At 50.0% G+C, this 139,914-nt stretch overlaps 6 protein-coding genes across 11 annotated transcripts in view; 1 reads left to right on the forward strand and 5 right to left on the reverse strand.

The window, feature by feature from the left end:
* Positions 1–21,063: 21,063 nt before the first annotated feature.
* LOC132587092 (type-1 angiotensin II receptor-associated protein-like) lies at positions 21,064–46,758 on the reverse strand. Of its 2 annotated transcripts, none has more exons than XM_060259298.1 (5): positions 46,648–46,758; positions 33,172–33,206; positions 31,741–31,855; positions 26,450–26,648; positions 21,064–21,827 (listed from the first exon to the last, which is right to left on the reverse strand). In XM_060259298.1, exons 1-5 carry the CDS (start codon positions 46,672–46,674, stop codon positions 21,715–21,717), a joined length of 489 nt encoding a protein of 162 aa, XP_060115281.1. In that variant the 5' UTR covers positions 46,675–46,758; the 3' UTR covers positions 21,064–21,714. The 2 variants fall into 2 exon arrangements, with proteins under 2 accessions (XP_060115281.1, XP_060115282.1); XM_060259299.1 differs by having other exon boundaries at positions 21,500–21,827; positions 33,175–33,206; positions 46,648–46,689.
* Positions 46,759–52,651: 5,893 nt separating this feature from the next.
* Positions 52,652–60,236, reverse strand: LOC132586981 (draxin-like). The gene is made up of 5 exons (XM_060259154.1): positions 59,784–60,236; positions 57,682–57,978; positions 55,260–55,343; positions 53,979–54,068; positions 52,652–53,518 (listed from the first exon to the last, which is right to left on the reverse strand). The coding sequence occupies exons 1-5, from the start codon at positions 60,217–60,219 to the stop codon at positions 53,406–53,408; spliced, it is 1,020 nt and encodes a 339-aa protein (XP_060115137.1). The 5' UTR covers positions 60,220–60,236; the 3' UTR covers positions 52,652–53,405.
* Positions 60,237–78,755: 18,519 nt separating this feature from the next.
* On the forward strand, positions 78,756–91,418 carry MAD2L2 (mitotic arrest deficient 2 like 2). Of its 3 annotated transcripts, none has more exons than XM_060258701.1 (9): positions 78,756–78,913; positions 80,651–80,703; positions 81,956–82,074; positions 82,205–82,276; positions 82,920–83,020; positions 84,257–84,351; positions 86,387–86,460; positions 88,037–88,129; positions 90,885–91,418. In XM_060258701.1, exons 2-9 carry the CDS (start codon positions 80,664–80,666, stop codon positions 90,924–90,926), a joined length of 636 nt encoding a protein of 211 aa, XP_060114684.1. In that variant the 5' UTR covers positions 78,756–78,913; positions 80,651–80,663; the 3' UTR covers positions 90,927–91,418. The 3 variants fall into 3 exon arrangements, with proteins under 3 accessions (XP_060114684.1, XP_060114682.1, XP_060114683.1); XM_060258699.1 differs by having other exon boundaries at positions 78,756–78,783; XM_060258700.1 differs by lacking the exon at positions 78,756–78,913 and adding an exon at positions 79,206–79,614.
* A 206-nt stretch (positions 91,419–91,624) lies between these two features.
* LOC132586699 (F-box only protein 6-like) lies at positions 91,625–103,566 on the reverse strand. Of its 3 annotated transcripts, XM_060258762.1 has the most exons (7): positions 103,435–103,547; positions 102,857–103,135; positions 101,363–101,654; positions 99,351–99,477; positions 96,504–96,599; positions 94,732–94,867; positions 91,625–93,409 (listed from the first exon to the last, which is right to left on the reverse strand). In XM_060258762.1, exons 2-7 carry the CDS (start codon positions 102,899–102,901, stop codon positions 93,263–93,265), a joined length of 843 nt encoding a protein of 280 aa, XP_060114745.1. In that variant the 5' UTR covers positions 102,902–103,135; positions 103,435–103,547; the 3' UTR covers positions 91,625–93,262. The 3 variants fall into 3 exon arrangements, with proteins under 3 accessions (XP_060114745.1, XP_060114746.1, XP_060114747.1); XM_060258763.1 differs by lacking the exon at positions 102,857–103,135 and having other exon boundaries at positions 103,435–103,566; XM_060258764.1 differs by lacking the exons at positions 102,857–103,135; positions 103,435–103,547 and having other exon boundaries at positions 99,351–99,473; positions 101,359–101,657.
* A 4,052-nt stretch (positions 103,567–107,618) lies between these two features.
* LOC132586703 (F-box only protein 44-like) lies at positions 107,619–119,043 on the reverse strand. The gene is made up of 6 exons (XM_060258767.1): positions 118,948–119,043; positions 114,266–114,557; positions 113,063–113,192; positions 110,292–110,387; positions 109,954–110,089; positions 107,619–108,419 (listed from the first exon to the last, which is right to left on the reverse strand). Exons 2-6 carry the CDS (start codon positions 114,522–114,524, stop codon positions 108,162–108,164), a joined length of 879 nt encoding a protein of 292 aa, XP_060114750.1. The 5' UTR covers positions 114,525–114,557; positions 118,948–119,043; the 3' UTR covers positions 107,619–108,161.
* A 3,940-nt stretch (positions 119,044–122,983) lies between these two features.
* LOC132586700 (F-box only protein 6-like) overlaps positions 122,984–139,914 on the reverse strand; it is a 106,379-nt gene continuing 89,448 nt past the window's right edge. The window contains 3 exon segments of the mRNA XM_060258765.1: positions 122,984–123,487; positions 124,659–124,759; positions 124,762–124,793. Coding sequence (XP_060114748.1) covers positions 123,341–123,487; positions 124,659–124,759; positions 124,762–124,793 — 280 coding nt within the window. The 3' untranslated portion in view covers positions 122,984–123,340.

Here is a 139,914-nt window from a genome sequence, read left to right on the forward strand (position 1 = left end):
GGATGCTCTGTCTTCTCAGAGCTTGGGGGGGGGGGCACAGTGGGAGGACTTCTGGTGTCCGGGCCCCCCTGATGGCACCTGGGTTTTTTGGCCGCTGTGGGACACAGAGTGTTGGACTGGAGGGGCAACTGGCCTGAATCCAGCTCAGCTTCCCTTATATTCTTAAGAGGGGATTGGAAACCTATGGAGGTCCATCAGTGGCTATTAGCCACAAGGTATACATGAAAACACTGTCTGGGGTAGTGATGCTCTGTATTCTTGGTGCTTGGCGGGGCACAGTGGGAGGGCTTCTAGTGTCTTGGCCCCACTGATGCACCTCCTGATGGCAGCTGGGTTTTTTGGCCACTGGGTGACACAGAGTGTTGGAATGGATGGGCCACTGGCCTGATCCAACATGGCTTCTCTTATGTCTGGGGCAGTGATGCTCTGTATTCTTGGTGCTTGGGGCGGGGCACAGTGGGAAGGCTTCTAGTGTCCTGGTGGACCTCCTAATGGCACCTGTTTTTTTTGGCCACTGGGTGACACAGAGTGTTGGACTGGATGGGCCACTGGCCTGATCCAACAGGGCTTCTCTTATGTTCTTATGTGACACAGAGTGTTGGACTGGATGGGCCACTGGCCTGATCCAACAGGGCTTCTCTTATGTTCTTATCAGGGATGGCCCTAGACTGTCTGGCGCCTTAGGGAAGGCTAGCTTCTGGCACACACACCCCTCCCACTGATAATGCCACCAAGTAGTGTCACCAAGTAGATGACTGGGGAAGGCAATGGCAAACCACCCCACCGAAAAGTCTGCCCAATTCAACGCCCCCAGAAGGCCAGCACTGAAACAGCTGGCATGCAAAATTCAGCAGCATCCTTAATCTAGAGAGAGTGCTCACCAGCCAGACGCCGCATGTCCCGGACCGCCTGGGCCATCCTGTCCGGCTTGTCACCTCCCTGGTTGCGGTGGTGGATCTGCAGCCACAGGTTTCCCTCTGCCCTGAAGAAAGCCAAAATCTTCTGTTCATCCCAGACAGACTGGGTGGACAGTGTCAGACAAAGAATTGGGAAAACACGAATTCGAATTTCATGTTTCCACCGGGAACCTATTTTGGGTGGGTCCAGCCTACCCTGCAGGGGTTACTCCAAAAACAAATCCTCACAATAATATGGCTGACTTAATCTTCTTTGTCATTACGACCTGCACTCGAGACAAGACCCCCCCTCCAAATAAAAAATTGGGAGGGGACCAGCCCAATACTGGAAAGGTAGCCAAGGAGGTTAGTGCGAAAACGATAATCAAATATAGCTAAACATGCAGCGCTAATATAAAAATACACTGTGTTTTAATTATACACAGGACATATTAAAACCATAATCCTTCCATCCTTCCGAGGTTCGTTAAATGAGTAACCAGCGTGCTGGGGGGAAAGTGTAGATGACTGGGGAAGGCAATGGCCAACCACCCCGCAAAAAGTCTGCCACGAAAACGGTACTTATATACAGAACCTTAACTATGTGGTTTTATGGTTTTAATATTTCCTGTGTAAAATATAGTGCATTTTTGCCTTAACCTCCTTGGTTATCTGACCTGCACTGCGGCGTCTGTGGCAGACCCAGGACGACAGAGAATAACCAAGGGCCCCGGTCTGGATATCTGCATCATTCATTCACAATATTATGTGCACACAAACGCCTTACGTGTTCAGCAACCTACACATATTATACAAATCCATATACGGTTCTTTCATTTGCATACTTCTTTCATTTCCTACAGATCAGAAAGAAGAAGATATTGGATTTATATCCCGCCCTCCACTCCGAAGAGTCTCAGAGCGGCTCACAATCTCCTTTACCTTCCCCACCCCATAACAGACACCCTGCGAGGTAGATGAAGATACTGGATTTATATCCCGCCCTCCACTCCAAAGAGTCTCAGAGCGGCTCACAATCTCCTTTATCTTCCTCCACCACAACAGACACCCTGTGAGGTAGATGAAGATATTGGATTTATATCCTGCCCTCCACTCCAAAGAGTCTCAGAGGGGCTCAAAATCTCCTTTACCTTCCCCCCCACAACAGACACCCTGTGAGGTAGATGAAGATATTGGATTTATATCCCGCCCTCCACTCCAAAGAGTCTCAGAGGGGCTCACAGCCTCCTTTACCTTCCTCCCCCACAACAGACATCATGTGAGGTAGATGGAAGATATTGGATTTATATCGCACCCTCCACTCCAAAGAGTCTCAGAGCGGCTCATAGTCTCCTTTACCTTCCTCCCCCACAACAGACACCCTGTGAGGTAGATGAAGATATTGGATTTATATCCCGCCCTCCACTCCGAAGAGTCTCAGAGCGGCTCACAATCTCCTTTCCCTTCCTCCCCCACAACAGACACCCTGTGAAGTGGATGGGGCTGGAGCCAGCCACTATGCAAGCCATGGAAGCCCCACCGCTAAGCAACTGTGCCCCCCTCTGGCTACTTCAAGCGGGCTAGAAACTTGTTTCAGATTTAGCAGGCTGCCCAAATCCTTCAGAAACTCCAAGCAGTGCCTCACCGCAGACTAGATAGGGAGGAGAGCGGTCTGAGTTGACAGGAGGAAGGGATTCCCACCGCAAGACGGAGGGCTGAATTCTTGGCCTTGCTAACCTGCCATACCGGGTGGCTGCTTCCAGGCACTCTGTGGACAGCTGGCGCAAGAGGCGGCATGTGACAGTGTCCTCTCCTCCCAGGGCTGCCCGTGAAACTCGCTCCTTCTGCTGCCGTGCCGTGGCTGCCTGCCACTGAAACATAAGACCATAAGAGAAGCCGTGTTGGATAAGGCCAGTGGCCCATCCAGTCCAACACTCTGTGTCACATAAGAACATAAGAGAAGCCCTGTTGGATCAGGCCAATGGCCCCTCCAGTCCAACACTCTGTGTCACAGAAGAACATAAGAGAAGCCCTGTTGGATCAGGCCAATGGCCCCTCCAGTCTAACACTCTGTGTCACAGAAGAACATAAGAGAAGCCCTGTTGGATCAGGCCAATGGCCCCTCCAGTCCAACACTCTGTGTCACAGAAGAACATAAGAGAAGCCATGTTGGATCAGGCCAATGGCCCATCCAGTCCAACACTCTGTGTCACAGAAGAACATAAGAGAAGCCCTGTTGGATCAGGCCAATGGCCCCTCCAGTCCAACACTCTGTGTCACAGAAGAACATAAGAGAAGCCATGTTGGATCAGGCCAGTGGCCCATCAAGTCCAACACTCTGTGTCACACAGTGGCTAAAAAACCCAGCTGCCATCAGGAGGTCCACAAGTGGGGCTAGAAGCCCTCTCACTGTGCCCCCACCAAGCACCAAGAATACAGAGCATCACTGTCCCAGACAGAGAGTTCCATCTATATCCTGTGGCTAATAGCCACTGATGGACCTCTGCTCCATAAATTTATCCAATCCTCTCTTGAAGCTGGCTATGCTTGTAGCCACCACCATCCTGTGGCAGTGAATTCCATGTGTTAATCACCCTTTGGGTGAAGAAGGACTTCCTTTTATTCGCTCTAACCCGACTGCTCAGCAATTTCGCTGAGTGCCCATGAGTTCTCGTATTGTGAGAAAGGGAGAAAAGTACTTCCTTCTCTACAGAACTAGAGTCAGCTGAAAGGTCCCTTTTCAACACCAGGGGATACAACCACTGCCCATCAAACGAGAGTGGAAAGGAGTATTATAAGGGCTTTCTTTGTAAAAAAAAAGGCCAGCAGGAACTCATTTGCATATTGGGCCACACCCCTTGATGCCAAGCCTGCCAGAACTACGTTCCTGCTCACTCCCTCCCCCGAGTATTCTATTTTGTATACTTTTTAGGCCTCCTAGTTTTTACTGGCCATTGCCCTCTAAAGTTCTCAAGAAAAATTAAGTGGCGACACAGTAAAGAACAGCAGGAAAAACAAAAAAAAATCTGCGTACAAGAAATAAATATATTCCAAAAATTTATAGACTCTGTGTCAATTTCTTGAACACTCAGTCAACTTCTTAAACACAAATAACGCAGTTAAAACAATTTCTTTCATGGGGGAAGGTCCCACTGGAGAGAGCTGGTCCACGTTCACAACAAGTCTTTGCACTTTTCCAAACGCTCTTTGTGGAATCCCATCTTTGATGATACGGTTCCGAAGGAAAAATAAACTTCCGGAATAGAAGCGAAACCTTCCCTCATCTCTGTTTTAAGAAACTGACACAGAAGCTATAAAGGTTTGGAATGTATTTATTTCTTGTACATAGTTTTTTTGTTTTCCCTGCTCTAAAGTCCTCAGGCATTTCCCAGCTCGCCTGCCTAAGATCCATCCCACCCCCCCCCCCCCAAGCGTAGGCACCCAGAGGGGCCGTGGCTCAGTGGTAGAGCCTCTGTTTGGTGTGCAGAAGGTCCCAGGTTCAATCCCTGGCATCTCCAATTGAAAGGACCAGGCAAGAGGTGAGGGAAAAGACCTTTGCCAGGCTGGATACCGACACTGACGGACGCAAGGTCTGATCCAGTAGAAGGCAGCTTCATATATGTTTGGGGAGGGGAGCCTCTGCTGGGCATGCGGTTCAATCCTTGTCATCCCCAGTTAAAAAAGACCAGGGAATAAGTGATGGGAAAGACTTCAGCCAGAGACCCTGGAGAGCTGCTGCCAGGCTGAGTAGACAAGACTGACCCAGATGGACCAAAAGTCTGATTCAAACTAAGGCAGAATCATGTGTTCCACTTACTAGGGCTGGCTGAAGCATTTTCCTCCTGATAATGTCCTGACTGGGGCTTTTTTGGTTGCATATTAGGCCACACTTCCCTGATGTCGCCAATCCTCCTGGAGCTTACAGTAGGCCCTGTAAGAAGAGCCCTGTAAGCTCTTGGAGGATTGGCTGCCTAAGAGGGGTGTGGCCTAATATGCAAAGGAGTTCCTGCTACAAAAAAAAGCCCTACCTTTGCACATTAGGCCACACGTCCCTGATGTCGCCAGTCCTCCTGGAGCTTACAGTAGGCCCCGTAAGAAGAGCCCTGTAAACTCTCAGAGGATTGGCTACCTAAGAGGGGTGTGGCCTAATATGCAAAGGAGTTCCTGCTACAAAAAAGCCCTGGTCCTGACCACTGCAAAACAAGAAGCCAGACCACGTGGTCAGCATCGTGACCTCCAATGGGCAGCAGAAGGTTTCTCCCATCACCTGCTCTCTGCAGCTCTTTCAGCGATGCGCTGAACTAAAACCCGGGACCTTTTGGCAAACAAAGAAGAGACGCTGCTGCTGAGCTGTCGCCTGCCCTCACCCGCTTCCTCTGCCACCTCCCCAGGCTGACTTACTCTGTGGAAGCTGGCTGCCAGCACCATCTGATTGTGCCTCTTCTGGGCCACGCCGGCCTGGACGCGCCGCAGCTCCACCGCCCACTTCAGGGCCCCGAGTCCTTTGCGCAGCAGCTGCCGTTCGTACAGCGCTTGAGCGGCTGCTCTTTGGCCGAAGGCTCGGTGGCGCCAGGCTGCAAAACATCTGGCCAGCAGCAAAGTGCTTTGCAGAGCCACCCTAAAAGGAAAGAAAGGCAGAAGGGAAGACGAGGGTCTCATCTCAGAGACGTTCCCGATCTCGGCCTGGGTTTTTGGCTGCCCCACATTAAACAGGGAGGAAAAACACTGAACTCCTCTCCGTGCAAACATAAAATATAACCAATATCTATGTTTACTAGCAAATCCAAACTGTTGTGTTTTCAGGGATGTACATAATATGCATTAATCAAGAGATCATACAATAACATATCCATCCACAGCACACTGTTCCTACTGTTCTCTGTGATCAATGTCCAAAATATGAAGGTAATTTACAGAAACGTTGCGTGATGGTTTGTAAACATATTTGAGAAAACAACGAGAAACGAGACATACTGAAATGTAGCAGCTGATTTTCAGCACTACTTACCTACTGCACTTCATTATTTGAAAAGAGGGTCCCTGGAAGAAGGGCTATTAGACCCGAAACGATTTTGGACCGGTTCTCCAGTCATCAGACTTTCATTATTATATATAATTATTTTGGATGTTGACCACAGAAAGAACAGTAGGAATAGCATGTGCTGTGGATGGATATTTTGTTGTATGGGAAAGGAAAGGTCCCCTGTGCAAGCACCAGGCGTTTCCGACTCTGGGGTGATGTTGGTTTCACAACGTTTTCACGGCAGACATTTTACGGGGTGGTTTGCCATTGCCTTCCCCAGTCCTCTGCACTTTCCCCCCAGCAAGCTGGGTATTCATTTTACCAACCTCAGAAGGATGGAAGGCTGAGTCAACCTCGAGCCGGCTAGCTGAAAACCCAACTTCCGCCGGGGATCAATCTCAGGTCGTGAGCAGAGCTTAGGACTGCAGTACTGCAGCTTTAACACTTTGCACCACGGGGCTCTTTTTATTGTATGATCTCTTGATTAATGCATATTATGTACATCACTGAAAACACTACGATTTGGATTTGCTAGTAAACGTAGATATTCGTTATATTTCCTTTTTGCATGGAGAGGAGTTCAGTGTTTTTCCTCGTAGCTGTTCCTCCATAGTCCTGGTAACTTGTGATGCCACATTAAACTGGGCCAGAACTTTAGCCTATGAGAACTTCAGTCTCCAAAACAGAAGGGCAACAATGGTATTACTGAGATTACAGTTAAGAACATGTCTTCCTTATGTGGAAAGGAGCAGCAGCGAGGATATATATGCTTTAATAAACGCGGTTTAATGCGTTAGCCACTTTGGTGGCCCCTGGGAGGGCAGAAAGGTGAGATATAATATCTGCAAATAAAGAATCCATACAATTAATTAATTAAAATGACTGCAATCTTCTCATCCGCCTCTTTGGAGCCTGGCATAGATCCCTGAGGCAATTCATTTCACACACACACACCCGCCCTAAGACTGGCCATCTCATCACCTGCTTTTTTCTCCATCCATCGCTCCATCGTTTCTTCCCAACGTCTACAAAAGAAAGAGAACACAGACCATCCCTATCAGAGCATCAGCAACTGTCATCCCCCACCCCCTCCCTCAAAGATTCTGTGCCACAAAAACCTAAACTAGGAGAACAAAGCTGGAATCCAGCTGAGCATTTTTAAGACCGACGAAGTTTATTTCACTCTGGGTAGAAGCTTTCGTGTGCATGCGTGCTTCTTCAGATGCACAAAAACATGAACCCAAGAATGAAACCTCGTTGCTCTTAGAGGTGCCTAACTAGACTTCAACTTTGTTCTGCAGCTTCAGACCGACACGGCTGCCCACCTGGATCCAACTGAGGAGAGACACTGGATTCTGAGAATGGAATCGAGCGGGGTTCCCCAATCTTTCTGCACCTAGGGGAGGCCTTTGGAACTCAGAAGCAGGGAGGCCGATGCAATCCCAAAATGGCCACTGTGGGAGGCGGAGCCAACCACACAAACACAGCCCAAGTGCAGCAGGGCTTACGGGAGGAGTAATTTTTTTTTACAAAAATACACCAAGCAACAGGAAGGATGGAATCAAACCAGCGCTGCAGTGGCAGTTGCTGCCATTTTAATCTGCAGGGCCAACCAGAACCATCCAAGGGCCAATCAGAACCACCTGGCCCCACTCAAGAGAGGCGGGAATAAAGGATTAGACAAATTCCTTGATCAATCAGGTGCTTTTAGCCAGAATGGGTAGATGGAACCTCCATGTCCAGAGGCCTTCTACACCTAAGTCTAAGATAAACAATGTTGCCTTCACGCTCCACTTAGGGGCTTCCCAGAAGCACCTGGGTGGCCATTATTGGAGCTGGACAAGATGGAACTCGGGTCTGATCCATCAAGGTTTGACTGGTGTTCTGCTAACCTGGAGGGGTTTATAGTGCCAGCTCCATAAAGCACAAAGCAGAGGTGTGGGTTTGTAAATATGGGGAGGGGGCATTCATGGGGGGGGCCCTTCTTAGCTTCAGCCTGTATCCTGCCTCTTGCTGTTTACAATCAAGACCTCTCTGCTTTGTGCTTTAATGCGCTGGATTGCTGCAAACATACTTGCTTGAAGAAGATGCAAAACTCCGCTAGTCAATCAAGTTAATCTTTTTTGACTGGCCAACTGTCCCAATCACAAAGGACATCCCCAGCCTCACCTGTCAAACACTTTCTGGAACTTTTCTATCTGTCCGTTTGCAGCACGCTCCCCATCCAACCAAGCTCACCTCCTTCTGCCCAGCGTCCATTCCGTGACGGCTTTCCTCACAGCGTGTAAATTTGGAACGCTCTGCATGCTTTTCTGTAGGGGGTCCTTCAATCCCTGCATCAGCCCAACAGTCCTTGTTGCTGGAATTCTCAGAACCAGAAGCAGTTCCTCCAAAGCCAGTCGGGCCCAGACCATCCATGGCGGCTGATGGACGCTCCCCAAGATGTTTTCCAGCTACCTCCTCCAAGGAAGTGCAAGCAGGCGGAAAGAGGGTCTGCGCATCCATAGTCTGTGCAGTTGGCAGGGCCCTATCAACGTCTGCCAGATCATCTCGAAGTCCACGCAAGTCCACATTTTCGGAACCGTTATCCAACTGGCCAGCTTCAGGAGAGTGGACCCTCACGTGCACTTCACTTTGGGTGCCATCCACAGTCACTCCCACGATCACTGGAGGCCTGGAACGCAACGTCTCCAAGGACATCTCCAAACCACCGAAGGAGGGACAACACAGTGGATTGTCCCCATGCCCCAACTCAGAGGGATGGAAGAGCCTGGAGGGAAATTCTTCCGCATCAAGCATCTTCTGATGATAACAGGCTTTTAGCAGGCCGCTGGGGCCCTTTCCTTCCAGAACGTGCTGCATCCTGGAGCAACATCCGAGGGAGCAAAAAGATGGGTCGGAGCAACCTTCTCCTCCTCGACATGCCGAGGGGGTTGACCCAACTCCACCATAGAAGGCCGATGGCCAGAACTGATCTGAGGCCTCCGTCGGGGGCACGTAGAGACCCGGGTTTCTGCACCCGTAACCAAAAGGGTGAGGTTCTTCCCAAGGGCTTGTGGCGGAACCCAGGCCCCAGTCTCTGGCGAAGGAGTTCCGCCATTTCACGCTGGCTTGCTTGGCGCAGCTCTCTTCCCTGGCACGCTGCTCCGTGGCGCTCGGTCGGCCCGAGGCGGAGACGTGAGGATCAAAGCGGGATGGGTGAGGCAGCGGGAAGGACTTGGGCTCCCAAGGGAAGGAACTGAGTGCCCCCATGGAAGCCGCCTCTTGCTTAAGGTGCCGGATGGAGCTGTGCAGGTCGGCGGAGACCTGGGAAGAGCTCAAGAGGACCTGCAGCGCGGTTGAGGTTGCGTGGCTCTCGACCGAGGCGGAGGACCTCAGGTGGTCCAAGGTGAGGGCAGGCCCAGGAGGTGAGGAACTCAAACTCCTGCCGGGACTCTCTGGATGCAAACGCTGGTCATGGGGAAAGGAGCTGGCAGAGGGCCTCTTAGACAATCTGGTGGGGCAGGAGGAACCTCCAGCGGTTCTATAGCCCTCTTCCGATGTACAGAAACAGCCCCTTGGATGTTTTAAGACATGTGGGTCTTTCTTTCCAATCCTGGTCTGGGAAGTCTCATCGCAAGAGCGGGGAACACCAGAGAGCCCAAGCCCTTCTCTCGGTTTTTGGCTCCAACATTGCCTCCTGTCTGAGACGTTGTTTTTGCAGCTGCTTTTCAAATGAGCTGGATCCAAGCAAGAACAGCCAGGGCTGCAGATACAGGCCACATTTGCCGGCCTGCGCCCCCCCAGCTTGGTCTCGAGGTTGCTTTGCTGCTGGGAGGAGCCCCCGGAGACCCCCCCAGGCGTGTCCCAGAAAGGCGGATAAGGGCACGAGAGATTGGTTTGAACCAGAACGCGGCGATGTGGCTTGGTACCTCTGTTCGATGCTACTCGTGACTTTCTGGGGGCAGCTGCTCTGCCGCAGTCCGAGGTAGGAACAGCATCCGCAGAGTTGCGACGGGAGACAGCAACATGGCTGAAGGAGCCCAAGAACAGGTTAATGTGGACGTTCTTCTGGATGTTTCTTTGTTCTGGGGCAGGGGAGAGGGCGGAGGGAAGAAACACAAGGCTGTTTATGTTAGCCCCCCTTTCTATTCAGACGTCTGGCTCAGAATCCAACAACACCAACAGCGTCCAATCAAGAGAACTCGTTTTTATTTCACTTATACACAACCTTTCTCTCGAATGGGGACTCAAAGCAAGTTACATTGTTCTCCTCCATTTTATCTTCAAAACAACCCAGTGAGGTAGGCTAGGCCAGAGAGCTTCCATGGCAAAGCAGAGAATTTGAATCTGGGTCTCTCAGATCCCAGAAGTGTTGAACTCATTTGTTATGTGGGCTAAATCTGACATGAATGAGACTTGTCGGGACAGGCCATATGTGTACTTATTTAAGATTAGGTAACAGAGATGTAAGCTTTACAAAGGACAAAGACAAACTTAAAACACGCTTAAAACATTAGCACTAGTTGGTCTTAAAGGTGCTTTCTTTGTATTTCTTTCATAATCATCATCATAATAATATTTTATTTATATTCCGCCCTCCCTACCGAAGCAGGCTCATGGGATTTAGGGAACTGGGCAAAGGAAGCTCTGGCTCTTTCCTTCCTTCCCCAGGGGGCCAGGAGGGGGAGGAGCCTCAGCCAATAGAAGGAAGAGAGGCTTGGCTCAGTAGCTCTGCTGTGCAATGGAGAAAGGCTGGCAAAGCAAGCTCTCCCTCCTCTCCCAGGGATAAGCCTCAGTTAATGGAGAGAATAGAGGTTTTGCTCTGTAGCTCCTGTGCGATTGAGCAAGCCTGGCAAAACTAGCTGTGATGCAGAAGGAAGCAAGAGAGAGGGAGAAGGAAGCAGATGACAGCCAGTTGCTGGGGGGCCTGATATGAGCCCTCTGGGGGCCTGATTCGGCCCACCGGGCTGCATGTTTTACACCCCTGCTCTAACCACTCCCCCACACTGTTTCTCTATCTTCCCTTGGGAGCCCCTTAGATTGATTTGAAACTGCAGGACGGGGCAAGATCTGAGAAAGGAGTTTCTAGGCCACTGAAGAACCAACTTCACTTTTGCAGGGTTTGTAGATACTCAAAACATAAAGAAGCATGTCTATTTTGCTTTCTAAAAAATGAAAACCGAGTACCCAACTTTGGACCAAGTAAGGTACATTCTAAGGCTCAAATTCTGCCCACACTTACTTCTTTGGCAGAATCCCCCCTCCCCCAAATGCATTTAGTGCTTAGATCTCATGAGACCTTTTTCATGTATTGTCAACATTTACCATTGCTATCACAGAGCCTAAAACGCTTGGTTTTTTAAAAAAATTAAAAGAGCAAATAAAAGCGGCAACGATGCCATGAGAGCTGCAGAGGCTTTGCCCAGCCCTGGGACGATCCGAAACAAATTCCAGGCAAGCCAGGGGGCAGGCAATTGGCTGGTACTTTACAAGATGCTGCAATTCAGAGACTCTAAACTCTCGTTTCTCCATCAGGTCTGCCAGGAAGCCATCCCTTCCCCTCCCCAAGCCAGGGACAAGTAGCTGTATTCTGCCAGGCCTGGTCTGAACAGAACAGAACAGACTTTCCAGTGTGCTGCAAACAATTGTTACAACACATCTCCTGGGATTTCCCACCCCCCCTCAGCCCTTACTCACTCTCATCATCACCGTGGGACATTCCCCTTGCCCCGTCCAGAACCTCAGGGGCACCAGCAGACGTCTCTTTGTGCCCGCTTCTCTGATCTTGTCAGGGAAAGGTTCTGCTTTGTGGTCCCCTGGTAGCTGGCACACGCCGGACGCTGAAAATCCCTGCCAAGGAGCGCTGAACCACCTGAGTCGCTGTAAGCGGCTTAAGGCCCACGATTAAAGATGTCGCCGTGGCTCCAGATGTCCGGGGGAGGGAGAAGCTTTGATCTGCATCTAATTGGAGCCTCCCTCCTCCAGACAGGCTACGGAAAGTAGCTCCAAACGAGGCAATCACGTTTGCCATGAAAAAAACACAACGGGAGGATGTTCAACCTGCAGTTTAACCGCTCTTTTTCCACCGCACCACTAAGCACCAATAACAGGGAGGGGACAGGCTAAACACACGGGGGACGGCTGTTGCCTTCCTCCACTTCTTGTGGGGCTTCCAGAGAACAGTGGAGGGGCTGTGGCTCAGTGGCAGAGAGGCAGTTTGGTGTAGTGGTTAAGTGCGTGGACTCTTATCTGAGGCCATCTAGCCTCTGTTTAAAAACCTCCAAGGAAGGAGAGCCCACCACCTCCCGAGGAAGCCTGTTCCACTGAGGAACCGCTCTAACGGTCAGGAAGTTCTTCCTAATGTTGAGCCAGAATTTTTTTTGATTTAATTTCAACCCATTGGTTCTGGTCTGATCTTCTGGGGCCACAGAAAATAATTCCACACCATCCTCTCTAGGACAGCCCTTCAAGTACTTGAAGATGGTGATCCCATCACCTCTCAGCCGCCTCCTCTCCAGGCTAAACATCCCCAGCTCCTTCAACCTTTCCTCATAGGACTTGGTCTCCAGACCCCTCACCATCTTTGTCACCCTCCTCTGGACCCGTTCCAGCTTGTCTATATCCTTCTTAAAATGTGGTGCCCAAAACTGAACACAAGACTCCAGGTGAGGTCTTACCAGAGCAGAGTAAAGCGATACCATCACATCATGTGATCTGGACACTAGACTTCTGTTGATACAGCCCAAAATTGCATTTGCCTTTTTAGCCACCGCATCACGCTGTTGGTGATGCTTTAACTTTAAATTTAAACTTGAAGCTGCCTAATACTGAATCAGACCCTTGGTCCATCAGCTCTGAGAGAACTAATGACTGTTCCAAAATCACCTAGCTGGCTTCATGTGGAGGAGCGGGGAATCAAACCCGGGTCTCCAGCTGTTAACCCCTACACCAAACTGGAAGCCACTGCCAGTGTGAGTAGGCAAGACCAAAGGGCTGAGAAGGCAGCTTCAGGGAACGGTGTCTATATGTCACTGGCTGGTGACGTCTTAGAACAAGATTTCGGAGGACCCTTGGTATGATCCACCAGGGCCATCCTTAGGGTGTTTTTTCCTTTCTTAGAACAAGATTTCGGAGGACCCTTGGTATGATCCACCAGGGCCATCCTTAGGGTGTTTTTTCCTTTCTTGATAGTTCATGGAGGATGGATCACGATTAATAACTAGAATCTTTGGGTTTAGAGGCACTCTGCCTTTAAATGATGGGAAATGAACAGCAGAGAGCTGCTGCCTTCCAGAAAATATCTAGCCAGCCCTATGCTGGATTAGATGCACCTTTGCCCTCATCTAGCAAAGGCTGGCCCTTGCATTTGGTGAAGCAACATGTACCGGGTGCAAATTAAACCACCAACACCACTGGCTTACCTGACATGGTGTTGCCACGTAAACGAGGTGGGATGTTTTCTTTCCTTCTGCCCCTCATGACCTTGTGGGGGTTCTCCATGCTGATGTCGTTCCACCTTCAACGCTTCAGACTAGAGGAAGGCCATTCCAGCCGGATCTTGCACCAAACACCTGGGAAATTAAAGGGGCAGAAGGAGAGTCAGACAGGGCCTCGAAAAACCCCTCCCCAGAGGAAGAAGATATTGGATTTATATCCCGCCCTCCACTCCGAAGAGTCTCAGAGCGGCTCACAATCTTCTTTACCTTCCTCCCCCACAACAGACACCCTGTGAGGTGGGTGGGGCTGGAGAGGGCTCTCCCAGCAGCTGCCCTTTCAAGGACAACCTCTGCCAGAGCTATGGCTGACCCAAGGCCATGCCAGCAGTTGCAAGTGGAGGAGTGGGGAATCAAACCCGGTTCTCCCAGATAAGAGAGCTCTGGCTGACCCATGGCCATTCCAGCAGGTGCAAGTGGAGGAGTGGGGAATCAAACCCTGTTCTCCCAGATAAGAGTCTCCGCACTTAACCACTATGGCTGACCCAAGGCCATTCCAGCAGGTGCAAGTGGAGGAGTGGGGAATCAAACCCAGTTCTCCCAGATAAGAGTCCGCTCACTTCACCACTATGGCTGCCCCAAGGCCATTCCAGCAGCTGCAAGTGGAGGAGTGGGGAATCAAACCCGGTTCTCCCAGATAAGAGTCTGCTCACTTCACCACTATGGCTGCCCCAAGGCCATTCCAGCAGCTGCAAGTGGAGGAGTGGGGAATCAAACCCAGTTCTCCCAGATAAGAGTCTGCTCACTTAACCACTATGGCTGCCCCAAGGCCATTACAGCAGCTGCAAGTGGAGGAGTGGGGAATCAAACCCGGTTCTCCCAGATAAGAGTCTGCTCACTTCACCACTATGGCTGCCCCAAGGCCATTCCAGCAGCTGCAAGTGGAGGAGTGGGGAATCAAACCCGGTTCTCCCAGATAAGAGTCCGCTCACTTAACCACTATGGCTGCCCCAAGGCCATTCCAGCAGCTGCAAGTGGAGGAGTGGGGAATCAAACCCGGTTCTCCCAGATAAGAGTCTGCTCACTTCACCACTATGGCTGCCCCAAGGCCATTCCAGCAGCTGCAAGTGGAGGAGTGGGGAATCAAACCCGGTTCTCCCAGATAAGAGTCTGCTCACTTCACCACTATGGCTGCCCCAAGGCCATTCCAGCAGCTGCAAGTGGAGGAGTGGGGAATCAAACCCAGTTCTCCCAGATAAGAGTCTGCTCACTTAACCACTATGGCTGCCCCAAGGCCATTACAGCAGCTGCAAGTGGAGGAGTGGGGAATCAAACCCGGTTCTCCCAGATAAGAGTCTGCTCACTTCACCACTATGGCTGCCCCAAGGCCATTCCAGCAGCTGCAAGTGGAGGAGTGGGGAATCATACCCGGTTCTCCCAGATAAGAGTCCGCACACTTAACCACTACACCAAACTGGCTCTCCTACACCTCAACTGAAGGCCGATTTCCCACTCACCTTACGCCACTCTCACGTGTGTCTTCTCAGCGTGGCTTCCTTCCGATTTCACGCTATCTGCCCCGGGGCTGCAGCAAGCATCGGTGTTTTCGCGCAGCAAACAGAAACTGGTTTGTAGCAGTTTCTGTTTGCTGCGTGAAAACTCCAACGCTTGCTGCAGCCCCGGGGCAGATAGCGTGAAATTGGAAGGAAGCCGTGCTGAGAAGACGAACATGAGAGCGGCGTAAGGTGAGTGCGAAATCAGCTGAAGCCTCTTCTGTTTCTGCATCTTTGTCTCACTCTTCCTCCAAGGGGTTTTGGGCCAGCACATCAAGCTCTCCTCCCCCATCCCATCACAACAAGTGGATGAGAGCTGGCCCAAGGTCACTCAGCAAGCTCTGTAGCAAATCAAGGATTCGAACCTGGGTCTTCCAGATCCCAAATCTGACATGCAAGCTGCTACATCACACTGACTCTTTCTGATGGCTCTCCCCCTCCCCATCATGCCACCCCCAGGCCCAAGGGTCACTCTTCTGGGAGCTCGGCTTTCTCCCCCGTTTTTCTTTCTGTGCTATTTGTCTGTTTGATTGCTATGGATTTCATATTTTAAATGACTGAGCATTGATGTTTCTACTGCTGGCTTTTTAAATATTGTTTTTAACGACAAACGTGAGAACCTAAAAGATGTGTGTGTGTGTTAAATAAATACACACAAGAGCTGGAATGGGTGGGGGCTAAGCAGCCGGGGAGAAGAGGATTCAAAGCGCTGCATGAGGGAACCAGAGAGCAAATTGCTACTTCTCAGCCTTGGTTTATTAACCTGTAAAATGGTTACAACAGCTCCAGACCCACAAAAGCTACAGCCCGCAGGAAGCGGACAGCACCCAACACTTTTGAGTCCGGTGGCACCTTTAAGACCAACGAAGTTCAATTCATGCACACACACGCTTATAGCCTTTATAAAATTTAATTGGGCTTAACAGCGCCACTAGGCTCAAACCTTGTTCTACAGCGTGTAGCAGCTTCAGAAGAAGACTGCTGATAACACCCTAGAACTTTCAGCAGTTATCGTTGGTGTTTTTTCTGGCAGAAAAGGCCATAGGTGGGTTACAGCGGCACCTTTAAGGCCAAACTTTGCCACTGGTCTCAGACTGTTCTGCTGCTTCAGGCCAAGGCGGCTGTTCACATGAATCCAGCATCCCACACCACGATGCAAAGCACCAGTCCTTCATACATAAGAACATAAGAGAAGCCATGTTGGATGAGGCTAATGGCCCATCCAGTCCAACACTCTGTGTCACAGAAGAACGTAAGAGAAGCCATGTTAGATCAGGCCAATGGCCCACCCAGTCCAACACTCTGCATCACATAAGAACATAAGAGAAGCCATGTTAGATCAGGCCAATGGCCCACCCAGTTCAATACTCTGTGTCACATAAGAGAAGCCCTGTTGAATCAGGCTAATGGCCCATCCAGTCCAACACTCTGTGTCACATAAGAACATAAGAGAAGCCCTGTTGGATCAGGCTAATGGCCCATCCAGTCCAACACTCTGTGTCACATAAGAACATAAGAGAAGCCATGTTGGATCAGGCTAATGGCCCATCCAGTCCAACACTCTGTGTCACATAAGAACATAAGAGAAGCCATGTTGGATCAGGCCAATGGCCCACCCAGTCCAACACTCTGTGTCACATAAGAGAAGCCCTGTTGAATCAGGCTAATGGCCCATCCAGTCCAACACTCTGTGTCACATAAGAACATAAGAGAAGCCATGTTAGATCAGGCCAATGGCCCACCCAGTCCAACACTCTGTGTCACATAAGAGAAGCCCTGTTGAATCAGGCTAATGGCCCATCCAGTCCAACACTCTGTGTCACATAAGAACATAAGAGAAGCCATGTTGGATCAGGCCAATGGCCCATCCAGTCCAACACTCTGTGTCACATAAGAACATAAGAGAAGCCATGTTGGATCAGGCCAATGGACCATCCAGTCCAACACTCTGTGTCACATAAGAACATAAGAGAAGCCATGTTAGATCAGGCCAATGGCCCACCCAGTCCAACACTCTGTGTCACATAAGAGAAGCCCTGTTGAATCAGGCTAATGGCCCATCCAGTCCAACACTCTGTGTCACATAAGAACATAAGAGAAGCCATGTTGGATCAGGCTAATGGCCCATCCAGTCCAACACTCTGTGTCACACAGTGGCCAATATATGTGTGCGTGTGTTTTTCCCTGCAGCCACTGTGGCCGGACCTGCCTGTCCCGCATTGGTCTTGTCAGCCACCAGCGAGCCTGCAACAGACGTGGAGCACTGCACCTTTCTTAAATCTTCGTTCGCGAAGTCAAGCCGAGAGAGAGAGAGAGAGAGAGAGAGAAAGAGAGAGAGTGTGTACACACACACACACACACACACATATATATACTGTGGCTAACAGCCACTGATGGACCTCTGTTCCATATTTTTATCCAATCCCCTCTTAAAGCTGTCTGTGCTTGTAGCCGCCACCACCTCCTGTGGCAGTGAATCCCACATGTTAATCACGCTTTGGGTGAAGAAGGACTTCCTTTTATCCGTTTTGACCTGACTGCTCAGCAATTTCATCGAATGCCCACGAGTTCTTGTATTGTGAGAAAGGGAGAAAAAGTCCTTCTTTCTCTACTTTCTCCATACCGTGCATAATGTAACCTCTATTGTAATACCTTGGTGCTCGTTCACCCACGCCTCGCCCCAGGCTCTTTAGGTCTTCCTTCCAAACTAGTCTTGCCATCCATGAGGACTAGAAACTCATTTTTTAAAAAATAAATAAATTAGCTGACCCTGTTCAGGCCTCCGCTGGATCCAATGGCCATCGAGGCCGGCGCCTCTGGTCAACGCAGCGATCTCCCTGCAAACGGACCAAGGCCGAAGGGGGCTGCAGCGGCGCCAGGCGAGGAAAGGCGCTTTCCGTTGCGCTCCCTCCGCGGCTTCCACCTTCGAACCGCCGGCCTTGCAACGGGGGGCAGCCAAGGGGGAGCGGAGGGCGGCGGCGCAGAGCTTCTCGGGGGCCCCGGCAGGGAGGCCTCGAGGGACGAGGCGCGGGAGGGCTTTTTCTGAGTCCCCTAAAGGATGCACTTTGCAACTTGGTGTTTGCTGTTCTCACGCAGGGAACAGCCCATTTCGCTCTTCTCACACGGTGAGAATCCAGTCGCAAAACGCATGCTTTAGCTGAACAAAGCAGGCGTCAAGTGCACCTTTAAGACCAACCAATTTTGATTTAGAACGTCAGCTTTCGTGCGCTCTTAAACCCACTTCCTCAGACGAGGAATCCGGCACAGTGAGCAAAGCCCTACATAGCTGAGCAGAGCCATACAGAGCTGGTAGGCAGTGGCCCAGAATGCAACATGGTACAGATTTAAGAACCAACGACAGTGAAGTGAAATTATCTGGTAGGCGGTGGTTTAGAATGCAAAACGGTACAATGACAGAATAGTAAAATTAACAACTTGAGCAAACCTTTGATCTGAGCAGGAGCATGCGAAAGCAACAAAACAGTAGTGTGTCAAAATGTGAGATTGTCTGTCAATGACACTGGGAGATGGTTCATATACATACATACTAGATTACATATATTGAACCCATCTCCCATTGCCATTGACAATCTCACATTCTGACATACTGCTGTTTTGTTGCTTTCACCTGCTCCTGCTACTCAGATCAAAGTTTTGCTCAATTTGTTAATTTTACTATTCTGTCATTGCACCATTTTACATTCTAACCCACCGCCTACCAGATAATTTTACTTCACTGTCGTTGGTTCTTGAATCTGTACCATGTTGCATTTTGGGCCACTGTCTACCAGCTCTGTACGGCTCTGCTCAGCTCTGTACGGCTTTGCTCACTGTGCCGGATTCCTCATCTGATGAAGTGGGCTTAAGAGCACATGAAAGCTGACGTTCTTAATAAGAATGGGTTGGTCTTAAAGGTGCAACTCGACTCCTGCTTTGTTCAACTGCTTCAGACCAACACAGCTAGCTGCCTATGCACATTCTTTAGCGCTATGTGAAATAGTGTTGTGTCCTTCTGGCCTCCGAAATTCCGCACCTCCTATTGAGCAGGACAGGACTGGACCGTCAGTGAGAGCCTGTGGCGTAGCGGCTAGAGCGGGAGTAGCCAAACTTGCTTAATGTAAAAGCCACATAGAATAAATGTTAGATATTTGTGAGCTGCAAGACAGGAAGGAAGGGGGAGAGAGGGAGGAAGGGAGAGAGAGGTGGAAAGAAAGCAAGTTTAAATGCTGGTGGCTTGGAGAAGTGGGGGCTTCAAGAGAAGAAGAAGAATTACAGATTTATACCCCGCCCTTCTCTCTGGGTGAGGTCGGCCGGCCACCTGTTGTTTGGGCGATCCATGTTGGGAAATTTCTGGCTGGAACCTGGGCGGTGCAGGGACCTCAGCAGGGTGTCGTCATCAAGGCAACCCCTGCAAAGCAGCCGTTTTCTCCAGGGGAACTGACCTCTGCCATCCAGCAATCAGCTGTAAGTCTAGGTCTCCAGGCCCCACCTGGAGGCTGGCAACCTACTTAGTTGCAAGAATCAGCCATGAGAATAACATGAGTCACTTTGGGGAGAAAAAGTGGGCTACAAGTCAAAACACCAGTCTCATGGGTCATAGAGTTGGAAGGTGCACTCAGGGTCATCTAGTCCAACCCCCTGCACAATGCAAGAAACTCACAAATACCTACTCCTAAGTTCACAGTATCAGTGTTGTTGTCAGATGGCCATCCAGCCTCTGTTTATAAACCTCCAAGGAAAGAGAACCCACCACCTCCCGAAGAAGCCTGTTCCACTGAGGAACCGCTCTAATCGTCAGGAAGTTCTTCCTAATGTTGAGCCAGAAACTCTTCTGATTTAATTTCAACCCGTTGGTTCTGGTCCTACCTTCCGGAGCCACCATCCTCCATATGACAGCCCTTCAAGTTCTCAAAGATGGTGATCCTATCACCTCTCAGCCGCCTCCTCTGCAGGCTAAACATGCCCAGCTCCCTCAACCTCTCTTCATAGGGCTTGGTCTCCAGACCCCTCACCATCTTCATCACCCTCCTCTGGACCCCTTCCAGCTCATCCCCTTTGCAAGCAACGAGTTGTTACCGACCCATGGGGTGACGTCACATCATGTTTTCTTGGCAGGCTTTTTACAGGGTGGTTTGCCATTGCCTTCCCCAGACTAGGGCGCACCAAAGAGTGGGAGAGGGCAGCATCCTCTCTGGCTAAGCCTTCCCAACAAACTCGTAACATGACCTGGGCAAACCACAGTTGGGGAATGCTTCACAGCAAGTGGCCAGAGCAGCTCTGAACATTGCAGACTTAAACACGATACACTGAGCTAATACTTCTTGGCCACGGCATTAACTTCTTGGCCAAGGCATTAACATTCCAAGATGCAGGGTGAGCAAGAAGAGGAAACAGAAAAGAGATGTAAACATTTCCTAACCCCAGTAGCATAAGAACCTAAGAGAAGCCATGTTGGGTCAGGCCAATGGCCCAGTCCAACACTCTGTGTCACAAAAAACCCCAGGTGCCATCAGGAGGTCCATCAGTGGGGCCAGGACACCAGAAGCCCTCCCACTGCTGCCCCCCCCCCAAGCACCAAGAATACAGAGCACTGCTGCCCCAGTCAAAAGAGCATAAGAGAAGCCATGTTGGATCAGGCCAATGGCCCATCCAATCCAACACTCTGTGTCACAAAAAACCCCAGGTGCCATCAGGAGGTCCGTCAGTGGGGCCAGGACACCCGAAGCCCTCCCACTGTGCCCTCCCAAGCACCAAGAATACAGAGCATCACTGCCCCAGACATAAGAACAGAAGAGAAGCCATGTTCGATCAGGCCAATGGCCCATCCAGTCCAACACTCTGTGTCACACAGTAGCCAAAAAACCAGGCGCTATCAGGAGGTCCATCAGTGGAGCCAGGACACTAGAAGCCCTCCCACTGTTGCCCCCCCCCCAAGCACCCAGAATACAGAGCATCACTGCCCCAGACTGAGAGTTGTGGGGCTAAGAGCCACTGATGGACCTCTGCTTCTTAAGTGGAACCACACTGGGGAAACCACAGCTCTGGCCTTATTCTCTCTTCCCTCATATTGACAGCACTGAGATTTATGCCCTGGGAATAACCGGATTGCTGCACAGCCAGTGGGGGTGGGGAGAAGAAACCTGGCATCTTCCTTGGCACAGAAATCTCCAGATACATTTTTTTTTTTAAAAAAAACCCTTTTAATTCTATTTGGAAATCCAGGTGCAAAATAACAAGGGGAGGAGGGAGGCAGGGTTTCAGGCACAACAATCTGTAACAGGTTAATCAACTCCCCCCACCCACCCCCTGTCCCAACAGGCATTAGAAGACGCAAAATTCATGGTCCCAAAGTGGCACAGAGTTAGGCATCAGGCAGGGGGAACTGTCCCTTCAACTCTGTGGCTTCGAACAATTCTTGGGGTCCCCTTCTCATTGGACTGGCTCTCCCCATCCTTGTGAGGCTGGTTGGCAACAATGCAGCAGAAGCGACCCTCCCCTACACCGTGGCAGGGGGGTGCAGAGGTGACGCTTAGAGCATCACACGGGAAAAGCCACAAGCGTTCTTCCAGATGGGCAGCGGCTCAGGATACGCAGCAGGAAATTCAGAACAACCTGAAACTCCCCCCCAAACCTCCCAAGAAGAGAAAGGAAATGTAGGGAAATTAGTAGATAGTCCAGTTTTCTTCTGTGCCAGCGACCATACTTCCTTTAGTGGTGAAACAATGGGGTGCGTGTGTGTGTGAGTGAGTCTGTGTGTGAAAGTTTATTCCCAAATGCAGCATAGGAAGAAAAAATGCAGCCCAAAGACCCAACAAAAGAGACCCATCTCAGTAGGGACGCGGTGGGGCTATCTTGCTGGACACGTCCGGAAAGGGTCGTGGTGGCTCTGCGTGGTCGATCGACTGGTACGAGCTCTGATCCTGCGCCACACCGAGGAAACCTACACGGAGGAGAGGAGAGGGGTAAAGCCATAGGTCTGGATGCAGAAGGGGCAGCCAAACACATTCTGTGTCCGTAGCTGAGACAGGAGGACCCTCCAGCCCCTGGCGCAGTAATCTGGGTGCAACACAGGCATATATTTATTTTAGAAAATTTGTACCTCGCTTTTCCATTCTGGCATACAACAGCAAGGAACAAATGCAAGACAGATGAATGGTTATGTTCTCATTGTAAGTGCTCAACTGCTCTCTTCCGGTTGCTAACATAAAAGGATCCAGGGGCCGGGTTCAAGGGAGCAGGAGAACAATATGTGCGCTGTGGAGACCAGGGAGGGGAAAGCCCTCTGCAAATGCTCCAGTGGAGGGTTGTACATTCCAGGATCAGCTGTGTTGATCTTAGACGGCTTATAAAGGAGAAGGAATTTAGACAGAAGGTTAGGTCTATCAGCAGTTATCGGGCATCATAGCACAATGGAGCCTCCCAAACCAGAGGCAGTATACCTCTGATGGAAAAAAATGGTGGGCTGGCTGGAGATTGGTCCAGTTCAGCTACGACGATTAGGACAGGAGCCAACCCTTTTCAGAGCTCTCCTCTGGGCCAATCACAAACTAGAGGGGAGCTCCAGCAGCTTTCGTGTTCTGCTGATTGACTTCCCAGGAGCAGCTGGCCGGCTCAGGATAGTTTGGCCTCCTTCCTTCCCCTCGCAAGCTGTTTTCCCCTCCTAGTTCTCCCAGATAAGAGTCCGCTCACTTAACCACTATGGCTGACCCAAGGCCATTCCAGCAGGTGCAAGTGGAGGAGTGGGGAATCAAACCCGGTTCTCCCAGATAAGAGTCCGCGCACTTAACCACTACACCAAACTGACTAGTGACCCTTGGCTAGTCCTGGTTTGAATAATTCTCTTCACTCACACACACCCCCACACCCCAAGACAGCTTCTGCTTTCTGTTCCTTTTAGGAGCACAACCTTATCTTTGAAGGATCAGAGGGGGGGAGGCTGTTATGCCACCTTTAAAGAATCCGGCTCTGCAAGCCATTTATCTCCTATGTCCTCTTTACTGTAAACTGCTCCAAGCTCAGCTGCTGTGGTTCTAGACCTTTCTTGATTTCTCTGTGGGCTTCTTACTTGCACGCTGGGTATCTTCGCCTTCTCTTCCTTTTCCCCAGAGCCCCTGCAGGAAAGCCTGCGTGGCATGAACGACTAGCAACTCAGACAGGAGCCCTGAAATCTAGCCCAAGGAGGGGCAGAAGAACCTTGCAGCAGGGGAGAGGGTGGGTGGGGGTGCCCTCCCAAGGCATCGATCAGCAGTTCAGCCACTGATGAGAGACTGCCTTTTGTTTAAAACAAAAAATACACACATTCACAACAGGGAAATCTCAGCACAAGGTGAGACAACGGAAGGGTCTGTAGAAAAAGGCCTCAACAACACCCCCTTCTGGCAATATTATTACCACCAAGGGCCCCGCATTGCTAAAACAAGGCTCTCAGAGGACTGGCAGCAGTGTTCCCGCGAAGCTGAGTTAGTGTGAGCCAACTCACGGTTTTTTAGCCTCCAGCACACACAGTTTTTTGCCTTGGCTCAGGGAAAATGGCCCCAGAGCACACTGGGGCAGCTCACACCTTTAATGCCAGCGGCTCACAAAGTAGAATTTTTGCTCACAAGACTCCACAGTTTCAAGGAAACCTTCACTGCCAGCGCCTTACTCTGTGGTTGTACACCATAATACTTTATTAATAGTTAAGCGGATGAAAAAAGGGAGTTGTGGGATACAGGGTTTCAGTTCCTTGACTACTGCCCTCTCTCACCCTGCCGTAAAGCTTTCACCCTCTGTGAGAGCGGTTTCTTCTTGCTCCTGTACAAAGACCTAAGAAAACCAACCCAGTCCCAGCGAGAAACGGATACTGAAAGTTTAAACCAGTTTACATGCATATTCTGGCTGCCATCCAAGGAATCAGAGCTTGCTGGAGGGTTGCTAAAGAAGAAGAAGAGAGCAAGAATCCAGAAGCACCTTAAAGACTAATACAATTTGTTGCAGGAGAGGAGTTTTTGGGACTTGCTGCTCATTTCTTCAGAGATCTGAAGACTCCCAAAAGTCCCCACCCTGCGATAAACTGTGTTAGGGTTGCCAAGTCCAATTCAAGAAATATCTGGAGACTTTGGGAGTGGAGCCAGGAGCAAGGTTGTGACAAGCATAACTGAACTCCAAAGGGAGTCCTGGCCACCACATTTAAAGGGGCCACACACCTTTTAAATGTTTTCCCTCCACTGGAAATAATGAAGGATAGGGGCACCTTCTTTTGGGGCTCATAAAATTGGATCTCCTGGTCCAATCTTTTTGAAACTTGGAGGGTATTTTGAGGAGAGGCATTGGATGCTGTGCTGCAAATTTGGTGCCTCTATCTCAAAAAACAGCCCCCCCCCCCCGGCAGAGCCCCAGATACCCGTGGATCAATTCTCCATTGTACCCTATGGGAATCAGTCTCCATAGGGAATAATGAGTGCTTAGCAGACATTTCCCTCCCCCACTTTCTAATGACTCTGAAGTGGGGGGAGGGTCTCCAAACCGGGGGATCTCCTGCCCCCACTTGGGGATTGGTAAGGCAAAAATAGGAAAGCACTGTGTAATTTGCAAAGCAAGAATAAACGCAATCACTCTCGTTATGCTTTCAGTTCACTGGAACATCACAAACACAACTTGCAACCAAAAGACAGGGGCTCTTCACTGAGCTCAACATGCACAGTCGTTCCAGATCAATACGCAATGCTATACAGGTACAATTATCTTGCTGTCTAAAAATGTCCTGTTTCTTGGTAGATGCAAGTGTACCATTTATTCAAGTGCAGTAAGGGTAGCAGTCCTCAATTCCACAGGTAGGGCGACACGGGGTCAAGGTTCCTTCGTGTTTCATACTCCACTTCCTCTGGCCGCCTGTATTTTCTCCAGAACCCGTGCTTAGGCAACAGCTCTCACATAGCTTACATGTCTTATCTGCACGCTTGGACTTTCGCTCTCTTCTATTGCTACAAACAGGCAAATCTTGATCTTTCTCCATGGAGGTTGCTATGGCTGTCAGAACAGTCTACAGTTCTCTCCTAAAACTACAATACCCACCATTCCTTAAGGGTCAATGGAGCCATCATAGTTACATTTCTAAGTAATGCAAAAGTGCTTCTAATTGTCAAAAGGCTTGCAGGGACTATCTTGTTCTCCACCCAATTATCCTTCCAAGAAAGTTCCAGAAGGAGACTGGGATGGGATGTCATGATCCTGGGGCTAGTGAGCCCTACAGGCTCCAGAAAAGCCTGTCTAGGAGTCACGACAGAAAGCCAACATCTCCCACGATCTCCCCTCTGATTGGGTGGCAAGGTTCTGAAGGGAAACCAACCCAGAGAGGGGTGGGGAAGAACAAAACAACTGTGCTTATAAGCAACAAAATAAGTGCACTTGCAAACTGGTCAACATCATATCATTTCAATCCATTTCATTATGTTTGAAGGCAATATAAAAATACAAAAGCATTTAATTACAAAAAATGCACTTTCGATTATTCAAGATAGCTGCTGCCGCTTCCGTATGGTAACAGCTCCCAATAATTTCATTCAATACAGAGTCCCTCAAGGCCATGCACAATTTCTCCTAAATTGGAGATCCAGGAATGATTTTATTCTTGCAGAAGAATTACTCCTCCACGCTTTTGCTAGCTCAAGATAGTGTTCCACCAGTCAGTTTCCTTAGGAGGCGTTCCATAGCACGCTTACACAAACCTAAGCACTTCACAAAATGTCGCTTGTATGTTTCAATTCTTTCTGGCACCAGCTCCAAGTTCATTCACACACAATTGTGCAAGGACGTGCCTCTGTATTGAATGAAATCATTGGGAATTGTTACCCCACAAAAGTGGCAGCAACTGTCTTGAATAATCGAAAGTGCAATTTTTTTTTGTAATTAGGATTTATTGAGAAATACTTTTGTATTTTTATATTGCCTTCAAACATAATGAAATGGATTGAAATTATAGGACACTGACCAGTTTGTAAGCGCACTTATTTTGTTGCTTATAAGCACAGTTGTTTTGTTTTTCCTTGCTTCACTGTGTTATCCTATTGTTCTTGCAGAGAGGGGCGGGACCTGAGAAGAGAGCATAAAAGGACCAAGCACAGACCGGGTGGGTTCTCTCTGGGAAAGGCTGCAGGAGAGAAGGCAGCAGGAGAGATCCCTCACCCAAGGGGGGTGAGTCTTGGTATTACAGCAAGGAATGTCTAGTTAGTTGCCTCAGGGCTTCTGTTTATTTGCACCCACCTTTACTGTATACATATTTCACTGCTTTTACCCACTTATTATTTGAGCACTGTAAATAAACTGTTGTTGTTATACTGCTTGGGTCCTTTAGATAGTCATATCTGAAATGGCTGTCCAAAAAAGAGTCAGAGAACATGAACACAGACAGAGACGTACTGGACAAACTCAGGAAAGAAGCCTGGAGGGTCGGCAGAAGAGCCAACAAGAGCCAGCCGGAGCACATGACATGGCATAAGGAAACCCGTAAACAGTGAAGGGAGCCTAGCACCAGATGTGATAGATGCAGGCAGAGAGGGACTGTACCAGATGGTAGAGGCCCACCTAAATTTAAGGCATATTCTCCCCCACGCTCTCGGTACATCTGGTAGGCGAAGAAGCAGGACAGCGGCTTCAGGAGGAGGCTGAAGATGGCCATGCCGGTGCTGAATCGCACAGTGTCCGACAGGTTGTTCCCACCCGGGTAATACAGGCTGATGTGCACGATGTCTGTGAGGATGGTCAAAAGCAGGCCGGTGAAGAACTGGAGGGGGAGACACAGCCCAAAAAAACACAAGCTGTTAGCTGGCGGAACTCCCTGGCTCAGTAATTTTTTGTATTCTTATTAGCATGGCCAACATAAAGACACCTCGGCGTGTCAATCCATTAAAATCCACATGACATCTCATGTGAATAAAGGGGCAAAGCACAGACTTTTTGAGTTCACGTTGCAATTCTTATTTTTATTTATTTATTTATTTAGGATTTGTATCCCGCCCTTCCCACAAGTGGCTCAGGGCGGCTCCCAACAGTTAGTCAAACATAAAATTAAACAATTATTTGAATAAATAAACAATTAAAACATTTAAAACAGATAAAACCTTAAAACCAATAAACCAATAAACATTCCAAGGCTAGGTAAACAGGAGTCTGGCAGGCTACATTGAGTTTCTCGTCTCAGCTAAGTATAAGCTAGCCGGAAGAGGGTCGTCTTACAGGCCCTGCGGAACTGAACAAGGTCCCACAGGGCCCTCACCTCCTCCGGCAGCTGATTCCACCATGTAGGGGCCATAACAGAGAAGGCCTTGTCTCTAGTGGATTTTAAGCGGGCTTCTTTTGGCCCAGGGATAGCGAGAAGATTTTGGGTTCCCGATCTCAGCACTCTCTGGGGAACATGTGGGGAGAGACGGTCCTTCAGGTAGGCAGGTCCCAGGCCATATAGGGCTTTAAAGGTGATAACCAGCACCTTGTACCGAACTCGGTACATCACTGGAAGCCAGTGCAGGGTCTGAAGACCCGGCCGAATGTGTCCCCACTTTGGGAGACCCAATAACAGCTGGGCCGCGGAAGGCCTGATCATGGGAAAGGGGTTTCCCTCCTCTAAAGATAGAAGGGGAAAATGCCTCTTCTAAAATGCCCATTTCTACAAAGTCAGTTTGTAATTAACAGTTATTATACAATATTGATTATGATAATGTGGTGTCATGGTCAAAGCACTGGACTAGGATCTGGGAGACTCGAATTCGAATCCCTGCTCTGGCCTGGAAGCCTGCTGGGTGACTCTCTGGGCTAATCACACCCTCTCCGCCTGGCCTACCTGGCAGGGCTGTTGTAAGGATAAAATGGAGGAAAGGCAAACGATGTAAGCTGCTTTGAGTCCCCATCACTGGGGAGAAAGGGGGTAATAAAAGAAGTAAATAAAATGAAATGATGCATCATTTTTTTAAAATGTGTACTGTTCAGTTAATTAGAGGAAGTCTCTTTCAAGTTGATGAAAAGTCTTTAAATGGATTGCTGTAAAACCTGCAGCCTTAATGAAAAGGAGGCTACAATGTAGAATGTGTTGCAGATTCTAATGGTAGAGCTGCTAATGCATAGAGCACAACTAAGGCACATAAAAGGGGACGACCCATCCATCCATGATGGATCAACATCTGAAGCAGAGGTTCATCCATGGCTATTAGCCACAGTGTATTCCTGGAACTCTCTGTCTGGGGCAGGGAGGCTCTGTATTCTTGGTGCTGCGGGGGGGGGGGGCACAGTGGGAGGGCTTCTAGTGTCCTGCCCCACTGATGGACCACCTGATGGCACCTTTTGCTTCTAGTGTCCTGGCCCCACTGGTGGACCTCCTGATGGCACCTGGGCTTTTTATCCACTGTGTGACACAGAGTGTTGGACTGGATGGGCCATTGGCCTGATCCAACATGGTTTCCCTTATGTTCTTATGTGACACAGAGTGTTGGACTGGATAGGCCACTGTCCTAATCCAACATGGCTTCTCTTATGTGACACAGAGTGTTGGACTGGCCTGATCCAACATGGCTTCTCTTCTGTTCTTATGTGACACAGAGTGTTGGACTGGATGAGCCACTGTCCTAATCCAACAAGGCTTCTCTTATGTTCTTATGTGACACAGAGTGTTGGACTGGAGGGGCCATTGCCTTATCCAACATGGCTTCTCTCATGTTCTTCTGTGACACAGAGTGTTGGACTGGAGGGGCCATTGGCCTGATCCAACATGGCTTCTCTTCTGTTCTTATGTGACACAGAGTGTTGGACTGGATGGGCCACTGTCCTAATCCAACATGGCTTCTCTTATGTGACACAGAGTGTTGGACTGGCCTGATCCAACATGGCTTCTCTTCTGTTCTTATGTGACACAGAGTGTTGGACTGGAAGGGCCATTGGCCTGATCCAACATGGCTTCTCTCATGTTCTTCTGTGACACAGAGTGTTGGACTGGAGGGGCCATTGGCCTGATCCAACATGGCTTCTCTTATGTTCTTATGTGACACAGAGTGTTGGACTGGATGGGCTATTGGCCTGATCCAACATGGCTTCTCTCATGTTCTTCTGTGACACAGAGTGTTGGACTGGAGGGGCCATTGGCCTGATCCAACATGGCTTCTCTTATGTTCTTCTGTGACACAGAGTGTTGGACTGGAGGGGCAATTGGCCTGATCCAACAGGGCTTCTCTTATGTTCTTCTGTGACACGGAGTGTTGGATTGGATGGGCCATTGGCCTGATCCAACATGGCTTCTCTCATGTTCTTCTGTGACACAGAGTGTTGGACTGGAAGGGCCATTGGCCTGATCCAACAGGGCTTCTCTTATGTTCTTCTGTGACACGGAGTGTTGGATTGGATGGGCCATTGGCCTGATCCAACAGGGCTTCTCTTATGTTCTTCTGTGACACAGAGTGTTGGACTGGAAGGGCCATTGGCCTGATCCAACATGGCTTCTCTCATGTTCTTCTGTGACACAGAGTGTTGGACTGGAGGGGCCATTGGCCTGATCCAACATGGCTTCTCTTATGTTCTTATGTGACACAGAGTGTTGGACTGGATGGGCTATTGGCCTGATCCAACATGGCTTCTCTCATGTTCTTCTGTGACACAGAGTGTTGGACTGGAGGGGCCATTGGCCTGATCCAACATGGCTTCTCTTATGTTCTTCTGTGACACAGAGTGTTGGACTGGAGGGGCCATTGGCCTGATCCAACAGGGCTTCTCTTATGTTCTTCTGTGACACAGAGTGTTGGACTGGAGGGGCAATTGGCCTGATCCAACAGGGCTTCTCTTATGTTCTTCTGTGACACGGAGTGTTGGATTGGATGGGCCATTGGCCTGATCCAACATGGCTTCTCTCATGTTCTTCTGTGACACAGAGTGTTGGACTGGAAGGGCCATTGGCCTGATCCAACAGGGCTTCTCTTATGTTCTTCTGTGACACGGAGTGTTGGATTGGATGGGCCATTGGCCTGATCCAACAGGGCTTCTCTTATGTTCTTCTGTGACACAGAGTGTTGGACTGGAGGGGCCATTGGCCTGATCCAACATGGCTTCTCTTATGTTCTTATGTGACACAGAGTGTTGGACTGGATGGGCTATTGGCCTGATCCAACATGGCTTCTCTCATGTTCTTCTGTGACACAGAGTGTTGGACTGGAGGGGCCATTGGCCTGATCCAACATGGCTTCTCTTATGTTCTTCTGTGACACAGAGTGTTGGACTGGAGGGGCAATTGGCCTGATCCAACAGGGCTTCTCTTATGTTCTTCTGTGACACAGGGTGTTGGACTGGAGGGGCCATTGGCCTGATCCAACATGGCTTCTCTTCTGTTCTTATGTTCAGAGGGGATCTCCTTCTGATATTCAGAACAGAACCGCCAACAGAAGTAGGGAAGGAAGTGGAGAAGAGGAGAGATCAACTGGCAGGGGTTTGGTGATGCCTTCGTGGAGATTCGGTGTTTGTGTCTGAATCGTAACTGTGCTTTCAGTTTCCACAATAGGGAAGAGGCCCTCCCCCCCTGAGAAAGACAACCCACCTTGGAAGTGCAACACAAAAACCCCCACTGAAGTTGGATGCACTGACACAACTTATTAATGTCGATGAGGGCAGGGGTGTCCAACCTCTCCCTCTCTGTTGTTAATCTCATTTTGTCAGGGCTCTCCTGGGCACAATTGGGTTTCCTCCCACTTTTGCCCTGATCCAGTCTTTCTCAACAGGAGAGCAATGGGAACAGTTGAAACGAGGAATAACCACAATCCACAGTGAGGTGGATTAGGCCAAGAGTGTGTTTCCAGCACATTTCCTGTGTAGACGGCAGATTTTGAACCCAGATAGTAGGCTAATAGTGACCACTGTACTGCCTGTATCTCTATTTTTGCACCGCATCATAGGAGTTGCAGTTATTTTTCTGGGGAAGATTACAATTTTATAAATAAACACATGGCCTTAAAGACTAATACTATGGTGCTTTCACGTGTTCTTGATCAGCACACAAAGCACTTATGTACAAAAGCTCACAATGCCCAGCCATTTTATGTTTTCCCCTGGGTCCTAGGCCACAAAGCATTGACCGCGAGATTTCCCCTGCTGTGAACATCAATAAATCAAAAGTAGGCTTGAAATGTATTGATACACACCTTAACAGTGTGCTGGGAGGGACAGTGGCTCAGTGGCAGAGCATCTGCTTGGGAAGCAGAAGGTCCCAGGTTCAATCCCCGGCATCTCCAAAAAAGGGTCCAGGCAAATAGGTGTGAAAATCCTCAGCTTGAGACCCTGGAGAGCCGCTGCCAGTCTGAGAAGACAATACTGACTTTGATGGACCAAGGGTCTGATTCAGTATAAGGCAGCTTCATATGTTCATATGTTTGGGGAAGGGTGGTGGCTCAATGGCAGAGCATCTGCTTGGGAAGCAGAAGGTCCCAGGTTCAATCCCCGGCATCTCCAAAAAAAGGGTCCAGGCAAATAGGTGTGAAAATCCTCAGCTGGAGAGCCGCTGCCAGTCTGAGAAGACAATACTGACTTTGATGGACCAAGGGTCTGATTCACTATAAGGCAGCTTCATATGTTGTACATATGTTGAACGTGAATGGTCCTGCCATTTTGTCTTAGTACATAGTTATCAATAAAGTATGATTCCTGTTTCGCTCTGATGCATCGAACCCAGTATTTAACAACAGGCAAGAATAATTTAAAGGGGGTTTTTTTTTGGGGGGGGGGGAGAACCAGGGAGCCACAGAAGTTGGGAGCTTGGAGGGGGAAGAATTATTGTCATGAGGGTTTAAACTGGGGTGATGCAACTAACAGAAACGATGTCGAAAGAGAAAATAAAAGTTTCTGGAACAAACCATGAGGATGGCATCGACGGAATCCCGCTGGGCAACGGCCCAGACCCCCACGGCCAGAATGGTGAAGTTCCCCCAGGCATAGGAGAAGGAGGGTATCCACGGCACCATGCAGCCCCTGATGGGGAGATCAGAAAAAAACACAAAAAATACAACTTGATTCCTGCCGTTTTGAAGACATCTGATGTCACACCGCTGATCCAAGGAGAGCCCACTGCACACACCAACAGCTGTTCTGCACCACAGACGACCCCTTCGTCAGAAGGGCCACACAGAATAGAAAAGGGAGCACACCTGGAGTTTCTTGGCTGACGGGTTTCGTCAGCAAGCTGGAACAGTAACTTGGCCCATTTCCCTTTGGCCCCACCTCCTGCCTGCTGGCCGGCGCTTTGAGCTCACTGCCCCATGGAGCCCCTTGCCTTTGCTTGTGGCACAGCTATTTTCACAACCCAAAGATAATCCCCCCCACAAGTGAAGCTCAGCAGCTGAAATGTGTCTCCTGTAGCTTTTTCTTCCCATCTCTGACTGAACTGCCAAAGCCTAGAGAGCCAGTTTGGTGTAGTGGTGAAGTGTGCAGACTCTTATTTAGGAGAACCGGGTATGATTCCCCTCTTCTCCACTTTAAAGCCCTATATGGCCGAGGACCTGCCTAGCTTAGGGACCGTCTCTCTCCATATGTTCCCCAGAGAGTGCTTAGATCTGGTTCTCAGAATCTGCTAGTAATCTCCGGGCCAAAGGAGGCCCGTCTGAAATCAACCAGGGATAGGGCATTTTCGATTACAGCCCCTTGCTGGTGGAACCAGCTACCGGAAGAGGTGAGGACCCTGCGGGACCTTGGGCAGTTCCGCAGGGCCTTTAAGACAGTCCTCTTCCGGTTGGCATATAACTGATTGGTACCTGAAAACCCCAAAGGAAGGTTGTAGGATAGCACACTGATAGATCGTTTTCTTGTTTTAACTGCTGTAAACTATTTAATGTATTTTAATATTCATTAATCTTATTGTTAGAATTTTATGTTGTAAGCCGCCCTGAGCCCGCCTCAGTGGGGAGGGAGGGATATAAATCGAATAAAATGAAATGAATGCAGCTGCTGGAATGGCCTTGGTTCAGCCATAGCTCTGGCAGAGGTTGTCCTTGAAAGGGCAGCTGCTGTGAGAGTCCTCTCAGCCCCACCCACCTCACAGGGTGTCTGTTGTGGGGGGGAGAAGTTATAGGAGATTGTAAGCCGCTCTGAGTCTCTGACTTAGAGAGGAGGGCGGGGTATAAATCTGCAGTCTTCTTCTTAGTGTTGTTCTTGCATGCTCTTTTTCTAACGGTCATTCATGCAGAGTGCTCCAGGCCAGTTCAGACAAGAACCTGTTGCACCTCTGTACGACTCCTGTCCCCACAACCTCCCCATTCTGGCAAAGGAAGAACACTGCAGAAGTTACTCACCACGTTGTAAGAAGCCAGTGTGCCAGGACGATGGCCTGCAACAGAAACAAATAATAATAATAATAATAATAATAATAATAATAATAATAATAATAATAATAATAATAATAATATAATTTTATTTATACCCCGCCCTCCCCGCCGAGGCAGGCTCAGGGCGGCTTACAAGGTATGATCAAGGCATATGGTAGAAATACAAAAAGGGTCTCCGCCCCTAAGAACTTACAGGAGGGGAAGGAAAGGGAATTGAGAGGCAAAGATACATAGTGGAAGAGGGGCCAGATTAGGGAGACCCAAGAAATCCCCACCTAGCCATGAAGCCAACCACTTCCCATCTAGCCTACCTTGCAGGGTGGTTATGATGATGGAGAAGGAAAGAACTGTCTATGCTACCCTGAACTTAGAAGGAAGAAATAGAACTATGTTGTTTAGAATGAAGTTTGAGTCCAATGGCACCTTAGAGCCAGTTTGGTGTAGTGGTTAAGTGCAGACTCTTATCTGGGAGAACTGGGTTTGATTCCCTACTCCTCTACTTGCACCTGCTGGAATGGCCTTGGGTCAGCCAGAGCTCTCTTATCTAGGAGAACCGGGTTTGATTCCCCACTCCTCCACTTGCAGCTGCTGGAATGGCCTTGGGTCAGCCATAGTGGTTAAGTGAGCGGACCCTTATCTGGGAGAACCGGGTTTGATTCCCCACTCCTCCACTTGCACCTGCTGGAATGGCCTTGGGTCAGCCATTGTGGTGAAGTGAGCGGACTCTTATCTGGGAGAACCGGGTTTGATTCCCCACTCCTCCACTTGCACCTGCTGGAATGGCCTTGGGACAGCCATAGCTCTGGCAGAGGTTGTCCTTGAAAGGGCAGCTGCTTTGAGAGCCCTCTCAGCCCCACTCACCTCACAGGGTGTTTGTTGTGGGGGAGGAAGGTAAAGGAGATTGTGAGCCACTCTGAGATTCAAAGTATAGGGTGGGATATAAATCCAATATCATCATAAAGACCAACAACGTTTAATTCTGGGTAGAAGCTTTTGTGTGCTTTTTCAGATCAAGCCAGATATATATAAATGAGGTACGGATTAGTTGCCAAGAAGGACTAATTAGAGTCAAGATGTATAAGTAACTGGGTAATAAGTAGAATTAGATTGGTAAGACCTGTGAATAGCGGCACACGAGCACACATCATACAAATAAAAGAGTTAAAACATCTCTGAGAACAAACCTGGAGTCCAGTGTCAGCTTGAAAACCAACGAAGTTTAATTTGTGTGTCAAAAGTTCAGGGCTTTTTTGGTAGAAAAGGCCCAGCAGGAACTCATTTGCATATTAGGCCACATCCCATGGTGTCACCATTGTTTTGTGCATGGCTTTTTGAGGGAAAAGCCCGGCGGGAACTCTCTTACATATTAGGCCACACCCCCTGACACCAAGCCAGCCGGAACTATATTCCTGTGCGTTCGTGCTAAAAAAAAAAAGCCCTGCAAAAGTTTATACCCAGAGTTAAACTGGACTCCAACTTGTTCTGAAGTTTCAGACCAACCCAGCCACCCACCCAAATCTATATTGTTTAGAGTTAGACAATAATTCCAGAGAAGTAGCCATCGGAACACTGCTGCAGTGGCAAATGCAAAAGAGGCGTCTTCCGGCACCTTCATTACTAACAAACTTTTATTGCTGCATAAACTTTGGAGTGGAGTTTGCTTCCGCAGAAGGAGCAAGCTGCAGTCCCCCCCCACCCCTCAAAAAAATGTATGAGCATGGGTGTGTTAAGCGCAGTCTGACTTATGACAACCCCATGAATGACCTCCCAAAAGTCCTCTTGTTAACAGGTCTTGCAAACGGAAGGCCGGGGCTTCCTTGAAGCTGGCACCCGAGTAAAATCCTGCTAGCCGTTCAGGTGTCGCAAGACTCCTGATTATTGCTTAGAGACCATGAATCACACAAGCCCAGGGGCCTCTCGACTGCATCTTTTCCAATCAGCCTGACAGCTAAACGTGTAAATATTTGCAAGTCCGTAAGTGCCTTCCACCGAGATGAGGCCAGCTGGATGCATCGTGTAAAAATAATGCAGTTTTCCTTGCAAAAACTGACTAAGTGCAAATGCAGGGTGTTTAAGCAGATGGACACATCCGATGAACAGGATTGCTTGTTTTTTAAAATCTGAACAACAGCCATATTAAGGAATGCAAGCGCACACATATGTAGGCGATGATTCAGTTGTGAACGAGAAAGGAAAGTTACTCTTCCCCCACCCCCACCATTTGTCGTTGGAACTGGCTCTTTCCACAGAAACATCCAGGGCCAGGTGGGTCTCTTAGCACCCGTCTAGTAAAGACCCAGCTTGGATGGAAAAGGCTGAGACATTCATTCAACGTTCTGTTCGCTTGCTGGAAATGCTCTTGAAACACCAGCCTGACCTGGGTATCCGCTTCCTCAACCAAAGGGCAGGTTCTAGCCAAGGCCGCTCCCTGAGTTGCTAGTTTTCTGCCAGCAGGGAGGGGTCTTTTTTAAAAAAAAACCCACCAAGACGAGTGTTCAAAAGTGGAACTGCTCACCCACAATGCAAAATGGTAGAGTCCCACCAAGAGACGTGGCGTTACTATAGAGCAGGGCTCCCCCAGGGTTCTGAAAAATGCCGCAGAGGGCACAGTGACAAAATGGCAGCCACAAAATGGCTGCAGCAGGAGGCGGAGCCAGCCACAAAATGGCTGCTGCAGCCACATAATGTTTGCTGCCGCTTACCTTCAGCCACATATCACAGATCCTTGTGCTTTGGTGGCAGCATAGCCAATCAGATCTCTGATAGCCATTCAAAAGCCCTGCCTTATCTGGCCCCGCCCACTTCCTAAAAACACTAGGCGGGCCCCAGGAAAAGTATCTGGAGGCACCCTGCTACAGATCATCAAGCTTCGTGTTGGCCACTTTGCCCAGCAGCTCTCTAGGCGTTCATGAAGGAACAGCCCCTCCAAAAACCATCTGGTCACCATTCTTATGTTCTGCCCCCACCTCCCCCCCTATACACAGCTTATGGGTGCCCTTGCCCCCATGGGGGAAGGTTGCTCCATCTGGGGAACTCTCATCTCTGAGTGACTTCTTCTTACTACTGCAAAATGGGCCTGTAGAACCACTTTGGGGGTGCGCACACAGACCCACACAGGAATAGCCCACAAGTGCCCACAAGTGCACTACAGGAGTGCAAGTCAATTCTCCTAAAGAAGTGCTTTTTGCATAGAAACTTCACAAGCAACCCTATGCACAGCCCCAATCCTATTTCTCTTCCTCCTTACTCATGTGGTTCCACCCCAAAACAAAAAATGACTAAAAGCATTAATCGGGGGGGGGGGGGGGGGATAAAATACCAAAGCAAACCGCAAGAAGTGAATTAGACTGAGAGCGCCGCTCATTTGAGAATGTCACGTCACCTTTAATTGGCCACTTGGTGAGAAGCTGCACTAGAAATGCTGGTTTTTCTACAGTTTCCCAACCACAACATCTTTCAACTGATATCAGGCATCCCAGAACACATACAAAAATGGCATTGATTGTCACAGATTTAGCTAATGGACTAGAAAGAAAAAAACAGGAAAACTCACAATCTGTCATGAACTGAAGCGATCCTTCATATGCAGAAGCAGCGTACCTCTGAATACTAGACGCAAGGGGCAAACCTCAGAGAACAGGTACCCCCTTCAGGCTGACGTATTTGGGCAACCTGCTTTTTCACAGAACAGAAAGTGGGACTTGATGGCCTGTCAGCCTGTTCCAGCAGGGTGATAGTTATGTTTTAAAAATGCATCCAAGCTTCTGCAAAGAGCCCACCTCTCAAGTCACAAGTAACCAACGCCTTTGAACACTTTAGCAACAACGCATTGTTGGAATTCTCTGCCTGCGGAAAGTGATGCTCTGCAGGGGTCATTTTGTAGAAAAATAGGTGATGGAGCTCATCCAAGGATTGTTATGCAGCTGCACCTACTATTCAATGGACAAGGAGGTGGAACTCTCAGAAAGGTTCAGGAGCTGCAATCCTGTGAGCTCCCACTGAATCTGAGGCCTGATGCTCTGTATCCTTGGTGCTTGGGAGGGGCAGCAGTGGGAGGGCTTCTAGTGTCCTGGTCCCCACCGGTGGACCTCCTGATGGCACCTGTTTGTTTTGGGTTTTTTGACCACAGTAGGATACAGAGTGTTGGATTGGATGGGCCACTGGCCTGATCCAACAGGGATTCTCTTACGTTCTTGCGTCCCCAACTTGCTGCCCCGTGGTGGCCATGCCACACTTGGGACGTGGTTGCCCATCAAGTGATTTTAGAAAAATAGGTAGGCCCAGGCCAACAAGGCTTCTGAGGGACTACTGTGAATTTTAAAAAACACAAAAATAAAACATCTCCTTGGCTGCCCACAGCTGCCTCCACATCACAAAGACCTTAACTGTGACCGAAGATAAGCAGCGGTTGCCATTTTGCTGCTATGCCCACCATGTTCTGACAGAATTTCTGTCAGCTTCAAAAACGATGGGGCCTCCTTACCTACAATATTGTTCCAATCTGTTGAAAACTGTATAGGTGTATAGATTATGTTTGTTTGTAAAAAACCTTCTACATTATGGCTTTTGAAACTCGAATTCAAAGCAACTGACCAAAGCCTCTAAAAATACCTCAGAAAAATGGCAGTTTCCTAAAGTCTTCATCAGAAACAGCACCATAATGGATTTGCTTTATAAAGCCCCAGGCAAGATGGGGGGAAGAGGAGAAGGTCCTTTATTGTAACACATTTTTCATCTATGTTGACAGTTTTTTTTAAAGAGGACTGGCTTAATTACATTAATTATATATTATATATTAATTATATTAGCCACCAAAGGTTCAGGGGGTCTTAGCGTATATGTAACGTTCATTAGAGAAACCCCAGCCAATTAAGATTCGCTTCCCATCCACCTCCTCCAACACGGCAAAAACCTCTAAAGACCCAACACAATTAGCGTTGTGTGTCCTGATGCAAACGCATCCCTGATCTGGCACACTTTAATTGCTCCCGGGGGGGCCTCTAGGAAAATTGGAAGGAAGGGAGGCAGAAGGGGTCCAAACAAACAGTTTGTCACCTTTAGTGCCCTGTTATTTAATATGCACACACAGATATTTTATTAATAAATCTCTCTTTTTTAAAAAAGGTGCAAGATGGTTCTAGAAGTATGGGCAGTAGTTGGGAGCTTTCAAATTCCTCAAAGCCTTTTGAAATTTCTCCCCCTCCTGAAATCCCACATGGATATTTGAGGACTGTTTCCTAATTGCTGCTGCCTTTCAGGAGGGCAGGGCAAGCTCCAGAAGGCACCCAAAGGGTGATTAACATGTGGAACTCACTGCCACAGGAAGTGGTGGCGGCTACAAGCATAGACAGCTTCAAGAGGGGGTTAGATAAAAATATGGAACAGAGGTCCTTCAGTGGCTTTTAGCCATAGTGTGTGTGTATATATATGTGTGTGTGTGTGTGTGTGTGTGTGTGTGTGTATATATATATATATATATATATAATTTTTTTGGCCACTGTGTGACACAGAGTGTTGGACTGGATGGGCCATTGGCCTGATCCAACATGGCTTCTCTTATGTTTTTAAGGCAGAAACGGTGGGTCACATGGAATCCTGAACCCTAGGCCCTGGGAGAGGGCGAAGCAGCTTCTAAGAAACGGACTCCACTTTCTCCTCATATTACTGAAAAGAAACAGATGCCGGATCAAGGGACGGGGAAGAGTAATTGGACAAGCTTCGCATCCAGTGTCTCCTCTAAGCTGAAGAACAAAGCAGGAATCAAGATTCACCAACCAATTTTTATTCAGAACGTAAGCTTTCGTGCGCTCTCTTAAGCACTTCATCAGACGAGGGGATCAGGTATTGTGAGCTGAAATACTAGCAGTCTGGCAAACTAACTGGTCACAGGGTCACCTAAAACAGTGTGGCTAGGCCATTTGGTCTGGATAACCATAAAAGGTAATAAAATCCTCTGCCAATTGGTGTTTCTGCAAATCTAGGTGAATCGCAAGTATATCCAACTTGTAGTCCACCCAATCAACTTATCAACATCGATCTATACATATTAAACATCATTCTAGTCTGCCATTAGAAAACAAGAATACATAAAATGAAAATGGGTTGGGTATATGCAATGAGATAAATAGCCAATATCCCTTATTTGAGTATGTCAATATAAAACATTATTCTGATACACTATTATAAAAGAGAAATACATTGGAATACTGTGGATGTATAGCTATACTATAGGCAATTGCCTGGGGTGCCAACCTCCTGCGGGCACCAAATTGGCACCCCATGTGACTCAGTGACATTAACTGGGGTGGGGGGTGGGGCAGCAGTTAGCCTTGCCTAGGGTGCCAGACAGTATAGGGCTGGCCCTGATCCATGATCTTCCACTAATAAGTCATAAGAACATAAGAGACGCCATGTCGGATCAGGCCAATGGCCCATCCAGTCCAACAATCCGCGTCACCCAGTGGACAAAAACCCAGGTGTCATCAGGAGGTCCATCAGTGGGGCCAGGACACCAGAAGCCCTCGCACTGCTTCCCCCCTCCTACAAGCACCAAGAATACATAGCATCACTTGCCCCAGATATAAGAACATAAGAGAAGCCATGTTAGATCAGGCCAATGGCCCATCCAGTCCAACACTCTGTGTCACATAAGAACATAAGAGAAGCCATGTTGGATCAGGCCAGTGGCCCATCCAGTCCAACACTGTGTCACATAAGAGAAGCCATGTTGGATCAGGCCAATGGCCCATCCAGTCCAACACTCTGTGTCACACAGTGGCCAAAAAAATGAAGGTGTCATAAGGGGTCCATCACAAGAGGCCAAGATACTAGAAGTCCTCCCACTGTGACCCCCCCAAGCACCAATCCTATAATAGTTCAGGCAACCTGCACCAATAAAGCAACACTTGCACCATATTTTGTTCCATCGTTCCTGATTTGCTCATTTTATTGTATTGTTTTAAATTTAAATTGTAGGTTTTTATTGTTGTTCAGTTTATGTTGTGATCCGCTCTGAGCCTGCTATGGGAAAGGACGGAATATAAGCTACCAGATAAATAAAATAAAAAATAAAAGTCATACGCCGGGCTCCCTTTCAACACAAAAAGGGCTCTGTGATCGTTTATCTCCCTCTGACATCACAGCAGCTAAACCAATGGCAGCCAGAGAAGACGGCCAAATCCCACTGCTGTTATTGGAGCAGATTAACTGTGAGATGCTTGCAGGTTGCCAACACTCAAGTCAACTGATACAGCTTCTGCAGCATGCAAAACCTCAAAGCCTGTAAATTTAAGTTGCTCCAATAAAAGCTATCAGACTTTAGTTCTTCTGTTCTATTCTATGGGACCCACAAAGTACAAAACACAGAAGAAACCTGGCTGGATGCTTACGGCCATCTGCTTTGAGACTGTAGAAGCAGAGATGTAGAGAAGGTCGAGAAAGAACTACTTCTCTCTCTTTCTCACAATACGGGAACTCGTGGACATTCAATAAAATTGCTGAGCAGTCGGGTTAGAGGGGATAAAAGGAAGTACTTTTTACCCCAAAGGATGATTAACACATGGAATTCACTGCCACAGGAGGTGGCGGTGGCTACAAGCACAGACAGCTTCATGAGGGGATTGGATAAACATATGGAGCAGAGGTCCATCAGTGGCTATTAGCCACAGTGTATTGTTGGAACTCTTTGTCTGGGGCAGTGATGCTCTGTATTCTTAGTGCTTGTCGGGGGGGCAACAGTGGGAGGGCTTCTAGTGTCCTGGCCCCACTGGTGGACCTCCTGATGACACCTGTTTTTTTGGCCACTGTGAGACACAGAGTGTTGGACTGGATGGACCACTGGCCTGATCCAACATGGCTTCTCTTATGTACTTAGATGTACTAAAAACCAGGTACACCCTGAGCTCAGGAAAGTAAAAACTGGACTTTTGAAGAAGAAGAAGATATTGGATTTATATCCCGCCCTCCACTCCAAAGAGTCTCAGAGCGGCTCACAATCTCCTTTACCTTCCTCCCCCACAACAGACACCCTGTGAGGTAGGTGGGGCTGGAGAGGGCTCTCCCAGCAGCTGCCCTTTCAAGGACAACCTCTGCCAGAGCTCTGGCTGACCCAAGGCCATTCCAGCAGGTGCAAGTGGAGGAGTGGGGGAATCAAACCCGGTTCTCCCAGATAAGAGTCCGCGCACTTAACCACTATGGCTGACCCAAGGCCATTCCAGCAGCTGCAAGGGGAGGAGTGGGGAATCAAACCCGGTTCTCCCAGATAAGAGTCCACACACGTAACCACTATGGCTGACCCAAGGCCATTCCAGCAGCTGCAAGTGGAGGAGTGGGGAATCAAACCCGGTTCTCCCAGATAAGAGTCCGCTCACTTCACCACTACACCAAACTAGCTCTCTAATTGGATAAACAATTAAGCAAACATCCCTTTTTTCTTTTGAATCATCGAAATTATTTTAAAAACCTGCATTTAAGGAACCAGGCTAAATCATGTAGAATTCATGTTTCTCCAAAAATGGTCGTTTCTCCCAAACAGTTTCGATGATGCAAAAAAACGGGTGTGGTAAGAACAAGGGCAAAACAGGTTAGGAAGCTCCACGGGAAAAAGAAGAATTTCATCTTCACGACACAGGTGAACAAGAGAGTCACTTGGGATGGCTCTCCTGACGTAGCCACACCGTCAGGCAGCAGGAATGCATCCCAGAACACCACCTCCCTCCCACCTGGCTCTTTGCTGGTGACTAAGGGGTGGAGGGGGGAAACACAACTGAGGCTTCCTTGTTCCTTCTCGGCTGGCACAATTTGGCTACTTGGTTAAAAGTTGCAACCCTCGGCTCTGCAAAAGTTACAATCTGTGGGAAGCACTTCCTGCCCAAGGACACCTCTGGGCACATAGATACCAGATTAAAAGAGACAAGACTCCCCTTCCTGACGGCCAGGCCCACGAACTCCTGGAAACACTGAAACCCCTCTTATCTAGCCTTGAAAAATCCTCAGCTCTCAGCTGAGAAGATTTCATAAGCAGCACAGAAGAAATGGACTCAAGCGATGGGTTTCTATCGCAGCGGCAGACCAGAGGTTTCCAGGAATCCTGTCAGGAAGACATGGGGTGATGAGCATAGTTTCCCATCCTGACAACCCAAGCAGATGGCCGTTCAGAGGTAGACTGCCTCTGAACATGCAGGTTCTATTATACAAAGTTTGTTTCATAGCGAAAAGGGATACAAAGCTGCAGGGCCCTTCCCTGCCCCAAAAGCCAGTGTTTTTCAGAAACCTTAAATCGGGGGTGTCAAACATGCGGCCCGGGGGCTGAATCAGGCCCCCCAAGGGCTCCTATCAGGCCCCCAAGCAACTGGTTGTCATCTGCTTCCTTCTCCCTCTCTCTTGCTTCTTTCTGCATCACACCTTGCCCTGCCAGGCTAGCACAGGAGCTACAGAGCAGAGTCTCTGTTTTCTCCGTTGGCTGAGGCTCCTCCCTTGGGGAGGAAGGGGGTGGGAGGGATAGCTTGCCTTGCCAGGCGCAGTGCAGCTACTGAACAAAGCCTTTCTTCCTTCTATTGGCTGAGGCTCCTCCCCCTCCTGGCCCCCTGGGGAAGGAAGGAAAGAGCCGGAGCTTCCTTTGCTCAGTTCCCTGGGCCCCATGGGAGGAATACAAAGAAAGCACCTTTAAAACCAATGAGTGCTAACGTTTTAAGGATGTTTTAAGGTTATAAAAAAAATATTTGTGTTTGTTTGTGTCCTTTACAAAGTTTATATCTCTGCTAGCTAATCCTAAATAAGTACACACATGGCCCGGCCCAAGGTCTCATTTATGTCAGCTCTCATAACAAATGAGTTTGATACACCTGCCTTAAATCAATCAATCAAGGGACAAATCTTAATCTACAAAACGTTAGTGGATGTGCAGACAGAGCCCACTGATTTATCATAACCCTTGGTTGCACAAACACACACACACACACCCCAAGGCAGAACTGTGGTGCTTCTTTGGAAGTGAATTCTTCTCTGTTTCCCCAGACCAGAGGGCCATTGTAGCCCAGTTTACTGCTTTCATCAGGGGACAGCAATATGCCCTCAAGGAGAGCATGCAACTGGCCTTCTCCCGCAGCTCGTCCATAGTAGCTGGAATCTAGAGGTATACTGCCTTTGCATCTGGAGGTTCAGTTCAGCAGCCATGTCCAGCAGCTGTTGACAGACCCGTTTCTCTATAAATTCATTAAGCTCTTAAAATGTACCTAACTTGTCAGCATCACCGCATCATGTGGCAGCGAGTCCCATAAGTTAATAATGCACCAATCAAATGAAAACTGGTCAGTCATGGCCCTACCACGCCACTCCATTAGGCCCATCCTAAGTTCTAGCACAAGGAGAAAGGAGACAGATTTGTTTTTAAGCTTCCTCAAACACAGGATCGTTCTTATCCTGGTTTGCTTATTCAATGTGGTCTCCTCAGTTTCCTTGCCTTGAAACTATTCGAAAGCCAACCACATTAGAAACCGTTTCAGTGGGTATATTTTGCCCACGGAGACCACAGCACTGGGTACCATACATGGAATCAGAGCTGAATTCCCACTGCAGAAACTGAAAAACTGCTTGTTTCAGTTCCAGCTGAAAAGTGGCCTATTGCCTCCTCAGCTTGAGGGGGATCCTCTAAATCTCAGGGGACTTCCAGCATGATCCAGTTGCTGCTGCTGAACTCCCTTCTATGCTTAGCATGTGTGGGAACACCCATTGGCTTGCTCAGGATATATGAACATATGAAGCTGCCTTCTATTGAATCAGACCCTCGGTCCATCAAAGTCAGTCTTGCCTACTCAGACTGGCAGCGGCTCTCCAGGGTCTCCAGCTGAGGTTTTCCACGCCTCTTTGCCTGGACAGCCCTAAAACATCAGCCAACCCTGCACAGAAACTCCAGTGAATTCCTCATGCGAGAAAACAAACGTACCCAAGTTAATACTTAACCATACAAAGAGCTCTCCTGGCAAAGGTCTTGCTAATCAGAGAAGCTCAGCAGCTCTTCCGCTCACGCAGCCTCCATTCCATTTTAACTCCCCGAGACCCTCCCTAGTCTTACTTTATGGACTTTCTCAACCCCTGCTTTTTCCATGTAAATACTCAGTTTTGGGGATGAACAGGTTGGGGACAAATTAAAGAGGGCAGTCAACACTTCACCCATTCATGAGTTGATTGTGAAATGTTATCTGGATTCTCTCGCTGCGCACTTTGATGTAAATTCTTGCACATTTTTTTTAAAGGCTCTCTCCCCGCTTGTAGAAAGCTGGTGCCCCAAGGAAAAAAGTTAGGCTAGAACCTCTTATCCCAGTGCGCTCTGTTCCCTACACGTTTCTTTGGGTAAGCACTGGAAAAGGCCCCACACACTGGCCAATTTGGAGAAAGTATCTGTCTCATTAAATCACTTCTGCAAGCCAGCCAGCGGCTTGGAGAATGCATAAAGTCAAAATCAAGATTCACTTTTGCAGCAGGAGCTCCTTTGCCTATTAGGCCACACCTCCCTGATGCAGCCAATCCTCCAAGAGCTTACAGGGTTCTTCTTACAGGGCCTACTGTAAGCTCCAGGAGGATTAGCTACATCAGGGAGGTGTGGCCTAATAGGCAAAGGAGCTCCTGCTACAAAGTGAGCCCTGGTTGAAGTTGCTTTCTTTCCACCTCTCCCTCCCAACTATTTGCCTTCCTTCCCCCCTTCTCTCCAACATCTTATGTTTATTCTAGGTGACTCTCGTGTTAAGCAAGTTTGGTCACCCCTGCAACAGAACGAAGCAGGAGTCCAGTAGCACCTTTAAGTCCAACAAAGTTTGATTCAGAATGGAAGCTTTCGTTCTGAATAAAACTTTGTTGGTCTTAAAGGCACTACCGGACTCCTACTTTGTTCTACCGCTTCAGACCAACTTGCTGCCCACCTGGATCTAGCATAAAAATGCAAGTTAGCAGCAAGCTGCATCGAATTCACCCTCCTGGAACGGCTCTCCTGAACGCAAGAGGCAACAGGGGGACGGTTATTGGGGTCTGGTTCATGGCCCCCCTGCGGGTCCAAGTTTATGGGGCACAACTGAGGGTCAGCTTTCTAGGGCCAGGGGTTGAGTCGGGAGGACAAAAATCCCTGCCCCACCCCAGGTTTCCAAAACCACCAACCAAGAACTAGAAGCTGCGAATTTCAAAGAGAAAGTAGAAGCAACCAAACTATTAAGAAACAATCATTGAGAAACTGGCCGGCTTCCTTCCTGGCTGGGGGAAGGAAAAGTAAAGGGGGTGGAGGGGGGAGACCGTTTGGACAGAAAGGAAACCTTGCAGAAAGTTTACTTTGCTGCATCAGGAATGTGCAGGTGGGGGGGGGATTGCGCCAGAGCACCCAGGTGGGTGTTGGAAAGAGGGGGCAAAAGAGTGCCTTCCAGGAAAGAGCCACCTCCACACTGCATGTTGGGGGTTGCTCTGGACCAGCCGGAAGGCCCACCCCACAAAACTCTCAGCCGCTGCCTCCCACCCCCAGCACACTCTCCAGCACAAGCTGGGCCCCCCCTGGGCTGGGCTGGGCATCCTCCCTCCTGGAGCACTTCCCAGGCCACGTTCCCACCTATGAAAGCCAGTTTGGTGTAGTGGTTAAGTGAGCGGATTCTTATCTGGGAGAACCGGGTTTGATTCCCCACTCCTCCACTTGCAGCTGCTGGAATGGCCTTGGGTCAGCCATGGCGGTTAAGTGCGTGGACTCTTATCTGGAAGAACTGGGTTTGATTCCCCACTCCTCCACTTGCAGCTGCTGGAATGGCCTGGGGTCAGCCATAGCTTTTGTAGTTGTCCTTGAAAGGGCAGCTTCTGTCAGAGCCCTCTCAGCCCCACCCACCTCAGGGGGTGTCTGTTGTGAGGGAGGAAGGTAAAGGGGATTGTGAGCCGCTCTGAGACTCATCGGAGTGGAGGGCGGGATATAAATCCAATATCACCTTCTTCTTCTATGCCCACGCCCCTCCTCGCCCAGGCTCATCCTCACAACATCCCTGCGAGGGAGGCCGGCCTGAGAAGACGACCCAGGCCCGCAGAGAGCTCCCCAGTCGAAGTGGGGGCTTCCTCTCCAGTCCCTGCCCGGCCTCCCCCGCTGGGCCAGGGAGGCTTCCCAGAAGGAAACGCCCTCTCCAGCAGACCCCAGTTGAAGTCTCTGTGGAAGCCAGGAGGAGACTTCCCCGCCCCGTCCAGCCCTCCATCACTAGATCTAACGCCCCCCCCGCCCCATGACGCTTGGTTTCCCAGGGGCTTTCTTCTTCTCTGCCGCTTCAGCACAAGACGGCGACGCCCCTGGATCGAGCCCCGGGGCAGCCCCTGCTGGCCCCAAGCCCGGGGGAAGGGGCGCTGGCTGGCCTGCCTTGCAGGGCTGCCGGCGAGATTGCAAACGCCTCCCATGCCCCCCCCCCTTGCATGCACCCTTCTCCCGCCCTCTACCTTGAGGTTCACCGCCGGCACCTCCATGCTCCCGGCCCAGCCGCTCCTGCCGCCGCCCGGGCAACTTTCTTCTGCTCCGGCCCGCCCCGTCCACTCCACTCCACTCCAGCCCTGCCCGGCCCGGCCCTGCCCTGCCCTGCCGGGCCCCGTGACTCCTGCCCGGGCAGACTCCTCCTCCCCGAGGAGGGAAGGCCGGAAGACCCGGGCCAGGCCGGAGGGAGGCCGCTTGCAACAGGCTGCAGGGAGCCCCGCTTCGCAGCGCCAGCAGCCAGCACCAGAGGAGGGGTGCCAAGTTCAAGTCAAGAAACCTCTCGGGACTTTGGGGGTGGAGCCGGGAGACTTTGGGGGTGGAGCCGGGAGCAAGGTTGGGACAACCACGATGGAATTCTTAAGGGGGTGCTGGCCATCATATGGAAAGGGGCCGCACACCTTTGAAAGGCCTTCCCTCCATTGGAAAGAATGAAGGAGAGGGGCCCCTTCTTTAGGGGCTCATCGAATTGGGCTCCCCTGGTCCAATCTTTTTGAAACTTGGAGGGTCTTTTGAGGAGAGGCGCCGGATGCTGTACTGAAAATGTGGTGCCTCTAACTCAAAAAACAGGTCCCCCCCAGACATCCATGGATCAATTCTACATTATACCCCATGGAATCGGTCTCCATAGGGAATAATGGAGTGCTCCGCAGATATTTCCCTCCCCCCCTCCCGCTTTCTGATGACCCTGAATCGGGGGGGGGGAGGGCCTCCAAACCGGGGGATCTCCTGCCCCCACCTGGGAATTGGCAACCCTTGACCAGAGCCCCCAGCCGCAGGGTCCTCTGAGCACCTGCAGAGAGCGGGGTCCCCCTCTCAGTCACTGAGGTCAGGGTCTGGCAGCAAACTTTTGAATATATATTATTATTAATATATATATTATGTATTCATTTATTTTTACCTAAAGGCAGCTTACATTATTTTCCAGTCCTCTGTTTTATCTTCACAACAACCCTGTGAGGTAGGCTAGGCAGAGAGAGAGAGAGAGAGAGCGCCCGAGGGGCCCAAGATCACCCAGTGAACTTCCATAGCTCAAGGGGGGATTTGAACCCAGGTCTTGTGCAGATGACTGGAGAAGGCAATGGCAAATCACCACCCCATAAAAAGTCTGCCAAGAAAAACTTTGTGATGTGACATTATCACCCCATGACTCATGAGTCAGTAACTGACTCAGTGCTTGCACAGGGGACTACCTTTACCTTACAAATACTAGTCCTACAGTCTTAACCATCGCACCACACCACTGTGGCCCTCAGGTGATGTGGCATCAGTAGATGCAAAATGAACCATTACAACCACTGAGCCACGGAATAACGCATTACTGTCATTCAGGATAAGATACTCTGAGCATGTGCAGACTGCATTTATTCTCTCCCTCCCCCCCCCCCCACAAGAAAATCAAACGGATTCCGTCTTTGAAAGGGACTACCTCAAAGGGCTTCTGAACATATGCAGAACACCTTGAGTGCTGCAGCAATCCCTCCCTGGAACTACAGCTAAAGTTCTTCTGCCCGTGTACAGAATGTTTTTTGCACACTGGAACTCTGCTCTTTTTTTTTTTTAAAGGTCTGAGTGCATGCAAAGTGTTGCTTGCCTTGGGACAAGTGGCTTAAAAAAAAACGGAATGGGCAACCCGTGATCTTTGAACGGGGCTCAGGATTTAAGTAAGAAGAGATCCCCGGGGGCTGCTTAGCGATCCATCCGGCCATCTGCTGCGGCTGCCCTCCAAACCCTTGCTTGTTGTAAGGGAAATGTCCTCTGCACATGCATTCTGAAAAGGCAGTTCCTTCACTAGGCCCCAGGGTTGCCAGCTGGCCTTGCAAACCATTCTTGGGATGAAACCCTGGCACCAGTTCAGAGGGGCCCCCCCACTGCCCTCTTTTTTTCCACCCAAGGCCAGAGAGATGTTTTAATCGGCAGGCAACCAGCTACAGTGTTGTTCTGTGCTGGGTGGCTTAACCGGCTGGGCACAGCTTCCCATGCTGTTTGGGGCTGCAGGCCAGATAACGGGGCACGCGGAGCCCTGCAGAAGAGATAAGCGGCCGGGGAACTTTAGGAGGGGGTGGCAGGCAGATCTCCAGCATCTCCTCACCCCTGGCAGCCCTTTGTGACTGCCTGCGTGTGACCCAGGCTGAAATCAGGCCTCCAGCGCAAAGCGCAAGATGGTTGAAAGCAACCTGCTTTCCTGCCACTCAGACACCTGGTTCCAGCCCGCTGAAAACAGCCTTGAAGCGGCTTGCTTTGCACATGCATATGCGAATCTGCCTGTTGGTGGCTTTGCACAAATGCATAGACACCTTTCTGGTTTTCACCTGTGCAGCACTCACAATGGCAAAAGATGGGGTCTTTCAGGGCAGGTGTGAATTCTGCCCACTGGGTGGAGAATCCTTTGGCTGGTGAGAAAGCACAAACCATGCCCTCCCCCCCCCAAGACCTGAGATGCCCTTCCTCAAATCAATGCAGTTTGCAAATCATTGCAATCAGTTTCCAAAATCTGGTGCTTGTGAGAAATTATCCTAGTTGGCTTTCCCTGGGCCAGAAGCCGCCGGGATTATTTCGCTATCCAGGACGTAGACTGAACACTGGATTAGTCTCGTTTACTAGTGTGATCCAGGTGGGTGGCCGTGTTTGTCTGAAGCAGCAGAACAAAGCAGGAGTCATAAAACGTTGTTGGTCTCAAAGGTTTGTTTGTTCGTTTGTTCACTAATGTGATTTGTGTACTTGTGCGTATATCTATCTTCTTTGTTTTTGTTTTTGATTCTGTTCCAGCCACCATGATTCTGTTCCAGCCACCACAGAAGTAGAAGTTACAATGTCCGCAGTGAGTTTTGAAACAGATTTCTTGCTGCCCCGATCAGCAAATGGGACGAGGAAGGACATTCTGTTGTGGAGCGGGGAGGGGAAGTCAGTTTCAGCTAAGCAAAAAAGTCACATCAAGGTGTTATAGCTGTCACCCGGCTTTTCTCCCTGGTTGGGGATTCAAAAGTGTTTTTCATAACATTGCCTCCTCTTCACAACAACCACCTCCTTGTTGAGGGCAGGTCAGGCTGAGAGACTGTGACAGGCAAAAGGTCACCTGGTCCTCCCAAGTTCTAGTCTGATGCTCTAACCCTGCGAAGGGGCTTCTTGCTGGCACTTGGAGGGGGGGGGGGGACAGGGCCAAAGTCAGGGATCTTTTTAAAAAGTGGAGGGTCATCCTTTCCCACCCACTGCGGGGCTTTGCTGCTCCTCAGAAGCTTTCTGCGGGGGGGGGGAGTTGGAGGCTCTGCAAGTGGCCAAGTTGAGGCGGCCAACGCTGAAACTTTGGAGTCAAGAAGGGACTGCGCCTTGTGTGCAAGCAGGAGGGTTTCCCTCCTTCCTTCCGTCTCCCTCTCCCCCACCCGGGCACTTCGCAGCCCTCCCCCCCCCCCCCCCCGCCCGTCCCACAGGGCTTCCTCCACCTCCCTCCTCTCCAATTGCTGCTTTTGCTGCTGCACTGCACTGCGCCCTGCTCAGCTCTCCTGGCTCCGGGTTCAGGGGCCCCACCTGGAACTGGGGGTAGTGCCCCCCACATGCCCCACTGTGGCTACGGGCCTGAGCAGAGGGCACAGACCAACTGAGAGGAATAAGGAGACTGAGGCGTAGACAGTTCCAGGTGGAAAGCCATCTTGGTCTGCAGCAAAAGAGCAAGTTTTGAGTCCAGGAGCACCTTAAAAGACCAGCAAAATTTTCAGGGTGTAAAGTTACTTCTATCTGATGAAGGGATATTTGATCCTTAAGAACATAAGAGAGGCCATGTTGGATCAGGCCAATGGCCCATCCAGTCCAACACTCTGTGTCACAGAAGAACATAAGAGGAGCCCTGTTGGATCAGGCCAGTGGCCCCTCCAGTCCAACACTCTGTGTCACAGAAGAACATAAGAGGAGCCATGTTGAATCAGGCCAATGGCCCCTCCAGTCCAACACTCTGTGTCACATAAGAACATAAGAGAAGCCATGTTGGATCAGGCCAATGGCCCATCCAGTCCAACACTCTGTGTCACAGAAGAACATAAGAGGAGCCCTGTTGGATCAGGCCAGTGGCCCCTCCAGTCCAACACTCTGTGTCACAGAAGAACATAAGAGGAGCCATGTTGGATCAGGCCAATGGCCCCTCCAGTCCAACACTCTGTGTCACATAAGAACATAAGAGAAGCCATGTTGGATCAGGCCAATGGCCCATCCAGTCCAACACTCTGTGTCACATAAGAACATAAGAGAAGCCCTGTTGGATCAGGCCAATGGCCCCTCTAGTCCAACACTCTGTGTCACAGAAGAACATAAGAGGAGCCATGTTGGATCAGGCCAGTGGCCCCTCCAGTCCAACACTCTGTGTCACAGAAGAACATAAGAGGAGCCATGTTGGATCAGGCCAATGGCCCCTCCAGTCCAACACTCTGTGTCACATAAGAACATAAGAGAAGCCATGTTGGATCAGGCCAATGGCCCATCCAGTCCAACACTCTGTGTCACATAAGAACATAAGAGAAGCCCTGTTGGATCAGGCCAATGGCCCCTCTAGTCCAACACTCTGTGTCACATAAGAGAAACCATGTTGGATCAGGCCAATGGCCCATCCAGTCCAACACTGTGTCACAGAAGAACATAAGAGAAGCCATGTTAGATCAGGCCAATGGCCCATCCAGTCCAACACTCTGTGTCACAGAAGAACATAAGAGAAACCATGTTGGCTCAGGCCAGTGGCCCCTCCAGTCCAGCACTCTGTGTCACATAAGAACATAAGAGAAGCCATGTTGGATCAGGCCAGTGGCCCATCCAGTCCAACACTGTGTCACATAAGAACATAAGAGAAGCCATGTTGGATCAGGCCAGTGGCCCATCCAGTCCAGCACTCTGTGTCACACAGTGGCCAAAAAAACCAAGCACCATCAGGAGGTCCATCAGTGGGGCAGGACACTAGAAGCCCTCCCACTGTTGCCCCTCCACAAGCACCAAGAATACAGAGAACATAAGAGAAGTCATGATGGATCAAGCCAATGGCCCATGTAGCCCAGCACTCTGTGTCACACAGTGAGTAAAAAACCCAGGTGCCATCAGGAGGTCCACCAGTGGAGCCAGAACCCTAGAAGCCTTCCCACTGTGCCCCCCCAAGCACCAAGAATACAGAGCATCCCTGCCCCAGACAGAGAGTTCCAACAATACACTGTGACCAATTGTTCCTGCTGCTAGTAAACTAATGATGGACCTCTGCTCCAGATGTTTATTCAATCTCCTCTTGAAGCTGTCTGTGCTTGTGGCCACCACCACCTGCTGTGGCAGAAGCTTCTGCCCTGGAAGTCTTGCTGGTCTCTTGTTGGTCCAAGTGGACTTGAGTCTTGCTGGGTCTCAGGCATCGTTTGAACATTTTAAAGAAATGCCGAATCCCTCCCGTCGCCCCTCTGTTGGGGGGAGGGAAAAGAGGTTGGGAGACGGGCCTTGAGAAGGATAACTCTATCTTTATTTACAGCTCATCCAAATATAAAACATGCAACCACGTCACGGCATTGACTAAATTCTCCCATTACCAGCCCCTTTTCCCCCCTTTTTGCCTAGAAAATGAACCCCCGCCCTCTAATCTCCCAAAAATAACAATTAAAAAATCGGAAGCAGAAGGGGTAACTGAACAACTTTGCAGCTGTATCCTGGCAGAGAAGCTCTTGGATTCTGACACAGAAAATTCCCTGAAGGAGAGAAAGGAAGGAAGCCGGGGGCAACCCCTGGCCACTTAGAAGCGAAACATCCTGTGCTTGACGCGTCATTCAGGATCTGTAGAATCTCAAGTTTCTAGTCCTCATGAAACCCAGTAGAGAAAAGCTTGCCAATGAGGGGCAGGACAAGACTTCAAGGGATGGAGCTCAAGTGTTTTGTGTGGCTTCTCCCCCCTCCCCACTCCACCCCCAATTAACAATAAGATTAATTAATTCAAAATAAGTAAAATGAGGAAGAATTTGTGGCCTATTACATAACCAATTCAGGATATAGAATTTAATTATTTTTTTGCATGTCACCTGAGCGACCAAGATGTCCCTTCATGTTCTGTCTGGGTTCTGCTCCTACAGCCCAGTACAGAGATCCATTGGTGCAACTCCACTAATGCTGGCTTGGATTGGGTCCTTGCACCTGCACATCTTTATCCCACGTACTAACCTGCACGCCCCAACATACCTGAGTGAAAACCTCAGTGCAGTAACTCACAGAATTTGGCTACAAGTGCGAACACTGGCTCAGAGGTTCCTAAACTGTGTGCCAAACCGTACTGGTATGCCATAAGAGAATTGCCTGTTATGTCTCTGGATGCATCACTGGTCTAGCCTCTCCCCATCAGCCTCCATCAGGTAAACTCTGCCCTGTCCCTGGGTATGTGTATGGAATTCAGTCATGTCTGATACAGTAGAATGACTCTACAAAGGAAATGCACCTAGAGCAGAGACTCATACAGAGATGCAGCAGGCAATGGGTAACATTTATTCATATAATAGAAGCCAGCTCTCTCTGATGTCAGAGAGAAAACTGCCTCCGACTTTTATTGTGTGTGTATGGGCAGATGAGATTTAACTAGCAGAAGTTCCAGGGAAACTGTGTTAGATTCACCACTGCTTTTGGTCACGGTTCAGCCAGCAGCATCAAAGCCGTCCGGTTGCCCTTCCATTCCCAACCCCACCACTAATTATAAATTAACTCCTCCAGCCAAGAAAAGCTTCCCAGCATCTCTCTAGACATTAATAAATGATCCTTGATCTCCATCGGTGTACTCTGGCTCCACACAGCGGCCTTTTCGCCTGGTCACCCTCCGGTTGCGGTGGAATTTGGCATAGCAGCGCAGACCTGAAGGGGCAGAGAGAATGGGGGAGGGAGGTAGGCGAGAAAAGCATTCTAGGACATGGCAGATTCTACCTTGAGAGCTTTCCTTACTAAGGACAAAATTTTCTTGAAGGGCCAGCCGCAGCCTTCCAGAGGCCAGAATTTTGGCCCAGAGGTGTATACTTGCCAACCACGTTCTGCTCTATTGTATGCTGAGCAGTCCCCTGGAATACCTTCTGGAACCCCTGGGCTATCACCCAACCACTGAGCTGTTAACTCCTTCTGTGTGTCTCGTTGCTGAATGAAGGCCCTTCAGATGGTCTGGCGCCCTAGGTGGTCACCTAACTCATCTCTCTTGGTGGTTCTAACCCTCCCTTAGAATCATCAAGCCTGGCCTGGGCAGACCATTCCCACAGTTCAAGCGACCCCAGGAAGAGGACAGCCTCGGTCTTTGTCCCACTGGAAAGAGGTCACACTCTCTCACCTTCTGCGCACATGCAATCGTCATAACATTTGTTGTTCAGGCCACGGTTGTGGGGCTTGCAGAGATGCTCCCTCAAGTCGCAGCAGCAGCCTGCCAAGTCGAGAAGAATCGGGACCCAACTTTAGTAATGTCTTTACTTCATGCGTCCCTACTTTTCTCCCACAAGAGGGACCCACAGCACTCCCCACAGAACAACCTTGCGAGGTAGGCTAGGGTGAGAGCACATGACTGGGCCAGGGTCACCCACCTAACATCCATGGCAAACTGGGGGTTCACATCTGCATCTCCAGGTTCAGCACTCTAACCCCCACACCGCACTGGCTTCCCCATGGCCTTGCTGTATCCCCCCCCCCCCATCCGAAGTGTTTGTGGGTTAATCTGTCCAGCACTTTGAATTAAGATCTTCCTCACAAGGCATGCCACCCACAGAGGCAAGGCGGGTAGGGGCTAGAGGCAAGGTTTTCTCAGTGGTGGCCCCCCCAACTTTATTTATTATTATTACTTTAAATACTTTATAAAACCCTCTCCTATGAGGCTTGTCTGGAATCTGGGGGGGGGGGGGGCAGTCCAAAGGATTTCTGTTCATCCAAACTTTTCACTGACATTTTATTTCATTTTTCTTTTGGCTGCTTCGACTTTACCACCTTGTCCTGTTTCATGGCTTGCTTCTGTGCATCTATTGCTTCAGGCTCAAATACATACGCAGTAGAAACTGACCTTTGACTACTGTGCATGTATTTCATTGAGCACTGTATTTCATTCAGTAGAAATTGACCACTGACTATCGTGTATGTATTTCATTGAGCATCAGTTCCAGATACTAAGCAAACAACTGTGTCGGACGAAGGATGTGACCGAAACACGCCGAGATTTTCCTAGGCTGTGTGTCGCTTTATCTCTGCCATAACTCTTGCATTACTGAAGGAATTACCAGCACTGTTTTGAGTATTTACTGTTCTGAAGATTCATTCCATCTTGTTTAGTGGACTCTTGGACTCAAAGCGGTTCACAAAGTGTACATGCATGCTGCTATAATTGCAACTCATTCATGTTATGAATGTTAATAACCAGCTGAATGTACTGTGTTGTATGCGATCTGAAATAATAGTATTTTGAGCAGTTATCTAAGTAGAAATACCGTAATTTTCATTGCACGGTTATCTCCAGGAACTCAACCTCATTGTGTTTTTTCCCCTTGTTTGTCGCCACCTGGAGCACCCCCATATGCCCTTGCATACCCCTCTCCTGCGGGTGCTAGTCCTCATGACAACTGAGGCCCACCTGGGAGGCAGTCGAGATGATGGTCGCAGGGCTCCCCTTCAGTGGGGGTGGTTTCATTCCCACCAGCCTGACTCCGCTGTTTCTCTGGGGAGGAGAAGGAAGGAGGAGGAGGAGGAGAGGAGGGGAAGACACACAGAGAAGAGAGGATGGAAAATTAAAAGCAGATTCTGCAGGGATGGCCAGACTTGCTCAACAAAAGAGCCACATAGAATAAAAATCAGGTGTTGGAGAACTGCAAGACATGAACATCAGATGCTTGAGAGCTTCAAGAGAGGAAGGAAGGAAGGAAGGAAGGAAGGAAGGAAGGAAGGAAGGAAGGAAGGAAGGAAGGAAGGAAGGAAGGAAGGAAGGAAGGAAGGCAAATAGATGGGGAGAGAAAGGTAGAAACAAAGCAACTTTAAATGCATTCTCCAAGCTGCCAGCTGGCTTGGTGTGGAGAAGAAGAAGATATTGGGTTTATATCCCGCCCTCCACTCCGAAGAGTCTCAGAGCGGCTCACAATCTCCTTTCCCTTCCTCCCCCACAACAGACACCCTGTGAGGTGGGTGGGGCTGGAGAGGGCTCTCACAGCAGCTGCCCTTTCAAGGACAACTTCTGCCAGAGCTATGGCTGACCCAAGGCCATGCCAGCAGCTGCAAGAGGAGAAGGGGGGAATCAAACCCGGTTCTCCCAGATAAGAGTCTGCTCATTTCACCACTATGGCTGACGCAAGGCCATTCCAGCAGGTGCAAGTGGAGGAGTGGGGAATCAAACCAGGTTCTTCCAGATAAGAGTCCGCTCACTTCACCACTATGGCTGACCCAAGGCCATTCCAGCAGCTGCAAGGGAGGAGTGGGGAATCAAACCCAGTTCTCCCAGATAAGAGTCCTTGCACTTCACCACTATGGCTGACCCAAGGCCATTCCAGCAGCTGCAAGTGGATGAGTGCGGAATCAAACCCGGTTCTCCCAGATAACAGTCCTCTCATTTCACCACTATGGCTGACTCAAGGCCATTCCAGCAGCTGCAAGGGGAGGAGTGGGGAATCAAACCCAGTTCTCCCAGATAAGAGTCCTCGCACTTCACCACTAGGGCTGACCCAAGGCCATTCCAGCAGCTGTAAGTGGAGGAGTGGGGAATCAAACCCGGTTCTCCCAGATAATAACCACTATGGCTGCCCCAAGGCCATTCCAGCAGGTGCATGTAGAGGAGTGGGGAATCAAACCCAGTTCTCCCAGATAAGAATCTGCTCACTTAACCACTATGGCTGACCCAAGGCCATTCCAGCAGCTGCAAGGGAGGAGTGGGGAATCAAACCCAGTTCTCCCAGATAAGAGTCCTTGCACTTCACCACTATGGCTGACCCAAGGCCATTCCAGCAGCTGCAAGTGGATGAGTGCGGAATCAAACCCGGTTCTCCCAGATAACAGTCCTCTCATTTCACCACTATGGCTGACTCAAGGCCATTCCAGCAGCTGCAAGGGGAGGAGTGGGGAATCAAACCCAGTTTTCCCAGATAAGAGTCCTCGCACTTCACCACTAGGGCTGACCCAAGGCCATTCCAGCAGCTGTAAGTGGAGGAGTGGGGAATCAAACCCGGTTCTCCCAGATAATAACCACTATGGCTGCCCCAAGGCCATTCCAGCAGGTGCATGTAGAGGAGTGGGGAATCAAACCCAGTTCTCCCAGATAAGAATCTGCTCACTTAACCACTATGGCTGCCCCAAGGCCATTCCAGCAGCTGCAAGGGGAGGAGTGGGGAATCAAACCTGGTTCTCCCAGATAAGAGTCCACGCACTTAACCACTACACCAGACTGGCAGCAGAAGTGATTTAAAGAGACAAACATCTTCTCCAAGTCAGCCAATGGGGTGGTGGGGGCTTCTAGAGCCACACAGTATGTGTGAGAGAGCCACATGTGTGAGAGAGCTGATCCAGTTTGGCCACACCTGCTCCAGACGAACAAACAAGCAGATATACCAGCCAATAGAAAATGGGCATGCCAGAGAATATCCTGACATTCTTGCTTTCTATGCATCTATGGATTGCTTTTAACATAAGAGAGGCAAGCCTCTAGTCCCTTGACTCCTCGAGTTCTCCCAGATAAGAGTACGCACACTTAACCACTACACCAAACTGCCTCCAAACTGGCTCTCACAAAGGAGATTGTGAACTGCTCTGAGACTCCGAGATTCAGAGTGGAGGGCGGGATATAAATCCAATATCTTCTTCTTCTTCTTTCACAACACCTACTACCTGAGCCTTTCAACTGGAGGTGCCGGGGATTGAACCTGGGACCTTCTGCGCGCAAAGCTGATGCTCTGTCACTGAGCAGCAGCTCCTCTATAAGTAAACCAGACTCTAGAAATGTTTTTGGGCACCCCATGGAGTCTCCTCCTCTGGGATTGTTTTGTTACAAGATGTATTGCCACAGCTGGTGGTACCTTTCTTCTGGGACAAGGGCCACATATCTGGCCGGAGGTCTTCGTAATCCGTCCAGTCGAAGAGAGTCATGTCCAGGGTGGGCATCACGTCCCCCTCTTGCCTGGCACGGACCCGAGGACGGGGGGACGTAGCTTGGGGAGCGGGGGGCTTCTCGGTTGAAGTATTTGACGTGGAGCTGAGAAGGGAGGTGGGCACCAATCCTGCAGAGGAACCTTCCGTCTGGAGTGCCTGAAATTGCTCCTCAAAGTTTTCAGGCTTTTTATACAGCGCGCTTGGGCCCCGATCAGGACCTTTGCCTGCAAGACAGAAGATCAGACCTCTAGCTGGGTCAGACCCACGCTGCATCTAGTTCAGCAGCCTGTTTCATACAGATGCACCCTGAAGACCCACAAATGGGGCACCAAGCCCCACCCCCCCAGTAACTGATATTCAAAGATACACTGCTCCTACACACGGAGGTTCCGTTTAGGTACCACGGCAAACAACAACAGTTGGAACTTCTCTCCTGTCCTCTATGGATTTGTCTAATCATCTTTTAACGCCAGATGAGTGAGTGACCAGCGCCATGTCCAGTGGCAGAGAGTCCCACAACTTAACGACATGGTGTTCGAAAACCTGCTTTCTTTTGGCTGTCCTGAATTTACAATCTGCCAACTTCCTTGGGTGCCCTTGAGTTCGAGTTATCTCTGGAGCTGAGACCTGGGTGGCTTGGCCACTAGGCTTACCAACCCCCAGGTGGGGTCTGGAGGTCTCCCAGAATTATAACGGATCTCCAGTTCCCCTGGATAAGAGGGCGTCTTTGGAAAAGAGGTGCAACAGCATCATACCTCACTACGGTCTCTCCTCTCCTCTCCCCAAACCCTTTTCCCCTCAGGCGTCACCCCCAAATCTCCAGAAATTTCCCAACCCAGAGCTGGCAACACTACCACAAACAGCCAAGCAAGCTACAGGCTCTCTGCACTGTTCCCCACCCTACCCCACACCACCCAGGTTTAGGGTTGCCAATCCCCAGGTGGGAGCAGGGGATCCTCCAGTTTAGATACCCTCCCCCCGCTTCAGGGTCATCAGAAAGCCGGGGGGGCGGGATGTGTGCTGGGCACTCCATTATTCCCTATGGCAGGGATGTCAAACATGCGGCCCGGGGGCTGAATCAGGCCCCCAGAGGGCTCCTATCAGGTCCCCAAGCAACTGGCTGTCATCGGCTTTCTTCTCCCTCTCTCTTGCTTCCTTCTGCATCACAGCTTGCTTTGCCTGGCTTGCTCAACTGCACAGGGGCTACAGAGCAAAGCCTCTATTTTTTCCATTGGCTGAGGCTCCTTCCTTGGGGAGGAAGGGGAGGAGGGAGAGCTTGCTTTGCCAGGCTCTCTCAATCGTGCAGCAGAGCTACTGAGCCAAGCCTCTCTTCCCTCTATTGGCTGAGGCTCCTGGTCCCCTGGGGAAAGACAGAAAGAGCCAGAGCTTCCTTTGCCCAGTTCTCTGGATCCCATGGGAGAAATACAAAGAAAGCACTTTTAAGGCCAACTAGTGCTAAGGTTTTAAGCATGTTTTATGTTTGTCTGTGTCCTTTATAAAGCTTACATCTCTGCTACCTAATCTTAAATAAGTACACACATGGCCTGGCCTGACAAGGTCTCATTTATGTCAGATCTGGCTCTCATAACAAATGAGTTATGGAGATCTCCTGCCCTATGGAGACCGATTCCCATAAGGTATAATGGAGAACTGATCTGTGGGTATCTGGGGGGGCCTGTTTTTTGAGGTAGGGGCACCAAATTTTCAGCATAGCATCCGGTGCCTCTCCTCAAAACACCTCCAAGTTTCAAAAAGATTGGACCAGGGGGTCCAATTCGATCAGCCCCCAAAGGAGGTGCCCCCATCCTTCATTATTTCCAATGGAGGGAAGGCATTTAAAAAGTGTGCCGTCCCTTTCAATGCGATGGCTAGAACTCCCTTTGCAGTTCAATTATGTTTTTCACAACCTTGCTCCTGGCTCCACCCCCAACGTCTCCTGACTCCACCCCCAAAGTCTCCAGGCTCCACCCCCAAAATCCCCAGATATTTCTTGAACTGGACCCAGCCACCCTACACAGGTTCCCAGTACCTCGGTGCTGCTTCAGCCGGTCCCTGCGGCTGTGTCTTCGGAGCTCCCGGTTGTGCTTCTTCCCTCTTTCCAACCCTGGGGAGTGGTTCTCCTGCTCCGGATATGGAAAGGTGAAGCCCAAGAAAATGTCCTTCTGCCGGAGGCTGGCGGGCCGCTCCATCGTTCCAGACGTGCCTGCGTGCCGCATGCTGGCCTCCCCGGAGACTCTGGCCTGGACCGGCATCCCCCGGTGGGCCCACTCCTGCCTCAGGAGGCTGTGTCTGTGGTGATGGGTCATGGCTCGTGGCTGAGAGGCCCACGGATCCTGGTTCTGGAAGCTGTTGGTGACCTCTGGGAGTCTGGAGACCACAGGGGCCGGCTCGAGGGAGTCCGTGGGGCTGAGAGTCAGCAGGCAGAAGACAAACATGGGGGCCGAAAAGGCAGGGGAAGGGGCCATCTTCCTGAAATCCGGGCCTTACCTGCAAGGAAAGGAAAGGAAAGGTCCCCTGTGCAAGCACCAGTCGTTTCCGACTCTGGGGTGACGCTGCTTTCACAACGTTTTCACGGCAGACTTTTTATGGGGTGGTTTGCCATTGCCTTCCCCAGTCCTCTGCACTTTCTCCCCAGCAAGCTGGGGGCTCGTTTTACCAACCTCAGAAGGATGGAAGGCTAAGTCAACCTCGAGCCGGCTACTTGAACCCAGCTTCCGCTGGGATCGAACTCAGGTTGTGAGTAGAGAGTTTAACTGCAGTACTGCAGCTTTACCACTCTGCACCACGGGACTCTTAGAGTATAGGAAAAGGAAAGGTCCCCTGTGCAAGCACCAGTCGTTTCCGACTCTGGGGTGACATTGCTTTCACAAGGTTTTCACGGCAGACTTTTTACAGGGTGGTTTGCCATGGCCTTCCCCAGTCATCTACACTTCCCGCCCCCCCCGCCCCAGCAAGCTGGGGACTTCTTTTACCGACCTCGGAAGGATAGAAGGCTGAGTTAACCTCAAGTCGGCTACCTGAAAACCCAGCTTCCGCCGGGAATCGAACTCAGGTCATGAGCAGAGAGCTCGGACTGCAGTACTGCAGCTTTACCACTCTGCGCAAGAGACGCACCCAAATCCGTGAACAGCAGTAGTTTCCACTTGGGAAGCACTAGCGTTGCCAACTGTAGGCTGAGAAATTCCTGGCGATTTGGGGGTGGAGCCTGAGGAAGATGGAGTTAAGGGAGCTCAGCAGAGATGTGATGTCACTCTAGGACTTCCATTTCTCCTAGACCCTGGGTGTCAAACATGTGGCTCAGGGGCTGAATCAGGCCCCTGGAGGACTCCATCAGCCTCCCCCCCCCCGCCCCGAGCAACTGGTTGTCCTCTGCTTCCTTCTCCCTCTCTCTTGCTTCCTTCTGCATCACAGCTTGCTCAATCATACAGGAGCTACAGAGCAAAAACTCTATTTTCTCCATTGGCTGAAGCTCCTCCCTTGGGGAGGAAGGGGGGGGGGAAGGCAGAGCTTGCTTTACCAGGCTACTCAAATGCAGAACAGTGCAACTGAGTCAAGCCTCTCTTCCTTCTATTGGCTGAAGCTCCTCCCCTTTCTGGCCCCCTAAAGAAAGAGCCAGTGCTTCCTTTGCCCAGCTCCCTGGATCCCATGGGAGAGGTACAAAGCAAGCACCTTTAAGACCAACAAGTGCTAACATTTTAAGCATGTTTTAAATTTTTTAAAAATTTAATTGTGTTTTTTTATGGTGGCAAAACCCAGGGAAGGAAAACTGCAGTCAGCAAGAAATTGGCTAATGGAGAAGATGCTAAATTTCCAGCCGATCTTTTTTTTTTAATTACATTTCTTTTCTTTTTAATTGAACCCCCAAACAGAAAATAAATAAAAAAATAACAACAATGGTCCTGACATCTGTCAAAAATTCCCAAGTATTTAGAAATCAGTCCATGTGCAATGTGTTGTCCATATCTTGCAAAGGCCACGATCTGCTGCATTCTGGCATGTGGGCATTTCTCTTACCAATCTTTTAGCAACAGTAAAGGCCCCGGAAGTGCTATTCTCATTGCCCTCCAGGAAACAGGCAAATAGTTTCAGAAGAAGAGTGCAGATTTATACCCTGCCCTTCTCTCTGAATCAGAGACTCAGAGTGGCTTATAATTTCCTATAACTTCTCCCCCCACAACAGACACCCTGTGAGGTGGGTGGAGCTGAGAGGGCTCTCACAGCAGCTGTCCTTTCAAGGACAACTCCTGTGTGAGAGCTATGGCTGACCCAAGGCCATTCCAGCAGCTGCAAGTGGAGGAGTGGGGAATCAAACCCGGTTCTCCCAGATAAGAGTCCATGCACTTCCCCACTACACCAAACTGGCTCTGTCATAAGCAACCCAGCTGATCTCAACAGGCCCCCATTGCCCTGGGAGGGTGGAGAACGCCCCCTCCCCTCCCCTTCCATCCCGTCCTTTCATTCCAGCATCCAGAAGTCCTGTGCAAAGCCCACCAGGGTGAGAGAGGAGGCTGAGGTTTCATGTGCAAATGATGCTCATTAATCAGCCTGCATGGTGTCTCTGATCCTTGACCTGCTCCAGCTGAGTACCCCCTCGGCCCACCAGTGTGGCGTCGCTCGCCAGCTGTTGTGGGCGTCATCTGTGCCAGGTTTGCTTGGCCCCGTCTCCAGTCTGCAGCTCACAGCAGGCTGGCTTGTAGCGAAAGCCTTGCAATGAAGGAGGAAGTGGGAAATTTGGACCTGGCGTCGCAAGCTGTGGCAGGATGGCTCAGGCTGAGTAGGTTGAAGTTGAACCCGGCTCAGTTGAAGTTGAACCCGGCTCAGGCAAAGAAACAGAGGTCCTTTGCCTGAGCCGTGGCAGCCTGGGAAGGGAAATCCCCCTACCAGCTTTTGACGGTGCGCCATTGGAAATGGCGCGCAGGGTCAAGAGCTTGGGGGTGCTGCTGGAGCCTGCCTTGTCAATGGAGGCCCAGATAGCAGCCACTGCTAAATCCGCCTTTTTTCATCTTAGGCGGGCGAGGCAGTTAGCCCCCTTCCTGGAGCGCGACGACCTGGCAATAATGATCCATGCAACGGTCACCTCGAGGTTGGACTACTGTAATGCCCTCTACATGGGGCTGCCCCTGTGCCAAACCCGGAAACTGCAGCTAGTGCAGAACGCGGCAGCCAGGCTGGTATTGGGGCTCCCTATGTGGGAGCCTATACAGCCGTGGCTGCGGGAACTGCCCTGGTTGCCAATTGTGTACCGGATTCATTACAAGGTGCTGGTCATTACCTTTAAAGCCCTATATGGCTGAGGGTACTTTAAAGCCCTATATGCCTACCTTAGGGACCGTCGTTCCCCATGTGTTCCCCAGAGGGTACTTAGATCTGGTTAGCAAAATCTATTGGCAATTCCTGGGCCGAAGGAGGCCAAACTGAAAGCTACAAGGGAAAGGGCCTTCTCGATCACAGCTCCCCACTGGTGGAACCAATTGCCAGAGGAGGTGCGAGCCCTGCGGAGCCTTGCCCAATTCCGCAGGGCCTGCAAGACAACCCGCTTTCAGCTGGCTTTTTCTTAATGTGGAACCTATTGTATCGTCGTCACGGAAAACTTGTAAGATGGGTAACATCGAGACAGTCACACCAAACTAATTTGATGGAACTAAATGTGATGGTTTTAATTAGATGTATGATAATAGTATATATAAATGAGTGGTAACATGTTGTGTAAGCAGTTTGTTTTTTAACTATTGTAACGTTTGCATATTATGTGATGCTGTGTGAGCCGCCTTATTATTATTAAGTGGGGGCTGGGGGTGGGACCAATGAGGGGTGCTAGCCGGCCCACCCAGCTAGCCCACAACAACATTTTCTAGCCCACCGGCTCCTATATGCTATTTATTTGTGGCACATTTGGCAGTCTGATTTTTTTTTAAAAGAACCAAATGCATTTTTAATTTATAAATTGTTTTCCTGCCTGGAAGTGCTCCTAGGCGATCAGGCAAGTCCTGGCAGAGCCCTCGCGGCCCCACCCACCTCACAGGGTGTCTGTCGTGGGGGAAGAAGATACAGGAGATTGTAAGCCGCTCTGAGTCTCTGATTCAGAGAGAAGGGTGGGGTATAAATCTGCAATTCTTCTCCTCCTCCTCCTCCTCCAGCCTGTGTTAGGCTTCTCTGGGAAATCTGAGGGGAGAACATCCACTTTGTGAAAACAGAAGCCTTTAAGGCTGCCAGGTCGGGGTTGGGAAATACTTGGAGACTTTGGGGGTGGAGCCAGGAGGGGGCGGGGTTTGGGAAAGGGAGGGGCCTCAGTATAGTACAATGCTATGGGGTCCACCCTTCAAAGCAGCCCTTTTCTTCAGGTTGGGTTGCCAAGTCCAATTCAAGGAATATCTGGGGACTTTGGGGGTGGAGCCAGGAGACTTTGGGGGTGGAGCCAGGAGACATTAGGGGTGGAGCCAAGATCAAGGCTGTGACAAGCATCATTGAACTCCATCAATCCCTGGCATCTCCAAAAAAGGGTCCAGGCAAATAGATGTGAAAAACCTCAGTTGGAAACCCTGGAGAGCCGTTGCCAGTCTGAGTAGACAATACTGACTTTGATGGATTGAGGGTCTGATTCAGTATAAGGCAGCTTCATATGTTCATATGTTCAAAGGGAGTTCTGGCCATCACATTTAAAGGGACGGCACATCTTTTCAATTCCTTCCTTCCATAGGAAATAATGAAGGATAGGGGCACCTTCTTTTGGGGCTCGTAGAATTGGACCCTCTGGTCCAATCTTTTTGAAACTTGGGGGTATTTTGGGGAGAGGCACTAGATGCTATACTGAAAATTTGGTGCCTCTACACCAAAAAACAGGGGGCCCCCCCAGAGCCCCAGATACCCACAGATCAATTCTCCATGATTTTCTATGGGAATAAATCTCCATAGGGAATAATAGAGTTCCCCGCAGACATTTTCCTCCCCTCCTCCCGCTTTCTGACGACCCTGAAGCGGGAGGAGGGTCTCCAAACCGGGAGACCCCCTGCCCCCACCTGGGGATCGGCAACCCTATCTCCAGGAGAGCTGATCTCTGCCAACTGGAGATCAGTTGTAAAAGCAGGGGATCTCCAGGCCCCACCTGGAGGCTGGCAACCGGCCTTCTTACTAGTCATGGGGGACCCACCCATCCCAGACATCAAGTGGGGGGGGGGAGGTAAAGCTGAAAGCAAACATTCAATATTCCAAGATTTCCCCCCTCTTTTAAAGAGACGTGCAAAAATAGAAACAACAACGCAGGGTGGGAATCAGATCGCCGCTGTTCCCCAGCACACCGAAAGAGAGGGCTGTTGTTGAGCGAAGAAATATTTTGTCTCTCTTGAGAACTGGATTTCTCCTTGTTCCTCTTCCAAACCCCCCTCCCTTGCAAGGATAAATTCTTTTTTAACTCTATTGCTGGCTAATCATGTCTCTTCTGTTTACGACGGCTCCTGTTTGAGATCTAAGCCTCCACTTAGGTCAGGAGTGGCCAAACTGCAGCTGCAGCCCAGGAACTGCATGTGGCTCTTTCACACAAATTGTGGGAGCCGCCCCCCCCCCAGTTTCACCTCTAAGCTGAGTTAGCGTGAGCTAGCTCACAGATTCTGAGCCTCCCGCTCACACCTTTTTGCCTTAGCTCAGGAAGGAGGGCCCCAGAGCACAATAATTCATGCAGCAGCTCACAAAGAATATTATTATTAAGTGAGGGCTTGGGGTGGGACCAAATGAGGGGGGCTAGCCGGCCCACCCAGCTAGCCCACAACAACATTTTCTAGCCCACCGGCTCCTATATGCTATTTCTTTCACAGCTCACAGCTTTGAAGGCAGCAGCTCACAAAGAAGAATTTTTGCTCGCAGGACTCTGCAGCTTAGAGGGAACGTCGCCCGTCACCCTACCAGCTGTTTTGAAGAAGGCATTTGTCTATTTAAGTCACTTTAAAAGCATTTAAAGTTAAAGTTGCTTTCTTTTCACCTCTCCTTCCCACCTCCCTCCCCCCATCTATTTGCCTGCCTGCCTCCCTTCCTGTCCTGTGGCTCTCAAACACAGGGTTAATCAAATTCTGACTCAGGACAAATTGTGACTCTTTCACATACATTGTGCAGCTCTCAAAGCTCCATCACCATGCTGGGAAAAAGCATTTCTCTCTTTAAATCACTTTCTCGGCCAAGCCAGACACACGCTTGGAAAATGCATTTCAAGCTAAAGTTGCTTTCTTTCCACTTCTCCTACCCCCATCTATTTGCCTTCCTTCCTCGTGGCTCTCAAAACATCTGACGCTCGTGTCTTGCGGCTCTCAAATGTCCGACATTTATTCTGCGTGGCTCTTACGTTAAGCAAATTTGGCCTCCCCTGGCTTAGCGCATCGGACCAGGCCAAAGAAGGCCTGCATTCAGATCCTTAGAGAGCCAGTTTGGTGTGGCGGTTAAAAGCAGCGGACTCTAATCTGGGAGAACCGGGTTTGATTCCCCACACCTCCTCCACATGCAGCCAGCTGAGAGACCCATGGTTCTCTCAAGACCCGTTCTCTCAGAACTTCCTCAGCCATACTTACGTCACAGGGTTTCTGCTGTGGGGAGAGGAAGGGAACCATAAGCTGCTCTGAGTGAAGGCTGGGATATAAATCCAAACTCCTCTTCTTTCTCCTCCTCTGCCACTTTGGCCCATCCACTAACATTCCTCAGAAGACTGCAGATTTATCCTTGCCTTTCTCTCTGAATCAGAGACTCAGAGCAGCTTACAATCTCCTAGATCTTCTCCCCCGACAACAGCCACCCTGTGAGGTGGGTGGGGCTCAGAGGGCTCTCACAGCAGCTGCCCTTTCAAGGACAACTCCTGCGATAGCTATGGCTAACCCAAGGCCATTCCAGCAGGTGCAAGTGGAGAAGGGGGGAACCAAACCCGGTTCTCCCAGATAAGAGTCTGTTCACTTAACCACTAGGGCTGCCCCAAGGCCATTCCAGCAGCTGCAAGTGGAGGAGTGGGGAATCAAACCTGGTTCTCCCAGAGAAGAGTCCACGCACTTAACAACTAGGGCTGCCCCAAGGCCATTCCAGCAGCTGCAAGTGGAGGAGTGGGGAATCAAACCTGGTTCTCCCAGAGAAGAGTCCACGCACTTAACCACTACAGCAAAGAGAGCCAGTTTGGAGAGAGCCAGTTTGGTGTAGTGGTTAAGTGCATGGACTCTTATCTGGGAGAACCGTGTTTGATTCCCCGCTCCTCCACTCTCAGCTGCTGGAATGGCCTTGGGGCAGCCATAGCTCTCGCAGGAGTTGTCCTTGAAAGGGCAGATGCTGTGAGAGCCCTCTCCAGCCCCACCCGCCTCACAGGGTGTCTGTTGTGGGGGAGGAAGGGAAAGGAGATTGTGAGCCAGTCTGAGACTCTGAGATTCAGAGTCGAGGGCGGGATATAAATCCATGATATCTTCTTCTTCTTCAAACAGGGCTGTTGTGAGGATAAGACAGTCTAGAATCTTAGACCAACAGGGTTTTGGGGGTACAAGCATTTGAGAGTCAAAGCGCCCTTTGCCATGGCTTTGTCTCTTGAAAGTGCACACAAAGGGAATCTTGTTAGTCCTGAAGGTTCTACCGGACTCCTCTCTGCCTCTTCTACTTCAGACAGCCACCTTCTTCATGGAGAATCTTGTCAGCCATTCTGAGCTCTTTCAAGCTATCTGGTGCCTTTTTATTCCGCCCTTCCTCCATGAGCCACCAAGGGAGCTTCTGGACAGAGGGGCGATTAGAATCCGACTCTGAGAGCCTAGTCTGGCATCTTACAACTGTACCACGCTGGCCCCTTCGGAGGGGGAGGTGAACATGTGTGTGAAAGAGACTGTGTCATATTTTATATATCCTGGCTTCTCTTGTGGCTTTAGCAAGTTGCTTTCAGATTATAACTATTTTAACATATGATCTCCTTCCTTCCTTCCTTCCTTCCTTCCTTCCTTCCTTCCTTCCTTCCTTCCTTCTTTCCTTCCTTCCTTCCTTCCTTCCTTCCTCCCTCCCTCCCTCCCTCCCTCCCTGCCTGCCTTCCTTTCTCCCTCCCTTCCTTCAAGTCATAATTTCAGAGTATCACATAACCCCCTGCTTTGTAATTTTGCAGAGCGACAACAGAGCAGAGCAAAGCTGTTCCGTCTGGCGCGCCATCAAGAATATTTCTGCCAGCCCAAGAAACCAGTGGGAGGGGGCAGCTTCCTGCTCCCCATCCGTTGCCATGCCTGTGTAGGGGAGAGCTCCCTCTGTCTCTCCCTCTCTCTCCCATGGCCTGCCCTCTGAGAAATCTGGCTGCCTTTGCCCTGGGAGTTCACAGGCCTGGTATTGTGGCCGTGGACAAGTCGACGTGCACGTGTCAGAGGTGGCCGGCGATGCAGCTGAGCTCCCTGTGCCAAGGAGGCCGGTCAATAGGAGCCCGGCAGGGGGGCACAGATGATGTATGGGGCTCTCGGAAGCGCATGGCACAGGCCAAGATGCCCATGCCAGCAGCCGTCCGGTGGGCAAGCGGGAAGGTGGCATTGTGCTGGCACAGGAGGTTTCTCTACCCTGCTGGGCTAGTCTCCATCTGCTTTCCTGAATCCCAGAGGCCAACGGTTGCTCTAGGGAGAGGCATGCATGCTCAGGCAGGTCTCTGTGGCCAGAAAGGAGGCCTCCTTCCAGAGACACCCCCTCCCACAGTCAGGAGAGATGCCCCCCCTCCACCTTGCAGCTAGCAAACACCCCCTCAGGGGTCCCTCAAAGCTTCCCTTCTCCAGAAGATATTTTCTCCTACTGCTTCCTGGGCATTCACCAGAATTGTAAAGCCAGTTTTTAAAATTGGAGGCTGACCTGGTTTTGGTGCCAGCTTTTTAGACAAGGAGCCCACCCCAAATTCCCAGGCCCCATTCTTTCCAGCGTGCCCCTTCCCCTTTCAACCTGCCCCTCATTCATCAGTGCGTTGCAAGAGAGGACAGCGCCAGGCGCACGGCTGGGGGCATTCCTGGTTTTGTCCCCGTCTGGCTCTTCTGCAAGCGCCATTGAACGGGTACGGAGAAGCCACGCAGCGAGGGGCGTAGGCCCTGACGGGAGGCCAGGCTTTCAGCAGCGCTGAGCCCCAGCACTTGTTTAAATACCGTTGCTCGCCTGAAACAGAAAGAGTGGCAACAAAGAGGCGCCGGGCCCAAACATCCTTTCTTTGGGCCTGGGACAAATTTGCCACACAGGCCTTTTCGCATTTGCAAAGGAGAGAAAATGTCTTTTTTAAATTTATGGGATGCTGTCAATAGGCCACAGCAGGAAACTGGGCCAGAAGCGGAGTTTCTCCCCACCCCACCCTGGACCCAGTAAAAGTGTCACCATTTCCATCCTCTCCCATGTTTCGGCCCTGAATTTGGGGCCCTGGTGAAGCTCTGGGTTGGGAAATGCCTGGAAATTTGGGGGCTGGAGGGACCTTAGACTTTATCTTTCCTCCAGGAGAACTGAATTCTGTTGTCTCAAGATCAATCATAATTCCGGGAGATCTCCAGGCCCCACCTGGAGGTTGGCTTCTGATCATTAAGGAAACCTTACATCAAGGATCTGGTTTTGTGACTGATTTGCTAGCAGCAGTGAAAAACACAACAAAGCAGAAACCTTAAGAGGGGCACACAGAGGCAGTGTGACGCAGTGGTTAGAGAGCATTAGACTCCTACTGGGGAAACCAATATTTTGGTCCAATATTTTCCTCTTGCTTCCCCCCACCCCCATTCATTTTGGATCATCAAAGTTATCCCTCGCGGTGCATTATATTTGCTTTTTTACAAAAACCAGCTGGATGAATCAGCGCGCTTTTGGCTGGGGAAAAGGATGCAAACGTGACTGAACTGCAAAGCAATTCTCATCCAAATGTGTACAGTGATGAAGGGGAACTCAGAGGGGTGGAGGGGTTTGGACGTGTCAAATAAATCCCCTTTGATGAATTACCAGCGGTTAATAGTCCATTAGTGAGCTGATGCCCAAATTGATTTCATTCAAAACCTTCCCGTCCATTTTCTCCCAGAGCAAAAGGAGCAGGTGACAGAAAGGCAGGGAGGGTGTGAAGGGAACTGATCTCCCCACTGGCGTTTCCAGAACACAGAACGTGAGACCCAGAGCTCTGGAGCAGAAAAGGCAGGTGACTTGGACCTTTGCAAATAGCCTGAGGACTGATTCTTTCTTTCTTTCTTTCTTTCTTTCTTTCTTTCTTTCTTTCTTTCTTTCTTTCTTTCTTTCTTTCTTTCTTTCTTTCTTTCTTTCTTTCTTTCTTTCTTTCTTTCTTTCTTTCTTTCTTTCTTTCTTTCTTTCTTTCTTTCTTTCTTTCTTTCTTTCTTTCTTTCTCTCTTTCTCTCTTTCTCTCTTTCTCTCTCTCTCTCTTTCTCTCTCTCTTTCTTTCTTTCAAAAAAAAAAAGACTGCAACTAATTCACTCACTAAATCTGGGATTGCCAGCCAATGTTCCCTCTAAGCTGCAGAGTCCTGTGAGCAAAAATTTTATTTTGTGAGCTCCTGGCATGAAAGTTGTGAGCTCCTGCATACATTATTGTGCTCTGGGGTCATCCTCCCTGAGCTAAGTCAAAAATGTGTGAGCTGGAGGCTAAAAATCTCACGCTAACTCAGCTTAGAGGGAACACAGTTAATGCCAACAGATCTGGAGATAAGTGTCTTGTCCCTTTCAATAGAGGCTGAACGTGTGTAAATTGGGCAGCTGAAACTTTTCATGGTGTGTGGAGGTAAGCACCATCACCTGATAAGTAACATCCCATTGAGCCTTTCTTAAAGAGATTGGACCTGTCTTTCTCCAGGAAACTGGCAATCCTAACGAGATCTATTATTTTATTACCAGAACTCTGAATTCTGCAGTGATAAGAAAAAGAGCGCCATTTCTCCAGTCTGCCCCCTCCCCTCAGAGGGTTAAAAATAAGTCTTATAATGGGAACATGGCTTGCCCCCTCTCCCCCCGTCTCTTTCTTTCAAATATTAGGGGTACATTCACATGACACTAAATAATGCATTTTGCATCTGAATTTTTGCTATTCTTACACAGTAAAAAAACAGCTGAAAAACGCATTCTTTAGTGTTGTGTGAATACACCCTCAGTGTCTGGGGCATCAGTCGCTGAATTGAGACCTTGTCTGCAGATTACTGGGTAATGTACAAAGCAGATCAATTTTGTTCTGATTAAACTTGCAGTGACTCTGGGTGCAAAGGAAAGGTCCCCTGTGCAAGCACCAGTCATGTCTGACTCTGGGGTGACATTGCTTTCACAACGTTTTCACGGCAGACTTTTTACGGGGTGGTTTGCCATGGCCTTCCCCAGTCATCTACGCTTTCCCCCCAGCAAGCTGGGGACTCATTTGACTGACCTTGGAAGGATGGAAGGCTGAGTCAACCTCAAGCCGGCTACCTGAAAACCCAGTTTCCGCCAGGGATCGAACTCAGGTCGTGAGCAGAGCTTAGGACTGCAGTACTGCAGCTTTAACACTCTGTGCCACGGGGCTCCTTGGGTGCAAAACAGATTAGTAAAAGTGCAAACTGGTCTTTACCCGGAACAAACTAGCCTTCAGTTGTCCCTCCTGCACTCAAATACCAGCAGTCACCACTTGAGGTTACAGGCAGGCAAAGATTCCCAACAAAATTCCTTGTAGTGAAACCCCTGCAGTTGACTGTACCACATTCTAAAATGTGAAATGGGCTTTTGAGTCAATAATACGGAAAGCTCACAACCAGGGCTTTGCAGGAGCTCATTTGCATATTAGGCCACACCCCCTGATGTAGCCAATCCTCCTGGAGCTTCCAGTAGGCCCTGTACAAAGAGCCCTGTAAACTCTTGGAGGATTGGCTACATCAGGGGTGTGTGGCCTAATATGCAAAAAAATTCCGGCTACCAAAAAAGCCCTGCTCACAAGCAACAGCTGGAAAAGATAATCCAGTCACTGAAGAACCTTGGTCTGCAGGAAAAGTATAAGATTTGACTCCTGTAGCACCAAAGAGGCCAGTAGATTTTCAGTATCAGCTTTTGAGAGTTGAAGTTTTCTTTGTCCTGAAAGTTTATATCCCTAAAAATCTGTAAAACAGATGCTACTAGGCTCCAGTCTAGCTTTAAAAGCCATCTCACACAGGCTACTATGGCCCAATTGTTTGAATCCTTGTGGAAAAGGATGAAGAGACTTTTATCCATCATCCTTTTCCAAGCTTGAGTGGACCAGGGATTATTTGCGCCCAGCTCCTGTTGCCAGAGAGAGCCATTTGGACACGGTTGGCCCTTGCTCAAGTCTGGGGAAGGGAGTGGCTCTCCTGACCTCATCCCTCAGACCCAAGAGCCTGTGGGCTTTCAGTTTTGCAAAAATAAGCGACATCAGGGGTCATTTTGTAGAAAAACAGGTGGTGGAGCTCATCCAGGGATTGTTATGCAGCTGCACATACTATTCAACGGACAAGGAGGTGGAACTCTCAGAAGGAGGAGGAGGAACTCTCTGAAAGGTTCAGGAGCTGTGCTCCTGTGAGCTCCCACTGAATCTGAGGCCTGAGCGACATCAACTGGAAGAGATGGAGGGAGACAAAGAAGAACAGGAGGTCAGAACTAGGAAACTTAAGAGGTACAAATGGAAACCCCTTCAGTATGGGCTCTGTGAAGCAGTCCAAGACCCAAGAGGTCTGGAAAAATTGAAGGTTTTCTCCCTATACCACACAAAGGTCTCCTGATGAACAAGTGAAGCTGCCCAATACTGAACCAGACCACGGGTTTGTTACAGTCAGTCTTGCCTACACAGACTGGCAGCAGCTCTCCAAGGTCTTAGGCAAAGGGCTTTGCCACCACCTGAACATCACCACATCCTTGAACGAAAGATGCCAGGGACTGAACCCGGGACCCCCAGCATCCCCAAGCTCTGCCACTGAGGCCCAGCTGCTCCTCTCCAGTGAAGAGAAATGGTTCTAGGCCTGGCCTGGACAGACTGCTGCTGAACCTCTGTCTGATGGATTGTGGGAGACCCCAGCACTCACTGGGGGGTGGGGGAGACGCTTGCCCAGAACGCTGCCCTTGGTGGGCACAACCACGTCCAGCTAGAGATGCATCCCAGGGCCCTCGGACACAGTTTGGTAAGGCTGCCATTCTAGCCACAGGCAGTTTTTTGGTTTTTTGTAGAATAAGCTCAGTAAGAATTCAGTGGCCTATTAGGCCACTATGGTGATGTCACCATAGTGCTGCACAGGATTTTGGTGGTAGAAAAAGCCCAGCAGGGACTCTTTTGCATATTAGGCCACATCCCATATTAGGCCACACCCCAAGCCAGCCGGAACTGCGTTCCTGCTAAAAAAACCCAAAACCAAAACCCTGCCTGTAACAGCCTGGGAACACCTCTCCGGCTTGTTGTGCCTTTTATTTTAAATTGCATCTGTGCATGATTTTAATTCATCCCCCGATGCAAGCAATCTGGGCTTGTATTGCGAAACAGATTCCTCTCAGTGGGGAACTGAAGTTAAACATTTGGCCTTTCAAGGCTGCCTTCAGCCCAGCCCTGCTGGAGCAGAACTGGTTTTATTTCTCAGTTTGAAATTCAGACCCATGAAGCTGCTTCATACTGATTCAGATCACTGGATTATCAAGGTAAATCTTGTCCAGCGGCTCTCCAAGGTCTCAAGTTGAGGTCTTTCCTTCCAGCTGCTGCCTGGCATTTTTAACTGGAGATGCCGGGGATCGAACCGGGGACCTTCTGCATGCCAAGCAGATGCTCAGCCACTGAGCTATAGCCCCACTTCATGGCTCTCCAGGGTCTCAGGCTGAGGTCTTTCCCATCACCTCCTGCCTGGTCCTTTTTAACTGGAGATGCTGGGGATTGAACCTGGGACCTTCTGCATGCCAAGCAGATGCTCAGCCACTCAGCTATAGCCCCACTTCATGGTTCTCCGGGGTGTCAGGCTGAGGTCTTTCCCATCACCTCCTGCCTGGTCCTTTTTAACTGGAGATGCTGGGGACTGAACCGGGGACCTTCTGCATGCCAAGCAGATGCTCTGCCACTGAGCCACGACCCCTCCTGAGGCAAAACTCTCCAGGAATAACTGGAAAGTGATCCCTGCATCTTAACTTTTGAAACATTGCTGTGCTTTGTAAGGAGAAAATGAGGGAATGGGGTGTGGGTGCGAGTGTGAGCCCTCCCCAAACAGTCCAGGTTCACAGAAAATATCAACGGTGAAACAAACCCACAAAAAAAGAGGAATTGCATAAAAATCCTAAGTATTCTTCTGCAGGCCTAATTCTTATTTTGACAGTTTTAAACGTTGGGGGGAGAGGGATGAGCGGCGGGTTCCTTTGCAAGGTTCCTTCGGCAGCCCCTTTTCCTCCACCCCTGCCCCCCCCCCCAGAAGCTGGTCGAGCAGCAGAGCTGGATTACAAAGAAGCAATAAAATTGCTGATCCAACTGTCTCAGACGGAGAGGAGGGGCTTTTTCTTGCCAAGAAGGCAAGACAGAACAAGGCAGTCTTGGAGCCTCAGGTCACAAGGAAGCGAGCCCAGGTAGACGGTGCCCAGGGAGGGGCCAGGAGAGGAGTCTCTGGCCCGCCCGCCCCAGCTGACCTAGAATCATCCTGACCCCCTCCACTTGGCAACCTTTCAACCCCCCCCCCCCCCAATCCTCCCAATGGAGCCATCTCTAACTGAGGAGCCTCTCGGAATAATTCAGGACATCACCAAATTCCTCTTCGGAAGGCACTTGGGGATTTTGGAAGGGCGAGAGCAACCCCCCCAACCCCCCACCGCCGTCACGAAGCTCTCTTATGTGCCTTTGTCTCCTTTTGCCAATGGGGGGGGGGGGTTAGGGCAACTGCTAGAGAGGGGTGGGGCAACCGGTCCTCAACATGAAAGAGAACTTCAAGGAGACAGACTTCAAACTGATATCATTGCATTTTTTCTTTCTCTCCCCACCCCCCCTTTCCCATTCTGTATATGCCCTGCCCCTCTCCCCTCTTGTTTCGCTTTCGTGTATCTGTGCTTTTTCTTTTTCTTTTGTTCTTAAAACGAAGCACAACGATAGAAAGGGAACAGGACCGGTGCTCTTTTTGTTCTCCGGTGGTTTGGATCCCTCTTGGGAGTGGGAACTTCTCCTGCAGCGGCCCCGGGTCGGAGAACTGCCAGGTTGCGACTCCTCGGGGGGCATTCACACGACCCCACATCCTGCTTCTCGCCGCTGGGTTGTTGCATCCAGTTGCAAAATGCCTTCTGGAGTGTCGTGTGAATGCACCCGTCCCGGGCCCCGCGCAGCAGCTGCGGTTGCGCTTGCCTTGGAGAGCGCTCGCTGCCTTCGCTTCTCGGAAGGGGAGCGGCACAGGCCGTTTACGCGCTGGGAGCCGGGCTCTGGGGCGCCCCGGGGGAACTCCTCGACTGGCCCTTCGGGAGAACGGAGCCCGGCCTCACCTGGGCCAGGGGCCCCCCCTCTCCCGCCCGCTCCCCCTATGCCCAGGCGGGGGTCTTCTAGACTCCTCCGGTCTTTGGACGGCGCGAAGCTGCCTTTTTGCGCGCTGGCCCCGATCCCCTTGAGGGCTGCATCCAGGTCGGTCTTGCCTACTCGGGCTGGCAGCGGCTCTGCGGGGTCCCAGCCAGGCCGGGCGGGGAGTTCTTTCCCAGCAGCTTCTCGCTGCAGAGACCGGCGGGGACCTCCTGCTCGCCAAGCAAAGGCTCAGCTGCTGCGCCCGATCCTCTGGGTGGGCGACTCCGACCGGCAGCGGCGCTCCAGGGTCTCAGGCGGGTCTTTCCCCCCTCCCCCTCCTGCCTGCTCCTTTCGACTGGAGATGCCGCCGGGAAATCGAACCCGGGACCTTCTGTGCCGAGCCCGGGCTCCGGCACTGACCGCCCCCTCCTCCCCAGCTCTGGTCCCAACCTCACGCCGCAAGCCGGACCGAGACCCCCACGCATTGCAAGCACCACTTCGGGCTTTTTTTGGGGGGGGGCGATTCTCCCTCTCCGCTTCCCCAAGCAACTTCTGGGCAGGCTCTTTTGCGCCCTCTTTGGCGTCTCTTCCCCGGTCTTTGGCACAGCTGGGGGTCGCCCCCCCGCCCCCCCCCCCCTTAAAAGCTCAGCGGTGGGGAGAAGGGAGTTTCCCCCCGTCCGGTCCCCTCCCCCCCCCGGCTCCCCCCGAAGGCGGCCGCCCCCCGCAAGGCCCTGCCAGCCGGGAGGCGCCCAGAAGCCACGGGCGAGGGGCGCGGGAGGCTCACCTGCCAGAGGGAAGCGACGCCGCGGAGCTCCGGCCGGCCGAGCGCGGTGGCGAAGGAGGCAGCACTGAGGCCCCCCCGCCCAGCCGGAGAAGCCGGGGGGGATCCCGGGGGTGGGGAGGAGGGGGCGTGGTTTGCAAGGGAGGGGGAGGGGGGGTTGAGGAGTGACAAGGCGGGGAGGCGCGTGCACGCCGCCGGGCGCGCCCCCGAGGGAGCGGGCGCTCGCTGGAGAGACAAAGGGGACAAAGGACGGTTGGTGCCCGCCGCCCCCCCACCCCCGGCCCTCCCCGGCTGCAGATGGAAGAGAGGGGCCGGCATCTCGCGCTGCCGGGGGGAGACCAGTTGTGGGGTCGGGTCGGGGCTGGCCGGGGGGTCTCGCCTGCCAGGGGCTGCCGGCTCCCCCCCCCTCTGGCTCTGCGGGGGGGGGCAGGTGGGTCTCTTCCTCACCTCTCCCGCCTGGTGCATTGTGGGAATATCCCAAAGGTAAGGATGCTTTCGACGAGGCGCGGGAACTGGCAGCGACCAGCTGGTGGGGGAACCTGCGGAGCTGGTCAAAGCGGCCCCGTCTCCCAGACTCAGCCCACCTGGGGGCAGGGGAGGGGGGGAGGGAGGGAGGGAAGGAGCCCCCCCCACGCACACCTGGGTCCCTGCTTAGGCTCCCTTCGCCTCAAACGGGGTGGAACAAGCCGGTGGGCGGGGTGGGTGGGTGTGTGGAGGCTAGCGGGCTGGCTGCAGCAGGGAGACACCCCCCCGACCTTGTGGGGACGAGGTCGGAGGAGGCTGGAGGGTTTGGCTTGGGGGGCGGGGCGGGGCGGGGCTTGATGGGTTGAAAGGCGGAGAAGAGATGGGGAGGCTGCCTCTGTGGCCGGTGAAAACCCTTCTTCGGGAAGGCTGCCAACTTTTCAAAGCAGTTCTGCTCTTCTCCCTTGGAGGGCAGCCGCAGGGGGCCGAGAGGAAGCCTCTGGCTCCAATGATCACGGGAGCCCTGTTCACAAGTGACGGCAAAGGCGTGTACAATCCAGCATCTCCTCAGGGGGTTTGCTGAATACCTGCCTGGTGGGATGCTTTCTCATGTGACATTCGAGCGTGGTGCAACCCCCCCCCCCCACATATATCCTGGATAATCCAGGAAGAACACACCTTGCTTGTTCTTACCAAAAAGACCTACAAAGAGGATGTACGTGGGTAAATTGCAACACGTGAACGGGGCTAATCTCTCTGCGACTGCTAAAAGCAGGGTCGGGAGGGGGCAGTTGGCAACCCGACGCTTCCAGTCCATTAATTCAAAGCCAAGGGTTTGTCGTCTGGAGATCGGCTGTGATTTTACATCTCCAGGTTCCACCTGGGGGCTGGCAACCATTTGACGCAGCCTACTATGGCTTGGTCATAGGGTTGCCAGCTTCCAGGTGGGGCCTGGAGACCCCCTAGAATTACAGCTGATCGCCAGCGATCAATTCGCCTGGAGACAAATGGCAGCTTTGGAAGATGGGGTTGCCAACTCCAGGCCTGGAAAGACATGAAGATTTGAGGGTGGGGTTAGGGAAGGGGAGGGGCCTCAGTAGGGTACAAGGCCCTACAGTCTGCCTTCCAAAGCAGCCATTTTCTCCAGGAGAAATCACAGAATCATAGGGTCATAGAGTTGGAAGGGACCTCCAGGGTCATCTAGTCCAACCCCTTGCACAAGGCGGGAAACTCACAAATTGTTGTTGTTGTTCAGTCGCACAGTCGAGTCCGACTCTTTGCGACCCCCTGGACAAAGTCACGCCAGGCCCTCCTGTCTTCCACCATCCTCTGAAGTCTGATCAAATGCGTGTTTGTTACATCAGTAACGCTGTCCAGCCATCTCCTCTTTTGCCGTCCCCTTCTTCTTTTGCCTTCTCTCTTTCCCAGCATCAGGGTCTTCTCCAGGGAGTGCTCCCTTCTCATTTGGTGGCCAAAGTCTTTGAGCTTCAGCTTCAGCATCTGACCTTCCAGGGAACAGTCTGGATTGATTTCCCTTAGGACTGAGTGATTGGATCTCTTTGCAGTCCAAGGGACTCTCAAGAGTCTTCTCCAGCACCACATCTCAAAAGCATCTACTCTTCTGTGCTCGGCCTTCCTTATAGTCCAGCTCTCACAGCCATACATTCCTACTGGGAATATCATCGCTTTGACTATAGAGACTTTTGTTGGCAGGGTGATGTCTCTACTTTTTATTATACTGCCCAAGTTCGCCATAGCTGTCCTTCCAAGGAGCAAACGTCTTTTAATTTCATGGCTACAGTCACCATCCGCAGTGATCTTGGATCCCAGAAATGTGAAGTCTGTCATTACTTCCATTCACAGAATTTTTATTGCTGTCAGATGGCCATCCAGCCTCTGTTTAAAAACCTCCAAGGAAGGAGAGCCCACTACCTCCCAAGGAAGCCTGTTCCACTGAGGAACCGCTCTAAACTCACAAATACCTCCACCTAAATTCATAGGATCCTCACTGCTGTCAGATGTCCATCCAGCCTCTGTTTAAAAACCTCCAAGGAAGGAGAGCCCATCACCTCCCAAGGAAGCCTGTTTTAAATTAACAAATGTTTCAAATTAAAGATATATTTAGCCCAGAGAGGCAGCGGCTGAGAGATGATATGATCACCATCTTCAAGTACTTGAAGGGCTGTCCTATAGAGGATGGTACAGAATTGTTTTCTGTGGCCCTGGAAGGTAGGGCCAGAACCAGTGGGTTGAAATTAAATCAAAAGAGTTTCTGGCTCAACATTAGGAAGAACTTCCTGACCGCTAGAGCGATTCCTTGGGGTTTTTTAAACAGAGGCTAGATGGCCACCTGACAGCAATGAAGATCCTGTGAATTTAGGTAGGTGATGAGAAGGAGGGCAGGAAGGGCTGCATCAGTGCTTAGTTCTCGTGGCCCCCTCGTACACGCCCAAGAAAATGCTACTCACCACTTTGGGGTCAGGTAGCAATTTTTCTCCAGATGCTGGAGGGTGAGTCTGGTTCTCTCTGGAAGGAGGCATTTGTGAATTCTCTGCATTGTGCAGGGGGTTGGACTAGATGACCCTGGAGGTCCCTTCCCACTCTTACGATGCTATGATTCTAATACATAAGTCATGCAGCCTGGGGATCAGTTGTCATTCCGGAAGACCTCCAGCCCCCACCGGGAGGTTGGCAACTCCAGGCCGACTCCGATGCTATGCTACTCTGCCGAAGCCCCTCCGCAGGCTCCACCCCCGGAAGCTTCAGGAATTCCCCAAACCAAGGTTGGCAACCCAACCGAGTGGCGGCTCCAGGAGGCGCAGCGCGGCGAGGATGGGCCAGGGCGCCCCAGGCGGGCACTAGGACCCGGCGGAGGGAGAGGCGGGCCGGTGGGGCGGCCCCGCTCCTCCTCCTCCTCCTCCGCCTCCGCCGGCGCCATGATCAGCGCTGCAGGAGCGGCTGCGGTTGCTCTGACCCACCGCCGGGAGCTGGAGCCGGGCCAGGGCCAGCGGGCGCCCCGGAGAGCAGCTAGGCCGATGCAAGACGTGCTTGCTCGCAAGGAAGCCCCACTGCAGCGGCCGGGGCTTACTCCCAAGTCAAGGGGCTGCAAGACGCCCTAAGAGCCCGGCCCGAGGGCGGTTGTTGCATCAGCTCGGGAGGCACCGACCGAGCAAGCCCTCGCGCCCGCCCTGCAAAAGATTGCAGACCAAGGGTAGGTGCATTTCCTCGCCAGTTCTCCGGAGGGGGTCTCCCAAGGAGGTGGGCGCAGGGACGGTGGAAGAGGAAGCCAGCCCCCAGGGCGCGGAGAGTGCCGGCTCCTCTCTTGGAAGCCTCCCCCCGAGGCCAGGTGGGCTGGCATGCAGGGGAGCTGGCGTTGCCTTCAGTGTGGAAGGGCCCTTCCTAGATGCTTTGGGTGGCCTGCAGTCGCAGACCCAGGTGGCAGTGCTGGGCAGGCTTCCTCGGGAGTAAGCCCCTGGAATTGCCTTCTGGGCCAGCAGGGGCAGGATCCAGCCACAACGGGATTCCCAAGGCATTGAGCCCTAGAGGAGGAGGAGGAGAAGAAGGAGAAGATGATGATGATATTGGATTTATATCCCGCCCTCCACTCCGAAGAGTCTCAGGCTCCCAATCTCCTTTCCCTTCCTCCCCCATAACAGACACCCTGTGAGGTAAGAACATAAGAACATAAGAGAAGCCATGTTGGATCAGGCCAACGGCCCATCAAGTCCAACACTCTGTGTCACACAGTGGCAAAAAATTTTATATACACAAATACACTGTGGCTAATAGCCACTGATGGACCTGTGCTCCATATTTTATCTATAGCTCCATATTTTTATCTAGATGAAGATATTGGATTTATATCCCGCCCTCCACTCTGAAGAGTCTCAGAGTGGCTCACAATCTCCTTTACCTCCCCCTCCCACAACAGACACCCTGCGAGGTAGATGCAGATATTGGATTTATATCTCACCCTCCAGTCCAAAGAGTCTCAGAGCGGCTCACAAACTCCTTTACCTCCCCCACCCCCCACAACAGACACCCTGTGAGGTAGATGAAGATATTGGATTTATATCCCGCCACTCCACTCAGAGGGGCTCCCAATCTCCTTTACCTTTCTCCCCCACAACAGACACCCTGTGAGGTGGGTGGGGCTGAGAGGGCTCTCACAGCAGCCCAGATAAGTAGTGGCGGTCAAGGGGGCAAGACTTTGGGGTCACACCCAGCTCTGTGTTTTTCTTTCCAAGGTGCAGGTGAACGATGACCACACTCACCCGGCAGGACCTCAACTTTGGCCAAGGTAAGGAGAGGAATGTCTTTCCTCTCTTGTAGGCGCTGAGCTGGGCTTGCATCCTTGGAAGCATGATAAGACCCGACTGACTTCCATTTTTCGGGGGGGTCTGTCTGCCTCCTCCCAAACAGAGAGCCACCACCAGATGGCTGATTTTTGCACAGCCACGGAAATTTTACACAGACACGGGAAGTGCGCTTTCCAGGCAGGGACTGAGAAATGGCAGCTGCCAAAATCCCTTCTCTGAGTTAGCTGATAACAGCAAAAGGGGCTTGGGCCTGTTTTGACCAAGGAAGGTGCCTCCTTTTCAGAAAGAGAAAATAAATTTACAGTGGAAGAGATGGGGAAACCTGCTGCCCTTGGCAGAAAAGGAACCTCTCTTGTGATTTGTTCACATTGGAGTGTAGTTGCATCTTAGAGACCAACAAGGTTTTTGAGGGTAGTGTCAGGTGGGCTCTTAAGTCTGAGTCCAGGGGCACCTTTTAGACCGACAAAGTTTTATTCAAGGTATAAACTTTCATGTGCACGCACATTTCCTCAGGCCACTATATCTGAGGTAGTGTGCGTGTGCACAAAAGCTTGTTCCTTGAATAAAACTTTGCTGGTCTCAAAGGTAGGAGCTTGCGGGAGTCAAGATAGATGCAGAAGCTCTTACTGATCTCCAAAATGTGCCTGGACTCAGATCTAAGTGGTGTACTACAGAGCAGCACAGCTACCCGCTGAAACTTCCCGTGAGATTTGGCACTCCTTGTCCCATAAACAGCTGCTCAATTCAGATCCATGTCCGAATTAGGAAGGGGCCCTTGTCTCTGATGTGCATTATAAATTGCTTTGAGTTTTATCAAGAAAAGAGGACTCTGAAGAATAGAAATAAAAATCAACATTCTTCTCCACCCCTCATCCCCTAATGCGCTTGAATCAAAATATCTTCTCCCAAAATACCCTTAACTTTCAGCTTCCCAGATTAATATTTTCCATTAAAATAAGCTCCTACCAATCAAAGAATTCATTGGTTTACTCTCTTGATCAAACAGATTAATAGCATAATTATATTTGTTTACGCAGAAGTGACTTCCTGAATTCAGTGGGACTTACTCCTGAGGGAGCACGCACAAAATTGCAGCTTCAGAAAGCCTGGCTCAAATTTCAGTTTTTGCAATAGATGGTGTTTTCCAAGTGCCCCAAGACAGGTGTTTTTTTTCCTCCACCTGTTTCCTTCCAGCCATTAATTCAATCCCCCTTCCCCCTTTCCTTTCTTCAGTTGTTGCTGATGTGCTTTCTGAATTTTTGGAAGTGGCCGTACACCTCATTCTTTATGTCCGGGAAGTCTACCCCACTGGGATTTTCCAAAAGAGGAAAAAATACAACATACCTGTCCAGGTGAGAGCAAGACCTGGCTTTCAAGGAACTACCTGGCTTGTTAGCACGTATCCGAGAGCAGGAATTCTTCAATATAGACTATTATTATTCACAAATAGTAATAATGTGATTTCCAACTCTGTTTGAACAGATGTCTTGCCACCCAGAGTTGAATCAATACATCCAAGACACCCTTCATTGTATCAAACCACTGCTGGAAAAGGTGAGTCTCTAAAACCTAAATGATGCAAAATTGAATTATTTGAGAGGGCCTTTCTGCGCCGGTGATATGGTTGCCTCGCAGAAAATGGTTTTACAAACTCGTTTGGATAAACAATTAAGGAGAGTGGTCTGCATTGCTATTGTAAGTAGGATTCTATTTGTGTAATTTCTGTTCCACTCATGTGAATGCTGAGATGCTATGCTTCAGTCTTGGTGTAGTGGTTAAGTGTGTGGTCTTTTATCTGGGAGAACGGGGTTTGATACCCCACTCCTCCACTTGTACCTGCTGAGATGGCCTTGGGTCAGCCATAGGTTTCATAGAAGCTGTCCTTGAAAGGGCAGCTGCTGTAAAAGCACTCTCAGCCCCACCTACCTCATAGGGTGTTTGTTGTGTGGGGGGGAGGTAGAGGAGATTGTGACCGCTCTGAGATTCAGAATATAGGGTGGGATATAAATCCAAAATCATCTTCTTCTGGAGGGTCCAAACATCTAAAATCCTAATGGTTTAGATTATGAATGTCCCTTGTTGTTAATTGTTCTGACTTTGTCTTGAGTCCCTTTGAGAAAGACGGATTATGAATAATGTAAACTGTTTAAAACTGTCAAATAGAATTGGGGGAAGAAAATCTATGCTTCCATTTCAGAACGACGTGGAAAAAGTCGTGGTGGTCATCCTGGACAAAGAGCACCATCCGGTGGAGAGGTTTGTGTTCGAAATCACGCAGCCCCCTTTGCTGTCGATCAGGTGAGGAGACGCTGGAACTGTGCACCTTTTACTTGCCTCAGACTTTATGGGATGACTTGCAGAACCTCACTCGATTGGAGCGGTTTGCTGTGACTCATGGAAACTTTGCCCGGCGATTGGCTAAAGGCAAATAAGGTTAGGAAACCCTGCCAGAGGCTGTGCTTCACCTTGAGGCTGTTCATGTGCTTTGTGTGAACAGGAAAGTTGTGAAAGCCACTCCATACATTAGTTTGCTCTGGGGCCATTTTATCTACACTGAGACAAAAATATATGAGCCAGAGGCTAAAAAACTGTGGGCTGGCTCACGCTAACTCATCTTAGAGGGAACGCTGGTGTAGGGGTACAAGCTGATGACCCAAAGCTGCCCTCCAAGTAACTGATATGGGCCGCAGTGGCCCTTGGGGGAAGAAATTCAGGGACTACATTGGAAACCTCATCTCTCTTTAAATGCAAACCTTCAAATATCTGCAAGTTGCCGAAAGCTGCAAGGATGCAGCTGAGTCTATGTAGAAAAAGATACGTTTGTGACCAGCGGTGTCATGTGACCAGCGGCGTCATGTGACCAGCGGCGTCATGTGACCAGCCCCGTCTGGCTCCACTTTCAGCTGGGGTTCAGTGGCAACCCACTGCCAGGATTGTCCTGCTTCAGGCAGGCCTCCATGGGTAAACACTCTCCTGCAGGGGTGGAATTCTAGCAGAAGCTCCTTTGCATATTAGGCCACACACCCCTGAAGTAGCCAATCCTCCTGAAGCTTACAGAATGCCCTGTATTAAGAGCCCTGTAAGCTCCAGGAGGATTTGCTAGATCAGGGGTGTGTGGTCTAATATGCAAAAGAGCTCCTGTTAGAATCCCACCCCTGCTCTCCTGTACTGAAAGAACAAAACTATATCCATGTCCATCAAAAACGTAGCACGTCAAGGACTGGAAGCCTGCCTTCCTCATTTTCTAGTTTTCTATGTGCAAGGCCTTTTAAACAAGGAGCTTTATGTTAGGAATGCCCCGAGCTGTGCAGAGTTTTAGTCCAGACACAAGTCGGACCACTTTGGTAAGAAGGCGGCCCTGCTTTTATATACATGCTCAGCACTGCACCAGACTAAAATTCCCGTGTTTCTCCTCATTTTGTAAGAGAATAAGAAGGGCGCTTGTCCCGTCAAGAGTTTACCAGCTGCCGTAACTGACTGTGTGAATGTGTTACTGTCTCTGATTGACATCTGCCTCCTTTCTTCCCCCCCCAGCTCTGATTCCCTTCTGAACCACGTGGAACAACTGCTGCGTGCTTTTATTCTGAAGATCAGCGTGTGTGATGCAGTTCTGGATAACAACCCACCAGGTCAGTCAGCAGGAGGGAGATTCTAGCTGCCTTGCTGAGGTTTCTAGCTTTTCCTTTCTCCTCAAAGTGGTGGTAGGTAGCTGTGGCTGACACCCAATGCATCTTATTAAAAATGGAGCTGAATAGCAGGGGTTTTGTTTGTTGCTCCCCTGTCCTGCTAGCCCTCATTGGCCAGGGCACTGGTGATGTCATGGAATGTTCACAGCCACTCAAAACCAAACAGTCTTTTGTCCGGAAGGAAGGTTGCAAGGGTACATATACAATTATGGTATGGAGCCTTTTTTTAAAAAAAGGAAGTGTTCAGTCCAGAGAGAACCCTAAATGAATACGAGCCTTCTCTATTGCGGCCCCCCACTGGTGGAACCAACTCCCTGATGATGTTAGAGCCTTGCGGGACCTTGCCCAATTCCACAAGGCTTGTAAAACAACACTTTTTCGAATGGCCTTCAGCTAAAGTACAAAGCTGTTTAACATCATGGTATGGAACTTAGCACCAAAACGGTTTACAGATTGTTCAATATTTAAAGTGCAATTGTTAATGTTAATTGATCTTACTGTAATTGTCTTTAGTGTTTTACAGTTTTATTGTGGATATTTAATGTTGTTAGCCGCCCTGAGCCTACTTCGGCGGGGAGGGCGGGACATAAATGCGAAAGATAAATAAATAAATACATGTGCAGTTTTGAAACGAAAGAACCCCCTACGTTTTGCATCAAGGAAACTGTGTGTACCTAAAGAGGAATACCTAGCATGAGATGGATTTTTTCAACCAAGGAAGCCACAAAGGCCCCCCACTTTGCAAGACCTGAGCCAGGCTGTTCAGGACGGGACATTTGGAGACCATTAATTCATAGGGCTGCCAGAAGTTGGAAGCAGCTTGAGAGCCCTGGACTCACACACACACACACACACACACGCACACACACACACGTGAACCACTTGCTTCATAGCCTATTCAAGTTGCATGCAGGGAAAGCCCATGTTGAACCTTGCTCCAAATACTAAATTATTCTCCTTCCGCTTTACTGCTTAATTTAATTGTTTAATAAGAACATAAGAGAAGTCATGTTGGATCAGGCCAATGGCCCATCCAATCCAACACTCTGTGTCACACAGGGGCCAAAAAACCAGGTGCCATCAGGAGGTCCACCAGTGGGGCCTGGACACTAGAAGCCCTCTCACTGTGCCCCCCCCCCAAGCACCAAGAATACAGAGCATTACTCGCCTCAGACATAAGAGAAGCCATGTTGGATCAGGCCAATGGCCTACCCAGACCAACACTCTGTCACACAGTAGCCAAAAAACCAGGTGCCATCAGGAGGTCCACCAGTGGGGCCTGGACACTAGAAGCCCTCTCACTGTGCCCCCCCCCCCCAAGCACCAAGAATACAGAGCATTACTTGCCTCAGACATAAGAGAAGCCATGTTGGATGAGGCCAATGGCCCATCCAGTCCAACACTCTGTGTCACACAGGGGCCAAAAAACCAGGTGCCATCTGGAGGTCCACCAGTGGGGCCTGGACACTAGAAGCCCTCTCACTGTGCCCCCCCCCAAGCACCAAGAATACAGAGCATTACTTGCCTCAGGCATAAGAGAAGCCATGTTGGATCAGGCCAATGGCCTACCCAGACCAACACTCTGTCACACAGTAGCCAAAAAACCCAGGTGCCATCAGGAGGTCCACCAGTGGGGCCTGGACACTAGAAGCCCTCCCACTGTGCCCCCCCCCAAGAATACAGAGCCAGGTGTGTAGGTCCAGAAACTGCCCTTGTGCTTTCCCTCCCCCCAACTCCAAACTTAATGTTTTCCCTATGGAAGTGGTAAAACATCTAGTGGGAGTTGCAGTGGCAATGACCAGTTTACTGCCTGTCACACAGAGCTGAAGGAGTAAAGCATGGGTATTGTCCCCCAAAGGGGCACCCACAAGTTTCCCTGCATTTTGGATGCTGTGGGACACAGAGTGTTGGGCTGGATGGACCATTGGCCTGATTCAACGTGGCTTCTCTTATAACTCCCCCCGCCCTTCCTTTGCAGGCTGCACTTTCACAGTCTTAGTCCACACCAGAGAAGCTGCCACCCGGAACATGGAAAAGATCCAGGTTATTAAGGTAGGAGCACACAAGAAAATCGCAGGACCCGCAAAGGTTCATACAGTTGACCTCTTCAGAAGTAGATCGGCTTCTGGTTATCCTGAACAGCCAAGATAATCTACCGGTTCTTTATCTTATTTCAATCGATTCCTTCTTGTCCTGTAAATGCTGAACAGGATGACTGGGGGGGTGTCTTCCTTTCCTCCCAGCCTCTTCTTTTGAAGGTCTTTTTGTGTGGCTGAAAAGCATTAGCCTGTTCCCTTTCCTTCAAAGCCCATGATGCAATTGCACCACAAAGTCGGCGTGGCTTAGAAGGAGGCAGAACCAGAGGAGGTGTGGCTTAGCAGGAGGCAGAACCAGAGGGGGTGTGGCTTAGCAGGAGGCAGAACCAGAGGGGGTGTGGCTTAGCAGGAGGCAGAACCAGAGTGGGTGTGGCTTAAAAGGAGTCAGAACCAGAGTGGGTGTGGCTTAGCAGGAGGCAAAACCAGAGTGGGTGTGGCTTAGCAGGAGGTAGAACTAGAGGAGGTGTGGCTTAGCAGGAGTCAAAACCAGAGTGGGTGTGGCTTAGCAGGAGGCAAAACCAGAGTGGGTGTGGCTTAGCAGGAGGCAGAACCAGAGGAGGTGTGGCTTAGCAGGAGACAGAGGTTGTTTCTGCCACTTCTCCCAGCCTGTACCAATCTAGACTGTAAATCATGGCTGCAAGTGAGCCTTGCCAGATCTTTGGTACATCAGCTAAACCTCCACTTGGTGCATCTCACTGGCCAAACTGTCCTGTACAAGGTGGGGATGGGTGGTGGTCATTCTTGCCCCCTCGATGATCGAGTTCTCTGTTGGATGCTCTTTCTTTCTCTTCTGCGCTTTCATCTTTCTGGATTTCACTGCTGGCCTAACAAGAGGGGCAGAGGGAACAAGTTTCTCAGTCTCGTCTCTCCCACAAACTCACTCAGTGGCCTTGTAAGAGCGTGGCCAAGCATGGGGCGGTGGGTAGAGAGGGGGGAGACACAGATTCATTGCTGTTCAGCCATAAAGCTCACTGGCAGAAGTCCCTCCCAGTCTTAACTCACGAGAGAGGTGTTTCTTAGCCTAATCGTATCTCGTGGGGTCATGGTGAAGACAAAATGGTTTGGTGAAGAGACTTGGGGGAGGGACGGTGGCTCAGTGGTAGAGCATCTGCTTGGGAAGCAGAAGGTCCCAGGTTCAATCCTTGGCATCTCCAAAAAAGGGTCCAGGCAAATAGGTGTGAAAAACCTCAGCTTGAGACCCTGGAGAGCCGCTGCCAGTCTGAGGAGACAATACTGACTTTGATGGACCAAGTGTCTGATTCAGTAGAAGGCAGCTTCATATGTTCATATGACTTGTCCAAGCTGGCTGGCAGGTGGTAGGGGCTTGAAGAGCCATGCAGTATATGTGAAAGAACCGCAGTTTGGCCACCTGTCATAGACAAAACTTCCATATTGCACAATTCCGTAAACGCCATTCATGCACACTCTCACCTACCAAGGATGCGGTTGTGGCGTGCAGAGGGATCAAAGGGGTTCCGTGGGTGTGTGAACCAGCCTGGTGTGACCAAACCCATTTGCTTCCTCACCCACAGGACTTCCCCTGGATCTTAGCAGACGAACAAGACGTCCACATGCAAGACCCGCGGCTGATCCCGTTGAAGACTATGACGTCGGATATTTTGAAGGTGAGCAAAAAGGTGGCCTCTTTAGGAGAGCAGGGGGGTGTCCCCTGGGGCGGTGGGTAACTGTGCTGTCCAGGCTTGACTCCCTACACCTGGGAAACTGAGGGATACCTGGAGGTGGGATGCAGTCGGAGGGTGTCAGTGCCACTGTTGGAAGAACACACTAGAGTGAGATAGCACAGCAGGCCTTGCAGATGATGTAGCTGGCAGTGGCATGGGATTGGTGGCCTGTGATCACCTGATTACCAAGAACAGGAGGATTCTGGGTGAAGGAGTTGGACGATACTGGATTGATTTTTTTTTAATTAGCTCACAGAAATTTGGCTGATTAAGGCAAGGAAGTGTACCAAGTACACAGGACGGTGTGATTAGAAAAGCCACACGTGGGAGAGGAGTGTATAATGCCCACATTTACGTCAGCATGCTGTTTTATGTTTACATCTCTGATTCACAAAGTGTGGCACGGTGCCAAACTTAAACCAGTCTGAGCCAACTTGGGTCTGTTTTTGTACTGGCTACTTGTAACTTGGTAATGTGTGGGAAAGGGGATTTTAGTAGACCACTGATGTTCCCCCCTCCCTTCCGTATTTGGACACCTGATCAGCCCCCCCCCCCTTCTGAAATTCCCACCAGCCAAACCAGCCCTCTTTTTAATCTCATCTCTGCATTTCTTGGATATCCTTGCTAAATATCACTTGAACGTAAGAACATAAGAGAAGCCATGTTGGATCAGGCCAGTGGCCCATCCAGTCCAACACTCTGTGTCACATAAGAACATAAGAGAAGCCCTGTTGGATCAGGCCAGTGGCCCATCCAGTCCAACACTCTGTGTCACATAAGAACATAAGAGAAGCCCTGTTGGATCAGGCCAATGGCCCACCCAGTCCAACACTCTGTGTCACATAAGAACATAAGAGAAGCCCTGTTGGATCAGGCCAATGGCCCATCCAGTCCAACACTCTGTGTCACATAAGAACATAAGAGAAGCCCTGTTGGATCAGGCCAATGGCCCACCCAGTCCAACACTCTGTGTCACATAAGAACATAAGAGAAGCCCTGTTGGATCAGGCCAACACTCTGTGTCACATAAGAACATAAGAGAAGCCACGTTGGATCAGGCCAGTGGCCCATCCATCCAACACTCTGTGTCACACAGTGGCCAAAAAACCCAAGTGCCATCAAGAGGTCCATCAGTGGGGCTAGAAGCCCTTCCACTGTGCCCCTCAAGCACAAGAATACAGAGCATCACTGCCCCAGACAGAAAGTTTCAACAATAAGCTGTGGCTAGTAGCCACTGATGAACTTCTGCTCCAGATGCTTATCCATTCCCCTCTTGAAGCTGTCTTTGCTTGTAGCCGCCACCGCCTCCTGTGGCAGTGAATTCCACATGTTAATCAGCCTTTGGGTGAAGAAGTACTTCCTTTTATCAGTTCTAACCCGACTGCTCAGCAATTTAATTGAATGCCGAGTTCTCTAAGAAAGGGAGAAAAGTATTTCTTTCTGTACCTTCTCTATCCCATGCATAATCTTGTAAACCTCTATGTCACCTTTTAGTCGACGTTTCTCCACACTAAAGAGCTCCAAGCGTTTTAACCTTCATAGGGAAAGTGTTCCAAAACTTTAATCATTCTAGTTGCCCTTTTCTGGACTTTTTCCAGTGCTATAATATCCTTTTTGAGGTGCGGTGACCATAATTGTACACAGTACTCCAAATGAGGCCGCACCATCGATTTATAAAGGAGCATTATGATACTGGCTGATTTGTTTTCAGTTTCCTTCCTAATAATTCCCAGCATGGTGTAGTTTATCATAGGATCAGATGAATCTGCTCTGGGAGTGAAGGCATTGCAGAGTTCATTTCCCAGTTAAAGGAGTTCAAGGGCGGGCAAGAATTTTCCTCTGAAAACACGCTGGGGAGGACTCTTATTTCAGTAACAGAATATTTGCAAACAGCAGGTATTAATTCAAGTGGAGATCACAGTTGCCAGTATAATTTTTGCCATTCACTGGAAAAAAATTATCTTCCAAGATAAAAGGAACAGCTAGATAAGCTGTTTTCTGTATGATTAAATAGACAGTTTATTTCAAAAGAAAGTCTTGACGTAACATTGATGTTTGGAGACAAATGGCAAATCAAACGGGCAACTAATTTTGGTTTATTTGAAATGCTTGAAGGCAGAGTCAGTTTGGTGTAGTAGGTAAGTGCGCGGACTCTGCACAGAGAACTGGGTTTGATTCCCCACTCCTCCACTTGCACCTGCTGGAATGGCCTTGGGTCAGCCATAGCTCTGGCAGAGGTTGTCCTTGAAAGGGCAGCTGCTGTGAGAGCCCTCTCCAGCCCCACCCACCTCACAGGGTGTCTGTTGTGGGGGAGGAAGGGAAAGGAGATTGTGAGCTGCTCTGAGACTTTGAGATTCAGGATGGAGGGCGGAATATAAATCCAATGTTGTCGTCTTCAAAGATGAAATTAACGATTTATATTCTGCTCACCGAATTGTGAGATAATATACTGTACTGATAGCAAGCTTGTCTCGTTGAATTTTCTGTTGGACACTTCCTGTGTAAAGATTTTTTAAAGTTACTAAAATATATATCTCTATATATATTTAAAGAGGAAAGATCCTCTTTCTCCCTGAGACTTCTGAGAACTTATTTCTCTTGAATCATACATCTGTTCTAGACTGTTGTTCTACGGAGTCTCCTTATTTTGGCTCTTCAACGCAATTTTCAAATTGCCCCTCCCTGGTTTCCTATGCAGATGCAGCTCTATGTAGAAGAGCGGGCTCAAAAAGGGAGCTGAATCCAACACTTCTTGCAGCGCTGAGATCTGCAAGGGATCAACACGCAAGCAGACTCTGGGGCACCAAGACCACACGTGCCGAGACCACCCGCCTCCTCCCAGACACATGCGTGTCGATGTTTTCCAAAAGTGCTCTTACCCTGGTCTGCAGATGAGACTCCTGGAAGAACAGACTGTATGGCCATCAGTAACTTTGTGCGACTGCGTTTGGGGTGTGTGCATGTGTAACAAGTTTCTAAACCACTCTAAGGACTGCTTTTAAGTGTGGGTGGAAGGAGGTGCTGTGCTGCATTCTGTGTATTTTGTGAGCCTGAAGGGAACTCATTTATAATCCCTTTCTGGTTCTGAAGTCCCTGTTTGAGGTTCAAAGAGTCCGTGTCAATTGTGGTTGTCTAGGGGTGTCCACCTGGCCAGAACATGGCTTTTGTTTGGAGCCCTTGGGTGTTGTGCTTGTTCCGCCTAATCAATAAACAGAATATTTTCTATCAAAAACCAGTTTCAGGCGACTCCTCAAACCCAGCTCCTCCAGGGTCTGGAGAGGAAAAGAAAGGGGGCTGCGGGTAAGAAATACGTCAACAATCCTATTTATATGCATTTACTTGGAAGTAATGGGACGCATCTTGATCTAGGTCTGTTTTGCAAGATGAAAACCCCATCTCCGTCTGAAGGACCTCGAAGAGCAGGAGGTGGGAGAGAAGGATTGTTTAATCATGAATTTATTTAGACATGGACACAAAATGCGGCGATATTTGTTTACAAAACCAAAATGAACACACAGCAGAAGAACTGAAACAAAAGTGAAGCAACTGTGCATGATAAACGGAAATGAAAACCTTTGTAGTTTCTTATTTTATAGGATATTGGAATGTCTTGTGTTCATCAATATATTCGTACAAAAAAACAGTAAGATCTCTGACTGCACAATACCACCGTGCTGGACAAACAAGTTTTCTTGGTGCAGATCAAAGGGAGGACTTTCAGTACTCAAAGTACTGTTTTCTTTGAAGACTACATAGCAGTTTGGTAAGAATTAGGATAACGTTGTACATGGTGACCCTCTTTGCATATGATTTTTGGGATTGTACCTTTTAGCCGCTGTAGTATGACACCTGGCACATTTCCCATAAGGTTTTTAGCATTGGTTGACTTTTTGGAGCATGTGCCAATTTTGAGGAACTTGCATAGAAGTCTCAAGATAACACAGGTATGCCGCCTTTGCTTTTAATATGTGTTGGGGTGTTTTATATGTCTACGGTATTCATGTTTATGGTATTCATATTTATTTGTCGGGATGCTGATTAGTATCGGCTTTTGAGAAAGCAGAAGACATGAAACTTGGCTGTAATTAGCTAGCAAACGTGTTGGGGAAGACGGATCTTCCTTCTGGAACCAGTTGGAGCTGAACTTCATTTTGTGGGGCAGTACGGAACAGTGACTGTGTTACTTTACTGAAAAATAACCCTCTGATCTACACCAAGAAGCTTCTGACATTATTTATTCAGCACTGCGGTATTCTGCAATCTGATATGTTATTGGATTTTTCTATGAGTATATTCGATGAACACAAAGCATTTTGATATATTATAAACGAAGAAACTAATGAAGGTTTTTATTTACAATGTTTATTTATTATACACAGTTGCTTCGTTTGTTTCAGCAAGATTTATTTAGACATGGGTGCAAAACGCTGTAAGAAGGGCATTCCTCCCCATCCCAGAGGCAGTCTTTTTCAATATGCTGGACTTTGCTCCTTGTTCAAAATATAAAAACAAGAAAGATACTGGTCACCAAGTGCTGAGAGACACTTCAGTGGTGAATGAAGAGGATGCACTGACATAGGGAAGAATTAACAGTAATCATAAAGAGCTCTCCTGAAATCGTAGTATTCTGTTCTCCCTCCGTCTCTCCCTAACCCTGCAATGGCAAAGTTCTCATGCCTTGAATAGCAGACTGATTCATTCATAGCCATGACAGGAAACGGCTTCTCCCAGTGGCGTTGTTGGCCATCTTTGAAAGGAGAGCCAACTGGGGTAAAAGCTCTCTCTGGCACTTCTCCCCTTTTGCTCCCAGAAACCAGCTCAATGCCCATCCTCCATCCCTCCTTCGATCTGCTCCACAAGCTCCAAAGTTAAGCATCGGTTGGGTTTAAGAGCCGGCAGACGCTCTGAGTGAGGCTGCGGGGTGCCAACGGACACCTCCAAAGAAAGCAGAGGATGTCTAAAATTGCAAAGGCAACTGGAGTGCAAACGGAAAGGGGCGGGGAGAAGACTTTGCCCACCAATTCCACAAGAGGTCGAAAAGCGCTGCCCAGGGGGGCTCGATCCAGTTTCCCCTCCTCAGGAGGCCACCTCTGGGCCAATGGTGATACTGCTGTTGGTTACACGGACACCGTACCAGCCCGCCCAGAACTGAGTGTCTTGGCCCCCGTGTTGAAAATAGATGTAGCGGACGCCGGAAGGGTAGTTGTGAAAAGTGTGAGTCATCTGAAAAAGCAAAGGGGGGAAAGATTGGATTTCATCAGCTTTGTTCTAGCCCATGTCATATTCCAAACTAGGAGACACAGGGTGAGAGATCATAAGAAGTCATGGGGTGAGAGAAACATTTACATATTTCTGCTCTCAAAACTCCCCCTGCAATATTTTATAACCTTCTTGGCAATCCCACCCACCTCTCTGGGACTTCTTCCTGCCGCTACCTCATTCCCTAGTAGGACATGCTCACTGGACTGGAAGAGAGGGGGAGAGACACCCCCTCTTTTGGTTAATTCAAAAAGACACATTTTCCTAACACCTGGCCAGCCTCCCAGGCATGCCAGAATGCCTTCCTTGTCCACAGGTGGGCAGCTTTGCCTGCCTGGTGCCAGTTTGGTGTAGTTGTTAAGTGTGCGGACTCTTATCTGGGAGAACCGGGTTTGATTCCCCACTCCTCCCATTGCACCCGCTAGCATAGCCTTGGATCAGCCATAGTGGTTAAGTGAGCAGACTCTTATCTAAGAGAACCGGGTTTGATTCCCCACTTCTCCACTTGCACCTGCTGGAATGGCCTTGGGCCACCCATAGTGGTTAAGTGAGCAGACTGTTATCTGGGAGAACCAGGTTTGATTCCCTACTCCTCCCCTTGCAGCTGCTGGAATGGCCTTGGGTCAGCCATAGTGGTGAAGTGAGGGGACTCTAATCTGGAAGATCCGGGTTTGATTCCCCCACTCCTCCACTTGCAGCTGCTGGAATGGCCTTGGGTCAGCCGTAGTGGTTAAGTGCGCGGACTCTTATCTGGGAGAACCGGGTTTGATTCCCCACTCCTCCCTTTGCAGCTGCTGGAATGGCCTTGGAGCAGCCATAGTGGTTAAGTGTTCGGACTGTTATCTGGGAGAACCGGGTTTGATTCCCTACTCTTCCCCTTGCAGCTGCTGGAATGGCCTTGGGTCAGCCATAGCTCTGGCAGAGGTTGTCCTTGAAAGGGCAGCTGCTGTGATAACCCTCTCAGCTCCACCCACCTCACAGGGTGTCTGTTGTTGGGGCAGAAGATATGGGAGACTGTGAGCTGCTCTGAGTCTCTGACTCAGGGAGAAGAGCAGGGTATAAATATGCAATTCTTTTTTCATGACCAGCCCAAGAGCCCCACTTTAAAAAAAAAAAAAAAGCATTTAAAATATCTTGGGGATCTAAAAGTGACTTCCAGAGCAAAATGCAGAAGTGACAGAAATTTAACTGTGAACCTAAAAACCCAACAAGGCCAGCAGTGACCTTTTCACACATTTGATGCACCCCAACTCAGAAAGGATCGATTGGGCCAGCAGTGTCCTCACCTCACGCCATTCTGCATCGCTCCACTGTTCGATCATCACCTTTTCTGGGTCAAATTCTGCCAGGACGATGTAGTTTGCAGAGAGCAGCCTGACGTTCAGTTTGTACTGGCAGCCACAATCAAACCTGGCGGCATACCTGGGTTCGGGTGAGAGGGAGGAAAGCATCAAGCACGGAGCTGTTACATATGCACAAGGCCATACGGGGAAGGGGCCTCCCTCTGAGAGCCAGTGGGTAAGTGTGCGGATTCTTATCTGGGAGAACCGGGTTTGATTCCCCACTCCTCCACTTGCAGCTGCTGGAATGGCCTTGGGGCAGCCATAGTGGTGAAGTGTGCGAACTCTTATCTGGGAGAACCGGGTTTGATTCCCCACTCCTCCACTGGCAGCTGCTGGAATGGCCTTGGGGCAGCCATAGTGGTGAAGTGTGCAGACTCTTATCTGGGAGAACCGGGTTTGAAGAAGATGAAGACATTGGATTTATATCCCGCCCTCCACTCCGAAGAGTCTCAGAGCGGCTCACAATGTCCTTTACCTTCCTCCCCCACAACAGACACCCTGTGAGGTGGGTGGGGCTGGAGAGGGCTCTCACAGCAGCTGCCCTTTCAAGGTCAACCTCTGCCATAGCTATGGCTCACCCAAGGCCATTCCAGCAGCTGTAATTGGAGGAGTGGGGAATCAAACCCTGTTCTCCAAGATAAGAGTCCGCACACTCAACCACTACACCAAACTGGCTCTCCACTGATTCCCCACTGCTCCAGTTGCAGCTGCTGGAATGGCCTTGGGTCAGCCATAGTTGTTAAGTGAGCGGACTCTTATGTGGGAGAACCGGGTTTGATTCCCCACTCCTCCCCTTGCAGCTGCTGGAATGGCCTTCAGTCAGCCAGAGCTATCGCAGGAGTTGTCCTTGAAAGGGCAGCTTTTGTCAGAGCTCTCTCAGCCGCACCCACCTCACAGGGTGTCTGTTGTGGCGGAGGAAGATAAAGGAGATGCTGAGCCCCGCTCTGAGACTCTTGAGTGGAGGGCGGAATATAAATCCAGTGCCGTCCTTCTTCTCCTCTCTCTCTCAGGCCCAGCATCAGACAGCGGAACACAGCAAGAGCAGTTCCGCCCTGCTCTAGTTCCAGCCAGCCAGACATCCTGAACTTGCCCAAGTTGCTGTCGCCAGGGCCAGAGGGAGGAGACAGCAAGCAGACATTCTTCTGCCTCCTGCATCTGACTCACTGGTTGGTCTTGAGCTACAGACATATCTGCGCCCCCCCAACATCCATCTCAGGTTTTTCTTCATTTCCTTTACATTCAGGTAGCTGTGGTGTTGGTCCGAAGCAGCAGAGCATAGTTTGAGAGGTGGAAAGAAAGCAACTTTAAATGCGTTTCCCAAGCTGCTGGCTGGCTTGGCAAAGTGATTTAAAGAGACAAATGCCTTCTCCAAGGTGGCTGACGGGGTGGTGGAGGCTTCAAGAGCCACACAATATGTGTGAAAGAGCCACATGTGGCTCCCGAGCCACAGTTTGGCCACCCCTGCTCTAAATGATGCCTGCCATTCAAACCCCTCAAAAAAGCCCCAGCAAAGAAGGAAGCCTTGCGGTGCCTCCTTAAGATCTCTGTGGAGGGCTCCCTCACATCTTCAGAGAGCCCATCTCACAGAACCGGAGCCACAAGGGAAAAGTCTGAGGTTCAGGCCAGTGCTGGATAGGCCACCCTAAGCAGTGGGATGGCCAAAAGATCGCTGCTTGCCTTAACATAAGCTAACCCTCCCCCCCGGCCCTACTCACCAATCCTTCACGACGATATCTGGCTTGGTCTTGTCCATCAGCTCGGCCCAGTAGCCCTCCTTCTTTAAGTCGATGACTTGGGACTTCATGCAGGGCCTGAGGACAGATCAGAAGATGATGATGATATTGGATTTATATCCCGCCCTCCACTCCAAAGAGGCTCAGAGCGGCTCACAATCTCCTCTACCTTCCTCCCCCACAACAGACACCCTGTGAGGTGGGTGTGGCTGAGAGGGCTCTCACAGCAGCTGCCCTTTCAAGGACAACCTTTGTCAGAGCCATGGCTGACCCAAGGCCATGCTAGCCGCTGCAAGTGGAGGAGCGGGGAATCAAAGCTGGTTCTCCCAGATAAGAGTCCGCTCACTTAACCACTATGGCTGACCCAAGGCCATTCCAGCAGCTGCAAGTGAAGGAGTGGGGAATCAAACCCGGTTCTCCCAGATAAGAGTCTGCTCACTTAACCACTATGGCTGCCCCAAGGCCATTCCAGCAGCTGCAAGTGGAGGAGTGGGGAATCAAACCTGGTTCTCCCAGATAAGAGTCCTCACACTTAACCACTATGGCTGACCCAAGGCCATTCCAGCAGCTGCAAGTGGAGGAGTGGGGAATCAAACCCGGTTCTCCCAGATAAGAGTCCTCTCACTTAACCACTATGGCTGGCCCAAGGCCATTCCAGGTGCTGCAAGTGGAGGAGTGGGGAATCAAACCTGGTTCTCCCAGATAAGAGTCCTCACACTTAACCACTATGGCTGACCCAAGGCCATTCCAGCAGCTGCAAGTGGAGGAGTGGGGAATCAAACCCGGTTCTCCCAGATAAGAGTCTGCTCACTTAACCACTATGGCTGACCCAAGGCCATTCCAGCAGGTGCAAGTGGAGGAGTGGGGAATCAAACCCGGTTCTCCCAGATAAGAGTCCGCTCACTTCACCACTATGGCTGATCCAAGGCTATGCTAGCGGGTGCAAGTGGAGGAGTGGGGAATCAAACCCAGTTCTCCCAGATAAGAGTCTTCACACTTCACTACTACACTAAACATGTTCTCCAATCATTTGACTCCCCTCCCCCCCCATGATAAATGCAGGAGGGAGCCGAAGCAGAAAGGGAGACCTGCTGGTGCCCCCAGGAGAGATCTTGCAATTACTGCAGCAACATGATCTCTTCTTCCCTCTTCATAACCCTTCAGCGGTTTTTCATTTTGGCAGCTGTCAGTAACTGGAACGGAGCCCTTGCATAGCACTTGCTCTATTTAAAGGTAAAGGGTAGTCCCCTGTGGAAACACCGGTCGTTTTCGACTCTGGGGTGACGTTGCATCATGACGTTTTCACGGCAGACTTTTTTACTTTGCCTCCCTGGAACAACGGTGAGCAGTTGAATCCACATGCATTGGGGATGGCTGCATACCTCTGAACACCTGAGTGAAGGGCAATAGTACAAATGGACTTCATACTTAAATTATAGACCGCTGGAAGCCTGTGGGGAGGGGTCACAGTTCAGAATTTCTTGGTGTGCTGAAGGTTCCAGGTTCAACCTCCAGCACCTCCAGTTAAAATGACCCAGCAGTAGGCGACACGAAAGTTTGCTACCTGGGAGACCTTGGGGAGCTGCAGCCAGTCAGATGAGACAATACTGATGGACTAAGGTTTGGATGGATTCAGCTTCATATGTTCATCCGGGGCTTTTTTTGAGCAGGAACGCACAGGAACACAGTTCCGGCTGGTTTGGCATCAGGGGGTGTGGCCTAATATGCAAAAAAGTTCCTGCTGGGCTTTTTCTCAAAAAAAAAAGCACCCTGCATTCATGTAACATCAGGCTGGCCAAGATGAGTACCAACGCTGGACTAGATGGACTCTGGGCCTTAACCCTTGATTAAACCATGGCCTGTTCTCAAAATGGCTTCCTTCCCCTCCACCCAAATCTCAATAGCTTTGCATGGCCACTGCAGGTGTATGAGGGGTCCATTTTTGTCCTGGTCCCTCTCCAGTTTGATGTAGTGGTTAAGTGCGCAGACTCTTATCTGGGAGAACCGGGTTCGATTCCCCACTCCTCCACTTGCAGCTGCTGGAATGGCCTTGGGGCAGCCATAGTGGTTAAGTGAGCGGACTCTTATCTGGGAGAACTCGGTTTGATTCCTCACTCCTCCATTTGCAGCTGCTGGAATGGCCTTGGCCTTGGGTTAGCCATAGCTCTGGCAGAGGTTGTCCTTGAAAGGGCAGCTGCTGGGAGAGCCCTCTCAGCCCCACCCACCTCACAGGGTGTCTGTTGTGGGGGAGGAGGATAAAGGAGATTGTGAGCCACTCTGAGATTTGCAGTGGAGGGCAGGATATAAATCCAATATCATCTTCTTCTAAGTCTCCCCCTCCTAAGTTATTGGTTCTTAAATATAAAACTCTGCCAAAGGGGGAGTGTAGGGGTGCCACTTTTCAGGTGGGGCCTGGACATCTCCTGGAATTACAATTCACCTCCAGGCTACAGAGATGAATTCCCCGGGACAAGTTGGCAGCTTCAGACTCCAAGGTATACCATACAGGTGAAATTTCATAAGGTGAAATTCCTTCTGCACAGTCACCCCCAGATCTCCAGGAATTTCCCACCCTAGAGTTGGCAACCCTAGGGAAGTGCCATCTGGTTAAGAACTTTTGGCACTCAATGCCATGGGTCCCATTTTAAAAAACAACAACTGGAGCATCTAAAATCCTGTTGCATTATCTTGCTTAGTCTTAATGTTTTGTGATAGGAAATGAGTTTCAAATAGCTGTTCATCCTATGGAGTGTTTCTTACCAGTTCTGACTGGTGTTTATCACTGCGTAGAAAAGAAATGCTCAAGAAATCCAGAGCCAAGGATCTCACCCATAAGACGTGACAAAGTATTTCTGAATGGCTGGCTGGGGAAAGTTTCTCCCATGAGCTCCAGGCAGATCTTCCACCTTCCACTCATCTCCTTCATTGGAGTCGATTTTCCAGTGCTTAAAACTATCTGTGGGAAAGGAAGTTAAGGAGAATGGACAGGATTGGATGAGAGGTTAATCTGGCTGGGTGGGTGGCGGGGGGGGGACAGGAACAGCTAAAGATGCTGGAGAATTTGGGGCAAAGTCTCCGTTCCCTTAAAAGGGAAGGCAAGTGAGCATCTGAACACAGCGGTTACAGGACAGATGAACAGCTAAATTTGAGTCCAGCAACGCTTAGAGACAAACAACATTTTCAGGGTAATAACTCATCCAAAGATATCGGACAAAGGGAGATACCCTCGAACTACCAGCACGACTGAAAGGGACCTGAAGTTTTAATCCTATTTATTCTTAAAATTTCACCACATTCACAGACTTGTGGCATGAATTGCCACTGAAGAGTGCAAGCAGAAACTAAAATATATCACTTGCCTTGGAATGCATCACCCAGAAAGCGACAAAAAACCCCACCCTTTAAAACTGCTCTCTTTGGGGGTTTTACGCTCTGTATCTATAGTGGTTAATGGACATTCAGTCTCACTGAGGAATTCTGGGAACTGCAGTTCTAGGGATTGCAAATGGAGGTTCTCTGCATCTCACTACAATTCCCAGGTAGATAGATCTAAGTGGGCGGCCGTGTTGGTCTGAAGCAGTAGAACAAAGTCAGAGTCAACTAGCACCTTTAAGACCAACAAAGTTTTATTCAGAATGTAAGCTTTTTTATGCATGCATACTTCTTCAGGCAAGGGGATCTCCTCGTCTGACGAAGTATGCATGCATACGAAAACTTACATTCTAAATAAAACTTTGTCGGTCTCAAAGGTGTCATTTGACTCCTACTTTGTTCTACAATTCCCAAAATCCTTTAGGAGAACCGGAGTCAATTAGCTGGATCTAAAAGTAAGGCTGAATTCTACACCTCAAAGAACAAATAAATAAAGTAGAGGAAAACCCAGAGCCCTAAAAATTCTATTTTCAAGTACATAATATATTCACAGGAAAAGAGCAGCAGAAGCTAACATATAACAACACACTCAGTTCCTGAAAGAAAAGAGAACTCAAACTTTGCAAAGCATTCTATTCTAGAAAGGGACAGAGCAGGTTCTTTAAAATGGTTACATTTCTGGTTCTCTTGCCTATATTTATAACGGCTTTTCTACACTATAGACTTAAGGAGTCTCCCACAGATATGCTGGGAACAGTAGTTCTTTAGCTATTGCCAGCATCCCCCCCCACCAAACTACAGTTCCCATGATGCTTTGAGAAGACAGCCAGCTCGGTTAACCTGGTAGAAAACGAATACACACACAAACCATGTTGACTGCCTTTTAAATACGTTCACTCCAGATTTGTTTCCCTCTCAGTTCTGTCTGTTTCCAGAAAGTCCAGTTTTTTCACATTTCAGAACACACACACAGCAGGGGGAAGCCATTCATGTTAACAAGAGCCAAAGAATCTCAGAACATTTTGATGAATTAAACATTTGCTCCTAAATATATTAGTTATTTTCTAGTATAACTGCTTACAAACTCAGGGGTGGCGTGCAGCCCCTAAGAACAAAAAAAAATTGGACGTTTAGTCAAATTAAAAGAAATATTAACCGATTTTGATTTGAGTGATATTCCGCTCCCTCTAAAATACTCTTTGCCAGGAGAAAACTGCCAGTTCAGGAAAGAGTATTCCAGCCTACCCTCTTTTCTTGAAATGCTCATTTTCTATAGGCAAGGAACAGCTGAGTTATGGGGAGGGGAGCATCCAAATTTGAGACACTCCATCCTGCACTCTGAAAGGGTATGGTCCTAAGGATGCTATCCTCTGCGGTTGATGGACTGGCCACTCAGCTAGGAAAAAGGGTTGGGTGAACCGGTTTTAAATCTGGAAGGAGCGTTTCTTCTTTTTCTTTTAAGGACCCACCTTCAGCCGCAGGATTTTTGATTAGGTTCCTCTTCAGAATGCAAAGGAAGTAGAAAATCTTCCAGTCGGGGACGCTCCTTTCCTGCCCCCTGGGAAGGTGGCCCTCCCGCTGGCACTTGCGTTTCCACAGGGTGGGCACATCCACCAGGTCTCGCCACTGGGAGCAAACCAGCCGGCAGTTGCGGATCAGGTCCCTGCCGGGCACCAGAGAGAGCAAGTGCAGAAGGAGGTCTTCGGGCAGGTCTCCGATGTGGACCATCCTCTTTCCTGCCTTCCCAGAGGCCTGAGCTGCCTGCCAGAAAGAGGTTAGAGAGGCTGAGGCCCTCCAGAGACATCCAGCAGTGCTGGAGGCTGCGAATCAGTGCAAAAAAGTAAACGCCAAAATACAAATTGCTTCCTATCAGGGGATCCCTGGGAAAGTGTCCTGGGAGTTCTAACCAAGCTGCACTCATCTTCATAAGTTAGACATAACACCCCTGTGAGGGAGGCAGATGAGACGAGCGCTGCAGAATCAGACCAGGAGTCCATCCGATCCACTCTCCTGTTTCACAGATTGCCTGTCGTGCCCCAAAACCAAGAGCGTGAAAGCTGATTCCGACAGCCCTGCAAGGTAGACTAGTGTGGTTATTGCACAGCTAAAAAAGGTAAAGCTAGTCCCCCTGTGCAAGCACCAGTCGTTTTCGACTCTGGGGTGACGTTGCTTTCACAACTTTTTCACGGCAGACTTTTTACGGAGTGGTTTGCCATTGCCTTCCCCGGTCATCTACACTTTCCCCCCAGCAAGCTGGGGACTCATTTGATCAACCTCCAAAGGATGGGAGGCTAAGTCAACCTGGAGCCAGCTACCTGAACCAGCTTCCGCTGGGATCGAACTCAGGTCGTGAGCTGAAAGCTCCGACTGCAGTACTGCAGCTTTACCACTCTGCGCCACGGGGCTCTTTACTGCACAGCTAGCCAGGCCCATTTTCATGGCAAGAAGGAAGCAATTTGTGAAATTCTCCTTATTCTTAAACCACGCTTCAGTAGTAGAAGACGACATTGGATTTATACCCCGCCCTATACTCTGAATCACAGAGCAGTCATAATCTCCTTTACTTCCCCCTCCCCCCACAACAGACACCCTGTGAGCTGAGTGGGGCTGAGAGATCTCTGCTGCCCTTTCAAGGACAACTCCTGCGAGAGCTATGGCCAACCCGAGGCCATTCCAGCAGCTGCAAGTGGAGGACTGGGGAATCAAACCTGGGTCTTCCAGATAAGAGTCCACACACTTAATCACTGCACCAAACTGTGCCAGAGGAGACATAACTTACAAGGAAAGGTCCCCTGTGCAAGCACCAGTCATTTCTGACTCTGGGGTGACATTGCTTTCACAATGTTTTCAGTGTAGTTTGCCATTGCCTTCCCCAGTCTTTTACACTTTCCCCCCAGCAAGCTGGGGACTCATTTTACCGACCTCGGAAGGATGGAAGGCTGAGTCAACCTTGGGCCGGCTACCTGAATCCAGCTTCTGCTGGGATCGAACTCAGGTCGTGTGAGCATTGAGTTCAGATCACAGCACCGCTTAGGAGGCAGGCACACTTTTGTCGATCGTTCTCACTCTCTTGCAAAACCAGCCGAAAGCCCTTCTAAAAGGCAGCCCCTCTCCCCGCTTGCGAGGCAAAGTGCTGCAGCAGCCGACGATATTCGGATTTCTCCCCGGGTCAACCTGAAGCCCCTCTAGCAGAGGGAGGGAGAGATCCGCGCGAGGGCGCCCCAGGCAGGCGCTTCTGGGAACTGCAAGCCGGAAAGAGACAGGAAAGCGAAAGCGGCCGGGCCTGGCCTGGCTGAATGGCAGCTCCCACCCCCGATGCAGACGCCCCCGCCCTCGACTCGCGCGCCAAACACCTGCCTGCCTTGCAAAAAGGAGCCGCCGGGCGTTTCACCTGCGACCTGGACCCGGGTTTACCCAGTCGTCGGAACCGCCCCTTTGCAGCGGGGCGGGCTCAGAGGGCTTCGCTTGCAAGGGGCTGCTGCCTGGCCTGATCTCCTCCCCGCTCCCCCCTTGGCTGCCGCCCTCCCCCACCGGGGCTCACCTGGGCTGCGAATGGAGGCAGGCAGGCAGGCAGGCGGGGAGAGGAGGCGCCTCCGCAGGCCGGGAGGAAGGCGAGGCCGGCCCGGGGGAGGAGGAGGAGGAGCCGGTTCTCCCGCGGCCTCCTCCTCCGGGGCGGAGCGGCCAAGGCAGGCGGCGTGGGGCTTTTTCCTGCCACTCCCGGACCTGGCGGGGGGCGCTCGAGGGCCAGGCATGCTTGCAAAGCCGCGCCCCGCTCCTGGGCTGGAGGCGTCTCCTCGGGAGTCAGCCTCCCCCCGCAAAAGGGCCGAAAGCCCGCTGGCACGTGCCGCTTTCCCCGCAGGGGCTCCCGGGGAGGCCAGGAAGGAAGGCCCCCGCCGCCCAGGCCAGCCCGAACTTTTCGAAAAGTTCTCACTCTCGGGGAGTTTAGCTACACATCCGCAGTATGCCGGTGTGTTTCTCGTTTAGAATTGTGCATCGGTGTAATTATTTGTATTTGACATGCTCAGAATAGGGACATTGGCTGCATATCTCGTTACATGTGCTTGACCCCTTTTCGCTATATTTTATTGTATTCCTTTTTCCTATGGCAAACTGGAATGATGGTCACATGTTAAAAAGTAAATTAGGTGGCAAGTACATCACCGTCCAATGTATTCTCTTTTAGCTGTATTGACACCCTCAAACAGGGCCTTTGCTTGCTTATCCCATTACATATATTGAACCCGTCTCCCATTGTCATTGACGGACAATCTCCCATTTTGACGTACTGGTGTTTTGCTGCTTTCGCATGATCATGCTACTCAGATCAAAGGTTTGCTCAACTTGTTAATTTTACTATTCTGTCATTGTACCATTTTGCATTCTAAACCACTGCCTACCAGATAATTTCACTTCACTGTCGTTGGTTCTTAAATCTGTACCATGTTGCATTCTGGGCCACTGCCTACCAGTTCTGTATGGCTCTGCTCAGCTATGTAGGGCTTTGCTCACTGTGCTGGATTCCTCGTCTGATGAAGTGTGCTTAAGAGCACACGAAAGCTGACGTTCTAAATAAAAATTGGTTGGTCTTAGACAGTGAACAAGAAGATATTGGATTTATATCCTGCCCTCCACTCCGAAGAGTCTCAGAGCGGCTCACAATCTTCTTTACCTCCTCCCCCACAACAGACATCCTGTGAGGTGGGTGGGGCTGAGAGGGCTCTCACAGCAGCTGCCCTTTCAAGGACAACCTCTGCCAGAGCTACAGCTGACCCAAGACCATTCCAGCAGGTGCAAGTGGAGGAGTGGGGAATCAAACCCGGTTCTCCCAGATAAGAGTCCGCACACTTAACCACTACACCAGACTGGCTCTCCTGTTGAAGAGGAAGATGAAGAAGATGATATTGGATTTGTATCCTGCCTTTCACTCTGAGTCTCAGAGTGGTTCACAATTTCCTTCCTCCCTGTGCGGTGGGTGGGGCTGAGAGAGCTCTCCCAGAAACTGCCCTTTCAAGGACAACTCTGCAAGAGCTATGACTGAGCCAGGGCCATTCCAGCAGCTGCGAGTGGAGGAGTGGGGAATCAAACCCGGTTCTCCCGGACAGGAGTCAGCACACTTAACCACTACACCAAACTGGCTCACCTCTCTTAAAGGTGCAACATGACTCCTGCTTTTTTCGAAAAGAGCCCAAGGAGGCCAGAAGCACCTTCCAGACTCCTCTCCAGCCACGAATGCTGTGAAGACTTCCAGAGGCTCCTGGACCACGGACGCTTTTCTCCAGCTCCAGACAGACCTGGGACTCTTCCAGAGACTGGGCTTTCCCGCGCGGGTCTGTCATCTGTTGCCCTGCCCAAAACGGCTCTTTGGGAGACTGCTTGGAGGAATCACTGGGGACTTCTGGTCTTCAGTGCTTTGCAGAGCTCCCAGGCAGGGTCCCTGAAGACAAAGGCACCAAGAAACCCTTTTAGGCTCCTGCTCTGGCCCATCAGGAGGGAAGAGGGCTTGTTCTTCTGACTGCTGGACTCTGGGGTGCAACGCTCACATGTGCATGATGTCCCCTCCTGACCGGGGCAGCCCAGGCAAGCCCATCTCAGGAGCTAAGCAGGGTCGACCTTGGCAAGTCCTGGGATGGAAGGCCTCCCAAGAATACCATGCCCTGGAGGGAGAGGCAAGCATTAGCAAGCCGCCTCTCTTAAAATGTACAAGCCCCGGCAGAGGTTGCCAGAAGTCACCATATGACTTCCAAACATGCAAGCACGCAGGTGCAAAATACTAATAAATTAACCCCCCCCCCCCAAAAAAAAAATGTTTATGTGATAACAGACTTGGCCCTGTGTTGCTTTCAGAGCCAGTTTGGTGTAGTGGTTAAGTGCATGGAGTCTTATCTGGGAGAACCAGGTTTGATTCCCCACTCCTCCACTTGCACCTGCTGGAATGGCCTTGGATTAGCCGTAGCTATCACAGGAGTTGTCCTTGAAAGAGCAGCTGCTGGGAGAGCTCTCTCAGCCCCACTCACCTCACAGGGTATCTGTTGTGGGGGAGGAAGGTAAAGGAGATTGTAAGCCGCTCTGAGTCTGATTCCGAGGAGGACGGGGTATAAATCTGCAATTCTTCTTCCTCCGCTGCCGCCGCCAATACAGTCCAGGGGCAATGGAGCTGCTACTCAGGGATGTCAAACACATTTGTTGCGAGGGCCGGATGTGACATAAATGAGAGCTTGTTGGGCCGGGCCATAAAATGTAATGCCAGGTACTGGAAACAAAAACTTTATAAAGGACACAAACACAATTAAACATTTTTTTAAAAAATGGTTTAAATAAAACATGCTTATCAGCAGTCTTGCACTATTTTATTTAATAGTCTCTGATAACTGAAGGACGCAAGAGAGAGGAAGAATGCCACAGACTTGCTCAAGGGCCTGCATGCAAGCACGCCGGTGCAAAATACTAATCATCGTGAGAGCCCGTTTGGTGTAGTGGTGAAGTGCACGGACTCTTATCTGGGAGAACCGGGTTGGATTCCCCACTGCTCCACTTGCAAATGCTGGAATGGTCTTGGGTCAGCCAGAGCTCTCTTATCTGGGAGAACCGTGTTTGATTCCCCACTCCTCCACTTGCACCTGCTGGAATGGCCTTGGGTCAGCCAGAGCTCTCTTATCTGGGAGAACCGGGTTTGATTCCCCACTCCTCCACTTGCACCTGCTGGAATGGCCTTGGGTCAGCCAGAGCTCTCTTATCTGGGAGAACTGGGTTGGATTCCCCACTCCTCCACTTGCAGCTGCTGGAATGGCCTTGGGTCAGCCATAGTGGTTAAGTGCGTGGACTCTTACTGGGAGAACCAGGTTTGATTCCCCACTCCTCCACTTGCAGGTGCTGTAATGGCCATGGGTCAGCCATAGTGGTTAAGTGCGCGGACTCTTATCTGGGAGAACCAGGTTTGATTCCCCACTCCTCCATGTACACCTGCTGGAATGGATAAGCCATAGCTCTCATAGGAGTTGTCCTTGAAAGGGCAGCTGCTGTAAGAGCTCTCTCAGCTCCACCTACCTCACAGGGTGTCTGTTGTGGGGGGGGGGGGGAAGGTAATGGAGATTGTGACTGCTCTGAGATTTAGAGTATAGAGCGGGATATAAATCCAATATAATCTTTTTTTTTATAATAACAGCATAGTGGTATTGGCAAAATGGAGCTGTCCCATTGGTTGAAGCCTGTGCTCCAGAAACCAGTGACCCTTCAACTGCTACTCCACGCCTCTGCATACCTATTGGCTCACTCCCCTGTCCCCAGCCCCCTCCAGCCCGGGAATATTGGAAAGTACCATCAAACCCCTCAGAGGCACTTTTACTTCAGACAGACACACATCTCTCCCACCCTTTGCTGTCTGCTCTCCCACAGAACACCTCACAAATGGCTCACACTGCCCTGTGCCCACCATGCCTCTGCCAGCCCCTAAAAGGCCCACACGGGGGGTCTTCAGGGGCTTTGCACTAGGCCCTTCCCCTTTGCCACTAACTTCGACACACCCTTAAGGCCTATGCCACCAGCTGCGATGAATTGTTCCTTGGCCAAAGAATAGGAAAAAGAAACCAGAGTTCTCTGAGGATTAACAGACACTTCAGGGATGAAGCAGCCACAGTTACTACCATGGGAGGGGGTGAGGAGAACGAGCAGCATGCGCTGACCACTAGGCCAGACATAGGGAAGAATTAACAGTAACCACCATGAGCCGTCTTGGAAATGTAGTTTATTTTCTTCTTGACTCCCAACAGCAGAGATCCACGCCTTCAACAGTAGAGTGTTGTTGGGTTTTTTTTGCAATCAGATAGGAAACAGCTTTTTTCCAATCATTTTGTCTGTCAGTCATCTTTGAAAGGAGACCTAATGGGTAAAATTCCCTTTCTCTGATGATTTCACCCCTTTGCTCCCAGAAACCAGCCCAATGTCCTTCATCCCTCACACTTTCATCCCAGTTTGGTGTAGTGGTTAAGTGTGCGGACTCTTATCTGGGAGAACCGGGATTGATTCCCCACTCCTCCACTTGCACCTGCTGGAATGGCCTTGGGTCAGCCATAGCTTTTGTAGGAATTGTCCTTGAAAGGGCAGCTGCTGTAAGAGCTCTCTCAGCCCCACCCACCTCACAGAGTGTCTGTTGTGTGTGTGGGAAGGTAAAAGAGATTGTTGACTGCTCTGAGACTGAGATTCAGAGTGTAGGTTGGGCTATAAATCCAATATCTTCTTCATCTGACCCGATTCCCTCTGCATGCCCAGAAGTTAAGCATTATCAGGTATAAAGCCAGCAGATCTTCCAGTCAAGGCTTCAAGATTTGAACCAAGAGCTCCAAAGAGAACAGAGGAAGTTAAGGGTGCTGTCTCTTTCCCTACTCGGGGGGCCATCTCAGGGCCGATGGTGACACCGCTGTTGGTTACACAGACGCCATAGCGATTCAGCCTGAACTTAGCACCTCTGCTTCCATGTTTAAAATGGATGTAGCGGACACCAGAAGGGTAGTTGTGAAAAGTGTGCGTAATCTGAAGAAGAGAAGGGGAAAAAATTTCACCAACTTTGTTCTAGCCTGCGTCATATTCAAACTGGCCAGCACAGGCTTGGGAGATCGTACAGGGGAGGGGGCAATTTGTACGTTATTTACGTTATTAGCCATCTTGAGCCTATCATGGGATTGGGTGGAAATAAGTGTAATAACTGGGAGGGGTTGCAAATACAGTAGAAGACAGAAACAGGATACAGGGTGATCTTGACAGGCTGGAAAACTGGGCTAAAAATAAAATGAATTTTAACAGGGATAAATGTATAAAGTTCTACATTTAAGTAGGAAAAATCCAATGCATGGCTACAGGATGAGGCAGACTTGTCTTAGCAGGAGTCTGTTCGAAAAGGATCTAGGGGTCTTAGTGGATCATACACTGAACATGAGTCAGCAGTGTGATGCGGTGGCTAAAAAGGCAAATATAGTTTTGGGCTGTATCAACAGAAGTATAGTGTCCAGATCACGTGAAGTGATGGTATTGCTTTACTCTGCTCTGGTAAGACCTCACCTGGAATATTGTGTTCAGTTTTGGGCACCACATTTTAAGAAGGACAAACTGGAGTGGTCCAGAGGAGGGCGACGAAGATGGTGAGGGGTCTGGAGACCAAGTCCTATGAGGAAAGGTTGAAGGAGCTGGGGATGTTTAGCCTGGAGAGGAGACTGCTGAGAGGTGATAGGATCACCATCTTCGAGGACTTGAAGGGCTCTCATATTGAGGATAGTGTGGAGTTGTTTTCTGTGGCCCCAGAAGGCCGGACCAGAACCAATGGGTTGAAATGAAATCAGAAGAATTTCTGTCTCAACATTAGGAAGAACTTTCTGGCAGTTAGAGCGGTTCCTCAGTGGAACAGGCTTCCTCTGGAGGTGGTGGGCTCTCCTTCCTTGGAGGTTTTTAAACAGAGGTTAAAAGATTATCTGACAACAATGCAGATTCTTTGAATTTAGGGGGAGGTGTTTGTGAATTTCCTGCATTGTGCAGGGGGTGGGACTAGATGACCCTGGAGGTCCCTTCCAACTCTATTACTCTGTGACTCTAAATAAAATAAAATACATTTATACATCTCTCCTTCAAAACTCTTCTTGCAGGAGTCTGTGAGCTTCTGGGACTTCTTCCTGCCAACAGCCTCATTTCTTAGTAGAATATGCTCAGCAGACAGGAGGAGAAAAGCTGTGGCTGTCTCTCAGTTTTAGTTAATTTCCACAGACATGCTTTTCCTGACACACCCAGCCAGCCTCCCAGGTATGTTAGAACACCTTCCTTGCCCACAGGTGGCCACATTTGCCTGCTTCTTTGACCACCCAAGCGACCCATTTTAAAACTTGTATCGCTTAAAAAAAAAAAAGATTCTGGGTATTCAAAGTGACTTGCAGAGCAAAATACAGAAGGGATAGAAATTTAACCAAGAGTGTAAAAACCTAACAGGCCTCCAGGGACCTCAAGGGAACCTGGCAGCTTTGAAACCCAGGAGGAGGGTGTGTTGATGCGCCCACCTTGGAAGGAGTCGGTCCCCCCTCACCTCATGCCATTCTGCATCGTTCCACTGCCGTATCACCTCCTTTGGAACTTCAAACGTTTCCAGGATCATGGAATTTTCAGCCAGCAGCTGGACGGTCAGTGTGTATCGGCAGCCGGAAGCGTACCTAGCAATGTACCTGGGTTGGAGGGCACGGAAAGGCATCAAGCGTGGAAAGCACCCCCCTTTCAGGGAGCCCCTCCCACAGACGCAGAGCCACAAAGAAGAAGGTCAAGGCTCTGGCTAGGGCAAGACAGGCCAACCTAAGCTGTGGGCTGGCCAGCGGATGGCTGCTCACTTTTACTTTTGATGCTACCCACCACCACCATGCCCCCACTCACCAGTCCTTCACCACAATGTCCGGCTTGGTTTCGTCCATCAGCTCAGCCCAGTAGCCCTCCTTCCTTAAGTCGATGTATTGTTCCTTCGTGGAGCGCCTGGAGAACAGATTAGGAGCAATCAGACACCTCCAGGATGAATGCAGGAGGGAGTCAGCATGAACATAAGAGAAGCCATGTTGGATCAGGCCAATGGCCCATCCAGTCCAACACTCTGTGTCACATAAGAACGTAAGAGAAGCCCTGTTGGATCAGGCCAATGGCCCATCCAGTCCAACACTCTGTGTCACATAAGAACAGAAGAGAAACCCTGTTGGATCAGGCCAATGGCCCCTTCAGTCCAACATTCTGTGTCACATAAGAACATAAGAGAAGCCCTTTTGGATCAGGCCAATGGCTCCTCCAGTCCAACACTCTGTGTCACATAAGAACATAAGAGAAGCCATGTTGGATCAGGCCAATGGCCCCTCCAGTCCAGCATTCTGTGTCACATAAGAGAAGCCATGTTGGATCAGGCCAATGGCCCATCCAGTCCAACACTGTGTCACACGGTGGCCAAAATTATATATATATATATATACACACACACACACTGTGGCTAATAGCCACTGATGGATCTCTGCTCCATATTTTTATCCAATCCCCTCTTGAAGCTGGCTATGCTTGTAGCCGCCACCATCTCCTATGGCAGTGAATTCCACATGTTAATCACCCTTTGGGTGAAGAAGTACTTCCTTTTATCCGTTCTAACCTGACTGCCCAGCAATTTCATTGAATGCCCACGAGTTCTTGTATTATGAGAAAGGGAGAAAAGGACTTCTCTACCGTCTCCATCCCATGCATAATCTTGTAAACCTCTATCATGTCACCCCGCAGTCGACGTTTCTCCATGCTAAAGAGCCCCAAGCGTTTTAACCTTTCTTCATAGGGAAAGTGTTCCGAACCTTTAATCATCCTAGTTGCCCTTTTCTGTACTTTTTCCAATGCTATCATATCCTTTTTGAGGTGCGGTGACCAGAATTGTACACAGTATGACTTGGCAGCAGAGGGAGACCCACTTGTGCCCCTGAGAGGAGAGACTTTGTGCTCCCGGCAGCATCCTGATCTCTTCTTCTTTCTTCACAGCTGGTTCACAGACTTTTACTCTGGCAGCTGTCAGAAATTGGAAAGGAGCCCTTGCATAGCACTTGATCGACTTGCTTCCCTGGAGAAAGGGTGAGCAATTGGATCCATATGGATCGAGGATGGCAGAACTGCCTTGTTCAGGGGCAGTGTACCTCTGAACACCCGTTGACCGAAGGCCAACAGCACAAGAGGGCTTCAGACTCTAATTACGGACCACAGGGAGGCTGCGGGGAGGGGCCGTGGCTCAGAATTCCTCGGTGTGCTGAAGGAGGTTCCAGGTTCAGTTTCCAGAATCTCCAGCTGACACAACCAAGCTGCAAAAAAGCCACAGGTGATGCAAAAATCTGCTTCCTGGGAGACCCTGGGGAGCCGCTGCCAGTCAGAGCAGGCAATACTGACCTTGATGGACCAAGGTTTGGATTCAGTTTCCGGCGTTCATTTAATAATAATAATAATAATAAACTTTTATTTATATCCTGCCCTCCCCGCCGGGGCAGGCACAGGGCGGGATTTAACATCAGGCTGGCCACAATGAGAACCAGCGCTGGACTAAATGGACTCTTGGCCTGGGCCAGCCAGGCTCTTTGAGTGTGTGTGTGTGTGTGTGTGTGGGGAGGTATCCTTGATGGGAACAGGCTGTGGTTTAATCAAATCTCACTAGCTTTGCATGGCCACTGCATGTGTAGGAGGGCTTTTGGATCTCAACAAATGCAGAACTCTGCCAAAGGGGAGGTACTGGGTTCCAGTTTCCAGGTGTGGCTTGGGGATCTCTTGGAATAACAGTTCACCTCCAGGCTACAGAGATGAATTCCCCAGGACAAGATGGCAGCTTCAGGGGGTGGACTCTGTGGTATACCATAGATCTGAGGTGAAATTCCTCCTGCACAGGCTCCACCCCTAGATCTCCAGGAATTTCTCCACCCAGAGTTGGCAACCCTAGGGAAGTGCCATCTGGATAAAATCTTTTGGCACAAACTAAGGTCATTGGTCCCCTAAAAATACCTTATTAGCGCATCCGAAATTCTGTTGTGTTCTCTGGCTTAGTCTTAATATGAACATATGAAGCTGCCTTATACTGAATCAGACCTTTGGTCCATCAAAGTCAGTATTGTCTTCTCAGACTGGCAGCGGCTCTCCAGGGTCTCAAGCTGAGGTTTTTTCACACCTATTTGCCTGGACCCTTTTTTGGAGATGCCGGGGATTGAACCTGGGACCTTCTGCTTCCCAAGTAGATGCTCTACCATTGAGCCACCGTCCCACGTTTTGAGGTAGGAAATGTGTTTCAAATGTGTTCCTCCTGTAGAGCAGGGGTGGCCAAACTTGCTTAACGTAAGAGCCACATAGAATAAATGTCAGATGTTTGAGAGCCACAAGGAAGGCAGGCAGGCAGGCAGGCAGGCAAGCAAATAGATGGGGGAGGGAGGGAGAGGTGGAAAGAAATCAACTTTAACTTTAAATGCATTCTCCAAGCTGCTGGCTGTCATGGCTCAGAGAAGTGATTTCAAGAGAGAAAGTGTGAGAGCCACACGACGAGCCACATGCGGCTCCCGAGCTGCAGTTTGGCCACCTTTAAGAGTTATCAGTTCTGAGTGCTGCTGATCACTGCAGAGAAACAAAATGCTCAAGAAATCCACAACTGAGGATCTCACCAGTAAAGTGGAGTGACAAAGCATTTCTGAACATGTGGGAGGGGAAATTCTCTCCCATCGACACCAGGCAGATCTTTGATGTTCCACTCATCATCTTTGTGGACAATAGTTACCCAGTGCTTAAGACCAGCTGTGAGAAAGAAACAAAGTAGGAGTCAAGTGGCACCTTTAAGTCCAACCAAGTTTTATTCAGAATGTAAGCTCTCGTATGCATGCAGACTTCTTCAGATGAGGGGATGGGGGACAGCGGGCTGAAATACATGTCGTTGGTGGGTTAAGCGTTAGGATCAAATGGCGAAATAGTGTAATCAACTGGAAGGCCATATGGTCTGGATAGCAATAAAAGGTAATAAAAGTTGCCTGTTAATGGCTGTTGCTGCTGGTAAAACTATAATAAAAGAAACGTCAGGGTGACACTATACTATCAAAACGTTTATTACAGGGGGAAAAAATCATGTGATAGGAAAAACCTTGCGGCCTCTACTTCCGAACAGACTCTACTTCTAAATAATCTAAGATGGGAAATATAAATGTGCACACAGGTACTTCTACCTTTAAACAGACTCCAATATGAGACCCAAGAGTGCACGCAGGCACTTTGACATAACCTCTTTTCCCAAACAGTCTGCACTTAAATGAATCCCAACATCTGCAGTAGAATCAATCAGAGCGCGCACAGGCACTTTTAAAGTGCACACAGGCACTTTGACATAACCTCTTTTCCCAAACAGTCTGCACTAAAATGAATTCAAGCAGTCTGCAGTAGAATCAATCAGAGCGCACACAAGCACTTTGATATAACCTCTTTTTCCAAACAGTCTGCATTTAAATGAATCCCAACATCTGCAGTAGAATCAATCAGAGTGCGCACAGGCACTTTTAAAGTGGACACAGGCACTTTTTAAAGGTTAAGAGTCTGCTTTTGACCCATAAACCAAAATCATGAGAAAACAGGCTGTCATGAATTCAGCTCCAGATGCTGGGGAAACGTTCCCTTAAAATGGAAGGGAGGCGGGCAACTGAGCAGAGTGGATCCAGCAAGCTGAACAGATCCCCCATCCCACTCTCGGAAAGGGTCTGGGTGGGTCCCGAGGAAGCTGTTCTCTGTGGCTGATGGACTGGCTGCTCAGTTTGGCAAAAGAGTTGGACGAATCAGCTTTAAATCTGGAAGGAGCATTTTTTTCTTGTTCTTTAAGGACCCACCTTCAGCTGCAGGGTTTTTGATTAAGTTCCTCTTCTTAAGGCAGAGGAAGTAGAACATCTTCCAATTGGGGACGCTCCTGTCCTGCCCCCGGGGAAGGAAGCCCTCCCACTGGCACTTGCGTCTCCACACCGTGGGCACATCCACCAGGTCTCGCCACTGGGAGCAAACCAGCCGGCAGTTGCGGATCAGGTCCCTGCCGGGCACCAGAGAGAGCAAGTGCAGAAGGAGGTCTTCGGGCAGGTCTCCGATGTGGACCATCCTCTTTCCTGCCTTCCCAGAGGCCTGAGCTGCCTGCCAGAAAGAGGTTAGAGAGGCTGAGGCCCTCCAGAGACATCCAGCAATGCTTCTGGGGGGGGGGGGGGAGGGAGGGGGGAGAGAAAGGAGACTGCAGAGCACTGTAAGATAGCACCAAGATACAAATCCTATCAGAAAATCCATGGTAAAGTTTCTTTTTTAGCTCTGACCAAACCATAAGTTAGACATAATACCTGCCCATCTTTCAGGGTTCTTAAAAACTTGAGAAGAGCGCTACAAAATCAGACTTGGGTCCACCCGATCCACCATCCTGTTGCACAGATTGGCCGTTGTTGCCCCCTCCCCTCTGCAACCGCCGCTCAAGGTAGACTGCTTCAGACTAGGGAGGCTCCACTATACCTCTATTTTGCTATCGAGGTCACAAGATGATGGCCCCTGGCCAGTAGATAAAAGAACCATAGAATCATAAGAGTTGGAAGGGACCTCAAGGGTCATCTAGCCCTTGGTGTTATCAGTTGTCATCTCAAACTCTGCAGCATGGCTGTTCATGGGGCTTCCTCAATGGGGGCATATTCAACCAGCGCTGAAAGAGCTGCACTGACTACCTTTTGCATTCCGAGTCCGTTTCAAGGTGCTGGTACTGACCTTTAAAGCCCTATATGGTCGAGGGCCTATCTATGGGACCGCCTTTCTCCATATGTTCCCCAGAGAGCACTGTGTTCAGGGACACAAAACCTATCTGTCCCCGGAGCAAGGGAGGCAAGACTGCGCTTCATACGAGCTAGGGCCTTCTCAGTGGCATCACCAATAATGTGGAACGCCCTCCCAGAGGCCATAAGGGCCCTGCGGGATCTCTCCCAGTCCCGCAGGGCCTGTTTAACTGTACTATTTTGACAGGCCTTGAATACTTAAATGGGAGAGGACTGCCACTCCACACTGCTGAGTGACATCACAGGGCTTTTTTTGTCGCAAGAACTGGTTTGCATATTAGGCCACACACCTCTGATGTAGCCAGTCCTCCTGGAGCTTACAGTAGGCCCTGTAAGAAGAGCCCCATCAGCTCTTGGAGGATTGGCTACATCAGGTGGGTGTGGCCTAACATGCAAAGGAGCTCCTGCGACAAAAAAGCCCTGACTATAAGATCACTGTCAGAAGAAAGTTATGATCCCGCCTGTACCGAAGTTTTGAGCAGCCCCATGAAATGCTTTTAATTGTTATTTTATTGTTTAAATTGCAACCTTAACTTGTTTTTAAATTGACCGTGAGCCGCCCTGAGTCAGCTTGCAGAGAGGGTGGGAGAGAAAGGAAAAGGAAAGGAAAGGTTCCCTGTGCAAGCACCAGTCGTTTCCGACTCTGGGGTGACATTGCTTTCACGGCAGACTTTTTACGGGGTGGTTTGCCACAGCCTTCCCCAGTCATCTACGCTTTCCCCCCAGCAAGCTGGGGACTCCTTTGACCAACCTCAGAAGGATGGAAGGCTGAGTCAACCTTGGGCTGGCTACCTGACCCAGCTTCCGCCGGAATCAAACTCAGGTCGTGAGCAGAGAGTTCAGACCACAGTACTGCAGTACTGCTGCTTTACCGCTTTGCACCACGGGGCTCTTACAAGGGTTGAAGAAGGTTGTGTAAATTTGTTTTGTGAATCTTCCTAAGGGTTGAAGGAAAGGAAAGGTCCCCTGTGCAAGCACCAGTCGTTTCCGACTCTGGGGTGACGTTGCTTTCACATTTTCACGGCAGACTTTTTACGGGGTGGTTTGCCATTGCCTTCCCCAGTCATGTACACTTCCCCCCCAGCAAGCTGGGGACTCATTTTACTGACCTCGGAAGGATGGAAGGCTGAGTCAACCTTGAGCCGGCTACCTGAACCAGCTTTCGCTGGGATAGAACTCAGGTCGTGAGCAGAGAGTTCAGATCACAGTACTGCAGTATTGCTGAAATAAAGAGTAATAATAAATAATAATAAAGAAATATTAAAGAAAGAGTAATAAAGAAAGAAAGAAACGGAAGCCTTGGAGCAGATGTAGCCAAGAGCGGCTTCCAACAGCCCTGTGAGGCAGACCGGCCTGGTGGTGCCAACCAAACCACAGCGTGAAAAACTGTCTGCAGCCCTGCAAGGCAGAGTAGCGTCACACAGCTATTTAGTAGGGTTGCCAATCCCCAGGTGGGGGCAGGGGAATCCCCTGGTTTGGAGGCCCTCTTTCCCCCCACCCCCCACTTCAGAAAGCGGGGGGGGGAGGGGAATGTCTGCTGGGCACTTCATTATTCCCCGTGGAAACGGATTCTCATAGGGTATAATGGAAGCCTCCCTGGCAACGCAGGCTCAGCTGGCAGCAACTGTGAAATCCGCCTTTTTTTCATCCTAGGCGGGCGAAACAGTTGGTTCCCTTCCTCGACCGCCGCGACCCGGCAACGGTGATCCATGCAACGGTCACCTCGGGATTGGACTACTGTAATGCCCTCTACTTGGGGCTGCCTTTGTTGCGAACCCAGAAACTCCAGCTAGTGCAGAATGCGGCTGCCAGGCTGTTACTGGGGCTGCCCAAGTGGGAGCACGTACAGCCAGCACTGCAGGAACTACGCTGGCTACCAACAGTGTGCCGGATTCGTTACAAGGTGCTAGTTCAGGGGTGTCGAACTCATTTGTTATGAGGGCCGGATCTGACATAAATTAGACCTTGAGGGGCCCAGCCATGTTGGGTTGGGCCATGTGTGTTCCTATTTAAGATTAAGTAGCAGAGATATAAAGTTTATAAAGAACACAAACACAAATATATATTTTTTTAAAAACTTAAAACATTAGCACTCATTTGTATAGTGCTTTCTTTGTATTTGGAAGACCCTCAGCCAATGGAGAAAATAGAGGTTTTGCTCTGTAGCTCTGCTGTGCGATTGAGCAAACCTTGCAAAGCAAGCTGTGATGCAGAAGGTAGCAAGAGAGAGAGGGAGAAGGAAGCAGATGACAGCCAATTGCTCGGGGGCCTGATAGGAGCCCTCCGGGGGCCTGATTCGGCCCCCGAACTGCATGTTTGATACCCCTGTGCTAGTTATTACTTTTGAAGCCCTGTATGGCTGAGGACTCGTTTACTTGAGGGACCGTCTGTCCCCACATGTTCCCCAGAGAGTGCTAAGATCTGGATCCCAACATCTCCTAGTGATTCCCGGGCTGAGGGAAGTGAATTTAGTGGCCACCAGGGACTGGGCCTTTTCAGTGGCAGCCCCGTCCTGGTGGAATCAACTGGAATCAAAGAGGTTAGTGTCTTGTGGGACCTTGCCCAATTCTGCAAGGCCTGTAAGACCGTTCTCTTCCGGCAGGCCTTCCGCCTACCGTAGGAGATTTCTGGAATAACCCCCATCCTGGGACATCTAATGCGTCAGCACCAAACTGTATACTGTTTTAATTTATGGGTTTTAACTTATCTATTTAAATTGTTATGGCGGTGACCACAGCATGCTACGACTCGGATGTAAGCCGCCCTGAGCCCGCCTCAGCAGGGAATAAACCGAATTAAACATTTTTGAGTTAGAGGCACCAAGTTTTCAGCATAGCATCCACTCCCTCTTCTCAAAACACTCTCCAAGTTTCAAAAGGATTGGACCAGGGGGTCCAGTTCTGTGAGCCCCAGAAGAAAGTGCCCCTCTCCATTATTTCCAATGGAGAGAAAGCATTTCAAAGGTGTGCGGTCCCTTTAAATGCGATGGCCAGAACTCCCTTTGGAGTTCAATGGTGCTTGTCACAACACTGATCCTGGCTCCACCCCCAGTGTCTCCTGGCTCCACCCCCAAAGCCCCCAGATATTTCTTGAATTGGACTTGGCAATCCTACTGAGCGAGAGGCACATTTTCATTGCAGGAAGCCGCTTGTGAAATCAGGCACATTTTTGCACCATGCATCAGAGTGTTGGAGGATTTACAACGCAGGCGTTCTTTTATGGAAAACTGTAACTTGCCAAAAAGTCTTTCCCCTTGCAGCCGCTCTCTCCGTTGGCCAGCGGAAATGCTCCAGGCAGCGAGGCCGATTCGTCGCGGGGGAAACCTCAAGGCCCGTCGGGAGCGAGAAGCAAACGCTTCTGGGAATCGCAGCGGAGAAAGCGAAAGGGAAAGCCGGAGGGGGCGGGGCGAGGCAGCCCCCCCCCTTCGAGCCTTCCCCCTCTCAAGGGGATGAGGCTGGAGACGCCCCCTCTGCCCCACCCCGGTTGCCTCGCGTGCAAAGCCGTCGGGCTGCTGCTGCCTTCCCCGGTGCCACCTCTCCCGGAGCACTGCGCAGCTCTCGGCTCGACGGCGCGGTCGGCACCCGGGGCCAGCCAGTCGTCGGCAGCGGCGCCCGGGTTCCAGGGGCTGCTGCCTGGCCTGACCCGCCCCCCCGGACCCCCAGTCTCAGCGATTCCTCGCCCCCCTTTGCCTGCCCCCTTCCCCAAGCGGGGCTCACCTGGGCTGGGAATGGAGGCAGGCAGGGGGAAGAGGCGCCTTTGGTGGGGCAGGCGAGCCCGGAAGAGGAGCCCTTGCTTGCCTCCTCCCCGCAGCCTCTCCCTCGGGGGCGGACCAGAGGTGGTTTCCCGCCCTGGGCGGGGTGCGCTGGAGGGCGAGGCGGCCAAGCGCGCTTGCAAAGCCTACGCGGGAGTCCGTCTAAGCCCTGCAAAGCGGCCGCCCAGGCCCACGTGCTGCTTTCCCCGACGGGGCTCCCGCGCGCCCCCCAGCGGCGCCACGCGCGCGACTCTGGAAAGAGCCCGAGGCCGGACTGAACGGGCTGAGTGCGTGGGCAGAGGCCCTGCTGTGCCCTTTTTCTCTGGCAATCTCCTCCCCGGCGGCCGCGGGTGTGGCGAAGGCTTCCAGGCGCTTCTTTCCGGCTCCAGACAGACCTGGGACTCTTCCAGGGGCTTTCCGGCTTTCATCCGGTGTCCCCGCCCAGAATGACTCTTTGCAACTTGGAGGTCTCAGGAGGGACTTCGGGGTCCCCAAAGACACTGGACACCCAGTAACCCTTTCAGGTCCCTGCTTTTGCCCCTGTCAGGTGGGAAGGGCTTGTTCTTCTGACTGCTGGACTCTGGGGTGCAACAGTCTCCTATGTGCACGTCCCGCGGGTAGCGCAGGCAAGCCCATCTCAGGAACTAAGCAGGGTTGACCTTGGCAGGTCCTGGGATCGGAGGCCTCCCAAGAATACCAGGCCCTGGAGGCAGAGGCAGAGATTAGCAAGCCGCCTCTTTAAAAATGTACAAGCCCCAGCAGAGGTTGCTGGAAGTCACCATAGGACTTCCAGACATGCAAGCCCACGGGCGCAAAATACTAATAAATTAAACCCCAAAATGTTTATCTGATATCAGACTTGGTCCCCTGTTGCTTTCTCTGCCGCCTGCCAATACAGTGCAGGGGCAATGGAGCTGCTACTCAGGGATGTCAAACTCATTTGTTGTGAGGGCCGGATCTGACCTATATGAGGCCTTGTCGGGCTGGGCCAGGCTATGCCATAAAATGTAAGGCCGGGTGCTGGAGACATAAACTTTACAAAGGACACAGGCAAACACAATTAAACATTTTTTTAAATAAAAAAGCTTTAAATAAAACATACTTAAAAGATCAGCACTCTTCCAGTATTTAACAGTCTCTGAAAACTGAAGGCAGCAAGGGAGAGGAAGAATGCAACAGACTTGCTCAAGGGCCTGATAGGAGCCCTTCTGGGGCCTGATTTGGCACTCGGGCCACATGTTTGACATCCCTGTGCTACATGGTCAGTTTCCCAAACTTGCCCTGCTGGGGTGGGAGGGGGAAGAGCTCTAGCAGCACCCATTTCCTCCCCCACAACACCACAGCTTCTTCGGGATTTTTGGTGTTGCTTTGTAAAAACAGCAACTGCATATCAATATAACACTACAGTGCCAACTGTAATTGGTTCTCACGGCTCCTAGGCTTCACTCTAAAGCAACTAAGTGTTTAGCCAACTTTCAGTGCAACCTTTAGAGTACTTTGCGAAAAATAAGCCCCTCCTTGAATAAAATGGGGCTTACTTCTGAGTAGACCCATTTAGGATCACTTTCCAGATCTCTTCATCCCCGGCTAGGAAGTCTGCAGAAAGAATTATTCTTACCGGATTGTTCCGTGGCCTCATCTAGTCCGCCATTGTGTTTCTGGTTGTGCGGGGCTGGTGCCCTAGGGGACTCACCCATGAGCGCCCCTCCTCCCCCATTATTTAAAAATATATGGAAAGTGAAGAGCGCCAAACTTGAAACTTTTCGCATTTTTAATTTACTGATTTTAATTTTATTTTTTTAAATGTGATGTTATAAAAAATGGCGAGAAGAAGTGCTTGCTGGCCACGCCAGGAAGAAAGGAGGGTGGTGGGACAGGATGAGGCGGGAGGCCAAGTCGCACATCGGGGAGAGGGGGGTGGCTTGGCTTTGTTGAGGGCAGCTTGGTAGTGGGAGACGACAAGGCGACAGTGATCAGGAGCCAGAGTCACGCATCGGGAAGGGGGCACCCAGCGGTGCACCCTAGGCCAAGGGGCACCCTAGGCAGGTACCTACTTTGCCTACTCCCACACACTGTGGTTGTGGGAAGGTCCCAACCGCTGAGTGTGAATGCAGGGAGCTTCCATGATGGCTAACAGCTGCTGCTATTGAACTCTTATCTGCTGTCCATGAAGGCTTTATTTATGTTTATACATTTAGTCTTTGTCACTTCCCTTTGAGGAGGAGAGATTGGATTTATACCCCACTCTTTACTGCTCAAAGAAGTCTCGGAGCAATTTACAAATCTCCTTTCCCCTCCCCACAATAGACACCCTGGGTATTCCCACCCGCTATCTTTTTAATCCTGTCTGCTTTTGTTTGGATCCCTTGGGCATTGTGGTCATTCTGGCTAACCAGCAAACAATGGTTTCTATGATAAACCAGTTTCAGGCTACTCCCCAAACCTAGCTCTCCCAGGGTCTGGAGAGGAAAAGTTATCAGCTCAAATGCTATGAGGAAACCCCTGGAGTAGCAGGTGCTTCCAGCAGGCCTGTGAAGCTGACCAGCTCTCGACCCCCAAACCCAGAGCAGGAAAGCGGATTTGGACCACCCTGCGAGGCAGACCTCGGGTTGTTCTCAAATAGCAGAAAGCCACTGGTGAAATCTTCCCAGTTCTTAAACCCTGCATGCTTCAGAGCGCCAGAGGGAACAGGACTTAGAACGCAGGTGCCCTTTCCCCTGAGAATTCTCATTTTCTTGCAACCCCCCCCCCCACACAAAAAAAACCCTAAATGCAGCACCTCTCGGGCCGCAAGCCAAAGTGCTCCAGTAGCCACCAATTTCTCTCTAGGTCAACTGCGAGCCCCGTTTGGAGAGAGAGAGATCCACACGAGGGTGCTTCAGGCAGGCGCTTCTGGGCACTACCAGCAGGAAAGGGCAGGACCGGATCTACACGTTTCTTGTTTCTTAAAAAATGACACCCCCTTATGGGCCATTCTATCTTGTGGTCCCATAGAATACAATGGACTCCATACCCAATTTGGTGCCCCCCTCTGTTGGTGCCTGGGGCAAGCACCCCCCTCTGCCCCCCCCCCCCCAAGATCTGGCCCTGGGAAAGGGAGCCGGGTGGGCAGCCTGAAGCCCCACCTCTTCAAGCCCCAAACACTGCCTTCTTTCCTTCCTCCTGTCTCTCTCCAAGAGCAAAAAGGAGCCCTGCGAAAGGCGCCAGAAGTTTCATCTGCGACTCGAGTCTCCTGAGCTCTTGACTGTGGATGCACCCGAGTCTGGCCAGTCATCTGCCCCCTCATAGATCCAGCCCTACTCCGGGGTCCCTGCGTCCTTCTGCCAAAACCTCCTCCCCGTCCACGAATTTCCTAAGTCCTGGATGCTGGCTCTCCTCTCCTGCTATAGACAGACCTGGAGCTATATGTTGCCCAAGGCTTTCAGGGTCAGAATCCATCAGCTGTTGTAGATTTTCCAGCCTGTGTGGCCATGGGCTTGGCATTGGGAGACCTGACGTTTCGTCAGGAACTGTGATCGGCTTCCTCAGAGGTACAATCCAGAGAAAACCCAGAGAGAACTCCTGTTTTCTGGGTTACACCTCTGAGGATACCAGTCACAGTTGCTGGCGAAACGTCAGGTCTCACAGTGCCAAGACCACGGCCACGCAGCCCGGAAAATCTACAACAGCCAAAAGACCTGGAGCTATTTGAGACGGGGCTTTCATGCACGGGTCTGTCCCTTCCCAGAATGCAAGATTGCTTGGAGGAATGTTGAGGGACTTCTCTGCTGCTCTGTGCTGCTTTGCAGAGCTCACATCCCCTGGGATCCTTTGATATGTCATCCCCAAACTCCAAGGCTCTGGTCAGTGAAGCCTTCAGTAACCCTTTCAGGTAAGGGGGAAAGGGCTTGTTCTTCTGACTGCTGGACTCCGGGGTGCAAATGTATTGTGATCCCCTGGTCTGCTGAAGTGTGTTTAGAGAGCACATGAAAGCTTACGTTCCCAATAAAACTTGGTTGGTCTTAAAGGTACAACTTGACTCCTGCTTTATTTAGGTGATGTTTAGTCTTTGTCACTTCCCACTGAGAAACCAGCCTGGTGGCCCCCCTCTCTCCCTCCTTAGATTCACACCACAACCCCCAAAACTTAAGCATCTGTTGGGTTTAAGAGCCAGCAGATGTTCTGAGGGAGATTGCAGGGTGCAAACTGACCACTCTGGAGAAAGGAGAGGGTATCCAAAACCACACAGGCAACCGGAGTGCAAACGGAAAGGAGATTAAGAAGACTGGAGAGATTACAAGAGATTAAAAAATTGCTGTCTGGGGGGATTCGATCCAAAGCCACTCACTGCCTCAGCAAGGTGCTGTCTCTTCCCCTCCTCAGAAGGCCACCTCTGGGGCAAGGGTGACACCGCTGTTGGTTATGTGGACACCATACCAGCCAGCCCAGAACTGAGTGTTTTGGCCCCCGTGTTGAAAACTGATGTAGCGGACGCCAGAAGGGTAGCTGTGGAAAGTGTGTTTAATCTGAGAAAGAGAAAAGGGGGGGGGGGGAAGGTTGGATTTCACCATCTTTGTTCTAGTCCACATTGTATTCCAGACTGAGAGATCCTGAGCAATTGGGGGGGGGGAGTAGAAGAAGAAGAAGATATTGGATTTATATCCCGCCCTCCACTCCAAAGAGTCTCAGAGCGGCTCACAATCTCCTTTGCCTTCCTCTCCCACAACAGACACCCTGTGAGGTGGGTGGGGCTGGAGAGGGCTCTCACAGCAGCTGCCCTTTCAAGGACAACCTCTGCCAGAGCTATGGCTGACCCAAGGCCATTCCAGCAGGTTCAAGTGGAGGAGTGGGGAATCAAACCCGGTTCTCCCAGATAAGAGTCCGCACGCTTAACCACTACACCAAACAATACGCATATTTTTCTTCTTGAAACTCCCCCTGCAGGATTTTATAAACTTCTTGGCAAACTCCCCTCCCACCCTCAGATTCTTCCTGCCACTGCTTCGTTCCCTAGCAGAATAGGCTCACTGGACTGGGAGGGGGAGAATTGGTCGCCACCTCTCATTTTTACTTAATTCAGACAGACACATTTCCCTAACACCTGGCCAGCCTCCCAGGTATGTCAGAATGCCTTCCTTGTCTGCAGGTGGCCAGGTTTGCCCATTTTGTGACTCGTCCAAGTGGCCTTCTTTAAACCATGTTTTAAAAAGCCATTTTAAAGAAGATGAAGATATTGGATTTATATCCCATCCTCCACTCCGAAGAGTCTCAGAGCGGCTCACAATCTCCTTTACCTTCCTCCCTCACAACAGACACCTTGTGAGGTGGGTGGGGCTGAGAGAGCTCTTCCAGAAGCTGCCCTTTCAAGGACAACCTCTGCGAGAGCTATGGCTGACCCAAGGCCATTCCAGCAGGTGCAAGTGGAGGAATGGTGAATCAAACCTGATTCTCCCAGATAAGAGTCCACACACTTAACCACTACACCAAATTGGCTCTCCGGAATCTTAAAAAATCCTGGGGACTCAAAAGTGACTTACAGTTAACATGCAGAAGTGACGGAAATTTAACTGGGAGCCCCAAACCCCAACAGGACCTGCAACAGCCTTAAGGAAACTTTGCAGCATGGAGACCCAGCAGAAGGATACTTGATGCACCCCAACTTGGAAGCAATTGATTGGCCTAGCACAGTGTCCTCACCTCATGCCATTCTGCATCACTCCACTGCTCTATCAACACTCTGTCAGGGTCAAACTCTGCCAGAATCCTGCGGTCTACTGAGAGAAGCTTGACGTTCAGTTGTATCGACAGCCGCAATCATACCTGGCGGCATACCTGGGTTTTGGGAGGGGTGGGGTGGAAGGCAGGCATCAATATGAAGCTGCTACTCATGAACCAACTAAGCAAGGCCAAATGGGGAAGGCACCTCCTTCTCTGTCTTGGGCCCAGCACCAGACTTGGGGTGGGAGGGTGGACATAGCAAAAGCAGCTCTGCTCTGCTCTAGACCTGGCCAGCCAGACACCCTGAACGTGCCAAGCTGATGTCACCAGGGCCAGAGGGAGAAGAGATGGCAGGTGAGCATCCTTCAGCCTCCTGGATCTGGCTCACTGGTTGGCTAAATACACACACACACACACATATATAGACTGAAATACTCACCCACCCTAATATCCATCTCAGATTGCACTTCATTTTATCTAGATTCAGGTGGCTCTTTGGGTTGGTCCGAAGCAACAGGATGAAGCTTGAGTCCATTGGCACCTCTTAGACCAGCAAAGTTTAATTTAAGGTATACACTTGTGTGTGCAGGCACACTTCCTCAGATGCACACAAAAGCTTCTACCCAGAATTGAACTTTGTCGGTCTTCAAGGTGCCCCGGACTCAAACTTTGACTTTGACTATTTAATTTATCAAAGATTTCAGGTTTTCACGGCTGGCATCATCGTCTCCGGCAGGTGGGCGCTTCTGCGAAGTCAACCGAGACAGGAAAGGAAAAGCGAAGGAGGCCGGACGAGGCGAGCCGTCCAGACTGAATGGCGCCCCCCACCGCATCGCACCGCTTCAACGCCCCTCCTCAGCTCTAGGGTGGGACCCCCTTCCCGAGTCGAAGCAGTAGTCTGCAGCGGCCCCTTCGCAGCGCGGCAGGGTGGGGGGCAGCCGGCCGGCAGCACCAACTTTCCTAGCCCACTCATCTCCCCTGCCCCCTGCACCGCCCGGCCGTAGGGTGCCCCTCCTCAAAAGCGGTTTCTCCAACTCGCCTTGAGAGACGATTCCGGGAGAGCCACTTTGGTGTCCAGATAAAGTGAGCGGATTCTTATCTGGGAGACCAAGTGGAGGACTGGGGAATCAAACCTGGTTCTCCCAGATAAGAGACCGCACACTTAACCACTATGGCTGACCCAAGGCCATTCCAGCAGCTGCAAGGTGAGGAGTGGGGAATCAAATCCGGTTCTCCTAGATAAGAGTCCGCACACTTAACCACTATGGCTGACCCAAGGCCATTCCAGCAGCTGCAAGTGGAGGACTGGGGAATCACACCCGGTTCTCCCAGACAAGAGTCTGCACACTTAACCTTTACAGCAAACTGGCTCACAAGGACAACTCCAAGAGCTGTGGCTGACCCAAGGCCATTCCAGCCGGTCCAAGTGGAGGAGTGGGGAATCAAACCAGGTTCTCCCAGAAAAGAGTCCACACACTTAACCACTATGGTAGACCCAAGGCCATTCCAGCAGCTACAAGTGGAGGAGTGGGGAATCAAACCCGGTTCTCCCAGATAAGAGTCCGCAAACTTAACCACTATGGCTGACCCAACGCCATTCCAGCAGCAACAAGTGGAGGAGTGGGGAATCAAACCCGGTTCTCCCAGATAAGAGTCTACTTACTTAACCACAATGGCTGACCCAAGGCCATTCCAGCAGGTGCAAGTGGAGGAGTGGGGAATCAAACCTGGTTCTCCCAGATAAGAGTCCGCACACTTAACCACTATGGCTGACCTAAGGCCATTCCAGCAGCTGCAAGTGGAGGAGTGGGAAATCAAACCCAGTTCTCCCAGATAAGAGTCCGCACACTTAACCACTATGGCTGACCCAAGGCCATACCAGCAGCTGGAAGTGGAGGACTGGGGAATCAAACCTGGTTCTCCCAGATAAGAGACCGCACACTTAACCACTATGGCTTACCCAAGGCCATGCCAGCAGCTGCAAGTGGAGGACTGGGGAATCAAACCTGGTTCTCCCAGATAAGAGACCGCACACTTAACCACTATGGCTGACCCAAGGCCTTCCAGCAGGTGCAAGGGGAGGAGTGGGAAATCAAACCTGGTTCTCCCAGTGGAGGAGTGGGGAATCAAACCAGGTTCTCCCAGATAAGAGTCCACACACTTAACCACTATCGTTGAGTGGTTAATCAAACCAGGTTCTCCCAGATAAGAGTCTGCACACTTAACCTTTACACCAAACTGGCTCACAAGGACAACTCCAAGAGCTATGGCTGACCCAAGGCCATTCGAGCAGGTGCAAGTGGAGGAGTGGGGAATCAAACCCGGTTCTCCCAGATAAGAGTCTGCACTTTTAACCACTATAGCTGACCCAAGGCCATTCCAGCAGCTGCAAGTGGAGGAGTGGGGAATCAAACCCGGTTCTCCCAGATAAGAGTCAGTTTACTTAACCACTATGGCTGACCCAAGGCCATTCCAGCAGGTGCAAGTGGAGGAGTGGGGAATCAAACCAGGTTCTCCCAGATAAGAGTTCGCACACTTAACCACTATCGTTGACTCAAGGCCATTCCAGCAGCTGCAAGTGGAGGAGTGGGGAATAAAACCCGGTTCTCCCAGATAAGAGTCCGCAAACTTAACCACTATGGCTGACCCAACGCCATTCCAGCAGCTGCAAGTGGAGGACTGGGAAATCAAACCCGCTTCTTCCAGATAAGAGACCGCACACTAACCACTATGGCTGACCCAAGGCCATTCCAGCAGCTCCAAGAGGAAGAGTGGGGAATCAAACCCGGTTCTCCCAGATAAGAGTCCGCTTACTTAACCACTATGGCTGACCCAAGGCCCTTCCAGCAGGTGCAAGTAGAGTTGTGGGGAATCAAACCAGGTTCTCCCAGATAAGAGTCCGCACACTTAACCACTATCGTTGACTCAAGGCCATTCCAGCAGCTGCAAGTGGAGGACTGGGGAATCACACCCGGTTCTCCCAGACAAGAGTCTGCACACTTAACCTTTACAGCAAACTGGCTCACAAGGACACCTCCAAGAGCTGTGGCTGACCCAAGGCCATTCCAGCCAGTCCAAGTGGAGGAGTGGGGAATCAAACCCGGTTCTCCCAGAAAAGAGTCCGCAAACTTAACCACTATGGTAGACCCAAGGCCATTCCAGCAGCTACAAGTGGAGGAGTGGGGAATCAAACCCGGTTCTCCCAGATAAGAGTCCGCAAACTTAACCACTATGGCTGACCCAAGGCCATTCCAGCAGCAACAAGTGGAGGAGTGGGGAATCAAACCCGGTTCTCCCAGATAAGAGTCCGCTTACTTAACCACTATGGCTGACCCAAGGCCATTCCAGCAGGTGCAAGTAGAGGAGTGGGGAATCAAACCAGGTTCTCCCAGATAAGAGTCCGCACACTTAACCACTATGGCTGACCAAAGGCCATTGCAGCAGCTGCAAGTGGAGGACTGGGGAATCAAACCCAGTTCTCCCAGATAAGAGTCTGCACATTTAACCACTATAGCTGACCCAAGGCCATTCCAGCAGCTGCAAGTGGAGGACTGGGGAATCAAACCCGGTTCTCCCAGATAAGAGTCAGTTTACTTAACCACTATGGCTGACCCAAGGCCATTACAGCAGCTGCAAGTGGAGGAGTGGGGAATCAAACCAGGTTCTCCCAGATAAGAGTCCACACACTTAACCACTATCGTTGAGTGGTTAATCAAACCAGGTTCTCCCAGATAAGAGTCTGCACACTTAACCTTTACACCAAACTGGCTCACAAGGACAACTCCAAGAGCTATGGCTGACCCAAGGCCATTCGAGCAGGTGCAAGTGGAGGAGTGGGGAATCAAACCCGGTTCTCCCAGATAAGAGTCTGCACTTTTAACCACTATAGCTGACCCAAGGCCATTCCAGCAGCTGCAAGTGGAGGAGTGGGGAATCAAACCCGGTTCTCCCAGATAAGAGTCAGTTTACTTAACCACTATGGCTGACCCAAGGCCATTCCAGCAGGTGCAAGTGGAGGAGTGGGGAATCAAACCAGGTTCTCCCAGATAAGAGTTCGCACACTTAACCACTATCGTTGACTCAAGGCCATTCCAGCAGCTGCAAGTGGAGGAGTGGGGAATAAAACCCGGTTCTCCCAGATAAGAGTGCGCAAACTTAACCACTATGGCTGACCCAACGCCATTCCAGCAGCTGCAAGTGGAGGACTGGGAAATCAAACCCGCTTCTTCCAGATAAGAGTCCGCTTACTTAACCACTATGGCTGACCCAAGGCCCTTCCAGCAGGTGCAAGTAGAGTTGTGGGGAATCAAACCAGGTTCTCCCAGATAAGAGTCCGCACACTTAACCACTATCGTTGACACAAGGCCATTCCAGCAGCTGCAAGTGGAGGAGTGGGGAATCAAACCCGGTTCTCCCAGATAAGAGTCCGCAAACTTAACCACTATGGCTGACCCAAGGCCATTCCAGCAGCTGCAAGTGGAGGACTGGGAAATCAAACCCGCTTCTTCCAGATAAGAGACCGCACACTAACCACTATGGCTGACCCAAGGCCATTCCAGCAGCTCCAAGTGGAAGAGTGGGGAATCAAACCCGGTTCTCCCAGATAAGAGTCCGCTTACTTAACCACTATGGCTGACCCAAGGCCCTTCCAGCAGGTGCAGGTAGAGGAGTGGGGAATCAAACCAGGTTCTCCCAGATAAGAGTCCGCACACTTAACCACTATCGTTGACTCAAGGCCCTTCCAGCAGGTGCAAGTAGAGGAGTGGGGAATCAAACCAGGTTCTCCCAGATAAGAGTCCGCACACTTAACCACTGTGGCTGACCCAAGGCCATTACAGCAGCTGCAAGTGCAGGAGTGGGGAATCAAACACGGTTCTCCCAGTTAAGAGTCCGCACACTTAACCACTGTGGCTGACCAAAGGCCATTGCAGCAGCTGCAAGTGGAGGAGTGGGGAATCAAACGCGGTTCTCCCAGTTAAGAGTCCGCACACTTAACCACTGTGGCTGACCGAAGGCCCTTCCAGCAGGTGCAAGTAGAGGAGTGGGGAATCAAACGCGGTTCTCCCAGTTAAGAGTCCGCACACTTAACCACTGTGGCTGACCCAAGGCCCTTCCAGCAGGTGCAAGTAGAGGAGTGGGGAATCAAACGCGGTTCTCCCAGTTAAGAGTCCGCACACTTAACCACTGTGGCTGACCCAAGGCCATTACAGCAGCTGCAAGTGCAGGAGTGGGGAATCAAACGCGGTTCTCCCAGTTAAGAGTCCGCACACTTAACCACTATAGCTGACCCAAGGCCATTCCAGCAGCTGCAAGTGGAGGAGTGGGGAATCTAACCCGGTTCTCCCAGATAAGAGTCTGCACACTTAAACTGTACACCAAACTGGATCACAAGGACAACTCCAAGAGTGATGGCCGACCCAAGGCCATTCCAGCCACTGCAAAAGGAGGAGTGTGGAATCAAACCCGGTTCTCCCAGAAAAGAGTCTGCTCACTTAACCACTATGGCTGACCCAAGGCCATTCCAGCAGCTGCAAGTGGAGGACTGAGGAATCAAACCCGGTTCTCCCAGATAAGAGTCTGCACACTTAACGTTTACACCAAACTGGCTCACAAGGACAACTCCAAGAGCTATGGATGACCCAAGGCCATTCCAGCAGCTACAAGGGGAGGACTGGGGAATCAAACCCGGTTCTCCCAGATAAGAGTCTGCTCACTTAACCACTATGGCTGACCCAAGGCCATTCCAGCAGCTGCAAGTGGAGGAGTGGGGAATCAAACCCAGTTCTCCCAGATAAGAGTCTGCTCACTTCACCACTATGGCTGACCCAAGGCCATTCCAGCAGCTGCAAGGGAAGGAGTGGGGAATCAAACCCGGTTCTCCCAGATAGGAGTCCGCACACTTAACCACTATGGCTGGCCCAAGGCCATTCCAGCAGCTGCAAGTGGAGGACTGAGGAATCAAACCCGGTTCTCCCAGATAAGAGTCTGCACACTTAACGTTTACACCAAACTGGCTCACAAGGACAACTCCAAGAGCTATGGCTGCCCCAAGGCCATGCTAGCAGGTGCAAGTGGAGGACTGAGGAATCAAACCCGGTTCTCCCAGATAAGAGTCCACACACTTAACCACTACGGCTGACCCGGTTCATGGCGTAGTGGAGCTGAGCATTCCCACGGTGCTCCGTTGGGTGCTCTGATTTTCTTGCTCTGGGGGGGGGGGTTCTCCTTGTGAGGATACCCCCACTGAAGTGTCAGGGGACACTTCATAGACTGGGGAGCTGGTTTGGGAGGCTTTAGGGAAGGCGGAGGCTTTCCCTGCAGATCCCTTGCCTTTCTCCTGTCCGGAGCTAGTGAACGCTTCGGCGTCTTACTAGGTCACCGGAGACGAGCTTCAGAGGGGGATTAACTATTCTCATACCTGAAGCTTTTGAATATCCCCAATTATTCTTCTATTTCAAAAGGCGAGTAAAGAGCAAGTAAACGTGAATTACCTCGTCTGACAATGTGCTTTGACGGCTCACTGCTAATGGCGCTTGTTGCCGGTGCTGTGACCAGCGGTTTGGAACAAGACATGATTTCGAGCCTCCTGTCTATCAAGCCCGACGTTTGAGAGCACTCTAGGACCGCGACTGGCAAGACAGGCTCCCCCTCTCCTTTCAGAAGCAGCTCATTGCTGGCAGCCGTCGACCAGGATTGCTGAGCAGGGAAGAATCGCTGAGCGCAAAGGAGGCGAGACACCTCCATTGACTGTGAGTAATGACTTGGGAGAAATGGCAAGTTGATGACATGGGCAGCGGTGGGCGGAGAATGGCTGGAGTTTGGAGAAGAGAAGAGATGATTGCAGCGTGACACAACTGAGAGATAAAACTGAGAAGAAAGTGTAAACAAGGAGCGGACGCTGCAGGAAGGACAGAGTCTTTACATAGAAAACGAAGGGAGCGAACTGAAAGCATAGCCAGGAGGGAAAGGTTATTCGTTACTATACAACGCCCTCTACTGTTTAGAGACGTACCAGCTTGGCTATTCCAAGAGGGAGCGAGAAGCTGCTGCGTGAGAGATAGACGGCACGGGATTCTTAAAGAAGGAAGGGTGGGTTTTTAGCAGGTTTCTTGCGGCCCCCCCTTCCTAGAAGAGTGGCATATATTTTCATTTGGATATACAATCTCGACAATTAAGAACTGCAGCGCAGAAGAAAGGAAACTGACCAGAGAAGACAGAGGACAGACGCAAGAAGACGTGAGGAAACAAGAGGACTATAGGTTACAATGTAATGGACCATTGCTGATCTAATTGTTTGATGAATTTCATTAACTGCTATTGACTGATTGGCTAATATTATGTGATATAAGGTATTGAAATAACTGATTTAAATGAATGATGAAATAAGTGTAACATTTGATTTAATTGTTTGATGAATTGTTTAAATGATGATCTGAGGAAATTGATTGATGAATTGAATTGTTGATGAATGAATAGATTATTTGACTAACAGATTATTTGAGGAATTGACTGAGCTACTGGGACCAGGATTAGCCATTTGACTGATTTGATTGATTTGACTGATACCTGGCTATATATAGTCGGTTATTACTATTAATTAGTAGCTGGTAGACTTTTGATGGTAGATTGATAACGGTGATTGATTGATCGGCTAATAGCGATAATATAACAACTAATGTAGATCTAGTACAACTTAACTTCTAGACATTCCATAAACGTCTATGGTGAAACCTGCTTGGCAGGTTTAATTTTTTATATTCTTAGCTATGGATACTAAAACCGATACTAAAATCAAAAAGGGAGTCCAATCTACCCCACCAGGGGGAAATAAAACTAATCCTTTAGCTATTACCCAAGGGGCTCTGGACAAATTACAAAATTTAATGACAGCAGGTTTCCAACAAAATCAAGCTGCATTACAAGAGGTGAAGACTGACTTAATGAATGAGGTTAGGAAAACCAATCAACAATTGGGCGAATTTCAGAGACAACTCCTGGCCAATACACAACAGGTCCATGAGCTTTCTGCAAGGGTTGATAAACTGGAGGAACAAGAGGCCGCAACATCTGCTAATACAAGAGAAAATCAGGCCAGTCTAGATAGACTTGAAAATCACCTAGCCAGGCTAGAGATGGACAAAGCAGCTTATGTCTTGAGATTTCAAGACATTCCGGAGGAGAAAGGAGAAGACCTGGAGAGCAAGATCCTGAAACTATCAACATGTGATGGAGATATCGTCTTAAGTTCTGGCAAAACAGAGATTGAATGGATCAGGAGGGTGGCCTCTCCATATACCAAGAAACTAAATCTCCCTGGTGAAATCCAGGTCAGATTTACACGAACTGCAATTTGTGACAAAATATTGAAACTGGCGAGAATGAAAGGCCTGAAATGGGGAGATAACAACATCAAAGTCCTCAAAGATATACCCTGGTCGATAAGACAGCGGCGTCTTGGTTACAAGAAGATGACAACCTGGCTAACACAACAGAATATACAATACAGATGATTGATCCCGGAGGGAGTCTTCTTCTTATACCAATCAAGGAGATATAATCTAACCTCTCTTGATAAGATGGAAGATTTTTGGACCAAATTTGTCGAATTAGATAGCCAAGACTCTGGATCAGGAGAAGACCAGACTGAGGGGTTGGATTACCCCCCCAAAAAAACCACGGGAAGAGTCAAGACGCGGGCCCAAACACAAAAAGAGAAACGGATAACACCTGATAGTAAAACCCCTCCTGAATGATGGCCAAGAGGGACATGCAGATCCTTTCAATTAATGTCAATGGTCTCAATGAACCTAAGAAGAGGAAGAAGCTTTTTTTACAAATAAAGAAGACAAAATCCCAAATTATATGTCTGCAGGAAACTCACATCAGGGAAGAAGATAAAAAATATCTACAAAATAAAAAATTAGGCCAACTTTATTGCTCCTGCGATTCGAAGAAGAAAAGAGGGGTTGTGATCTATGTACAAGAAAATATTAATTCCAAGCTACTATACAATGACGATACTGGTAGAATTCTCTTAATTGAAATCGAAATTAACGGCAGTAAAACAATTTTAGGGAACATCTATGCCCCTAGTGATGGTCAAGAGAGATTCTACGCTTTACTTCATCAGAAACTGCTCGAATACAATGCAGATAATTACTGCATTGTAGGAGATTATAATGCAATTTTTGACCCAAGTATGGACAAGAAGTATGATCTAAGCAAATTGACTAAATGTCGGAATGTGTTACCAAAATCCTTTATCCAAACAGTGGAAGAACTCAATCTGATCGACGCATGGAGAACTAAAAACCCTCAAACCAAAGATTACACCTTTTTTTCCCATGCCCACAGGGGATGGTCGCGAATCGACATGTGTTGGCTGTCAGCGGCTTTAGCTTTATCGATCTCCCAAGCACACATACTGCCAAATACATACGCAGATCACAACCCCATACAAATCAACTTACAAGACTTTTGTCCTAGGACGCGCTGGACCCTTAATACACAAATATTAAGGGAAAAGACCTGTACCGTAAAAGCCAAAAAAGAAATTCAAATGTTTTTTAAACACAACCTGAAGACAGATACACCGATGCCAGTTATATGGGACTCTTTCAAAGCCTTCTTTAGAGGGATAGCCATCGGCTACTTAGCTAAGAGAAGGAAGGAGAAGATGAAAAATTAACAGAATTTATTGGTGCAATTGAAAGACCAGGAATTGCAGCAAAAGGTTAGAAATACTAAAGAAATTAAACTTAAAATTCAAATTACACAACACAAAATCAACGTGATCCTGTCAGATTTTCCCTATCGACAGTATACCTCTCAGGAAGATAACCTTTCAGGATTACTCAACCCAGAACATGACAGCATTTTGCAGACCGTCGCATTCCTTCGGTCGTGGGTGTCGCAGAAGGGCCCTCACGCCCGCAGGGACGGGCTGCCTTTCCCGGGAGTGCCAAAAATGCGCCCAGCAGTGGATTCCAATTTTCTCCTGAAATCCAACGTTTTAAGGGTTAAGTTACCCTTCAGGGTTACTTAACCCTTAAAACGCCGGATTATTGGAGACCGTTTTATTGCTTCGGTCCTTCGGAGCACAGGAGACACTCCATCCCCCTAGCCGTGGGCTGCCTTTCACTGTAATGATTCCCATAGGTTTTAATGGAGAATGGAAAAACTTCCAAAAATATTCCCCATCAAGAGTATACCATTCAGTGTGATATCAAAAATACATCTTACCCAACCCTAAACCAAACCCCAATTTTCACCCGAACATAAGTGTGTCCTGAACTCTAACCCTAACCCATTCCAATGAATCCCATAGGCTATAATGGAGAACGGAAAGACTTCCAAAAATTTTCCCTATCGACAGTATACCTCTCAGGAAGATAACCTTTCAGGATTACTCAACCCAGAACATGACAGCATTTTGCAGACCGTCGCATTCCTTCGGTCGTGGGCGTCGCAGAAGGGCCCTCACGCCCGCAGGGACGGGCTGCCTTTCCCGGGAGTGCCAAAAATGCGCGCAGCAGTGGATTCCAATTTTCTCCTGAAATCCAACGTTTTAAGGGTTAAGTTACCCTTCAGGGTTACTTAACCCTTAAAACGCCGGATTATTGGAGACCGTTTTATTGCTTCGGTCCTTCGGAGCACAGGAGACACTCCATCCCCCTAGCCGTGGGCTGCCTTTCACTGTAATGATTCCCATAGGTTTTAATGGAGAATGGAAAAACTTCCAAAAATATTCCCCATCAAGAGTATACCATTCAGTGTGATATCAAAAATACATCTTACCCAACCCTAAACCAAACCCCAATTTTCACCCGAACATAAGTGTGTCCTGAACTCTAACCCTAACTCTAACCCATTCCAATGAATCCCATAGGCTATAATGGAGAACGGAAAGACTTCCAAAAATTTTCCCTATCGACAGGAAGATAACCTTTCAGGATTACTCAACCCAGAACATGACAGAATCTTGCAGACCGTTGCATTCCTACGGTCGTGGGCGTCGCAGAAGGGCCCTCACGCCCGCAGGGACGGGCTGCCTTTCCCGGGAGTGCCAAAAATGCGCGCAGCAGTGGATTCCAATTTTCTCCTGAAATCCAACGTTTTAAGGGTTAAGTTACCCTTCAGGGTTACTTAACCCTTAAAACGCCGGATTATTGGAGACCGTTTTATTGCTTCGGTCCTTCGGAGCACAGGAGACACTCCATCCGCATAGCCGTGGGCTGCCTTTCACTGTAATGATTCCCATAGGTTTTAATGGAGAATGGAAAAACTTCCAAAAATTTTCCCCATCAAGAGTATACCATTCAGTGTGATATCAAAAATACATCTTACCCAACCCTAAACCAAACCCCAATTTTCACCCGAACATAAGTGTGTCCTGAACTCTAACCCTAACCCTAACCCATTCCAATGAATCCCATAGGCTATAATGGAGAACGGAAGGACTTCCAAAAATTTTCCCTATCGACAGTATACCTCTCAGGAAGATAACCTTTCAGGATTACTCAACCCAGAACATGACAGCATTTTGCAGACCGTCGCATTCCTTCGGTCGTGGGCGTCGCAGAAGGGCCCTCACGCCCGCAGGGACGGGCTGCCTTTCCCGGGAGTGCCAAAAATGCGCCCAGCAGTGGATTCCAATTTTCTCCTGAAATCCAACGTTTTAAGGGTTAAGTTACCCTTCAGGGTTACTTAACCCTTAAAACGCCGGATTATTGGAGACCGTTTTATTGCTTCGGTCCTTCGGAGCACAGGAGACACTCCATCCCCCTAGCCGTGGGCTGCCTTTCACTGTAATGATTCCCATAGGTTTTAATGGAGAATGGAAAAACTTCCAAAAATTTTCCCCATCAAGAGTATACCATTCAGTGTGATATCAAAAATACATCTTACCCAACCCTAAACCAAACCCCAATTTTCACCCGAACATAAGTGTGTCCTGAACTCTAACCCTAACCCTAACCCATTCCAATGAATCCCATAGGCTATAATGGAGAACGGAAAGACTTCCAAAAATTTTCCCTATCGACAGTATACCTCTCAGGAAGATAACCTTTCAGGATTACTCAACCCAGAACATGACAGCATTTTGCAGACCGTCGCATTCCTTCGGTCGTGGGCGTCGCAGAAGGGCCCTCACGCCCGCAGGGACGGGCTGCCTTTCCCGGGAGTGCCAAAAATGCGCCCAGCAGTGGATTCCAATTTTCTCCTGAAATCCAACGTTTTAAGGGTTAAGTTACCCTTCAGGGTTACTTAACCCTTAAAACGCCGGATTATTGGAGACCGTTTTATTGCTTCGGTCCTTCGGAGCACAGGAGACACTCCATCCCCCTAGCCGTGGGCTGCCTTTCACTGTAATGATTCCCATAGGTTTTAATGGAGAATGGAAAAACTTCCAAAAATTTTCCCCATCAAGAGTATACCATTCAGTGTGATATCAAAAATACATCTTACCCAACCCTAAACCAAACCCCAATTTTCACCCGAACATAAGTGTGTCCTGAACTCTAACCCTAACCCTAACCCATTCCAATGAATCCCATAGGCTATAATGGAGAACGGAAAGACTTCCAAAAATTTTTCCTATCGACAGTATACCTCTCAGGAAGATAACCTTTCAGGATTACTGCACCCAGAACATGACAGCATTTTGCAGACCGTCGCATTCCTTCGGTCGTGGGCGTCGCAGAAGGGCCCTCACGCCCGCAGGGACGGGCTGCCTTTCCCGGGAGTGCCAAAAATGCGCGCAGCAGTGGATTCCAATTTTCTCCTGAAATCCAACGTTTTAAGGGTTAAGTTACCCTTCAGGGTTACTTAACCCTTAAAACGCCGGATTATTGGAGACCGTTTTATTGCTTCGGTCCTTCGGAGCACAGGAGACACTCCATCCCCCTAGCCGTGGGCTGCCTTTCACTGTAATGATTCCCATAGGTTTTAATGGAGAATGGAAAAACTTCCAAAAATATTCCCCATCAAGAGTATACCATTCAGTGTGATATCAAAAATACATCTTACCCAACCCTAAGCCAAACCCCAATTTTCACCCGAACATAAGTGTGTCCTGAACTCTAACCCTAACCCTAACCCATTCCAATGAATCCCATAGGCTATAATGGAGAACGGAAAGACTTCCAAAAATTTTCCCTATCGACAGTATACCTCTCAGGAAGATAACCTTTCAGGATTACTCAACCCAGAACATGACAGCATTTTGCAGACCGTCGCATTCCTTCGGTCGTGGGCGTCGCAGAAGGGCCCTCACGCCCGCAGGGACGGGCTGCCTTTCCCGGGAGTGCCAAAAATGCGCCCAGCAGTGGATTCCAATTTTCTCCTGAAATCCAACGTTTTAAGGGTTAAGTTACCCTTCAGGGTTACTTAACCCTTAAAACGCCGGATTATTGGAGACCGTTTTATTGCTTCGGTCCTTCGGAGCACAGGAGACACTCCATCCCCCTAGCCGTGGGCTGCCTTTCACTGTAATGATTCCCATAGGTTTTAATGGAGAATGGAAAAACTTCCAAAAATTTTCCCCATCAAGAGTATACCATTCAGTGTGATATCAAAAATACATCTTACCCAACCCTAAACCAAACCCCAATTTTCACCCGAACATAAGTGTGTCCTGAACTCTAACCCTAACCCTAACCCATTCCAATGAATCCCATAGGCTATAATGGAGAACGGAAAGACTTCCAAAAATTTTCCCTATCGACAGTATACCTCTCAGGAAGATAACCTTTCAGGATTACTCAACCCAGAACATGACAGCATTTTGCAGACCGTCGCATTCCTTCGGTCGTGGGCGTCGCAGAAGGGCCCTCACGCCCGCAGGGACGGGCTGCCTTTCCCGGGAGTGCCAAAAATGCGCCCAGCAGTGGATTCCAATTTTCTCCTGAAATCCAACGTTTTAAGGGTTAAGTTACCCTTCAGGGTTACTTAACCCTTAAAACGCCGGATTATTGGAGACCGTTTTATTGCTTCGGTCCTTCGGAGCACAGGAGACACTCCATCCCCCTAGCCGTGGGCTGCCTTTCACTGTAATGATTCCCATAGGTTTTAATGGAGAATGGAAAAACTTCCAAAAATTTTCCCCATCAAGAGTATACCATTCAGTGTGATATCAAAAATACATCTTACCCAACCCTAAACCAAACCCCAATTTTCACCCGAACATAAGTGTGTCCTGAACTCTAACCCTAACCCTAACCCATTCCAATGAATCCCATAGGCTATAATGGAGAACGGAAAGACTTCCAAAAATTTTTCCTATCGACAGTATACCTCTCAGGAAGATAACCTTTCAGGATTACTGCACCCAGAACATGACAGCATTTTGCAGACCGTCGCATTCCTTCGGTCGTGGGCGTCGCAGAAGGGCCCTCACGCCCGCAGGGACGGGCTGCCTTTCCCGGGAGTGCCAAAAATGCGCGCAGCAGTGGATTCCAATTTTCTCCTGAAATCCAACGTTTTAAGGGTTAAGTTACCCTTCAGGGTTACTTAACCCTTAAAACGCCGGATTATTGGAGACCGTTTTATTGCTTCGGTCCTTCGGAGCACAGGAGACACTCCATCCCCCTAGCCGTGGGCTGCCTTTCACTGTAATGATTCCCATAGGTTTTAATGGAGAATGGAAAAACTTCCAAAAATATTCCCCATCAAGAGTATACCATTCAGTGTGATATCAAAAATACATCTTACCCAACCCTAAGCCAAACCCCAATTTTCACCCGAACATAAGTGTGTCCTGAACTCTAACCCTAACCCTAACCCATTCCAATGAATCCCATAGGCTATAATGGAGAACGGAAAGACTTCCAAAAATTTTCCCTATCGACAGTATACCTCTCAGGAAGATAACCTTTCAGGATTACTCAACCCAGAACATGACAGCATTTTGCAGACCGTCGCATTCCTTCGGTCGTGGGCGTCGCAGAAGGGCCCTCACGCCCGCAGGGACGGGCTGCCTTTCCCGGGAGTGCCAAAAATGCGCCCAGCAGTGGATTCCAATTTTCTCCTGAAATCCAACGTTTTAAGGGTTAAGTTACCCTTCAGGGTTACTTAACCCTTAAAACGCCGGATTATTGGAGACCGTTTTATTGCTTCGGTCCTTCGGAGCACAGGAGACACTCCATCCCCCTAGCCGTGGGCTGCCTTTCACTGTAATGATTCCCATAGGTTTTAATGGAGAATGGAAAAACTTCCAAAAATTTTCCCCATCAAG

Source organism: Heteronotia binoei, chromosome 18 (assembly GCF_032191835.1).
Source record: "Heteronotia binoei isolate CCM8104 ecotype False Entrance Well chromosome 18, APGP_CSIRO_Hbin_v1, whole genome shotgun sequence".
In the NCBI taxonomy this organism is placed as follows: domain Eukaryota; kingdom Metazoa; phylum Chordata; class Lepidosauria; order Squamata; family Gekkonidae; genus Heteronotia; species Heteronotia binoei.

Excerpts from the sequence above, each read along its gene's own strand:
- MAD2L2 (XM_060258701.1), top strand. The coding sequence starts at position 80,664 with ATGACCACACTCACCCGGCAGGACCTCAACTTTGGCCAAG. Across the intron at positions 82,277-82,919 it reads TCAAACCACTGCTGGAAAAG|AACGACGTGGAAAAAGTCGT; the intron begins GTGAGTCTCTAA and ends CTTCCATTTCAG. Across the intron at positions 84,352-86,386 it reads TCTGGATAACAACCCACCAG|GCTGCACTTTCACAGTCTTA; the intron begins GTCAGTCAGCAG and ends CTTCCTTTGCAG.
- LOC132586703 (XM_060258767.1), bottom strand. The coding sequence starts at position 114,524 with ATGGTCCACATCGGAGACCTGCCCGAAGACCTCCTTCTGCACTTGCTC. Across the intron at positions 110,090-110,291 it reads GACATTGTGGTGAAGGACTG|GTACATTGCTAGGTACGCTT; the intron begins GTGAGTGGGGGC and ends CCTCCAACCCAG. Across the intron at positions 108,420-109,953 it reads ACGATGCAGAATGGCATGAG|ATTACGCACACTTTTCACAA; the intron begins GTGAGGGGGGAC and ends TCTCTTCTTCAG.
- LOC132587092 (XM_060259298.1), bottom strand. The coding sequence starts at position 46,674 with ATGGAGGTGCCGGCGGTGAACCTCAAG. Across the intron at positions 31,856-33,171 it reads CACTGGCTTCTTACAACGTG|GGGCTGCATGGTGCCGTGGA; the intron begins GTGAGTAACTTC and ends TCTCCCCATCAG. Across the intron at positions 26,649-31,740 it reads CCGTCGATGCCATCCTCATG|TTCTTCACCGGCCTGCTTTT; the intron begins GTTTGTTCCAGA and ends CTCCCCCTCCAG.
- LOC132586699 (XM_060258762.1), bottom strand. The coding sequence starts at position 102,901 with ATGCTCACACGACCTGAGTTCGATCCCAGCAGAAGCTGGATTCAG. Across the intron at positions 94,868-96,503 it reads GATATCGTCGTGAAGGATTG|GTATGCCGCCAGGTTTGATT; the intron begins GTGAGTAGGGCC and ends ACCCGAACCCAG. Across the intron at positions 93,410-94,731 it reads GCGATGCAGAATGGCGTGAG|ATGACTCACACTTTTCACAA; the intron begins GTGAGGACACTG and ends TTGCTTTTTCAG.
- LOC132586981 (XM_060259154.1), bottom strand. The coding sequence starts at position 60,219 with ATGGCCCCTTCCCCTGCCTTTTCGGCCCCCATGTTTGTCTTCTGCCTG. Across the intron at positions 54,069-55,259 it reads TCATCTCGACTGCCTCCCAG|GCTGCTGCTGCGACTTGAGG; the intron begins GTGGGCCTCAGT and ends TCGACTTGGCAG. Across the intron at positions 53,519-53,978 it reads CGATTGCATGTGCGCAGAAG|GTCTGCGCTGCTATGCCAAA; the intron begins GTGAGAGAGTGT and ends CTGCCCCTTCAG.